Source organism: Buteo buteo, chromosome 8 (assembly GCF_964188355.1).
Source record: "Buteo buteo chromosome 8, bButBut1.hap1.1, whole genome shotgun sequence".
NCBI classification, from domain to species: Eukaryota; Metazoa; Chordata; class Aves; order Accipitriformes; family Accipitridae; genus Buteo; species Buteo buteo.
In genome coordinates, this window is record NC_134178.1 from 42953346 (window position 1) to 43097524 (window position 144179).

Sequence of the window (144179 nt, forward strand, 5' to 3'; positions counted from 1 at the left end):
TAGGAGTCTGCACAATAGGGAAGTTAGGGCCTAAAATGCCTTTTATGTGGAACTGCAATCAAAACATAAATGCACTAATCTTCCTCCTTTTCCTCCCCCTCTGAGAGCTCAGCAGAGCCAGGAGTACTTGGCTTTAAAGCTCCTTTCCAGCAAGACTGTAACAGAACTCAGGTCCCCGAAGATGAAGGATTTTTTTCTTAGATCTTCCAAGCAACCTTCTACGTTAATGGTGCTGTCTTCACTCTTTCTTCATCATATACCTGTTTAAAAGGTACAAACATCTTCCAATATGCCAGCCTGACAGGGCTCAGATGGGGGAAGATCAATATTTTATGGCCTTGGTAAGTGATTGCCTTTACGGCTTCAGCTGCTTTTAGGATTTGCTCCCTCTCATGTATATCAGACAGAGAAGCAATAACAGTGTTGCCTTAACAGGCTGCTTTTGTGTTTAAAGCAATGATTTCTCGGGCTCATACATTTCCATGCTTTCTTACTGAGATCCCTTGCTAGATTTTATCACACAATCCCAGTTATCCCAGTTCACAAGGCCGTGAAATAGCCCAAGAAGTACCATGACACACATTTCGCTTATGAATATGCGCTCGTTCGCACTGACACTGTGACAATCCCATTACAGTCTCTGCAGTACCGCTGTCAAAGCTAAAGCTAGTCCAATAGCTCGTTTGCCGTCCCCATCCAGAGGGGCCGGGTGCCATCAGGATACATGTCCCAGCTTTGGGGGGGGGTCTCTGCTGACCTCCTGCAGCACCTCAGCTTGGGACACCCGAGGGGTCAGCTTTGCTCTGCGAGTGGGGAGAAGGCAGGGGAAAACAGGCAGCAACAGCCGGATCGGAACCACCCGAGCATCCTCAGAGGACCACGTCGCACCCCGTGGCGTTGGCGGCGAGGGTTTCTGCTGCTGCTTCACTTCTGGTCTGTCGCTGCTTATTAATACATTCTCTGGCCCCGGTGCTCCCATGACTCCAAAGGCAAGCTCGCTTCAGTCCCTGCTCTGCATTGTGTTTAAGTATGTGCCTAGTATGCTTTCAGCCCGTTGAAGCCAAAGGGCACTAAGCACTGGCTTAAATACCTTTCGGAACGTGAACAGGGACCCGGGGCCCTGGCAACCCCAAGCAAAAAGCAAACGCAGAGGAAGACTTTCTCTGTCAGTAAACAAAACAAAGCAAGCTGATTTTTAAACCTTTTGGCATGTCTGGGTGCCTTTACCGCCACTGATGAAGAATAAACAATGCAATTATTAATTATTGATGATCGCTAATAAGAATGATGATTATCATCACCATCATCCAGCCTTGCCATTCCTGCCACCTCTCTAATCAGTGTGATCTCGCTGCTATTATACATAATTGTGATCTTCCAAGTCAGAGTAGGCGAGGAAGCAACCTTGCAGTGTAAATACTAAATACTTAGCATAACAAGAGTGAGAGCTCCGCAGCTTGGAGCAGAGCTAAGCGAAGTCACGGGCTTCCATTCTTTTTAATTTACCATCTGTTCTGTATGACACAGCCTGTGTCTCTTTAGGGTTTAGTACCCATTTATTATCCAAAAGCCACCTCTGCCTGCTATTAAAATCACGTTGGAGTGATTTAGAGAGGGAATCCGTCCATTTGCCCAAGTGGAAAGATGTGTCATCAGCATAAACGTAAATGCTGCAGCCTTCCTGGACTCCAGGACTGGGAACTGCCTCACCAGCACACGTGCCTTCTCTCAGCTCCAGCCCCTTCCCTCCTCCTGGCAGTGCCAGTTACTACGGATTTTCGTCATTACGCACACCCCCTTCTCTCCTCCTGCCTTGTGTTACACATGCACACACGCACACTTTTTCATCGTGCGTTTTTCCCCTTTGTCTTTCTCACGCGATGGGCCTGACTGAGTCCCATCCCACTGCTGCCCCATCTCCTCTTTCCTTTTACCCCCAGCCTCCCTGGTCGCTGCCCTCTCTCCGTTGCAGGCTAAGCCAGCATACTTGTTATTCTTCCCCCTCCATTCCCTTTAATCATTCACTCTTCCATATACCTGGCCGCGTGAGCATGCTCCTTACCTCTTCATTTTCCAACATACGCTTTGTTCCCACGTCCTCTCACTTGGCCTTACGCCCTCTCCTCTTTTCCAGCTCTCACGGTCTTCACCATTATTTAATAAAACACAGCACAGACGAAGATAAGTGCCGTCACTTCCACAATCCCCTGGGACACCTCAGAAATCTCCCACAGGTATCCAGACAAGCATCTCACCCTAATAGCAAATGACTGTTAGACTAAGCAAGAGATTTTCCACACTCTCTGTAAATTGAAGCCAACAACACCCCCTCCACCTCCATAGCTGCCTTCCACGCCTTTAGCCACTTCCAATTAACTGGGAGAGCCCAGGGCTCTCCTCAGGGATCCAGGACAAACGAGATCCGGGCCAAAAACAAGCCTGGGAAGGCAAAACAATTAAATGCAAGGTGATTTGGCTCCAGGACCCTGCGGCAGGGCTTCTGGGGGATGGGGTGCCTGGGGGAACCCATAGCCTGGAGCTTGGTCCCTACAGAGCCATCATGTGGGATACAGGTGGCAAAGCATCCTGCACAGCGGAGAGAGGGCACGGTGGTACTAGTAGTACCGCACGCGTCTGTCCGCCCGTGCAAATACCAGCGGGAGACCTTTCTGCGCACTAAATATTTAGGATCTCGGTTGGTTTGCAGAGACAACAGCCATTTTGTTCTCAGGCTCACTACAGGAGAGGCATGTCTGCTCTGCTTTGCCATGGAGGGTGGAAGATGGATAGAGTCATTGTCCCAACTTAAAACATTTTAATGAAAACCCTGGCATCACTGATGTGTGTCCTTGCTTGCTGTTATTTTTTCCTTACCTAATTTACCTGATAGACTACAGTAGGGGGAGAGAGGAAAGGAGAAAGAAGACAAGGGAAAAATGGGTATGTTCTCACCAGAAATTCTGAATTGATTCAAAATTAATTCCTCCCCTCTATTTTGAATCAATACTTCAAAATCAAAAACTCAATTTTTGTTTTAGCCTCAAATGCCTTTTTTTTTCCCCACCGAAGAGGCTACAATATATGTAGGGATTTTTTTTTTTTTTAAAAAGGAACAATACCCTGAAAATGAAATGACATGTTAAGACACCTTAGTATTTCATTTAGAAATGGTGATTTGAAATGACGGTTACAATTCAGTACTTTCCTAGGGGGTTGAGCACCTGATTTCTAGAGGGTTGAGGGAAAGAGGGGGTGCTGAAGTACCAGGACTTCTCAAGAAGCGGGTCCTTCGGCTCTGCCACTCTTTTTGCTTGTAGCTAGATGGCCGTTTGTCCCCACGGTGGGGCAAAAGGCCAGGAGACATCCTAGACATAGCTTCACACTGCCTACCCTCAGAGAAGAACAGAACTGCAGAAGCTGAGAGCAGGAAACAGTGCCACGAGATGAGTAAGGGCTCAGTCTGATTTTGGTATAAGCCCGGAGCTATTGGAAGAAGAGTGCGGTGGGAAAAGCATATCCCCCTTACCTGTCCTACCTTGTCCCATGTTGTCCCCTGCCAATTCCGTCAGGTTTATCCAGACACATCTATCTCTGAGAGCAGCTACTCCAGCCCAATACCTCCATCTCACCAAGAGCCAGCAGATCAACACTGCACAGGACGGTAGTGAGGGGCTGGTGCGGGGACCCCCGGGCTGGAGGAGCCGGGGGGGGGTGCTGCAAGGCAAGAGGGGGCTCTGGCAGAGCTGGCGAGGCCAGGAGTTACTGCAAGTTGGTGATGTGGTGCATTAGCAGAGATGTGTGCATAGGGGAAGCCATCTAAAGCTAAGTTTAGCTCTAGTCAACACCATCAGTCTTTCACTTTCATGAGCACTAAAATTGACTGAAACTCACTCAAAATATGTATTTTTAAAAATGGGAAAGGAAAAGAAAATGTCCGGTTCCTGTAAGATGATCAATAACAGCCAGTGCTAGAGATGACTTTTTCAGCCACAGAGAAACAACTGTTATTGTTGAATTGCTCGGGAACTTTGCCAGTGGACAAAGATAAACTAATAATGTCAAGGAGAGGAGGGGTGAGATTGCTGAAACCTTAGCTACGGTAAGAGGGTTGATGGAAACACTTTCAAGGGGCATGTGGCAGGCCTCACAGAAAGCAATCAATGCCAACCAGGCATGGGGGAAAGCGAGGGGTGGGAGAGCACACACCTACGGCGGCTGGTCAGACAGGGGGGCCACGGGATGCTGGATCGACCTGCTTCAGGGACTAACCTGTGGCATGCCAGAAAAAAGAAGGCCTGGCCTTTTGCACGACCCTCCACACGATATGTCGTTGCCCTGCACTGCAACTCGGCTTCTCTCGCTCCCACGTAGGTGCAAAGCCCAGAAGGGTGGGCACTGTTGGGCAGGAGCAAAAGGACACCCACGGAGCAGCCCTGTAGCTCCAGGAACAAATCACCCTCTGTTACCAGAGCTGCTTCAGACACGGCATCGCTTAACGCTGCACAGCAGCCGCTACCAAGGCTTCGTTTCTGCAGCTGCGTCTCCTGTCGCCCGGGGCTCTGCAGTAATCGATTGCAAACCCATGCATCACCCAGAGCATGCAACACTGACGAACCCACCCACTGCATAGCATCGCACTGAGGGGGACTTTTCTCCAACTGCCAGAAAGCCAGTCCTTAAAGAGGGTCCGCAGGCTCTTCCAGGGCAGTTTACAGCGGTTGCTAGGTTGCTGAGTGTAATAGTTTTGACTGTGAAGGGCTCCAGGGAAAACGGGAGCAGTCACAGGGTCATAGTTCCCTGAGTTTTTGCCATTTCATCCTAGGCGAATAGTAAATCTCATTCCCTAAAATAAAGCCCTTTGTATTTTGTGAAGCAGTGCACCGAGGGCTGTTTCTCACAAGACCCTGTTATTCCTAGAACACCAGCCACATGACACCCAGGCACAAATTTGGGCCACGGTGTCCACTGACAATAAATGGAAAGGCCCTGGACAGACCTCAATTTGTGCTTGGGAGAGACAGGCTGTTCTGTCTAATCCTGACCTTTTCAAAGTTTCCAAATACTCACTTCCATTGCTAAAGAAAAATCATGGCACGTTCTGGGTTTTGTGCATTTTGCTCAAAATTTCCCAGAATTCAAGGGATGACAGACCAAATCCCAAACCAGCCAGTTCTCTGGGTGATGCTACAGGGTGGGGGGAAGCTGAGCCACGGGGTGCCGGAGGGGCTTGCCGACGGGCACAGAACCGGCCAAAGCAAGAGTCAAAACCAAAACCCAGGAGTACTGATTTCCAGGGCTGTCTTCTGACTGCAAAATGATGTTTCCTAGCAGCTCACGCTCCTGTCATCAGCAGTGGGGTAATTAGACCTGCCTCATCCTTGTATACTTTTGATATATCACTGGGTCATCGCTGGCTGTCTGACAGAGGAAGCTGGTGTTTTGTCCCCTATGTTGCGGAAGGGGAAACTGAGGCACAGAGGAAAGCGAAGTCACTTACCTGAGGTTATTCAGCAGACGAGTGGGACACCTGGGAATAAAACCACAAACTTTCAAGATCACAAGGTCTTTCAAGTCTCAGGGTCAGCAAATATTCAGCTCTGAGTACAGGTATCTGTGCTAGTTTTATGCATGGGGAGGGAGGGATTCTCCTTTGCAGCATTTAGGACCTGCAGCCCACTCTGATTTGGGCTGTTTGGATGCTGCAGCCTCATCACTTTCCCATCAAAGCCTCGGACCTCTGACCTGCCAAAACGCGCTTTTTAGCTAAGAAGTTGTTTACATGGCCCTCTCCGTCCTCAACCTCTCTGCTAACAGAGATGCTCATTTGACGCCAACGCTTGCTTCTGCAAGGGCACCTCAGCCCCAGTGCCCCCAGCTCAGCACGCCCAGACCCCAAAAAAGTCCCCGTAAGCACCCGTCGACCGCTCAGCCCCACCGGCTGCCACGCAGGCGGCAGCCCGCATCTCCAGGAGAGCCCAAGCCCCTTGCTCCCCTCCCTCTCCATGTTTGTGTTGCTCTTTAAATGGCTTTGTTTTGCTTAAGCATCCCTTTTAAAGCAATGTTTAGCTTCCAGTTGGAATGAGCTCCAGGAAGCATGGCCGGGGCCCTGCCTGGAACAACGGCCTGTAATTTACGGTGAGTTATGTTTCAATTACCTCGGTGTTATAGCGTCTTGGTGAGGGCAGGCATTATGTCATGTCAGGGATACGGGCGAGGGAGAAAATACAGACGCTCCCATTACAGCCAGTGATGGAGCAGTTTTAATAATACTGCAGGAAAAAAATAAAGAGAAGGGGAGCGCAAATGACTTTCCAGCCATACCATTACTGCACATTAGTAACACAGCGCAGCCAGGGAGCGAGAGGGGGAGAGGGGAGTGGGGAAAGGAGAGGCACAGCTGAGTGACAGGGAAGAGGAAAAGGGAGAGGAGATAGAGGGGGCAGAGAAGGGGAAAAGTAGAGTGAGGCAGGAGGAGAGAGGGAAGGATGGAGAGAGGGAGAGAGAAGGAGAGAAGGGCACCAGTGGAGCAGGGAAAGAGAAAGGCAAAGGGAGTGAACAAGAGATGCAAGAGGAGAGGCGGCAGGAGAGGAAGGACGAGGTCTTCGGTGAGCTCAGAGGGATGTCGGCTGCCTCAGCCCCACAGCTCTCCCACCCCGCAGCCCGCTCCCGTGCCCCCCGTACCTCCGCTGGCCCTGGCTCACCGGCTGGCTGCGGGGAATGGCGAGGCAGGCGAGAAGCTGCAGGAAAGGGGAAGAGAAGCAATAGTTATTAGGCTTTTGTGAACGATATTGCTTTGTTGCTGGAACAAAGCACTCGACTTTCCAATAATAACAATCTACTTTTTTTTTTTTTAATCAAATTTCCTTTGTCGTTGTGGCTTGCTTTAATTTTGTTTCAGCAGGGTAAGCCTCTCACTTCCAGCTTACTGCCTCAATCGCCGCGCTGCCTTACTCTCAGTCACTCCTGCCCATGTGCGCCAGCCCGCTCTCTCCTTCTTTATTTTCTTGACACAAATGGCAGTCATTGCTCAGAGAATGTGCTGGGTAAGCCTGCTTTGTAATTCAAACCTTTTATTTAGGTTACCGTTGTGTACTAAAGAGGAAAATATGTATTGGCTAAACAGCCTCCTTACCGATGGTCCCTTGGCTGGGAGGGGAGACCTTGGGCACCGGACCTCACGTGGACCTGCTGCCTCCCTGCCCCGCTCATCACTTGCCTGGAAATCCAGCTCGTCCTCACTGCCATCCGCCTTCCCACTGCGGGGAGAAAACCCTCAGGTCAGAGATGAATTTGTGCCTTTCCGTGAGAGCTCATACTCGACAATGGCTTGCAAAAGGCAAGAACTTTGGGCATATCAAATAGTAATTTGAATGAAACATGAACAAGTGAAATCTTGCCTCTGCCTGGGTAATTTATACCAGTATAACTACTACAGATTAGTACTCCACTAGTGTAGGCTTATTCTACCAATGCAATGCCATAAAGCCCCAGCGTACCTAGGGCAGGGATTTCCCACCATCGCAAATGGCTTCATGTTGCGATATCAGTAAAAATAAAAGCTGTCTCCCTGTCCCTCAAATTTAGGATTTCCAGAATGCTGTGTTAGTAGAGAGCAGGGATAATATTGCAGTGTTTCAAGTTGTGCACCTGCAAGCTTTTCAGTACCGCATCCGTACAGTACCAGTGAATGCAGTTGTGTAAACGTGATCTGAACCAGGCGCTGGCACACGGTGCCACGTCTCTTGTGCACGCAATAAGGAATGCAAGCCAGCCTTGTGCCAGTTATGAGAAAACAGGACGCCAAATGATCTGGTTTAACGTTCAAAGAACACGCAGAGACAAACCCCGTTCCAGTACAAAGCCTGCAGAAACATTCCCCCCATCGACACGCTCTGACGATCAGCATGAGTTTGCACTGTATCAACAGCTTGCCACCGTGCGACTGGCATTTTTGCCATTCGGGTACAAAGATCCCAAATGCTGGTTCTGCCTACTGTTGAACCTCGCTGCAGGCTTCCCAGCCCTGCTGTACAGCGTGCTGTGTGTTAGCCTGTTTGCAGGTGAGGGCTGCAGTTTCCAGAGTGGTGCTTCCTTGTGATGCTCAAACTTCACTTGCAGCATCAAAGCAGGGAGGTGGTTGTGCCGCCCTTATGAAGGAATCAGGGGAACGCTGCAGTGGGGCACATACCCTCAGGAAGATTTCAGAGGTCAGGGGACTGCTATCAGCAATTTAAAGTGGAGGCTCCCTTGAAACATTCTCCATCCACTGGATTATCCCAGTTTATGGGAGGACACACACAACAGAGGAAATTATTAAGGTGGCCTGAGTTCTGTATTAAGAAGTTTACCTTTTCTGCTTGTCCCCTGACAGCGTGGATGATTTTCTGGTCAAACTGGACTTTTTTGCCTGGACTTTTCAGGGAAGATTTCTATTTTGTCCTTGGACCTCCCTGAAAAGGAGACCATGGTCTGCCTTATATTGTCTGAGGTGTAGTCTGGAGACTGTTGTTCACTTAGAGTCTCTTTGCCTCAGGGAACATTTCAGAGGAACTTACATGGCAAATGCATCTAGTCTGCATTATAAACAGGACATATTTCTCTTTTCAAGTAGAGATTATCTTGTTTACTCACTTTTTTATTTATGTGGTGCCATGGGGATACCTCTGCACAGGCAGGTAGGATTCAGTTGTACGCAGAAAAGGGCAACTTCATCCAAGCAGTCCTACCGCAGCCCCTCATTTGTCTTGCGGCAGATTTTTAGCTGTGACAATCTGAGAATCTCTTCCTTCCCTCCATTTCTGAGCTCACAGATGTTAAACACAGGCGATGCAGATCTGATGGTCTTGTGGTTCCAGCTTCTCCTCTTTGTTTCCAGCTGCTAAATCACATTTAAAGATGTTAACAATACACAAAATACCCCCAGCATACGAGTTCTCTGTGCAAGTGATCACTGGAGCTGTCACAGGGGTATTATTAAATTGCCAGGGAGAAGAAACACATCCCCCCTGGTTCTGAATGGAAGAGGAGGCATCTGTAAGGCAGCCTCTCAAACAGGAGGTGGCCCACGCTTTAGAATATGTTGAGGGCCCCCACACAGGAAAACTTTATTTTAGGAAGCACAGACTAAGCAATTCACCTGTACTGTGTCTATTGGTTTCTGGAACTCCATTGTGGTTAGTCATTAAAGTCATATTGCAGCCCAGTTCTCATCAATGGATTTTTTTTTTTTTTAACACAGCACAGCGACTAGTGTCTTTACCTGCATAAATTTCCATATTTTTTTTTTTTTTAACCTAAACCATGAAGCACCTGCGGGATATGCTTTTGGGACAATGGTGAGTAAACACGTGGGTAGCGGCATGGTTGCAAACAGCTAACGCTCTGAGACACCAGCTGATGGAAAAGCGGGTCCTGGGGCACTAGGGGAACCACAACAGAGATTTGTTGGGCAGTGGGGGATATCGCTTCAATCCTTTTCACACGGGAGAGAACTGGCCACGGATGTTATGGGAGGGCTGTCTGTCACAGACTTAGCAGAAGAATTCGGAGTTCCCCTTTCCTCCTCCTGTCAATAACAATATTCCCTCACAACTACAGCTTGCCGTCCACTTGGCTGCCTGTGGTTTCTCTCGAGACTGCAGGATCAAAAGCTTGCACAGTAACTGGGTCAGAGAGTCTCCTTAGAGGAGACTCTGCTGTGTTTCTCCTCGTTCCAGCCACCATGTTAACCGAAATGCAGCGAACAAGTGGAAAACGTGGTGTCAGGTAAAATAATCAGGCTTACAGCTGACTTTGGAAAATTTGCGAAATGAGGAGTGGCACAAAATTGACTGCTTCGAGAAATTTAGAACGGTGGATCCTAAAAGTCCTTCTGTAGTGCAGCCCTGCCCCATCGCTTTGGTTTGTGTAATAGGATGTATTAGTATCCAGTTACAAGCCAAAGTCCACTAGGGAGTGGAAGTGTGAAGCTTAATACAGTATCACAGAAATGGAAAGCTTCTTTAATGGTACAGAAGGGACTTGCACTTGAAAGCATTTAACAGAGCCTTGGTAAGTAAACTGTAGTAATTGAGCTAGCAAAGGCATTTAGCTTGAATACTTTGTATATGTATAACAAAATCAAATAAGCACCAGGAAGAACTATTCTTCAAAGCAATAATTTGAAATGCTTCTATTCCCTCTCCAGACAAAGAGCACTTAGTTGTTCCAGTGTGCACACTTCATTGTGCCATGTAGCTACGGTGACTCCTGGTTTGCGAACACAAAAGGATTTAAAACACAATGCATTAATGTCAAGCTTCATACCTGCAGTTATTTCTAGTCCACCAGGGAATACAGCCCTCCAGTTCCAGAACTTCAAACTGAGAACTCAGCTGATCATGGCATCCTCTGGGACTAATCCCCCCTCTGCTTCTCTCAACTCCAACTCTCTGCTTTCCCTGAGGATCGCTGTTTATCTGGAAAAGAAACTGGGGTGCTGAAAGGCATGGGAGGGGAGATAGATAGACAAATAACAAGCACGAGCAAACTGCCAAAGAAAGCTTCACTGTGGTCAGTTGTATGTCAGAGACAGAGAAAAAGAGAGGAAGAGAAGAATGAAAGCTAAGGACAATACAAGCTTTAAGGATCTGACCTCTATACCCAGCAGAATTTTAGTGTTGAATATAAGAGGTTGTCAACGGTCTTAATAACAGCTGGGTCAAAAAACACCCATTGGGATTGCTTGTTTTCCTTGAACTGAACCCTGGGATTTTCACTAACAAAAATTTAAGAAGGAAATGGAAGCAAAAAGCAGTGTTATGCCTTGGAAGCTGCTGCAGGACCTTATGGGGGTTGAGCTTTCCTCCATTCTCCACTGGGAGAGGGTCTTCCTTAGAGGCGAGTCCTAAGCTGAAGGTCTGAAGAACTGCCCTTGCCCCTGTGGCACCATATTAAGTTCTAACTTTGCAAGTTTGAAGTAAAATATTTTAAGTGCAGTGTTTTAAGTGGAAAGTGGAGATCTAGTTCGAAATTTTAAGTGGAGAAGTTTTTCATTTTTACCCTTTTTTGGTAGGAAAACTTCTTGTTTGGGGTCAGCTTTACGTGAAAAACTGTGGTGAACAGGACCTCACTAGACATGAGTTTGGTTTAACCTATTTAGGCTCCTTTGACATTCAGGAGAATTCCAGTTCAAGAATTTTCATCTGCACAGGAGGAAATGAGAAGAAATTATACACTGAAAAAAAAAAGAATAGAACCTTTAACCAAGTTTTGGGCACAGATTTGTATGTCCATGTGTGAAAGGTGCTGAGAAGTGAATAGAAAACAAGGCATGGAAAAGGATAAAAGCAAGGAGGAGAAGAGACATAGACAACAGAGAAGGCAAAGGATCTAACATGATGCAAAGATGGAGGCTCACTTCAGAGAGAAGACTTCGGGAAAAGAATCAGTTGCAACCCATGTTGAAAGCAGGGAAGACGAGAGACAAAGGAGTGGCTTTATCAGACCTTCAGTTGCTCTAGGAACATGTGTCTTATTGGCTGGGAAAGGCACATCTTCAGATCTGTACAGCAAGCCTAGCTTTTCCAGTAAAGAGTATTCCAGAAAATGTGGACCACCAAGGAGTGATGTTGATGTCTGGAGAGCAGAGTGTCACAGCTGAAACGGTGAGAGCAGAGCCGAGGATGAGACACTAGCTTTGAGCCCCTTTATTTAAATAACCAAATAAAGAAGAATCCAGCTTGAGCTACAACATAGTGGATTATTCTTATACAGGTACATGCAACAAAACAGTGTGATGGGAGAAAAAGGAACACGAGATCGTTACTGCATGCAGCTCTCCCACTCCCCCAGTTAGCAAGGCGTGCCGCTATTTGAAAAAAATTGGGGCCCAACTGTTCTTTCTCTCCTTAGTGAATTTTCTTACCTCCACTGTCCCAACCCACCACCCACTTTCCGAGAAAACCAAAGCTCCAGTGATTTGTTTGTAACATTTAATTCTTACTTGAAGAGCTTATGTTACCGGGCTTAAGGAAAACAAAGAATGCTAAACAACTTAAACGGCCAACAACTGACAAATAGCAAATAATCAAAGCACTCAATTCAAACATAAATGAGGCCAGGGATTGCCTATTATTCTGTCTTTGCACACTACCCAGAAAACAGGCAGAGGGGGTGCATTCTTGGTCAATCCCTAGGCACTGTCATAATAAACATGATTAATAGGCTATAATTTACCTGCACAAATAATTCAATGAACAAATACAAACAACAAACAAATTTGGGCAGCTGCGATCAGATCTTGAGCAGAATAGAGCAAATTCACTAAATAAATTGGTATCAACTAGTCCTAGTAATTGCATTCCATCTCCCAGAATGGCTCCTGGATTACTTACGGAGCCCAAAAGCCTGCCAAGCATTTTACAGGCTGTGTCCATTCGGTGCCTGTGAGAGTGGATTCACTGCCTACACCCAAATCACTGAGCACTTGCATTTGCATTGACATTTTTATGGGGCTTTCTAGCTTCGCAAGTGTTTTCTGAGGGGTGAAGTTTAAAATAGCTCTGGTCCTCTTGCAATATTCCTGATTAAGTAACAGGATCAGACTAGGTTTTGCATTCTTTCAGCCACAGAAAGGACTTACCGGGGGCATTAAAATAAGACCCCCAGGAGAAACACACGCACAGGTTATAGATAAGCTCTCAGCACTGCATTAGCTTGCCTTGTTATTTGCTCTCCACGTGTCTCGGTTGTCCTGGGTTTTAAGCTTGAGTCACAGCCCAACAGAGACCCTGGAAGTCTGTGCTGCCTTTAGCCAGCTCTGAGAGAAGCGAGGCCCTCTCCTCCACAGACCAGGGCTCTGGTCTATTTTGTGACATCCAAGCAGAGCTCTCGTTCTTTGGAAGAAATGCTGAACGCAGCTTTCCTGGGCCGTGCATCCTCCCTCCTCCCCGCCTCAGCCAGGCAGCAGTGCCGAGCGCGGTGGGTAAGCGCAGGTTCCACGACAAGGTAAGATAAATGGAGAAACATGCGCTGCAAGAGATGTTTATTGAGTGAGATGCTAAATGAATAACCCAATCAATGCTGTAATATTTAATTCGATACAAACTTCAGATTGAGAGTGTTCCCCATTCATTTTATGCTGTCACAGAAATTGTCGTTCGTTAGAGCAGCGCGCTATCATTAAGGGGAAGAGGTTTCCAGCAGCGAGGGGCTGGCTCTGGGCTGTGCGATGGGTACAGCCTTTGTAAGATGGTGAGCGACAGAGAGTTCACTACCTTCCTTCTCTGCTAGGGACTTTGGGGAAGGTGGGGGACGTTGTGCTCTTCTGAAATGCTCCCACCCTCTCTAAAGCCTCGTGCCAGCGTAACATTTTCTCCGTGTGGCCGGGAGCCCTTTGCAGCTGTGTCTATGCCCTGGACTATTTGGACATGCCAACCATGAGTTTAAACTGCCCTATTCTCTCCCTCTTCTGGGCTCCCAGTTCCCTGCTGGGACACTGCCACTGCTCGCATTCTCAGCAGAGAGCTGCAGTCAGGGATGGCAGTGGCGGGGGGAAGCGAGGAGCTGGGATTGTGTCCTGGGAACTCGGGCAGTGCCAGCTATGCAGCAAAAGGAGCAAGAGGAAGGAGAAAAACTCTTTTCCTGGGTGAAGCCCTGGACCGTCGACCTGCCCTTGCCACGTGCCTGCTCGGTGTTCAATGTACACATCTCTCCAGCACTGTGAGGAAACTGCAAGGTCAGGTGCAGCGTGCCAGCACACCCTGCTTGCACTTGGACTAGCTTGCAGGCAGCCCTGCCTGCTGGCATGCCGTCGTGCCGCACCACCGGCACAAAGTGCTCACCCTCTAACACACGTGCATTGGGATGTCACGGCAGACGTCGCCAGCTGGCCGGGCACCCCTTGCTTGTGACAGGTGGCACGTTGTCTCTAAATCATCCTGGCCATCCTTATTCAGTGCACCTGGCACCCCGTCCCCCACATTTATAGCTGCCACTCTCATAGATCTCAAACCATCTGGTACGGCTCTAACTTGTCCTGTGCTTGATCGGATTTCCTGAGCGTAATACTTGATCGAGTGATGCTTGCAACTCCTTCCCTGTCCCATGCTGCCTCTGATGGTTGTTATTCTCTCTGGCCTCTGTCACTGGCCAGGTTGTGCCAAGATCAAGGATAACATTTAAAGCATGGCATGGCATGGCATCGCTGAAGCCCCATTCTCTGAACTAGCCTAGTCTCTATTTCCTAGGGATTTACATGAAAGCAGCCCCAGGTAGTTCAATATTGATTTCCATGTGGGTATTTGAGAAACGCATTCATTCCAGCAGGTTGAATACCTTCAGTGGGTGTCCTTCAAAGCCAGCTTCACTCTTGAAGGCATCCTAGTTAGCTTATTCATTCCCTTCTCAAAGTCCTTCATTCTTTCTTCTGCCTCTCTCTTTGCTCTCTCAGGCAAGTCCTTAATTATCCCCCCAAGTGTTACTCAGGTGAAGCAGCTGAAAGCTGTGCTTTACATGTCCTCTGATTACCCGCAGAGGACTAATGAAATAAGGACAGATTTAGCAAGTCTGGATGCACATGTGTTTGCATGCTCATTTAGTTCTTTTAGTTCTCCCCTCACAAAGGAAACCAAATCCTGCTGGCACCTGGTGAACTTCTCCACTGCTTTGGGGGAGCTGACACAGGCACAGCGTACGTTTCTGCCAAGCCTCAAGTGCTCTAAAGGTTTCTAAATCAAGATAATTTACGAGGAACTGTTTTGAAAGGAGGGCACAAAACCTCCGTATTAATTGGGGGTGATCTAGAATGTAAAGCTTATGTCAATGTGGAGATAACTGTGAATACAAACAGAAGCAACACCCTACTCCCCTTTCCTATCTAATCTGTCCATCCATTCATCCATTCTAACTCTACCTCCTCTCCTCACTTCTCTTATTTTTATGGCTGCAAGAATTCATGTTTCATCCACATTTCAAAGGCTGGTGAGTAACCAGAACTTTGTCGGCATCTTCATTTTAAACTGAAAAAACAAACAGCCCCCCCTAAGCCCCCCTTCTCCCAGTCTGTTCCTGCCAGAAACATAGCAACCAGCACGCACAGCTTTCTGCAGGCAGCCTAGTTTGCATTTAATTAGTTCTGTGATATCCTAAACTTCTTTCAACCTCCGCCCCCAGAACATCGCTGTAGAAATCCTCACTCCGGGAATGGCATGATGGAGCTGTCAAAAACCCAGCATCTGTGCCAGGAAGTGTTTAGAGCTCTTGGATTCCTGAATCGGGACATGACTTGCCTGGAATATACTATGCTACCAGGAAAATGAAGCAATGTAACGCTCTGCAGAGGAACATAGATAGATAGGCTCTAACCCCCATTTTATAAGCTGGGACATATAAGGCAGAGATATGAAGCTACCTGCTCTCAGAGCATCTGTCTGGCGTATCAGTAGCCACTCCAGGACAGGCACCGGCTCTCCCCTGCTGGGACAAGACAAGGGTTTTTCAAGGTGAGGAGGAATCTTGTGGGACAAGCAGTCCTAATTCCTAGCATCTTCTTTTCACAGCCATGCATCCCTGTGCCAGCTGTGAGTAGGACTTCGTGAGTCTCATTGCAACAGGGCTTATATTCTCATGGATCACCTTTAGGTACTTAGTCCAAGGGCACTGAACAGAAAAGGCAGAGTAACTTAACACCGGAGGGAGGGTGTTTGTATGGACCAGTACGGCAATGCCTTCTGGGCACCCTACACTTTAGTCAAGTGAGAGTGCTCAGGACCCTAATGAATAAACCCCCCTGCTTCACCATGCAGAAAACACCGCCTCCAGCTCCATGCAATTCCCATTAGCTCCACCGACTCCAGCTCAGACCCAGGCCCTGCCACCAAGGCTTCTGCTTGGACGCTGTGCCAGAAATTACCGAAAATGGCAACGCAATCAGCAGGTGGCTGAATCGAGCTGGCTGCTGGGGATCCCTATCCTTTCTATTTTCCCTCTGCGGTCCTGAATTTCCACCCACGGATCAATCATTCCCATTCTCCCCTCCTCCAAGACAACAGGGGTTTCCCAAGACAGTGTCAATCCCAGTGACTGTCCGAGGTGGCCGCTGCCATAGCCGCCGTTTCTCCCCTGAGCAAAGCCTCCCTTTTCTGTCTGCTTACCTCTAACCCGTAGCTGATAAATGCCAGCCACAGGAACGCTTCTCACAGTTGCCTGCATTTCTGCTAGCCACAGCAAACCCGAAAGCTGGAAAGCAAGCAGAGCTAAAGCAGACAGAGCTAAAGCAGGCATCGATATTTTTAATCACTCCATCAGCCCACTAACCCTCTTTGATGCTTCAACCAGGCTTACGGTTGGCAAGAGCGTTGCTGACAACGGTACCAGCACGTAGAGATGGGTCCTTTTTCTATATGTGACCAGTGCAATGGAGCTTCTTGCTCTGGCCATTCGCAACCTCTCGGCATGGGAGGCAGCTGCATTCACCACCAGGACTCTGCAAATTGAAGCAGAGGGAGCATTCGCCTCCTTCAACAGTTCTTCCCTCCCACCCCCTGCCACTCTGCTGCTGTTAAGCTCACTGCAGCTTCAGCTGTTTTATCATCTCATTTGCTTTCTGATCTGACACCAGCCTGCCATGCAGCTGATCAAAGGCAGAAACCAGAGTGCAGCCGGGCTGAGCAGCCCCAGAATTCAAACAAACATGTCACTTCCCATCTCTATATGTTAGACAACTTCACTTCTTTCTGTTACTGCCTCTTTTAATCTCTCCCTCCGCACATACACACACCCCTTTGCTTTCTCTTCATCCTCTACATTCATTTCCCATGCCCACATGCTGTCACCTTTCCCCCTTCCTTTCTTGATCTTTCCCATCACTTTTCCCCCTTTTCCCCTTGCCTCCAAAGTCTCTCTGTCTTCACAACTGCTCTATTTCCTTCCTCCTCTCTCTTCCTACTCTTCTCAGCATGTTGACAGTTTTACTTGATTGCTTCAGCTTCTGCCTCTTCCTCACTCTTTTTGGAGACTCTACACTGTTTCATAGGAGTAAAGTCACTTTTTGGGGTGTGGAAGTAAGGTCTCAGAAGGGGTGTTGTTTCCTTCAATGCCATGGGTAGACTATTACTAGTATCAATATTATCTTTACGCATGTCCCCTGAATCAGTAAATGACCTCCTACCATTAAGTCTTTCATGGATCAGAAATCTCTCAGCATGTGAAATCCAGTTCAGGGAAGAAAGAAATTTGGAGGTTCGTTCCTGCAAGCAAGCGAGGAAGGAAGAAAGGAGAGAGAGCATGAAAGAGGAGACAAAAGAGAAAAGAGAATAAAAGAAGAAAGAGAAAAGCAAAATGCCAAAAGGTATTTTGGACTTTCTTGAGGGTGGGGATGACAGGCAGTAAATACAAGCAGTTCAAATAGAAAACTTTTCATATAATGTTGCTGAATTCCATTTTAAGGTAATCCTCAAATAACTCTTGCATCTCAGGCTGAACTAGCAATCCTTGGAATGTCTCTGGTAATTCTCTCCATCACCTGCACAGGACTACAGATTACTCTTAATTCTGGATTTGGTCTCACATTTCAATATTTCAGTCTGCAACCAGCTATCACTCCTAATTGGGAAGGAGACCGATTCAGACCTGTTTAGGTTAGGAAATGAGTGTTGAGTCTGATCCCTTATGGCAAGCCCAGGCTTTTGTCCCTGATGGTAGACAGACCACATACATTAGAGAAAGGCATAGGAATCACATGTGAGACAGGTGAGATAATTTTGCCTCTACTTACCTACCCATTAGGGCTCAGCTGAAGCTTCAAGAGTTGGAAATGATGTTCCAAGGCTCAAACTAATCTGCAAAATATATATTGAGATCTGAACATCTCTGAGGTCTTCAAGCAGGCATTTTGGTCTACACCCAGCTTGATTAAAGTATTCCTGGATTCAATTAACTGAAATATAATGGGATTATTTCACAACACGCAATCTGTTTTTTTTTTTTTGTTACAGTAAAGTGAGCGAGTGGTGATTACAGGGCTTAATACAGCAGGCCTTGCTGTTCCACTGGAATCAAAAAGTGACATGAAATTAGGTCAATTTAGCCAGAATTTCTTGGGGGAAGCTAGGAATGAGGAGAAATATCTCTGGTTTTCCTTCATAAGATTATTTTTCATTAGATAATTCTAAAAATGTATTCCATTGCATATTGTATGACAGAAGAAGAAACAGTTTAAGTGAAAGACACTTCATTTTCATTAAAATACACATTGAATCAAGTGTTAAATACATACACAAAATCGTTTTCCCAGAATATTCTCTAATAGAAAACATCTTACAAAAATTAGGGCTTTAATTCCAGTTCCACGTCAAGCCCATATTTCAAAAATCTGAATCCTGGGTGCGGACAGTCACGTGTTTTGTTTTGATCAATATTGCCTTTTGGAACGACGGTCAGCACGAAGACCAGGCTCAGGGTTGGCAGCAGACACCCACCTGTGTGACGTAGCTGCATCCAGCCTGGGAGTGAGCTCCAACACACCGATGGTCCATGGAGCACATTTGGAAATTCCACCAACCATCTCGCTCTCGCACCTTGGTGAAATGAAATGGTTGCCCTCCACAGGGTCCAGTGAGAAAACTTCCACTTCACTCTGTAACTTTAGACCAGTTTTCGATTAAGTGCCCATCTGAGGGCTTTGCTAGCTATGGCAGTCCCAGAACTGAACAACCGGCTGAGCTCCTAAACATCAAATTCTCTTGGTTCTAATCCATTAAGTGGATTTTATTTACAATATCTTTCTACGTCAGCAGCGCAGATAGTTCATTTTTGTAACCAAAACCCGCCCCTTACACATCTGCAGATGCTCCCACATGAATATGCTCTAAAATTTACCCTTGTCCATCATATCGGGGTACTTTAGCTTGTGGTGCTCCTTTTGAACCTCCTGACGTTGCCAACCGAAGGTGTCTCTTGTGCCACAGGACGCTTAAAAAAAACACCTAAAAGAAAAGAATTCACAATCTATGGTCCCTAAATCCCAAGTTCTCAGCTTAATAATACATTTTCAGCTGTGCAGTTCCAACATTCATAACTAATGCTGAGAAAATAATTTGCAGCCAGTAATTTGCTGAAAGAATTTAGTCCCTTTCTCTGCTCGCAGATGGTCCCTGAGCAAAATCAAAATTTCCTCGAATGTACTCATTATTTGAAAATACTCAACACATTTTTGGCAGGGCTTTTTTTTTTTTCCCCCCTCTTTAAAAAAAACAAAAAACCAACCCTTGCAGATTGATCACAAAAGCATTGCTTGTGTATTCCAGTTAGTATTCTAGCCATGAGCTGCTGGTTTGTTGTGATTAATCATAGGTTCATAGTATGGTTTCCATTCCCCCCACTGGAGTGAAAACAAAACCCCCGTAATTCTTACAGTCAGGTGTAGGCCTTGAAAAAACCCTGGGGCTTTGATTTCCCTTGGGAAAAAGGAGCAGGGAAATTAGACTATGGAATTTTAACCCTTTCAGTCTCTGGTTCTCCCAGGCTTTTCCACATCTTTCATAGTACCTACGGTTCCAGTATCATGTGGCCTCCATACAAGGTCTTGCAATGATGCAGCAGGGCCATGTATTTGGGAGCGTGTGTCCTAATGGCACACCACCACACGTAACACCCCCTCGTGCTCCCCGGCCCTGTGCAGTAAAGTCAGCTCACCCCTGACTAGAGCAAGAAAGCAGCCACGGAGAGGTTGCAGGACGCTGCGCTGGAAGCACGTGAGGTATGGGACGAACCGGAGGGTGCACAGGATTGGCGGTGGACATTGGAGTCGTCTTCAAATTTGTGAGACCTGACAGGCTTGGATTTTTAAAGAGTCACTCCAGAGGACAAATAAATAAGGTTTCAAAAATTGATTGATAGGCTGGGTCCATCATTTAAATTCCATTATCTTCTTGCACGCCAAGGAACTACATGCGAGGGAGGAACTTAGCATTGCATTTAACTGCGCTCATACCAAGACCTAGAAAAGAGGAGTGCTATTTACTTACAAGCTTGTTAAGGCTACAGTAGACCCACCAACTTCTTATTCTGTCCTCATATTCTGCTCACCCACTCCCGCTAGCTTTCGGTTGTCCTGCTCTGCTCGTCCTGCTGGGACACTGGAATTCATCCAGGGCTGGGTGCAGGCTGGTAGCCTAGAGCTGAAGGGATGGGGCCACAACCTGGTGCAAATCCTCTGAGCCATCCCTTCCATCCACCAATTGCTCTCTTTCTGTGCTAACGTGTGCTACTGATGCAAGCACAGACAGAATTGTGCCGCTCTTTGCAGCTGCTTCAGGGAAGAATCACATTTACATTACTAAATGCAGCTTTCCAGCAAAAAACACAGAGTGAAGTCAGAAGACAGCGTTTGATAAAAAAGAAAGAGACTTTAAAACAAATAACCCACATTCACTAACATGTATTCAAATACAGACAAGAGGAACAGTGGTAAAAAAACCCAACCCCCCTGACATTTCTGCTTCAAGCAGCCTTTATCACAGAGCATGCGGTTTTTATTTTGGCTGTTACCTCTCCTTTTGATAGTGTCTTCTAAATCACTTCTCAAACAGACATTTCTTCACTTCCCCACATGTCCTCTGTGGTGTTGCGGGATCCTGTCTCTTGCAGATTTATTCTGTGTTAGCCTACCCCAAGCAATGACCAGCTGTAAAGGTGTAAAAGGCTTTTCTGCTTCTGGAAGGCATTCTGTGTCCACAGCGGAGCTCTGGCAAGAGGTCTCAAATTTGACTTATATAAGGAAGACAGGACAGAGATGCCTGTCTTGCTGCTGCATATATAGAACTATAACAACTTACAAATGTTTTGAGAAAAAAAAAAGAGGTTTTTTTCAAAGGGATGACGTTTGCATTCAAATTAATTTACTATATGGGAGATTCTGTTTATTAATCATATGTAGGAAAACACCTCACAAAGCCTTTGGGATGTATAAGGTGCACTACGATAGCCTGGCTAGATAATTGGTACATGTAGCCCTTACATTTTCAATATGACACTAGATTTATGTTATTTTTTGAATTGTGTGACAGGATGGTAGAAACTGAGGATTTTCAGCAGATGGAAATGGGCAGCTGCAGCTAGCCTCAAACAGAAAAGAAAGGATTTTCATGACATTTACAGCAACAAAAAGCAGAAGCAAACTAGCTGTTGAAGATGACATCAGTAGGTTTCAGAATTAGCTCTTTTTTAGAGTGGGTGATGAGATTCACGCCATTGAGAACTACTGTTTTTGAGCTGTATTCTGGAAAACACTGGAGCAGAGAGTTTAATAATAATAATATTCTGATAGTTGTTTCTAGCTTTTTTGGTGGCAGAAAAAGTCTTTTAAAAAAATGGAACTGAAACAAAGAACAATTCAGAGACAGGAGGTCAATTCTGTGGCAACTTCCATAGCAATGGAGACAAAAAAAAACAAACCACTAAGAGCTTTTATAAAAGGTAGCTTTTTCATGGCTAGAACACTTTTCTGTCTATTATAAAGTTAAAAAATAAGGAATCTCCTCAATCAGAAAGCAGAGGCTGAATCACTCCGAACTTAGGACGTTTGAAATATAAGGCAAAATCTCAGTCCAAACTTAGGAGTTCATTCCACCCCCAACACAATTCACCACAGACCTCTCTCCCCCAAGCATCGGAGTGTCTTGAGTTCAGATCCAGATGCAAATTCCTTAACTTGTTAAAAAGTCGCACCAGTTAAGAAGTCAGAGAAGGACAAACGTTACAGTGTGTGGGCTTAGACACCTCTTGAATCAAGAGGGTAAAAAAAGAAACACAATCTTTCCTGTTATTTAAGCTCAAGGTTTATGCCAGACAGTACATGATATTCTAACCAAAGGGAGAAGGATATAGCGAACCCAGGCTTTATTAAGGTCCGGGAGTACATGATTTACTTTTCATTAGATTTAGTTAGCAGCTAAATAGTAATTCAGGCAAGAGTTCTAGCCGTGCTTAATACTTTAGTCTTACAACAGAATAATATCTCCAGCATCACTGAAAACAAACATTCAGATGGGAACAAATTAACTCATCTCAATTCAGCCAGCTGCAAAGACCTCCTTTCTATTACTGCCATTTCAGAAAAAAGACGTCAGCCATTTCCAAATCACCTCTTAAAAATACGCGACTTTTGCATCAAGCCTGTAAGGCCATAAAACTCAGCCCCTTCAACCCAGTAAGGGAGTCGCTCCCGGAGGTCCCCGTGTTTTCTTGGAGAATGCCCTGCAAGTGGGGGCACCGTCTCGTCCACCCCTCCCTGCCACAGAGGCGACACCAGATGAGCGGTCATCCAACAAGCCGCTGTCATAGTTTTATAGGTCACCTAAAACTGCACAAAGCAACCTGTCCTAAACTATTCAGAGGCCCAGGTCTCACCCATCAGCTTCCAGAGAAGGGCACTTACCCCTGCAAATACACCAGGGCATCAAAAAACCCAAGGAATGCAGCCTCTGCTTTGACACCCATTTTGTTCATGGGCGATCAAATCCTTTCTATTCCTTTATCCACTGTGCCGTGCCTCGATAACAAGCACCTCCAGCTCCAGGCAATACAAAGCAAGCTGCAACAGCAACAGCAAAACCCTCACTTGCTGTCTGGGACTGACTTCTGTGCTAAAAGCTAGAGCAATGTCTCCTCTGCTTTTCCACTTAGAGTTTCTCTGATGCATTCTGACTAAACAAGAACAAGCCTCATTTATTCTTAGAAAAGTTGCTGGGTCACCCATAAGCCCAAATTCAAGTTCTGGTGGAAAAGGCTTTTCTGCAGACTGCATCTGAAAACTGCCTACTCTCAAATCCCACTTCCTATCCCAAAGCACTTTGAGGAAGTTTGGATACACATCTGAACTTTTCAGCTTGATGTAGTCTCTCCCTGTGACTCATAGAAATGTTTCCATGAATATTTAATTTTTTTAAGTTCCAAAAGGAAAAAAAAGGCTTAAATAGGGAAAGAAAAAGACTCAAACAAATACCATAGCTGCCAACATCTTGTGACAGAAAGTCAATAGCTTTTAAATCTGCATAAAATTACATACATTTCCATGAAATTACCTGCATTTGCATATAGTGGTGCTTGATGCTACAAGGGACTTGCAGCTCCTCCCCAAGACTCCCCAAATCCTGGCTTCTCCCAGTGGCCCAGCAACGCATTAATTCTGCCATCCTTGAGCTCTGAAGGCACTGGGAAAATCCAGGAGGGAACTGCTGGGGCGTTTCCACAGCCCAGTAGAAATTCCTGTCTGTCCAGGGACATGGGCCAGCAGCTTTGGGACATCTCCCTGAGATCTTTCTCCCTTTCCCCTTCCCTTCCTCTCCTCCTTGGCAGTCCCAGGAGATTGGGGAGGACAACTTCCAGCAGGTAGAAGTCTGTCCTCCTCCTTCCCATCCCTGTTCCTCACCCCATGCAACGAGGGGACGGTGCCCATAGCATCATCTACCAGGTGTTGGCTCCAATATTTGGGGGTATCAGGGGTCCCCCTCAGCCCCTCACGGGCTGCGGCAAGGCAACCCACCGGCACCCTGTGCAACATCATGGGTTGGGGAAGGAGGGAAATAGGGTCTGGTGGGAAAAATGACCAGCCCTAGGGGTTTCTGGAATGCATGGAAGGGGAAAAAAACTGGCCCAGAGAAGGCATGGGCAATACTGGCTTTTATCCCCAGGCAGAAAAAGTGTCTCTAGGGTATCACAAAGGGGAACCCCAGCTATAAATCATCTGATTGAAGGACTGCCATCCCAAAACATTTAAGCACAGCAGTTCCCAGCTGCTGTGATGGCTGCCATACCTTCCTGCCGCCCCCCAGCCCTGTGCTGCTCCCCTCGGCTGTGTCAGTACTTGTGGGGCGAGCCCAGGAACCCCAGTTCACATTGTGGCCCTCACACTGGGGGAGCCAGCGAGGTTGTGGGCACAGTGTGTGTGTGGGGGGAAGTGGGAACTACCTGCCAGCAATCTTAGCGCAACTGGAAATCGCAGCCTTAGAGACAGTCCGAGTCTGGGGTTAGACAAGATATGTTGTTTTTTACTACCTAACAAAAACCAAGGATAAGTTTGATGAATAATTTCTTCCTGCAACAGTTTCCAGTTGTGTTTCTAGCAGATATGTATATTCTGGAGGCTATCCCCAGGACCAGCAAGCATCCCAAAGAGACAGCTTCTTCCAAAGTCCTCCCTCAGGTTAGGGAGAGAGCAGGACATGAGGAGCTGTGGTTTGTTTTTTTTTTTTTCCTGCCTTGTCACTGCAGCCGCTCAACCCAACAGCCAAAGGTACTGTTTGATGTGCTCAGATTTCCTCTGGTAACATTTGTCCGCCACAAACTGAACCCGAACCCACCAGCCTCCTTTCACAGAGGCCACGAGACAGGTTAGTAATGAGTTGGATCAAAATGGGGAGTGTTTTGTATCCCACCCCCAGGCCCTGGCCTCCCTGTGTGTAACTGCTTTTGAAATATATTTGGTAACACACCGAATGTATTTAAAGGGATTGTGGAACTGGCCAATTTTCATGCTAATTAAAGTGCAGGAGATGGAAGTGAGCTGTTTGAAATACATTACAGCACCGAGGAAAACATATTGTGCGCTATCTCATATTTTTCAAGAGCCCATATTCAAATCCACTTTCAATCTGTGCGCAGTGTGCTTCTGCTGCTGCCTGCATTACCAATCCACAGGCAGCGGCCGTCCTGCCCCTGCGCTGGCCCAGCCTTTGGCATGGGATGGACCTGGATGCAGAGCCTGTCCCTGGGGACAGAGAGAACTAGGTCAGTGGCTTGGAAGGAGCCGGAGAGCCAGGCTCCCACATGGGGGGAGGCGGGGAAGGGAGAAGATTACTAATCTCCACAGACAGCATAGCCAAAGGGGACAATATTTAAATTTCCCACAGCGGATGCTCACAGAGGAGAGAGACCAGGCTCACAACGGTGTTTCTCTTGCAAGGACTTGGGGAAGCGTGAGGTTCAGTTAAGTGTCTGGGGGAAGGGAAATCTCATGTGGAAAGGCATTTGCAGAGCGTGTGAGCATCCTTTCTTCACCTCCCTGGATAGCTAGTTGGCCAGGTCACACACACTGTCCCGGGTACACAAGAGCTAGAGCAGCATCTCTGTGTAAGGGGCACAGGTGTAGCTCTGACCTGGATTTCAGCTGCTCAGGCTGCATGAGCTGCTTATCAAATACAGAGCAACTTACTTACCTGGCAGGTCCGTTGAGACCAACTGTTTTGTCCTGTTTGCCCAGATAAGTTCAGAAACCCATTTCTTCGGGGGACATTAAATACTGCCCTTTTGTTTATACACAGTTCCTTCCTCTACAGGGAGAGACCCCTTCAAAGTGCACGTTCATGTGCATGAGCTAGTTTCAGCATCTGGCTTGGGAAAAATCTGCATGTAAATTGCTGGGAACATCCTTGTGTACTTCCCAAGGTAGCGGTGCATGTCCAACAGCCCTCCGGTTCATCTCTGCACGTACCTTTGCCTCCCTGCAGAAGGTGGCTGGCAGAGGGGATGACGTCTCTAGGCACACATCTCCATTCCCCCAGGAAGACTGCAGAGAGAAGGGTCTCTTTCTATGTAGACACACCGTCGCTAGAGCACTCCTGTCTATGCACGATTGCTTGTACGTGGGAATTACTTGGCGGTTTTCCTTCTGTTTTCATCTCCTTGCCCTCTCTCGCTGTCCTTTGGATACAGGGGCTGCGAGTCCCTGGGGCTGGGAGCTACCAGGCTGCACTGTCAAGTGCTGAGCAATATTTCTTCACCCTCAGGAGGAAGTCTGCTTCTTTAAATATTTGTCTGACTCCCTGACAGCTTTTTGACAGAACATCCACTCCCCTGTTTACAGTAGCATTCAGTGGCAGAAGACATCTCTATCAGGGCACCCTCTCCTTTGCAAACAAAGCCCTATTCCCAGCTGGCAACAGATCTTCCTTCCCTGTTTCAGTTCATATCTGAGTGTTGTCCCCTGCGTTATCTTCTGCGAGGGCCTCATTTCCCAAGCCAGAATTTGGAGAGACAGCTGCCCTGAGGCTGGTAAGCAGATTGCAAAGGTTAGGCAGCAGCAGGTGAGATGGTAAAAAAGAGAGGTTCTTCCCACTTCGGCTCCACCAAAGGATGGAGGTGGTGGAATAACAGCAAAAAGAGCAAACCCCTGTTCTTGTGAAATAAAGGCAAGTGTCTCTCTTAAATGTTAATTGAGAAGTTTTCCTTCCTTCAGAGTCTGGCAAGTGATGTGTGTGGGGGTGGGAGGAAGACAGGAATTACCTAAGAATATCTGGGAACACCCTGCAATCCCAGGGATCGCGTGGTTTTGGAAGTGGCAGCAGCTCTTCAGAGGCAGCTGAAGTAAGCCAAGATGACATGTTGGAGTAGGGGAATTAGCCAGCTTTGATGCTGTTTCAGCTTTCTGGTGTCAGGTTCAGCTGAAGTCCTTGCCTTTGGAGAGAAGCCATCACCAGTCCATTAGATCGGTTTCTGACTTAGCTCTATCAAGGCGATGTGGCTGACTGGTCAATGCAGTAACGAATTTGAAGAGAGATGTCTGAATTAAGTCATCCCTAAAGAGTCTCTGAAAGAATAGCCTGGTTTTGTGAGCTTGTGGTAGCTTTTAATAAGAAAATGTGTTCTTTTAATAAGAACAATATCTAGACTGTCTTTGTGACATTGGAAATCATTGAGTGCTTAAACCCTGCTCTACCGGTGCCTGGCAGTTTACAGCATGAGTGGTAAATAGGAGTACTTGCAGGAATGAAGAGATTGATTAATAGATGATTCCCAGTGGAGCATGGACCAGAATATAACAGGGTTGGCAGGGACAGCCGGTGCATCAGGTGCACTTTGAGGTGTGGTGCTGCCAAGATTCCCTCTACAGTGTCTTCTCCATGTAAAGGAGAGCAGGACCTTTGCTGATGCTGGTGGTATTCAGGTTGGTTTGTCCTGCTCAAACAGAGGGTTGAGAAGAACCACCTATCTACGGCAAGCTGAGCAGCTTACAAGGTCCTCCATGTCGCAAAGACGCTGAGAAAGTTAGGAGTCGCACAGTCTCAGGAACCTCACGGCAGCTATTCCCAGGTGTTCCTGCTCTTTACGATGCTCAGATTAGGAGCGCAAAGAGTTTTGCCTCAAAAAGCTGTCTCTTTGGCAGAACCACAGATACTTGTGTTCAGATGCAGCACTGCGCGCCGAGTGTCACCCAAAGGAGGGAGCGATGCTCTCCTACAGGATTTCTGGAAGGCACTGCCATTGTTCAGAGTGCAAGTGGGCTGAGGAGCTTAACAGATGGCTGCAGTGAGACATGGACTCTCTACAGATGGTGAATTCATTCCCTCCGAGATCAGTGGTGGGCTGGATGACAGCCCAATATGGTTGCAGACTCCAAAAGCCTGTATTACCCCCACACACCCTGTTATCATGACATTTTCCTCTTTGGAGAAGGCAAAGGGATTTAGAGAGACAGACACAGACACGTACATGGGTAGGGAGAAACCAGAGAAAATGACAGATGGCATAGAAACAGGTATGTATCCCTCTGAGAGGCTGTCAGCATGGGGAGAGAGGGTGGAGCAGTTATTTCTTCCCTTGGGGACATCCCTTCCAGTCCATGGACAGCCGCAGGATGAGACACCTTGGTTTTCAAAACATAACTTTCATAAGCACCAGATCCCAGTAAGCAAAATCACTGAGGATGGCATCTCTAAGAAAATCTCCCAAGAAGCCTTTGTCCTGAAGGATTTTTTCTTTGAGACCATGGTCACATTTTTAAACACTGGCCAATACTAGTTAGAAAGATCTTCTCTCTGGATTTTTTGCAACCAGCTGTTAAAAGGCTAGAAGCCTTTTCCAGACTTGATGAAATCAGCGGAATTAGACAGCAAATGGCTTCCTGCTGTGAGCAGCCCCCGATTTGAATGGATCCCCACCTTATCTCTCCCATCCCAAAACAGAACATCAAATTTCCCATCAAATAAGCAGTTTATCAAGTTTTATCCAGGGAAATCGGTTTGTTTCGTAGCTTTGTAAAAGTCAAACTGGGAAAGTATTTCTAGCCAGAAATAGCATATCAGAGAGTTTAAATTCTTTCAAATATGTTTTTCTTTTTGCAGTCGGGTCATTTTTTTTGAAGCCAATCCTCCTCCAGGTGATATTTCAGCAATGAAGCACTGCAAGATATCACTGAGTCCAGGATTTAGGAAACCACATCCTCATTCATTTCAGGATGATCTTGGGCTATTTAGTGATTGTGGCGGATAATACCAGGAAGCTGTCTGGAAACGCTCAGCTCAGATGCAGTTCCAGGTTCCACAGCGAACATGTAGGTTGGAGAATTATCTCAGCAGTCAGCATCCATTGACTCATAGGAAACCTGACTCACAACCATTCATGTTAAATGGTATCTACAACAGTTCCTTTTATTTCTGTATTTCCCTATAAGCTTATAAGATGATACCCACAGGGACTAATGCCACATTATCTCAGGAACAAGCTTAACTTCAGCAGGCTGGCATTCAGCAAACCACCAAAGTTGGGTGAAGGTCTGGATTAGAACGCATCTCCTGTTAACTCCTCTGCCCACAGCCCCAGGGCTTGGGGGCTGAGCAGCACAGCCCTTGAAATTCACTTCCTTCCAGTTTAACAGAGCATCTGCAAGGAAGTTTCACAAGAGCAGCTATTCCAAAAGACACTGCTGCTAGTTCTGGTGGCAGAATAGATCCTGTGATTCAGCATTCAACACCTTCTCTGGAAGCTCTGAAGCAACTCTAGAAATAGTCCCTTTCCAAATAGGAAAAAGAAAAAGAAAAGAAAAACCCAAGAAGTCATTTGAAGCATGCAAGTAGATTTGTAGATCTGAAAAAAATACAGAGGATATGTCTTGCTGAATATAAACTTGCTGGTGCAAAGATCTTAGTCTAAAGTTGATGGAAAGGCCCCTTGTGTTACATTGCTTCCTTGCATTAAAGTGGTGTTAGAACACCTTGCAGGATCAAGCACAATATGAATGGTAAATCCTAGAGCTATATATATATGTAAGCATGGAAATACCACACTGGTAATATTGTTCCCAGGATGCTATATTTTGGGGAGAAATGCCAATGTAGCAGTGCAAGTTGATCCCCAGTGGCTTTGCCAAGAGGTTCTGGGATTATTCCAGAGGTATTACTTTTAGCTTGGTCTCTCAAGTCTGCTAAATGCTTCTCAATATGAAAACCATAGTACCATGTTGTTAAGATGCTAAACCCACATGAAGAGAGAGTGGGGCAGGGAACTTTGAAGCAGAAAGTGCAGAGATCTCCCCAGTCATGCTCCTCTACCCCTCTCCAGCCCTTTTGCTCCAGGGTATTTCCCACCACTTTCCAAGGTTCATCCTTAAGCAGCCAAGCACTTGGAGCCACTGCAGCAAAGCATGCTGCTGTACAGCCACTAGCCCCTTGCTCTTCTCAGGGAAAATCCTCCTCCCAGAGGACTGCTTCATTTATTTCATTTGTCTCCTTTCCATCTCCCACCCTCTTCTCAGGGGAATACAACCCAGGCAGATAAGCTAATGAGACAATTAGCTTTCTGCTCCCTGATTGAAGGGCCCTTTATTTCCCTAACCAGCCAAGCCAATTCTCAACATCGTGAGTGCTTGACTTTATTTCTGCAATGTGATTCATCTTCCCTCTTGCTCATATATAAACCTACCATAAAAGAATATTATTAATGTTGCCAAGTCAAGCCCTTGCTTGTTAGCAAACACTTAGACCTAAGCCTGTTTGGGGAACCTTAATTCACCCTCTTCCTCTTCCCACCTCCCCACAATTCACCTTGCATCTGTATTTTACCAAGGCCTTTAATAACCCTATCCTACAGCAGTGTACAGAGAGCCTATTCCACACTCAGCACGCATATTGGGCAGTGATCTATGAGGACCCGTGAACTAGTCACTATTTTATTTTTCAGTTATACACCGGGTTGTCTCGCAACTTTACTTGCTACCTAACTGCTATCACATGGCTGCAAAAGAGATTATTGCAATGCAGCAAGCAAAGACTGGGTACAGCCACAATACAAGAATCATGGTGAAATGTAACCCAGCATGCCAAAATCACACCTTGAAAACCCATCACCTGCTGGAAGCGTTCACTGCAAACTCTGGCAGAAGGGGAAGATGGAGGGCTGAAACAAATTTAAGAGCTTCTCCTGTTTCCCTTCAGCCCAAGGACCCTACCTCCCAGATCAGACAGCAGCCCCTACACTTCATCTCCACTTTCTTCTACCCTCAGGCCAGTACGGAAAGGAGATGGCTCAGGGAATTGCTCAGGAAAGACTGCTCTGTCTGTGCCCTGGCTGGCAGGGGAGGCAGCGATGCCCTGCTCCTCCTCTGCGCCGTGGAGAGAGGAACAGACTTTCAGAGCCCTAGCTCCTCTGAGGTCCTAAACTGAGATGCAGAGCCAAGGTAGTTGGCTTGATTTGGTCTCCATACGTGGAGAAATGAAACAGTGGAGTTTAAGAGGCCTGCAGGATCTGCTCAGTAGCAGCACAAGGTCCCTGTTTTCCTTTTATGCCCCTGCCACCCACTCGCACAGACCCGTATAACCAGTTGTCAGAGTATTAGGCACTCATTGGCCTTTCCTTGGGAGCACCCTGCCCGCCAGGCTGGGACCAGAGGACTGGTTTAGTTGCTCCTGTTCCTATACCAAGTGGAAAAGAGGCAAATAGCAGATTACCTATGCCTGAAGCATCACTGTTAACTGTTGGGTCAATATTCGATGTTGGTGGCTGACCACATCCTTCAGGCCCATGAGATGCTTTCCAGTATTATATGACGTGCGCTCTATTCAACACTTGCTATTGCACGCTTGATAATTTAAGCTGTCATATAACTTATTGGTTTCTTGATAGAACGTCCCCCCAGATGCTAGTAAGAACGTGCAGCGTGGCCTCAGAGACACGTCTGCCTAAGAGCATCCACGTCCTCTCCCCTTTTGCAAGCAGTTGCTCATAAGGAAGGTTGCAAAGGGAAGAGGGAGGATGGAAGCCAATGTCAAAGTTCTTGCCAGAGTCATCTTTTGCTTGGTCAAGTCTAAAAGGGGCCCCGAATCCAGGATCACCCAAATACTACAGATTACTACAGGCTAAAATAATTCCTGAGAGCTCAAAAATGTCCTGCCGCAAGACAAAGAAGAGGTCTCCTGCATGCCCCCGCAGAACAAGATAACTGTCAGATTTATGATGCATCACTCTATCCAGACACATCAGCATTTTTGCCCCAAAATTTCTATCCAGGCAGAATTTGAAAGCTTTATGCATTTATCCAGAATTTACAAGTGCATGAACAGTTATAGAGCAGGCGCAGGTCAACAGTTCATGCACCCTAGCCCTGGCAGCTCATGGAAGAAGGCTCAATGCAAAATACATTTGCATTGTTTCCACTTGGGATCTCCCCGACAAGTAGGTGGCAAGCCTAGCTACTGCACCACTGAACCACTTTACTTTAAATACACGCTTGAGTATATTTACTCTCTTCAGCATTGCAGAAGGCCAATAGATGCAGATGGACTTTTGTTGCAAAGGTTCCAAGAACTGGTAACTCATAATTGTGCTGTATTTTAAACATTTGATTCTAAAGACCTAAAGGGGTGGAAAAGAGGTCTTGGTTTCATTAAAGTACAGTACATTTGCAGACAGATAGATTCAGTGGTCTCTGCCCAGCCAGGATTATAGGGAATAAAGACCAAAAGTTTGCAGAAACAGTTAGATGGCTTTGGAGAAAAGTTCTGCTCTCTTCCACTGTTTGACAGATGCAGCACAGCAAACAGAGAGTTAAGGCTTTTCCCCTGCTACACTGCAGCAAAAATGAGAGATTTAAATAGACTGAAAATGTAAATCCAACATTTACTCCATAGACAGAGTGAGGCAGAGAGGAGGGGAGGGGAGTGAGGGAGGATAGATGATCATTGGATGTGCGAGAAGAGAGATGCATCACATAGTATATATTTTATATGTATTAATATTCATACCAGTTCTTTCTTTTCTCCCTCCAGGCTCTGTCTGCTGCTTCAGTTCATCCATCCAGCTTCAAGAGGGAGATGGATCTTTCAGCCCTTTCCTGCAACTCTAAGCTAGAATCTAAGTCTCAAAGCAGCATGATGCTTCCTTCTCAGAAGCATTGCAGGGAGATGTTGTAGGGACATCTACAGTCACAGGTCATCATAAGAGAAAGCAGAGCTTGCAAAAGGGGTCATCCCATGCGCCCTGGGAAGACCAGAGATGTGCTTGAGCTGTGACATTTAGAAGGAAGAAGCATGGAGAGCGACACAAGTTCTTCCCGAGTCCAGAGGGAGCACCACTGCTTTTATGGATACACAGAGCTTTAAGAACGGCTGTCCCGTATCATGGAACAACGCATGGGGCAGGATCAGCATGTGCGAAGTCTTCAGATATGGAATTGGGGAATGGAGATAATAATACTTTTGGAAAGAGGATGTGCTCTGTGATTGTGGAGACATGGTAGTGGAGTCCTGCAAAAAAGACAGTATTGTCTTATTTTGGTCTGGAAACAAGGAAAGCCCTGCAGTTGAGGAAGGATGGAGTCAGGTGGCTGGGACACTTGGTTGGGTCTAAAAAGACATCCAGTCTAGAGGCAACGGCATCAAGATCAAGAAGTAATATACAGGTGATAGTGCATGAGAAGAAAGTTTCAATCTGTGGAAAAGAAGATGAGGCCAAAGTTTATGCTTAAAGGCTGCTGCAGTATTTTCATTCCAACAGTGCTGAAGATTGTCATGAAAAAAAATCCATTTTACGAACTGTGTTTGGAAGAGAGTCCTGTAAGACTGATGTTTTCCTCAAGACTCAGGTGCTTCGAACTAAGAACACTTGATGGCAGTGCTTAAAAAGCACTATGTGCCCCAAACGAGCATCATAGCAGAGAAATAAATTGCTCTTAACCAAGTCAAGGAAAGGTGAGACTTAACAGCTTTCTTGCTGGTCTTGCAAAGCTCTTCTACCTGTCATGTTGGTATTCATGCCTAAGGACTCTCTGGGGAATTCTTGCTTTCTATTTGGGAATCAAAAAACCTGGACTTTGATGAGGGAAAAGCTGCAGAATATTTTTCACAGAGAGCAATTTAATCCAGAGGAAGAGACAGATACTGCATGAAGTCCAGTCCATATGTGTGTGGAGTCCAGCACTGAGGGGCAGCCCCCCTGGAAGCCATCTCTATGTGTTGGGTGGAAGCAGACCCACGCCATGGTCTGGAGTCACTCCTGGGAACACCAGGGAATCAGATTTAGAGGCATGACATGAGCTGTACCTGTGTTTCTCCAGCTGAGCACAGAAGGTTTGGACATGAAGTACGTATTTGCACTGTTCTAAAATGCAGTGAAAGGAAAAGCCATTTTATATTTGCAAGGAGGAGGATACCCTCCCTTTTTCTTAGCAAACATTGACTCATCTATGTACTACAAAGGACTGGTCTTCCACTGTGGAACAGCTCCTCTGAATTTTGGGATGCAGAAGCTGGGTTTCGGTAATCTGGAATGAGTAAAAACCAGTGCAACTGTTTATCTTTGGACATAGCAACAGACAGATGTATTCTTATTTTTTTGGAAAAGTGTACAGAAGATTTACCGTCTTTCCTCCCACAGAAACTGACAGTGCTCACAAAATTAGCATCCAGGAGATAAAAGTTCAAACCACAACCGGCTGCCAATTCACATAGCACAATTTAAGTCGGTGCCACTTTACAGGAAGGCTTTTACAGGAAGTGCTCAGGAAGGTTTTTGATCTATGGATGTAAAGTAAGTACTTTTTACCCTTGCCATTATTTGGTACAGAAGGAAGAGATTTTTAGCCTACCATGGAAACACGGATTTGTCAGCGTTGTTTGTATTACAGTCACATCCAGGGCCTCCCACTGTGATAGATGCTGAATAAACATGCAAGTGAGAAGTCCATGCCACCTAACAAAGATATCCAAAAGGAAAGAAATGAAACAGCTTGTCCAAGATCATGAAGCAAAGCAGAGACAGAAAACAGCACAGACTCCTTAGTCACGTATACTACTTTGTTTGCGGAAGACTTCTATTTACTGAGGTTATAACTTCTTTACAAATGCACGCCTTCAGACAAAGGTACTCCCCTTTTGCTGCTAGTGTCAACCAGAGATGTATTTCGCGGTTACTTCGTTACTCCCGACGGATCCCTTCAGTGGTGTCATCCTTACCTATAACTCCTAGATTCCATCCTAATTTAAATATCTGAAATCAGAGCTGGGTACGAAGTCTTTCTTGCAGTCCCAGAACACCATGTTCACACATTTCATGAGGATTAGCAAAGTCTGGTTTCCTCTGGGCTATGCTCAGCTGCAAGCAGCTTCTATGACCTTTAGTAGCAGGTGCTTCACATTGCAGCCTTTGTATCAAAAGAAAGCAAAACTTTTTTTCTCTCCATACTGTTTTGCTAAAATTGGACTAGTTCAAAAGTTCTTGGTGAATGAGAGGAAGGAAAAGGTTCTGCAGACAGAGCATGCTCCGTTTGTCTTATATTCTAAGCATGCAAGATAAATGTCAGGCTGATTAATTTTTTTCCTCAGCCCAAAATGAATAGGAATTTAATTCTCAAATTAAATTGGAGAATTTAAAAATCCAAAATAAGTTTTACTGAACACATTTTATTTTAATCACTTTTAAAACCTGTATGAAAAAAATCAGTCCTTTGCTGTAGTTAGCGTATTTTCACCCTGACAAAAATCTTCTAAAAGTCTTTTTGAAAATACATTTTCCTTGAAATTTTTAACGGTACCAAACCAATCCCTCAGGCAAAGTTTTTTCCAAGTCGATATTTTCCAGTGGAAAAAAATTCCTGTTTTAACCTTCCTTTAACAAAACCTATAGCCTGACTGAGCACTCTTAGCTATGTTTTGAGTGAATAGCTCGCTTTGGAAAACATCAATCCAGGCCTGATGCACAACTGGCTTCTTTGCAGCCTATGGCTGGACGCTGGAACAGACTGTGCCTGGAAAGAAGGTGTACCTCTATCTTTTCACTGCTGCTGAGCCGCGCGGTTTCAGTGGGCGTGTTGGTGGTGAGGGCAGGAAAGGACAGAGCATGCATGCTAGGAGGAGAAGCACAGTTGAGTAAGTCATACACACGTGTAGGCTGGTAGACAGGGTGACTGAAGCTAAGCTGAAAATGATGCTGATGAAATCATGGCTAGTGGAAAAACGCTTCTGAGATACAGCTTGCAGCTGCGTAGCCAGATGACTATTTGCAATTCCTCACTCCCCCGGTGTCTGTGAAGCAAAAACCAGCTTTCATGAGATGCTGGTGCTTGCAGTTCATTTTGAGTTCGCTAGTTAAGGGCAGTCAACACTTCTGAAAAACATGGCTACTAATAGATTCAAACATCTATGAAAATATGTAAATCTGTGGCAAGCTTGATTTTGAAAATATTCCTTTAAAAAATATTCAGTGTCCTTTTAAAAAATATTTCTCCCCTTGCGTAAGTCAGAAATAGCCAGATCAATTTTGTCAAAAAAATCCAACAACTCCTAAACAAATCCTTCGGGCTTAGACTAAGCGTGAGCAATTTCATCCTGAAAGAAGAATCACTGGGAGAGTTCAGAGGAAATGGAAGCAGAGGCTTGGACCCTGCAACTCTTTCAAGCTCTGCATTTGGTGCGCACTGCTGGCAGAGACACAAAGGAATCTGCAGCTGAATTGGCCTGTTATCAGGGGATGGGATTTTGTTTCCAGAGTTGTCAGTACCACTAAAAAGAAGAAGACGGAGTGCCAGAAGCAAGCCTGCACGGGCGTGCAAAGGGGCTGGCTTGCTCGCCCCAGAGCCAGCAGTTCCAGGGGAACGGGGGCTGGCTGACCCTGGAGCCCCAGTTTGGCAGGGCTGCCTGCTCCAAGGGCACGTCCCCCTCTGCCACGAAGCACGGTGAAAGGTCCGAGCCCACCGCCTTGATGTCTGCCTGTCATCAGACTCGTTTTTCTCCAAGAAGTACCTGCGAACTCGTGGTGTGAGCGGACACAGTTACTTCAGATTGCAATAACAGGGTTTTCCTCTCTTGCTCTGCTCTTTGTACCTGACCTGGCATGACTCATTCGCAATACCTGTAAACAAAACACACTGCAGCGCAGTTCAATTTTGTACTACACTGAATGATGGGGCTCCTGTAGATGGCCTAGTGATGTACTACAACCAGTGTTAAGCAAGTGACAGAAGGCAGCAAGACAGTGCCGTTGAAACCTCATACAAAGAATTACTTGAAGCCTTCATATATCAAGCAAACAAGAGCAAGGGGGGGAGAAAGAGAGGGTTATCTGAGCAGGTGTTTTCAGATTAAGTTTGAAGGAAGATGAAAATGCGAGATTGCAAAGCAGTTAGCTCTCTGCAGCCACAAGATTATGTGAATAGGTCTCTGTTTAGCACATGCCTCTCACTGTCCTGGCATGAAAGATTTCAAGTCCAGGGAGATCTCGAAGGGACAGCCTGCTCTGTAGCATCCGATTCTTATCTCAGAAGCCCAGATAAATTTCCTCCTAGTTCTCCAGACTAGTGGATCTTGATTATCACAAACCCTATGGCTTTTCTCATAAGCTATGCTCTTACCTTTAAGCATGGCAGTATTTGTGTGAGCTGCTGCTGGGCTAGTGTCAAGAGTTAGATCGTTCAAGCCTCTCCAATATAAGCAAGTCCAGAAAGCTACTCGATTTATAACAGGGTCAGAGCCAGCCCCCACTCCAACGAACCTGGACACCTCAGTTTTTCCTATCCCCAAATTCCGGATCTGAGCATCTGAGGTTGCAATAAACTGAGCCGTCCCACCCGTGTTAAGACATTGCTCGAGAAAGGAATTCAGCACCTGTCTGAGGCCTTTTCAGCATTCATTGCAGGATTATTCTTTCCATCCATAGCTTCGGGGACTGTAGGATGTGGAAGAGCTGATACTTGAATGAAGTGCTTAGTTTTGAGTGAACAAAAAGCTCATTTGCCTAAAGTGGGCATGTTTGTGCTGCAGATAGTTTGAAGCCTTTGATGCAATAACTCAGGAACAACTTGTTCTGAAACCATTCACTTAGTGGAGGCACGTGGAAATCCAGCATCCTTGCTCCCGCTGTTTGCTGTTCTTCCCATACAGCAGTAAGCACTAGCAAGAACTGGAAATACTGTTTAGTGTCTTGCTAGAGACCTCATTCCTCCAGGGAAATGGGTATATCCCCATTTTCCCATGTGTGTGCAGAGTACAGAAGGCAAAGGACCCGAACACCAGCGAATAGCCCCACACCGTGTCACTGGGAAATAATCACATTTTCTGTGGCAGCCGTGAAATCTCTCTCCTCACAGTCACTGGAGGAGAGAGAGGCGGGATCAGTGGGACTAAAGGAGACTCTCACTAGATTTAGAGGACTTCAGCAAAGCCCTGCTTACTGGGTAGTTCTCAGAGAGCCGGAGCTTTGGTGGTGGCCTATGCTGGAATATCAGTGGGCAGGCCCACATTCTTACAACTACAGAGGAGATGGAAAAGAGCTGAGGACATGCCTGCATGGATTTCTTCTCTTTGCTGTGGAAACTCCGAGGCACCAGTCCTCTCTGCGTATTTTCCAAAGAGCCGCCGTCTCCCTGTGGTGCGGACTTTGTGCCGCAGAAGACCTCTCCCGTGTCTTTGCAACTCCTGAGCCACGGCACAGGGAGCTGTGGGTGGGAGAGCGAAGGAAGCTCTGTGAGTACGTGAGGAGGAGTGGCTGGCCTCTGCAGAACATCTCTGACACAAGAGGAGGGACGTGGCATGAAAGATTGGAGTTGTACTCTCTCCACGGGACATGCTGGCAGGTCAGGGTGAATGGGGGAAGAGACCACCGACAGCCTTTGCATCTAGTATACCTTTGACTCTCCAAGAGGGGAGAGCTGTGGAAGACACTCAGCGATTCAGAGAGTTGCATGTGGTAATGAGGAGGGAGGCAGCGGCCAATCTGCCACATGTGCCCTATTTACATCACGCAACGGATTTGTGCTGATTTAAGATCAACAGGAGACAGTGATGAGAGACCTGGCTGCCCCGAAAGCACTCTCACTTTGTCTAGACCACTCGGGGAGTACAGCACAGAAGGCACACAGTAAGTCACTGCAGATTACAGGCTAATGATATGACACCTTGTGTGTTGTCAAGTATATTGCCACTCCGCCTGCCCTTAGGCAGAGGAGGCAGACACGACCCTATATGCATCTAGCAAGTACACCAACTGTCCTCTGCTATCAAGGACAGGCGGCAGAACTAAGCAGCTCCATTCCCAGCTCAGATAAATTGGATCAACTCCCTTCTGCTGCTGCTGGCTTTTGCCTACAATATTAAGCTACTTTGGACCAGAGATCCATTCCCCCGCTCCCGTATTGCTCCCACTGCTGCATCCATGGCAACATTAGGAGCTTAACTGTGGACGACTCAGCCAAGGCCACCAGCCACTTCAAAGCACACTCCCCAGCTTGAGGATTCTTCTCTATTTCAGAGTCCCCACTCTTGCTATCATCAATGGGACATCATGAGTATGGACAACAGAGAGCACAAGGAACAAAAAGCCTGATACCACGCCTGTGTCAGTTTACTGCTAGTCTCCAGCCTGAAGGCAAACCATTATTTCATCAAGGAGGAAGAGCACAAGAAGCGGCTGACAGCGTTCCCTTACACACACTCCTTTTGGCAGGAAATTCGAATGAGGAGGAAAAGATGGGGTCATGAGAGAAAGTCTGGTGGAACAGATAAGAGCCAGAAGTCAAAAGCTTGAGTAATTTCACACGAATAGTCCAGGCTTGCTCCCAACCATGCAAATGAATGCAAGGAGTATCTCCTTTCACTAGCAAAGCATTAACTCTTTAGCCATTAGTTACCATCATGCCAGCCTGCACAGCTCCCAGCCACCTTCAGTGAGGAATTATGCTCATAGAATTTTCTTCTCCAATGAAACGGGATGCTCTCACGGGTAGGTGACTGTCCGAAGCCCAAATCTTTACTACCCCTTTGCAACACCAGGTATCTTGTGTATGTATGTTTTGGGACAGCATCAGTGCAAGACAGGGAATAGTACAGGATTATATGCTGCACAAGGACTCCATGTCCTTCAAGCCCTGAAAACAAAGACAATCAGGCACCAGACACCAAACTTAGAAACTTCCACAAGAATTACTATTTTCTTAGTATACTACCCTACACACTAATAGCCCTGAAGTATAACTCCATTCCTCTCAAAAATACTTAAAGAATCCATGAAACCAAGGATGCCAGCAACTTGGACTTTTGCAACATTTAGACACATAAAGTGTAGAAGTCTCCAACAAACATTTTCAGTATCTTGCAGTAGATGTGTGACCCCTGTGTAGCAAGTCGATTGATACAGGTTTGCATTTCTCAGTCACTTTTTGCAAGTCTTTCCAACATAGTTCACAGACCTCCACCACTAAGGTTTTTCAGGCCAAGATGTCCCCAAGGCATCATCCTAAAACTCCATGTCACTCAACATAGCAAAAAGAGAAAGTGGGTGAAAAAAAGCCCCTTCTAGGCCCTGTCAGTGAGTTGGATGAAATCTTTCTTTCAGCCTCTAATTATTACTCCAGCTCTGAAGCAAGACTGTAAGAACCAAAGATTTTTTTTCCAGGAACATTCATGTGCTCCAAATAAGCCATGAAACCTGAAAGCTAACTCAAAAGCCAAGGAGAAAAAGAATAAAAAAAAAAGAACAAAAACCCTTTTTCTTTTTCAGGAGAAGCAAGCACAGAAGCACAGATTAAATGCAGTAAGTACAGTTCAGTAAAGTCTCCCTTCAGACCCCTCCCAGAAATTAGCATATCTGACACTGCAGTCTTCACATCACTAGTTTTAACTCTGGGTTTACACCTGTGCTGTCACAATTATTTCCATGAACGTGTCAAAATCCACAGTGAAATAGCTGAGGTTCCATACTTTCTCTATTTTTAGAAGCCCAAGCCTCAGAGACATTTTTCTGTTGATTAGAGGTTTTTCTGTTCAGTTCATTGATCACAAGGGCCGTTTACAAGACTCTGAGTTATCTAAAGCTGATTTCAAGTCCACAAAGCACTATCATGTTCTGAGGTGAGATTTCACATTGACTCTGAATACAGACAAGCTGCTCTGGGAACAGAGGCAAGGAGAAAAGTAACTTGTCTAGACAGACTTGTCATCGAGTGCAAACCTAACCAGAGTCCTGAGCCAACCTTTGAGAATATGTCTAACTTCTGCCATTGAGCCAGGCAGTTACTGCCAGCAAAATCACAGTAATAGTTAAAATCAGGACCTTGATTATAAATGCTTTGAAACTGGTTAAAGCCTGGTGCAGCTACCACAGCCAGAAAGCCGGCAAGAGGTGACCTTGAGCAGAATTTGCACATTCTTTGGTTCTGCAAATGCTTGCTAGACCACAGAAGCAAAAAGACCATTTCATGCTGACTAGGAGGTCACAGTTATGCTAGTGAACTACAAAGCTCACGGTCCAGGGCATGCGGTGCCTGATGGTGCTGAACTGTTGGTGTGCTCTGGGATTGCCTTCTTGGGAGCAAGTTCAGGCTCAGGACCATCTCCAAGCAGCAGGTTGGAGGCAGTCGCCCTACTCTGTATGAAAGCTGTCCTTGCCATACCAGATCATGTCAGAGGGAATGCTTTGCTCCTCTTTTATTTGCCTATCCCACTTACAAATAATAATTAAAAAAGAAGAAAACATCATCCTAGTATCCCTTCTGAGATATACCAAAGAGATTTCTTTGGTTTTCAGTTCTCTTTTTCGTATTTTCCTCTGTAAGTGTTGGCAATACTTGAAGGTACAACCAAATCCTCAGATAAGATCTAAGCAGACCTAAAGCATAGCTAAAACATTAAACCCCAAATACTGCCACTCCATCTTGATTTGGTGCTAATTCACAGATATTTCCTATGCATAGCCTGTAACTGAAGATATTGAGCTCTATTATTGTTATTATTTTTAATGATAGTTTAGGGGATTGCTAATGGGATAATAGAGCCTTTCATAGCTTGGGCACAATCCACACTTAGCATAGAAGCGGCTGAAAGTCACTAAAGTGTAGTGTCTGGAAGGAAGGCACAGCAGGGTTAGAAAAGGTATGAGAAGGGATCAACCACAAAGATCAAAATCCTCTTGCCTTTTTACTCCATCACATCTCCATGAGAAGTCATGCCAGAATACAGAGATTGGAATCACAGCCTTGATCATAATAACCTTTGAGACTCTTGCCATAAATAACTTGTGAGATTCTTGCCACTCACTTTCTCATTTATACCTTGCAGCTGAAAGATCATACTGTATAGCACTCCAGATAGAGCCCCTTCCCCAACCTCAAGGCTGTGCCAAACACCCACAGAGAGGGAAATATAACCCAGAAAAGTACAAGCCCAAAGCACCCCTCTTCCCTGTTAGTTATTTTGCCAGTCCCCACTGGAAAACATCGCAGCTGGGACAGCAACTACTGACAGAAGTCCACACAAATTCATGGTGACTTCTGTCTGCTAAACCAGAAAGATGATTTGACCATCAGAGAAAAAGAATGAAGCTAGACTATACACAGCAAAATTTTCAGAGAGAAAAGACATATCTGCTAAGACTATTTCTCACCCTTTCCTGAAGGGCTCTTTCCAAACTCTGCCCCACTGCCACACAAGCAGGAGAAAGTTTCCTGAAGAAGCCAGCCCCAAACTAATCTCACAGCCTCAGTACTCTTTTCCTTCCCTAATTCAGCGGGCTCTGCACATACTGCCTTCCTGCAAAGCCCCCCCAGACCCGATCAGTTCCTCAGAAGAACTCCCCCATGCCCCTCCATGCTCTCCCCCTCTCCGGGTGGATTCAGGATCCCGCTCCTGTCTCCAGGGTGGCCGTTCACTCTGTCATAAACCAGTCAGTGGTGAGCTGGGCTCAAAAGTCCATGTTCCCTCATGACAAACAAAAAAAAATGGCCTGTGGGCTCAGGCTGTGGAGGCTACATCTACAGAGCAGACCTTCATCGCAGAACAGCTATGCTGGGAAGCTCTTTCAGAAGACAGGACTAGTATCTTATTACAGGATCTGTGCCCAATTATTAACCTTGTAAATATTTCAGGTTACATAGCATATTATACTTTTGGTTTATTGATATGTCCATTCACTATTAAAATTAATCTTTCATTACACTAATTAATTATGGTAGTGATTTGGCAATTATCTTCTGTAAAGTTTGGCTGAGACCAGTTGCAGCCTCTCTCAGTGCCTTTAAAATGTGCTCCAGATCCTGACAGAATGCCAGATGAAAGATATGGCTTTATTAGACCAAAACTGGGCTGCTGACAACTCTCCCGGAATATGTATTGACAGCCTTGCTGTCTTAAAAGGTACAGACTGTATGGCACAGCCTATAAAAACCTTGGACACAGGAGCAAAGAAAGATATAAAGTTTAACACATACCACTATGCCCTTTTCATATTCCCACAGAGGCTGGAATTAAGGCAGAAATTTCATCACAGAATCTGGTTTATGGATGGCCTGGAGATTTCATGGAGGCATTTGTTCCAGAGACACGACTAAGTCCTTTCTTTGACTGGAGAAAGCTTATGTCATGCACTGCGGAATATGGTTTACTAATCACCAGTGCTAGTTTGAATGGCTCCATGGATCAAAACTGACTTTACATAGTGGTGCTGAGCACATTTGCCATTCTCTTGCATTGATCATTAGGACACTTTCCTTGCGAGGATCATACTGGGAGTCATTTCTTTGATGTGTGCAAACGCGGGCAAGAGCTGAGGCTTTTACAGGAGCTGCTTGGCTACAGGTAAAGAATGCCGCAGCTTCGGGGAGGGCCATTCAAAGACAATGAGAGACTGCTTATTCTGCCTTCTTATTTACAGGATGAGCATAACTCATGTTGTTTTGGCAGGGTGAAGATTTTGTTTCTGTGCTTTGGAAAAGCTCATCCAAGTGCAGCCATCACAGGTCCTTTCAGCAGGAGCTGACCTGAAGCTCTGTCCTTTTGTCCCCTATCACCACCCCTTTCTTTTCCGCTTTCTTCACCCTCGCTTAAGGTAAGCTAAAGCTGTGCCTTTGTGACGGTCAGTATTCACTCTGAGACAAACCTCTAGTCATTTTGAAATCAGTGTGAACACTTCCACCGACTGAAATTGGAAGAGGATTAGACTTCTATGCAGTCAGCTCCATTGAACCATAGCAGATGTGGTCTGCTCATGTTCACCAGTTTCTCAAAAACATGTGTAATTATTTGGCTGTCTGCGATTGCCTCATTCTCTTGCAAATGGCATGCCCTGGGGGGAATAGTGCACTTCCCACTCCTGCTTACCTTTCTACAGTGTGGACACAAAGAGGGTTCTTGCCCTAGTCCTCGGAACAACAGCCACTGACTTTAGTAGACTTTGGACCAAGTCCTCAGCCTGAGTTTTATTCCCGGCAGCGTCCACATTGCCTGTAAGCACTTGACAGTGGATTCATTATGGACTGAGCACTGCACAGCCTTTGCAATCCTACAGTCTTTAGACCTTCTGGGCAAATGTTCAGTACACTTGGAGGGTATTTATCTCCTTTCATGGCTGATCAACAGAGAGGACATGGCCAGTGAAGCAAGTTCATTGTTCTGTGCCCATATGAGGTGGCTAAACATGAAATGTGTAGCTCCGTTTCTGGCTGATGACCGAGTTCCACAGTCTGCAGCCAAATGATTTGCTGCATGTGCATACCGCACCACTCCTGTCCCTATGCCATCCTCCTCCTTACCGTCTACCAGCATCATCCATCCTCAGTTTGCATGACAACACACTTATGTAAAGTCCATAAACGAAAATGTGCTTGGCTACAGTGAATCAAAGGATTGGCCGCGGATGCAGGAAGAGGACACAACAGAAATCTACGGCGAGGGTAACCTCGGATTGAGCTATCTGAGTTTCTGGCTACAGCTTTCAATTGTGAAGTATGCAGCAGCATCCTGGGGAAGAAGGGATGCTGCTGGCAGCCAAACTCCTGGCTGCAGCTTTGTGCTCTGAAAGAGAAAATAAAATCCCTGGGAGATAGAAGAGCCTTGGAGAGACTTAGCATTATACTGAGATGAGGCATTTGTCTTCAGGACAACTTATTCTTGGATTTTGCTTTTTCAGTTTGGTAACAAAGAAACTCACGTGTAAACAACACTGTCTGGGACCTCCAAAAGCCCGTACAGGTTAACAACAACTGCTTTGTCTCTACAAAGTTAGGCATTGCTGGCTCCACTCATGGTGAGCTGAAGTTCTCACTGTACTAATGTAACACGTAAATATTTGAGTGGCTTTGGTTTTTCAGATGAACTCCCACTGCCCTTCTCAATTTTGGAGGCAGAGGCAGCACATCTGGCATTTGGAAAAGCAACAACAACATCAACAAAACCCCCACATTATTAATATTTAAAAACTGTCTCCTGCACACAAATAGGGAAAGTTTATTATCACTTCTAATTGCATAGGCCTGTGTAATGGGTTTATGTAACATGTAGGCTTTTCTACTGAGCTCACCACTATAGGCTTTGAGAGCCTTGGAAACATTAAATAATTTAGCCTCAAAATACCCCCCAGTGGTATGGTTCAGTGTCATGTGTCTCCATTTTACAGATGGGGAACCAACATAACAAAACTTGCAGTGCTCTCCCTAAGGTCACTCAAGGAGCTTGTGGCAAAGCTTCAAAATCTTTTGCCTCTACCGTTTTTATTTTTTCCTCCTGAAAAAAAGACTCTGGGCCAAAGTAAAACTCACAAGTACTGCAACTGGGTTTTGGAGATGTTACAACCTGCAGTCAGATTTCACCTAGAGCTACAGAAGATCTATACAAAAGAAGTCTTAGGCTGGACTAAATTGTGGTGTACATGGCAGAAATGTAACTAGGATTTAGCGCTTTAAAAAATTAAGACCCAAATGATGAACTGATAGTCCACCTTAAAAGAGGAAAATAACATCATGGGGAATGGTAAAACAGCTTTCAAAAATAGAGACTAGGGAGAGCAGAATACTTTCCCGTTTCATCCTGATTTAACAAATAGTTTTGACTAACCCACCTTTTTTAGTATTCTACCCTGTCCTTAGGGGAAAATCCTTGCAATAAACAAACAGAAAAGCTGGGTAATGGAGAAGTTCTAATGACATATTTTCATAAAAAAGTTTTTAATACACTGAAATGTTTCACTTTGACATTTCCTAAACAAACCTTAACCTTTTCATACTCTTTTAAGAATTGATCAAACCTGCAGAGAAAACAAGAAAATTTATGTATATATTTTAAAAAGGAATTAAATAACTCAAAACAAAACATGACATTGACATTCAAAGGAAACACTGGCCACCTAAATTTAACTTCTCAAGCTACAGTGAAATAAACAGCTTATTTCCTGATCCATGCTAAAATTTCCACTCCGACCCAATCCAGACCTCTTTTTCCCTGCACTTCTGGACTGGCCACCAAACTAGAAAACAATTTTCTTTTCACTCAGTTGACTTCTTTTAAACTCAATTTTAACCCTTCAAACATTGTCCAGCCATGTCCACACATTTCATAGGAAGTCTCTTTCTTCATGGCAGTTTAAATTGAAGGCTTACATTCAACTTGCTGTCCTAAAATTATACTGACAGTTCAGATCTGGACCTGAAATCCATAGACTGCTGCACCTCAGAGGCAGCGGAGTCACATATTTCAGTCCTGATGGATCTGCTTGTTGCAGCTTGTGAAGTGTAGCAGTGTGCCAGTCCTATAACTGCGTCCGAATCCCACCCTTTCTCTTACAAAAGCCACCAAGACTTACACAACAGATGCAATCACATTAGTTCAAGGTCCTATAGCAGAAGTGGTAGGAGAATAAGCAGACAGCTAAAAGGAAATGGAGTAGCATTAAAATGGACACAACACAGCCTAAAAATCAGAAAATAAAGAAGAGTATTCAGCTTAGGAATAACCTATCCTATTGTGTGGAATGTGTAGCCTTGACAAAGCATTGGTAAGTAGCCTATAGATCTATACCAAAACTCTTGGCAGTATCAGAATGTTTCCAGCCTTTATGGCTCCACTCACAGAGACCCATCGCAGCAGTTCTCAGTCTGCTCCTGCCTAATATCTGGTGGAAGAATATGAGCCCAGGTACCTCGGTTTTAGACCTAGAGAAGTCTGCTTTAATTTCATTGCTTTTGATGAGCCCATTAGATGGGGGTGGTTCATCTCTTAGACATGATGGACTCGGTGGATGAAGAACAGATTGTGCAAGCTGAACCCAAGGAAGATGGAGATTATGCTGGCAGGCAAAAGAAGGCACTTTGAATAGTTTATGGTTCCTCTGTGACAGCCTTTACATATTGTGAACAGCCACAAACGGTCTGTTCAGGCAGTGTTCTCGGAAAGGTCCCAGAGCCCTCTGTCACGGACAGAGCACGCTGAGGCAGAGCTCTCTGTCATCCCCATTTGGCTAGAGGACTCCGCTCCGTCTTGGCACTTCATGTCCTGGCCTTGGGTAGCCAAGCTTTTGTCACCTTCTGTTTGTATTACAAGACTGCAATGACCCTTTGGAGAATCCAGCTTATACAGCTCCCTGAAGCAATATGAACAACTCTGAGCACATCTTGTCCTCTGCTGCCTATGCTGGCTCCCCACAGAACTCACAGCAAAATTCATGGCCTTGTTCTTTATCCTCATAGCCCAGAACCAAGATATTAAAACCACTGCAGAAAGCTTTTGGTTGTAGATGCTGTTCTTTGCCGTAGTGACAGTCTATCATTAAGGGAATACTTCCCTGGTCAAGTGATGGAGTTTTCTTGGTGCCAAGTGTTGATATGGTGACAAATATTGATATTATGATTTCTAGGGGTGGTTCTTCCACAGACTACCCCAAGCCTTATCACTTCTCATTCCTGGTACCAGGTTTATTTCTTTAACAGTGCTAATCTTTGGTATAAATGTGAATTTGCTGCCTGTATGTATTTAAAAAGGAGGGGGGAAAGCAAAGTGAAAAACATATTTATGTTAAAGAATCTTAAAGTCCTAAAATCAGCTGGAATACTATTGAATGCACTGTTCTGTCCACAGGATTAAGCCATGCCTTAATAGTGCCAGTACATGGTCTTCTGGAAAGTGCCTAAATGCTGCAACGAGGATGGAAGCAGAAGACCAGCACAGAACAGATGCTTGGATATTAGGCTGATATTTGTGTAAAAGTGCTCAGATGCACATCTGTTTCTACAGTATCTCTTCTTGACTGGTAGCTCACTGGTGCAAGGAAAACACATTAGCTCAGTCCACTTTGACAGAGGCTTAAAGACTTGTGCTTTACCTGGCATTTGTTGTACATCAGAGAACGTACAGTTAGTTATCAGGAGTCAGTTAATAAGCACAACTTGTTAAGCCAATGTCTTGTGAAGTTGCAGTTGTCTGTGGACTTCCCTAGGAAATCACAAACAGCTCCTTCTCATAACCCATAGGGTTTGCTCAGGCCCAAAGCCACTTTCATATAACATACAGAGGGTGCTTTTCTCCCACTCTTTCAGTAGCATATCCTGTCCCTTTCTTAAAATTTAAAGAAGTTCTGGTTGTGAAGGGGATGAGATACACTTTTGCTTGAAGGAATGCGTACTGCTAAGGACTGCAAATCGTCCCTTCCAAGCATATCAGATGATTACTTCATAAGAGCACAAACTCACTGTCTTTCTTTGAGGCATGGAACTATGGTAGATGCAACTTAGTCCAATCCACTGACCTTCCAGTCTCAGGATTTGGGAAACTGGTAGAAAACAATAAACCATCTCTGACTCCTTCCAGTGACAGCTCATTCTCTCTTTCCACTCCTGTATTATGAAATGTCTTTCTGGAGAGCTAGAAGATATATATTCTGTAGGTAGGAATAGGTGTTCACAGCAATGCCGGGCATTGAGAAACTAAGAGAGATGGATCTTTGCATGGCAGGAGGGAAATATATCCTGACAGAATGGCCTCGAATAAAAATGACAAGTGAGGTCCTCTTCCAACATAGAGAAAAGTGATGTCCCCAGAACAGGAATGACACAGTTAAGCAGATCCTTAAAGCTTGGATAATGCTGCAGAAAAAGATAGCCACTGATGGATATGTGGTTGGGGTTTTTTTTTTTTTCCCTTACAAACTCTGTCTTTCAACACAGGCACTTTTCAAACACACTTTCCAAGAATGCTGGTGTAATCAGTTCTTTGTTGTTTGTTTGGTTTTTTCCCTTTCCCACCCCCGAATACTTAAAAGACCAAGTGTATTTCAATGTCTTTCAAAGCCTTTCACATCATGAGACATAACTGCCTATTTGTGCAAACTGGAAATGGATGAAATATCACATGTTTCATTGGAACAACTGCAAATAATTAAAGCTGAAATGAAACCCGAATATTCTGAAAAGACCATTTTGACCAGTAGTTGTTCAAAGTAACATAGAAAAATAATTCCTACAATTCATTCTGAGGAACAAAGACACTGTAGAAATGTCAAAGCCTTTCCCAGATATCCTTAGGTCTTTTCAAGGGATGGACTAACCAAGGCAAAATTTGTAGGGAAAGGTACTATCTTTTATTTGGCAAATAGGAAAAAAAGGGTGAAAAGAGAGACATAAGAGTTCTTTTTTCAGGTTGGAAGCAGAAAATTTCAAGCTATATTGTCTCTCTTAGATCTAAAAATCAGTCTAAGAAAAGATCTGTTTCAGTCTGTCTGATAAAACTTTGCCTTGCTGATATCCTTAGGACATCACAGCTACAACAACGTTCTTACTACATGGAAGGTATCAAATTCTTTTGTCTTATTCAGAGGGCTGGAAGGGACCATGACAGGTCATCTAGTCTGTCTTCCTGACTTCAGATCAGGATCAAATACACCCACGTCATTCCTGAAACTCATTTATCTAATGTGTTCATAAGGACCTCTAACAACAGAGACTGCACGACCTCCTGAAGCAATCTTTGTGTTACCTCTAGTACCTTTCTTACTGCAATTTAAACCCATTACTCCTTTGTCCTATCCATCATGGCCATGGGGAATCACTTCCTCTCTTTGTCTTTTCCACAACTACTTATGTTCTTGAAAACTGTTATTATCCTCTCAGTTTTCTGTTTTTTTTAAGTTAAATAAACCCAGTTCTCCTACAACTGTGTCACTGGTCTTTTTCTTTAGGCTATTTCTGACTCTGACTGTTGTGTATTCCTTATTAATTCTGTTGCTGTCCTATAGGCTTTGTTCGTTCTGAATTTTTCTTGATATCCCAAAGTACTATTTACTTACCAGTATGGAATATGGAGCATGATCCCAAAACAGGGAGAGCACAGAGACTGATTTCACTCTTTCAGAAACAGGTGACCTTTCCTGCCTCAAATTAATAGCCCTAGAGCACAACAGCATGTTGGAACACAAACTTGAGGTGAATATACGTTCTTTTCTCTTTGGGAATTTTCTTTTGATCCCAAGAGAAGGTAGTTACAGCAGACTAAGGCAGTGTTTCATTAAGGGGAACAGTTCTAAGGCATCTAGCAGAAAATAAATATTTTGTAGCAATAAGAATTTCATTTTTCATATGGACATGTTGCAGGCTCTTAGCGTTATACAGGATGCAGGGGGTTATTATTAGCATCAACCCTACTTATCAGATGGGAAAAGCACAGTACAAAGAAATAATGAGATGAAGCCCAAAGCCACATAATGAGAAATAAACATAAGGCAGACTAGAAAAGAAGATTTCCCAATTTTCCTTTTTTCTTTTCTCCTCCCGCTCCAGATTCTGGCACTGAAATTTTTTTCTGACCTTAAGGGAAGATGATTAAGCCGAGGTTCAGGCTGGAATCCACTGATAGAGCGGGGCAGAGAAGTCAGATGAGCAAAGAAAGTGAATTTTCTTCATGTACCATGACCAGAGTAATGCAATCTATTCTGCTAGAGCTGTATCAGAGAAATGTGATGGCATTCATCTTCCACCCAGTGCCCAGGTAATGCCTGTACCTCTTTGCCTTCAACAGAAAGGCAAAAGGATAAGCTCAGATTAACTTTCACAGGGTTTTGCTGCAAAACAAGTATGTAAAAAATGATTTTAAGTGACCTAGATGATGTCTTTTCATATCAGTGTTTAGCAATATCTGCCTCTGTAGATGATGTAGCTGTTAGTACTGTAAGGATCCCTTAGGACAAACTCCTGTTGTAACACATTTTCTCTGCACCAAAGCCTACATAAATGTTAAATGAAGCCACTTTAAACAAATATAGGTAACAGAGGGAGAATAAGCCTGTTAACAGAATCAGCATTGCAGTCACTAAGTCATAATATTTTATTTATTTATTATCTCATAATACCTACAACAAAAGTAACTAGATGCTATAAAATAATACTTACAGACATAGAAGTTGAAATGACTCACCACGTCCAACCCTTCATAAAAGCTCCTCTGACTCACAGTACCCAATGAAAGAAAGAAAAGAACGTATAGCCCCTTTCCAACCCCAAATAACGTTTAGTTGAATGCCTGGCTGAGCACAACAGCCGTAGCACATGATGCTTTCAAAAACACAGCCTCCAAAAGATCCTTAGACCATCACGCAGTACCCAGGGTGTAGACCTTCAAGCTATAAGGGAGACAGAGGAGACGAACACGCTTTTTTCCAAATGTGGTCAGCTGCTGGACTGACCCAAGCCAGGCAACAGAAAGAACGACGGAGAGGGCAAAGGGAGCAGGAAGAAGGTTCTCAGCACACCAAAGAGCAAATGTAGCACGGTAAAGGGATCCGAAACACTGTACCTTGTGCCATGTGAAAAACCCAAAAGATATCAAAAGTAGGGAGCAGAGGTATCTGTGCTGCATGTTGAGAGTTAAGGTTAAGTAATTGCAAGAAAACGACTATCTGGTCAGAAATAAAGAGAGAAAAGCTGTCCGCGTTATAACTAGGAGCAGCAAGGGAATGTAAGAAGACTTCCTTGGCTAATATCAAGCTATACTGGAAAAAAGTGGCATCGAAGGGCTCTTAGCAGAAAAACAGCAAACACAACTTTTCTGCATTACTCTCAGCAAATCACCTGATTTCCCCTCTTCTGGCACTTGTGGTCCACCTCTCCCAAACTCAGCCTCAGCAATTTCTTTAACACTCAGAACTTGAACAGATAGCAAGGGAGAGAGCAAGGACAGAACAGCGTGGCCAATGAAAAAAATCAGCACCTTCTTTTGAGCACCTCTTTCCTCCATGTCACATCTTTTTTTTTTTTTTCTTTCCTTCCAAACCGAGACACAAAACCAGCATAATGCAGAGGCACTCAGATGGCACTGCCAACACGGTGCATAGGAAAACACATTCTCTCCCTGACTGATAATTTAGCTTTGTTTTAGTTTCAATCTAATGAACATTTATGCTGTAGCCAATCTTCAATTTATACCCATCTAGTCCAAAGCACAATTGTATGCCGAGCGGAAAATGCAGCTTTGACTCATAATAATAAGATTGGCACTGTGTCTGGCAGTTTTTCACACTTCGTTTTCATGCTTGCAGCCATATCAGTTGGGCAATGATTTTGCCATATCACCTAAAAAAAGGTCAGGCTAGCAGACAGAAGGGGAGGACTGGGGGAGATGTAATATTGGAGTAGGATACTTTCTCGGATACCCAGCAATCTCCAGAAAGGGGTATGGGAGAGGCACTTTCTCAAAGAGTTGTCTATGTTGAAGAAAAAAACAAAACATGCTTTTCTCTCTGTGTTTGCTAATCCAAATTGCTCTGTCTTCACTCTTGCTTAGAGCAGAAGTCTCTGGCTCACATAAATCCACTGGTGAGTTAGACCTTTTCCAGTGCAGACCTAGTCCTATGGTGCATTTGAGTGCCTGATGGTGGCAAGTATGCTCAGAAGGCCAGTTTCACCTACTTTAAAAACAGAGGTGTTGTCTATTCAAGACTCTCTGTCAGAGACTCTCTGGCAGACTTTCCATTAGGAAAGGTGATCTTCTGCTTAATTTAGAAAGTCAGGACCTATCAATAGTATTCTTGGCTCTGCCTCTGACTTGGTATGAGATACCAAAACCATCACTTAATCTCCCTCTCTCTGCTTCGCTTTCTTCATCGGTAAAATAAAGTGAATGATACCCAACTCTCCCAGGCAGCAGACTCTAGACTAGCCAATGTCAACAGTAAATGTGCTTTGAGATTGCAGAGTGGAAGGTGCTAAAAAAGAGTTGAAGAAGAAATAGGTCCCCAAGCCATCCTCTGGAGTCCTCTCACAGTTTCAGCCTATAGAGTTCTTTCATTCCCTGTCTATGTCTCGTACAGAGTTGCTGCTGCTAAGCAAGGTACCAAAACAGCTCCTGGTGAAGAAAGCTGTTGAGCACAATGGTCCTCATTCTGGCTGGAAGGTGGCTATGAACAGATGGATTACTCCTGTTTGGCATCTTCTTTCTCTTGGCTTAATACCAGACCCTATTGCATTTTCACCTGCTTAGCGTGCTGGGAAGTCAGCTCGTCCTTTGTGTAACTTTCTTTCCCATTGTTGAAAAAATAAAGAAATAAAGGGTTCTTACCTGGCCTCTTTGGGGGGAATTTCATGCACAGTTGGTGGTGCCCAGAAGGGAGAAGCAGATGCTGTTGAGATATTCATGGTGTCCAAAATAGAAAGCAATTTATATGGACAATTAAGAAGAGCCACACGGGACTTCAATGGTTGGAAGCTACAAGTCTGTAAGCAGGCAATTTCTAGGACTTAAAAAAAAAAATTGAATTCACCTGAGGCCATGCAAGAGAAGAAAAGTTATATAGAGAGAACAATTCCCAAGTTCATTCACCAGGGCATTAAGCTCCTGATTTGCAGTGAAAATGCAATATGTGGTGTCCTGACATCAACAGGATTTAAAGGACAGAGAAAGCAGTCACCACGGAACAGGTATGAAATTGTCACAAAGAGTAAGGCAAAGCAAAGCAGAGCGAGCCAGGGTCTTTCAAAAAAATTCAAAGACGATCTCTAAAAGGCTGTCTGTCCTGACTGTCATCTGCCAGTTATGCCTACCCTCCTCTGATTCTCTGTGCCCTAGCAACTCCAGAGTGTTTTCTCTTCTCATTCATGACATTACACAGGAAAAAGACCTGACGAAGGGACAGAAATATGGAGGAATGGGTTATACGCCTGGCATTTATTTTCTTGTCATATTTTTTTTTCTCTTTTGGCATTGGGCAGCTAAAGAATGTCAGAATTTTCTGTTGACCTGACATTTTTCCTGCTGCTTCATCAGTTAAGGAAGTTTCAGTTTCAGGCACAAAGGAGTTAAATCAATTTGCTTCAGAACAGCCCTCAGAAATCACTCAACTCTTTAAAAAGTCTCTGGAGGGGAGGTTGCTGTAGCCTGAGGGATGTGCAAGCTGAAGGCTCAGCAGCCACATTGACGTTCGAAGGCATAAATGTTTCGGAGAAGGGACAGAAATTATGTGATTTTGTCCCTTCTCTAGTTGACTACAGAGCTCAGCGCACTGCCTGCACTTGCCTTTTCCCTAGACATTGCTTTGGGCTGTCTTGTTAGGTTCAGAGTCCCTCTGAGAATATGCTGCCTCTCAGCAATACAAAGAGCCAGAGGACGTTTCTTACTCAGCTCTCCATAGCCAGAGTTGGCACAGGCTGTGCAGGAGCACTGAAAAATCACGCGTTGACTCACTCGTCGCTTATTTGCACGCGAAGCTGGGCCAGCTCAAAAATCCCCTTATGAACCATCACCCTGCAGGATGGTGTGAGATTCTCCTCCAGTTCCTCAGCTGCCGAATTGAACTGTTTCAGCTGAGTAGCTCCAAGGCTTCTGCTTCATGCAGTGTGGGATCTCGGAGGGTATTTCTCCTCTGGTTGCTTGATTTAAGTCAGATAAAAACTCTGGAAACAGCTTTCCTGAAGCAGCCAGTCTCTCCACAAGACTGAAACTATCATTTGACAAGAAAGAAGGGACGGAGCGGTGAGACCAGGCATAGGACCCAACTTACTCCAGGCACCACTGAAGTCTATATTTTCCCTGCCTTTTTCATTCAGATTTCTATGGTGAAAGGAAGTCTTACCCATCAAGGAGCAAAGGCACCACTTTGTTTCAGCATCTCTTACTCGTCTACCTTCACCATCTCCTGTAGCCTGAAAGCCATCAGAAAGCTATTCTGCATTCTCACGTCCTTTCCCTGGCTCTTATGCTGCTAGCTCTCGGCATTGTCTGAGCTAAAGTGCTTTTTTCTTTTTTCCTTTTCCCTCTTGTCAAAATAGTATGTGTCCCACTCATTCTTTCCTCAGTACTGTTTCTGACACAACATATACAGACCTATGGTTAAAGTAGATGTCTATGTTTTATGACATCTTAAATTTCTTGCTATATGATACGTTTTGTCATTCTGAATAACAGTTTAGCTGCTCACAGATAACACTGTAACTGGGGAACTTCTGTGAGATGCAGTTCACACAGAGTTTGAGTCCTTGGTCTGAATCAGGAAGAATGGGGACCTGAAGTTGTCTCTCTCTCATAAAATGAGCACTTGGTTAATAGATACTCTGCGGGAGCGCTCTTTCCTTTCCTGAGAAAATGTTCTAAACAGAAGTTGCATTGAACCCTGTTCATTACAAGAAAAACATCTGGTGTCTACAAACTTAAAACTTTCCATGAAATACAATAGAAAGGTTTTTGTGGAATAATTCAAAACTAGTTCTGCTAATAAGGTCTTTGCAATGGGATGCCCAGAGAGCCAGCAGGTCCCTTGGATACTTCTTGCATTGCTGCTCTCCAGAGAAGGCACTACAGAAGGAGGATTTATTCCCCAAAATAGAAGGCTAGCATGGAAAAGCAGAGTTCATGGACATCATCAGGAGCCTAGTATATCTAAGCCCACAGCTCCACCATCTTGGCAGGCAGGGGAGATGAATAAATACAATACCAGCCTGTTGCTACTGAGCAGAACTTCTTGGCATAAGAACATCAAGCAGGAGAGCCAGTCTTCTCTGTCTGGTCCTTGTTGTTAGCCAGGACACATGCACAAAGATTACTCCTTGTTTCCCTATTTCAGAACTGCCAAGACAGATGTGAAGGTCAAAGGAATGACGTGGCAGTGGTGTGGCACACCTCCACTCAGTGTGCACACATTAAAAGGCTTATTCCATAGGGATGGGGAAAAAAAGGAAATGAAAGGTATGTCTTTTTTCTTTCTACTAGGTGTCAGGAGCTATGTTTTAGCTGCAACTGGAGACAATTCTAGAGGAAGGGGCTGACTGGCAGAAGGAGGGAAGAAGGAACTGTGGGACAAGACAAAATTAACCTACAGAGAATGGGCAAAGAAATCAAAAGAAGGTGGTCAACAAAGCAGGAAAAAAGAAATAGGAGAAAGAATAAAAGCAGAGGGAAAGACCCCAAATAGTTCAAGGGTAGTGGCAAAAATAAAGAGGAAAGAAAATATTCGCTGAACAAACATAGAAGAAAAGGCAACCAGATAGGTTATCAATTCCAGCCTCCAAATACTACAGACAACAACGGAATAGACATTAAGCTGAGAAACATCCATAACCTCTGCTTCAATCTCCATGCCAATTCTAAGTCAGAAAACATGGCAACCTTAGAACACTTGATGCAAAAGAGCAAGTGCTGCAGTGACTGTAACGTGTCCAGCCAAGACAATGGGATGGATGAAGAGCCTTGGGAAGACCTTAGACTCATGCAATTGCGTGCAGGTGGGCACGCTCAGATATTTCTTGAGCATGGATCATGCTCCACATGGCTATAGAGGAAGAACAGATGAGCAATCACTCTAAAAAATGCTTGCTCTTCAGTCCAGAAGAAAATTCTTTCCCAATCCCACATCCAATCAATGCTTTTAATTCAAGACACATCAGTCAGGCAGTACCACCAGGAGCACCAGCATAACCTACCTACTATCCTGTCTTTAGCCTTGGCCAATTCCTTGTTTGGGCAATTTAATGCTTCAAAGGAAGATCAATTTGCCCTCTCCCCACTCCTCATTCCTCCCACCCTTACATACACATCCCAGAGAATAAAGGACTAGGAAATGAAGGGACTTCCTTCTTTACCCCAATAGTGGTCAGTGGGAGCTCTGAAGCATGAAATTAATTAATTAAAATATAAATGCAGTGTAATTCCTTCCATGAACTCAGCAAGCTCTACTTTTTAATTATTTAAGTTCCTTGCCCTTGTTATCCTGCATGGAAGGCCAGAACTTCATTCCTTTGAAGTTTAGAAACCTTCTCCTGATTTCCAAGCTAATTTATACTCATCTGATCTTTCAGCACTGCTTTTCTTCAGCTGAAACAATTCTCCATCCTGGTATTTACAAAGAGTGTATTTATGAAGAAAAACTGTACTCCTTCTCATCTTTCTTTTGCTAATCTAACCAAGCCTCCCACACACACTTTTTAAAGGTCTGCCACTTCCCCTAATCACTCTCACAACTCTTGACTATACGTCACTTTCCCTTTTTTGATCAGAAGTGACCCAAATTGCCCACAATATTTTAAGCAAGGCTTCCTCAGTCCCTCATATGAGTGTACTACTAAAATACTTCCCTTTCTGAAAATACCCTTGCCAGAATTGCATTAATCCTTTTCAAGGCAATGTCACATTCCAGCAAAAAGGCAAAGAAAATGCGAAGCAGAAAAGGGAGATGCTGAACAGAAAAATGAAAGCGTCCTGAGGAACAACAGACAATTCTGGAGGGAGAAAAAAAACCCCCGACTGCCCTGCAAATGTAAAGACATAATCAGCTTTGTAGAAAAGGTAATTCAAAGGAATAATGGAAAGTCAGAAAGCTGAGGCAAGGCACATCTGTACAAAAATCACAGTGCACTAGCTTTGCACGACCTCTCAGCTTCATGCCAAGTCTCTGACACTGCTTGCTAATGTCAGCGTTTTGGCAAAAAGCAGGGCTGAAAGTGTCACACTGGTGAGGGGGGGGAAAGACTCTGAGTGCAAAGGCGGCAGGGCGAGTGGATCAGGATCCCATAACTCCTGAACAGGCCCTTTGCAGCAGAGCTTGGAGATTTTTGCCTAGTAATTTAAGAGTTAGCAATCCCTGCCTGCTTCTGTGTGCACGTGTGTGTTTTATGTGTGTGTGTTTGACGTACAAAACCTACGGTGTCTTTCTTGAGCCCTAAAATTTTAAGGCTAATATTTTTTAATAAAAATATTTCACTGCCCCATAGACATGCAAATCTTGTCCTTTAACCTGTGAAATAATATAATGGAAGACCTCAAAGTGCTTGAAGAATGTTAATGAGAAGTTACAATAATCCCCAGGCAGTGTATGCTTATGTACCTTCTGTGTATTCCACAGGGAGACAAAGTAAGTCCTGCACTAAGATGCCTCACGCTTTCCATAGTGCAATGTGATTACGCCTTTTTTTAGTTATTATTTTGAAGAAAAACTTCACACTGAAGCATTTTACAGAACTTTAAAACAAAAGATGGGGGGGGAAGAGAAAGCTCTGCATTTTGCTGTTATACAGTAAAGTTGATGGGGTTTGCCTTGTCAAAAGACAAACAAATAAATAAAACCCAACAAATTTTCTCATGGGTGGTTTCTAGAGCAGCACCTTTGTTACTGCCAGTGCAGAAGGAAACTCGACTTGCAGCAGACACACGATATGTCAATTCATTTCCAGTGTATTGGCAAGAAGCAACACACACAAGACAGATTTATCAAGCTATCTGATAGTCTAAGAGCCAAGAATTATTCTTCCAGCTCTCTCCTCTCCTCTCTGCTTTCCTCCATACACACACATGCACAAATAAAGGCAAATCTGCCACTCCTGCAAGCATAACACTGTAAAGTTCTGCAGTTTTATTGTGGGTGTTTATCATAAAGCATCCTTATCTGTTATCTGCTTATAGAGGCGGCTTTGGTATGTTATTTCAGAGTAATAGCCGAGAGCGAGTTAAATTGCATTAACCTTTAAAGCTGGCATTAATGGGTAACCGTGTCAGGAGACTGTATTACTACACAATTTCCTTTTCCTATTCTTATGCTGGCTCTGCGTTTAGAGTATTTTTTGCTGTTAGTGCCAGCCTTACATCACAGACTTTGAGCTCTGAGCACAGTACTCATGCTCTAGGGAAGCACTCAGCTAAAAGAAACATAGGACTGGCTTTTCCTCGCCACCGACAGACATCAGGAGAGAAGGCAGGTTCTTGTGACAAAGGCTGTGCCTCTTGTCCTTTGGCACAATGAACAGGTGATTCGGTATACGCTCCATAGCCATGTTTTTCACCTGCAATAAGGTGACTTCGGGGCTAGACTGCACTCAGAACCTGATGCTTGTAGGTTAGGACTTGCTATTGGACATAATCAGTGCAGTATGCCAGAGCCAAGTCCCCTCTTATTGCAGCAGAAAGTTGTCAGCAGATCATTGGGAAAGAGAAACCTTAGAACTGAGATTTTTAGATGTGGGGACTAAAATGTATGAGCTGTACTATGTTCTCTGTTGTTCTGACAGGGAAGACTTCTGCAAGGTATTCCGAGTGTGCAAGCCCAATTTAACAGCAGCTTTCCATGAACAGGGACAGCTGGAGCTACTCCAGATCTATTATGGTGTAAATGGAACTGGAACGTGGCCTACCACTTATCAGATATTCTCTTCTATGTATTAATTATACACGTAAAAGTCCTGTATTTAGGAATAATCGCAATAATTTATCACTTTCAGAGAACTGTAATTGCAAACACAACATAACCATTTGTCAGCTCTTTCAGATGGAAAGGAGTAGGCTGAGAGAAGGCAGCAGCCTCTTTGATCACATTTTGATTGGGAAGTCTCTTCATTACAGGTTTGGTTCATGGACCCTCCTCCCCGCTCCTAACGCTTCAAGTCTTCTTCACAAGCTGTTTATCCAGAGAATACCCGCGCTTGATTTGCCTCCCATCAAAGTCCCTCCTGAGCTTTGGAGGGAGAGCTAGCAGGACAACGTTGTGAAAGGACACAACGTCCCCACACAACAGAGACCGTGTTTCTGAAAACATACAGCTGACAAAAAAATGCAGTCAGCCTGAAATCGTTCATAAATTGGGAGCCATCAGACTTAGCACTTGGCAAGCCTACCTCACCCAAAAGACCTTTCTTTGGGAAAGGGGAAGACGTCCAGAGGCAGTTTTAATACTTCTCAGAAAATGTGCCGGTAAGAGCAGACTTACCTACTCCCTAGGCCTCCACATACAGGACACGCCTCGAGTGATGCCGCAGAGGTGTATGGTACTTGGCTGCCATGGAGATGAGTACAACAGAAGAACCTAAATAGAAGACAACATGTTTTGTTTAGAAGCACTGTTGCAATAAAGGTGCATGTTAAATACAGAGCTGCTAGATTTTCTCGCTAACATTAATTGTTTAAATTAACACTGCAATTAACATGCAGCTGAAATAAATACATTCTTTTTTCTTTTCCTTGCTTCTGAAAAGAAAGCCATAACTGATTGCTTCATGAGCCTCCCCTGGGAGCACATGTGCTGCCCTTTAAAATGGAGCCGTGCAGCCTCTTCTCCTTGGCTGATGAGCGAGGCTGGGGAGGCTTCCAGGTGCTGCCAGCTTTGTGCTTTCTCCTGAACCCCTTTTTGTCCCCAGTGGCATCTTTTTTGCCATCTCCCCAGAGAGGTCTATTGCAGCCCCTATGTAGGTAATGATGTTCCCCTTTCAAGCTGTAGGAATTTACCATCATAGTGCAATTCAGCAAGATGGGAGCTTGCACATCACTTAGGGCTGGGCTGGTACTGTGAAGTTTTGGGCAGCTTCCTAGGAGGTGAAACACATGCCACCTACAGCCTGACCCATTTTTGCCTGCATGTATCAGTACACAGCCCTAATGGAGTCGATGAAAAGCCCTTACTTTTCTTATTTCAAACAGCAGAGATTCACCCTATTAGTTCCAGAGGTGCCAGTTACAAGCCCCAGGGTGTCAGACAGAAATAGGTACACACCTACCTGCATACCAGTAAGCCCCTGGTTTTTGGGGAACGACTCTGGGCCTGCAGCTCTACAGAGGGTTTTGAAACAACATGTTGCATTTGGAGCAGTAATAAGGATCTCTCTCTCCCTAAGGAAAATAAAAATTACAATCATTGGTAGAAATGGTGTTGATTTTTCTTAATGATAAATGAAATGAAAATTTGGATAATAATGATGGATGCCGCCAGTCAGAGTTCTTCTTGTTACAGCAGCCAATGCCTTTTTATGCACCCATCTCATGAAAGTGTCAGAGATATTTAAAAAGAAAAAAAAAAAGAAATATGCTAAAATTAAAATGGAGAAGAAAAAGTCATTTCACACATTTAATGGCATAATGAAGTCTTTTTAATGTAATTTTCTTTACTCTTCTGATTACATATTCACAAAGAGGATCTTCACTTCCATCTTTATTAGGCACTGTGTTTGTCATCATTATGGGTTAAGTATTTTCATAAACATTTGATGAATATTAACCATTTAAAATAAAAAATAACAGTTTACTCTCACTGCAATGACTGCTGCACATGGAGATATTAATATTAGAGCAAGTCACATGAAATTACACACCCCTGCAGCCCCATCCCTGCGTGCAAGGAAGCAGTGCAGACGCTGGGAGAGGAGATACTCAACCTAGCAAAAACGCAGAGGCGCTTGCAAAGCTGCATCCTAGCTAGACCTATAGCCCGGGCTGACAGTGATCCCAAAAAGCTACCAAATGTCCCCGTCAGAGACTTGGTGTTCCCAGGTCCTTTCTACAGGTCACAAAATCACAGGCTGTTTCTTTGCTGCTTTCCCAACACGACTGCATTCTTCTCTTCCCTGTGCTTGCAAGGGGCTAATCCAGCCCAGGCTTTAGTATAACATCCTTCATTTAATTTATATGTCATCTCTAGCTGGTGCAAATGTCCTAACAAACACATTATTAAACATGGTCTGTTCTCTACAGCAGGGGAATGGCTTCCTAAAACAAACAGTTTCAGAGCCAAGTGCTGCAGAAAGAGGAGGAGGAATGAACCCCACCAAAGAAGGTCCACCAAAAAGAGGTTGCCTGGAGTTGGGTAAAAACACAACCTGGTTAATCTGTTTTTAAGTAGAGCAGAAAAATGCAGACATAACATGTTGGGTCAATAAGAGCAGTAGTTATAATGAAATTATAACTATATTTCATTTTGATCCTTTATTTTCATTAAGAAATGTTTATTTCTCAATGACTGAGGCATTTTAAAAAAGGAAAACAATCATGTGTACTGCTTAAACATTGTCTCATCTCTTTCCTCCATCCTGGTTCTCTTTCATTTGCACTTTTATCCATTTCCCTCCCCCCAATCAACAAAATAAAAATATCAGTGATGACATCCTAATTTCAAGACATCACATGGAAGCTCATTTCTGACAGAAGGCTATTGTAGCAAAAATACCTGACCTGTTTCTCATCAGAAGGCACCCGTATTCCTTTGTTTACCCAGAGGAAACAGGAGGCAGCTGATACCCTGGGGGCCTTCCCACCTGTAAACCAATTTTAGACAGCAGGCACTGGCTCACTCTTCCCCATGAGTTCCCATGCCAATGCCAGCTCGCCCCGAGAGTAAGAAGCCATAAAGCACTTCTTTTTTGTTTTAAAAGAGCGAGCAACATGCAAGAGGTGAGGGGAAAAGGTTCACTTGCGGCTCTTACAGTGCCTCTCCCCACCTCCCCAAAGTGCAGAGCAATATTGCCGGTGCTGTCAAACGTTATTAGAAGGGTCAGCGTGGAAGGAGCAGAGGGTTACTCTTCGTTGCCTTCCCAGCCATAAACTGGGTCACTTTTTCAACCCTGTAGGTAGAGGATCCAGAGCAGAAGCGTAAAGAGCCCAAAGGCCCAGTTCAAAAGATCCTGACTCAGCCCTGACTGGCGAGGGTTAACAGGAGAATTACGGGTGGATGTTTAATTAGGATTTGAGCGATGGGGATTGAGCATTAGGCTGGGGTTTGTTTAGGGCTCATGTATGCTCAAGCACCGCGGTAATTTCACATTGTCCTTCGCTGAGCTCAGCCAGCGCCTTGCGGGAGCTCGAGTAAAAGCTCCACCTGGAGCCAGCAGGAGCCCGCCTGCTTCCCCGGCTGCTCGCAGCGGATGCTACCAGCCAGGATTTGCTGGAAGAGCAGGGGGCCCAGGAGCACTCATCCCCAGAATTAGCTCCTCGCTTGCTCCCCGGCTGCAGCTCTGGCACTTCTCATCCTTCCAGCACTTAGCACCTCTAATTCCCCGGCCCCGCGGGGAGCCCGGCACACGCTGTGTGGGAACGCGGAGTACTTGCAGGTCTGCGGCAGGGATATGGAGGAGAGGGAGGCTAAGGGAAGAAGGAACGCTTGAGCCAAAACCTTCTGCCACCCCCCTGGCCACCATCCGTGGGAGGAGGCTGGTGCCTCAGAGCTACGTTTGGATCTGGACCGCGCACAGCCTCGCTGCCGCTTACCCAGTGTCACGGGATTAGGCAGCCACCCCCTTGCACAGCGTGCCCTTCCAGCGTGCTACAACCTGCTAGTAGCCAACATGATGCTATATCCAAGTGGAGGATCCCGCTCTTCCCTGCAGTTGCACGAGAGGCTTTTCTGAGAAAATAAAATTAGGTGTGATTCTCCGCTTCGGTTTGAGGCGCCTTTTCCAACCCCTCTGTCTAATTTGCATCATCTCAACGGACTGCTTTCCCAAGAAAGATGCTGAGGTCACTGGTACAGCAGGACAAGCAAGGAGGCAAGAAATAGCTCCTGGGAACCACTCACCCATCCTTGTCTAGGGTGGATTTTGAAATCCTGAGCCTGAGCAGAAGTTTGCGGCTTGGTATAATGTTTCAGTGCCAAGACCGAGGTGCAAACTGGTATTAAGCCTCAGGGTTCTGGGTGCTGTAAAGCAAATGGATCCTCTTCTTTCTGGATAGTGACTTAAATAGGTACAAGGACCGCTCCCAGTAACTGGAACCCAGCTGTCCACATGGCCAAATTGCTGGCACAGCCTCTGGCATGGTTTTGGCCCAGCCAGCTGCATCCCAGAGGACTCCTGGGCACAACCTGTGATTTAGCATGTACTGGGGATCCTCTCCCACAGGCAGTTTGCACACAGCCGCCCTGGTCTGGAGGGAAGGAGAGCTTTGTGGCATGGAAGCAAGGCACTGCAGGCCAAGCAGCCTCAATATCAGGGAACTTTTCTGAGACGTATCTAATTCCCGGGTATAGAAATAGGCTTTTTCACCAAAAGTCTGCTCAGGACCACTCAATAGAAGGTAATCCCCTTCTGAGGCAGGCTTTCCCCAGCTGGGCTGAGCCCCATAAAGGTGTGAGACCTTCTCCTGGGCTTGGATAAGGTCTTTCAAGTGGGGAGAGAATAAAGAGATCTGGTTGAGTTTAGCAGTGGAACAAAGAGTTTAAGATATGGGGAAAAAAGCCCTTTATGCTGTTAAAAAGTGGGTGCTGTAGAGCCTGGGTGCCAAGAACAGAGGTGACAAGGGAAGCATTCAGCTCTGGCTTGCATGCCCGTGCCTGGGAAGCAAGGTTCAGTATCTCTAAATAGTCTTAAACTAGACTGGCTTGTTATTAGTGGAAACCAAGCCCTTGCATGTTATTAGTCAGCAGATGGTATATAAATGTGATGTCAGGAACCAATCTAGCACGACCCACGGCAAGAAGGAGGATGATTAAACAAGGAAATGAAACAGAGCCGAGGCATGTCACAAGAGTCAGCACAAAGGGACTCAGATCCTCAGCAGAACAGGGGCTTTAGACCACAAGGAAAAGCTTTGCCAAGGAAAAAAAGCAAAAAGTGAGTCTGTAAACAGAGCTGACCATGGGGGATAAAGATGAAATGGAAGCAGACTTTTTTACTATCTCAATCAGGGAGAAAAAAGTGACAAGAACTGACTGAGACACTGAAAAGTGAGTGATATGCTATTGCCAAGAAAAATGCTCAAAACACTGTAACAGCTGATAGAGGTACTGAGCATTGTGAACCCAGACAGAATAAGACTTCAGAGACATCTCTCGGTTAAAGGAAAAAAGAACCAACAAACTAACCGAAAGCCTTCAGCGACAGAAAAGGGAGCAGATGTTACCGCCAAGAGCACTAGACTCCACAGGCGACTTTGGAGACTGCCATCAGCGACTCCTGGTGAAAAAGGCAGGTGCATCTCTCTCCTGGAATATAAATGCAGTAGAATCTGTCCTTACCCCAGCATACTCACAGTGAACCCTCACCTTTCTTTATTCTTATCTAGGACAAATGGTGTCCCCCAAGAACTAGCCCAGAAGGGCCAAAAAATCTCTTTCACTTCCCGGTCCCTCGTGCAAGATACAGGGTGTTTGCCATCCTCTGCTTTACCACTGTTTCTCTGCTCCAGTATCCTCATTTCCAACAATGTTGTTCAGACTCAACCCAACAGGTTCTGGGTTTGTCGTTAAAAGAAACCTGTATCAGACTCCTCCCAGAGAGAATAACAGGTAATTTTTTTTCCCCAAGGAACTCAGGGCAGTTTTCTAATTCTCCACTTAACTTTCTGGAGAGGTTCAGCCTCCAACTTTTGCTGGCCCATATAACCTGCTTGTCCAGCTGGCTTCACACAGAAGCCTCCTAACCCTGTCGTGGTGGGGGCATCTTCAGTTCTAGCCCCTTCAGGCAGATGGAGAAGAGGACAAACCACCTCCATCAGACCTGCACCATGAAATGTGCAGATACCCAAGTTATATCCAAGCAAGCTCAGGTATCTATACCAGTGCACAGCCATGTAAAGAGGCACTTTTGGGAGACTGGCCCTGGCTAGCTATCACACCGCACTTGCAGCGTGGTACCCAGGAGGCTTGCTATCTTCTAGAACTGTCTGGCTCAGCTCTGCCTTGGGCATCTCTTCAGGATTCAGCCGTGTCATGCAAACGCACCAGCAGAAGGCAGCCCTAAGAAGATCAGAAGGCCAGAAGCTCTACGGCCTCCAGCAATCCAGCACAGTGCTGAGCGCAGGCTCGAGAGGAGGTTCTTCTGCTGGTGGTGGGTGTATTTTTATTTTTTCCTTTTTGCATATATACATTGTCATGTATAATTAATGTTTCTGCAGTGGTTTTTTTTGATCTTGCATGTTATTTTTATTTTTCCCATCGCATCTCCCTCACCTTAGCATGTGCCGGTTTATTTCTTATTTTTCTCCTCACAGTCAACCATCCTCCTTCCCCACCTCTCTCCCCCTTCAGCTTAGACCACTCTCCCACCTCTCTGCAATATAGGCCATCCTCCCCTGGCTCTCTTTCCTCCCTCCATCTCCCTCCCTTTCTCCTTCCTTAGTATAGGCCATCCCCCCATCTCCCTCTCCCTCTCCTGTCAGCAAAGCAGTTTATCGGCAGTTGCAGTCTCATCTATCAGTCCAATTCATCTTTCCCTGCAGCCTTTGGGGGAGAGCGAGAGGAAAAACCACAAGCTGCCTTCCTAAAGAAACCAGTGGCAGCCACGGGCATTAATATGAGAAGCTTGGGAAGGTGTCGTTTTTCACTCAAGCTGACATTTAAGCTGTTTCATAAATATGAAATCAAACCAAGGGCCCAGATGGGCCTCCACCCCCTCCTCTTTTGACTAAGAGCGGCTGTGATACTCTCTTCACCAGTTTAAAACAAGGGGATGACAGGAGCAAATCCGTGGGGGATGAAGGGTAGAAGGAGCGCCTGTTCTCAGCAATGGCACCTGTGATGTTTACACTAGTTTCAGCAAAGAGCCACCGACCAGTACAGGAGAGCCATCAGTCACTATTGCTAGTGGCAGATTTTCTGAGGTGGGATTTCCTTCTGAGTGCACAAGGCAATGGGGTGGATATTTTCCTCGCTATCCCCACAAGGGATGGTGGATCTCTCTCCATCAGCAGGTCTCATATCACCATAACTGTTTCACACACGCGCAGAGCCTGATTTCACGAGAGGAGGTATAAATCTCTATTCCTGGTCCTTTTTAGCAATCTGGCCTGCTTACACCACCCCAGTCCCTATGCAGCCTGTGGGACCATCATGGGTGTGCAACACCTCAAGCACAGCACATCCCAGGGAACCAACACCATTTTTAGGAGAATTTACCGGACCAGCTGGGAGGGCTGCAACCTCACCCTCCCCTCCACTCCCATTAGGACGCAATTCCTTTCACAGCTGGGATGAGGAAGAGGTGTCACGGGTACCTGTTAATGACCACAGATCCCAGGAGCAAGGGAAAGGAGGTAGATCCTGCTGCCTCCTCCTCTTGGTACGATGAGGAAGGTGTCTGAGTTTGTCCGCGGCGTTTGCTTTGTTGCACTCACCCTGTTGGCACCGCTTCGGACCACCGTCCACCCCACTGTCCCTACAGATCCACAAAGCACACACAGGCAAGGGGAGAGGGCCACAGCCCGGGAGAGGAGACACGGCTATGACACCTTTATATACGCTGCTAGATATTACTGGCAGTGATACAGCTCCTTGGGATCCAGGCATTAATTACAACTGTCCTGAAATTACTCGCCAGCCTGTAGAGGATACGATAGCAGAAAGTGACCTCCCGAGGCACCGAGCTCTGCCTCTTGATTTCACTATGTCATACAGACTCATCCCTCAACACGGCATGCTCATAGCACCTTATACTGTCTGCCCCTACTGTAACCCTTGAAAATCTATGCTTGGACTACTCTCCTCTGATGGACAGAAACCATCTAATTCCCAGTACAAGTCTAGCTGACCACTTTTGTGAAAACAGTGAACTTCAATTTAAATCCCTTTTCTCCTTCCCTCGTGTTTGACCCAATTATGTGTTTACAGAGAATAATTGTGTCCCCCTAGTCTCCCTTTGACTAGACTGAACAGAGCAGGCTCGTTTCCTCTGACATGATGGGCTTGCCATTCCCCTGATCATACAGGTTTTCCATGGTGACATTTGCTCCAGTTTTAATTCTTCTCATCTTGAAATCTTGAAAACGATTGACAAGAATGACACTGACAGTTCCAGGTGATGTCTACACCTCCTTTGTACAACCACCGCGGTACTCCCCTGTGTCTAGCGTGTTCTTCTCCCCTCGCACATCCTAAGATCTCATTTACTTCTTGGATGGTCATTTCAAGTTGTGAGCTCACAGCTGTACTGTGATTGACTGCTACAAGCAAGTCTGTCTTCTGTTTTGTTGTTTCAAACTGATAAGCTTTCAGTGTGCAGGTAAAACTTGCTCACAGTGCCCAAATCTGTGGCCTTGTATTTCATGCTGCTGCATTCCCCCACATCCCTGTTAGCCCAATTGCCACAAAACCTTGTGTGATATTCTGGTGATTCTAGGCATTGATGATGATGCCTGTTAACCCACTCCTAATTTTAGGCCAAAAGTAATCATTGAAAACATTGGTCCCAAGACCAAGGCTTAAGAACTTACCTAGCAACTTCCTTACAGCACAGCTGCCTCCTTCCCCTCTTTCACCAGTTCTCTCCTCTTCTCACAATTCTTGTACTAATCCTCATCTTCTCTCATTTAACTAATAATTTCCCAGGTGGCACCATACCAAATTTTAATGAAGTACAGATAGAGAAGATCTACTACTTTTCCCTTGTCTAGAACATCAGTTACCTTATCAAAGACAGATATCGAGTTAGTCTGGCACAATCTCTTTTTGATAATGGCATATTGCACTATATCCCATTTTCTATTCCATGTCTTCAATTATTCTTTCTGACATAATTTGCTCTGAATCCATCTATGCCCTTGAGGCCAAAATAACAAGCCCACAGCTGCCTAGATAGCTCTCCTTCTCTTTCTTAAATATGGGTACTACATTTGCTATTATCCAGGCAGAGGAACCCCCAGCGATTGGACAGATTTATTAAAAATCCCATCTACCAGACCTGTGATTTCATGGGCCAGTTCTTTTAGCATGCTGGGGAGGGTGATTTCCCGGCCTCCCTGGTTTGAGCACAGTAAGCTCTCTGAATTGCTTCCATCTTGCATACAATCATTGCCTTTTTAGGACACTTATTCCCATTAGTCCACCTGACTTTGCCCCCACACTCTATATTTCTGCTCTTAGGGGCAAAGTATCCCTCTAATTTAGAGCTGTGCAAATTTTTCTCACTACATACAAAAGCTCCACTTCTTTTTTCATTTATAGTGTCAAGGATCCTTCTGTTGTTTCATTTCCTTTGCAGGGACTAACTCAGTTTGACTTCTGGCAATTCTCACTTCATCCCTGCATTTTCTGACCTCCCAAGACATACCTTTCTTTGTTGCTTAATCCCCTTTCCAAGGCTGCCTTGATGTGCAGGTGGACTAGGCAGTTATCAAGTGCGGCAAGCTGCTGGGGGGGTAATAAAAAGGCCACAGACCTACGGCTTTCTTGGCCTACGCCAAGCGCTGCAAAGCTAGCCTTGCTGTGATTGTCAACACAGAGGGGTCAGGGTGGCTGCCGCTGCTGCAGGAACATGCCCTCTGAGCAATGGGAATGGCAGCTCCTACCTTCTGCTCCTCTGGATGGCAGTCAGAGAAGTAAGTTAGACCTTTCTCTCACATCCCCATCCCAGTCCTGATTTTTCGCTTCCCCTCCCGGAGGCACGAGTACCCCTTTCACACATGGCACCACAAACAGTAGCCCAAGGGGCACAGATGGGTGGCTGCTTTGGGTTCAGAGTAGAAACAGGGCACTTTTGTAACTCCTTTGGAGGTGGGGGGAAATGGAGGCAGATCTGCATTTTGAGATGAAGGTGGGTATTGAGCGGTGGAGGGAGAAAGGAAGACTCCTTTCTCTAACTACAGTACCTGGAAAACCCACAACTCCTTCGCAGCCTCCCAGCTCATCTTGTCTTCACTCATCTCACATCTGCTCTGCGCTGCCACCACAAATGACTTCTTTGATCTTCATATTTAGGGATGGCAGCATTCAGGAATTTGTTAATACTGTAGATAACATGCTGCTTCTGCCCTCCTCTGTTCCTTCTAGGCTCTCTGCTTGTGGCTGAGATGTTTTTAAAGTTAAGCTTTTAGAAGTTGGTCATTCATCTCCTCCAAGTTTGCTCCCTTTTCCTGGGATACAAATTCCAAATCATTTTGCACTACCCACTCAAATGTATTCCCCCACTCCTCCTCCTTTAAAGTCTCTGAGTTCCCAAGTCCAGCTGACTTACCAATTTCTCTGCTTGTACAAAGTTTGCCCTTTGGAAATAAAAGGAAACTCTCAGTTATGATTCATTCTTATTTATCCAACCACTCAGTTTGAACTGAACAATATAGCTATAGGACTTGAAGGGACCTTGAGAGCTCATGTAGTCCATCTCTGCCCCAAGCGATGATCAGCTGTCCAGACCTCCATCACTCCTGACAGGCATGTGTTTAACCTGCTCTTTTAAACCTCCACTGGCAGAGCCTCCATAACCTCCCCAAGCAATCTGTTCCTTGTATTACTCTCCCTGCCCTCAAAAAGTGTTCCCCAATGTCTCATCTGAATCTCTTTTCCTGCAATTTAAGACCATTATTGCTTGTCCTCTCTACCACGGACACAAAGAAAAGGTTATTGTCTTTGTGGCAGCTTCCTCCTTCCTCAAAAACCCTTTCAATCTTCTTTTCCCAGGCTAAGCAGCTCCCAGCTCATTCAATCTTTCCTCACTAGCTGTGGCTTCTACATCTCTGAGCACTCCTGTTTTTGTTTTCTGGACTAAGTCCAGGAAACCCGCATCTTTCTTAAAATGTAGCACCCAAAACTTGATACAGTTGAGGTTAAACTGAAAAAGGATTACTTCACATATCTTACACGACACTCCTATTTATACATCCCAGCATGATGTTTGCTTTCTTTGCAACAGGTGATTTACTATTATTGACTCACAGGCAGTTTGTGATCCACTGTAACCCTCTGTATCCTTCTCAGCAGAACTATATCCAGCTGCTTCCATTTTGTGCTGGTACTATCGATTGCTCCTCAGCACTTTGTACTCATCTTCACTGATTTGCATCCCATTTTTTGCAGATTATTTCTCCAATCCATCTAGATAATTTTGAATTTAAATCCTGTCCCCTGTACCATGTACATGCTTTTCAACAGGGTATTATATCATTTATTAAGGGCGAGCATCATTCCATAACAGAAGTCATCAGTGACGACAGTACCCAACTTGATGCTTCCTTCTAGTCACTCAGTGAATCACTGATAACTGTTTTACAAGTATGGTTTTCCAAACAGTTTTGAATCCATATCATAGTAATTTTATCCAGGCTGCATTGCTCTAGCCTGCTAATGGAAGTCTCACATGAGGCAGTGTCAAAACCTAACAAGTCAAGGTGCTTTGTCGTTATCTACAAGCCTTGTTACCTGTCAGAGTAGGAAATCAGGTTGGCTTTATACAATTTGTTCCTGACAAAATCAAATTGCCTGTTATTTACCATGTTGCTATCCAACTCATGATCAATCTATTGTTAGGTCCCACATAAAGCTCTCCTATAAAATTCTCTCTGCTAACTGAAATCAAGGCTACAATAGCAGCACTTTTGATGAGGCTCAGTGATTATTTGGTGATGAAGTCTTTTAGCTATCACATTCAAGAATACCCAGGCCCCACTTTTATTAATAGCACTTATTTTACAATCTACATTTCAGAAAATACAGCCTTCTAAATTGACTCAATTCTTAGTTATATTTCCCTCTCTCTCTCTCATACATATTGAAGTGCTTTATGATCCCATGGGCTAGAGCGGACACCCAGGGGTAACATTTTTCTGGTTCCTTCCCAAAGTGATTTTATCCCAAGTCAATTCTCTTTTAGCTTTGCTACTACTTATTTGACCAACACACCCTTAATGTGCATAATCCCAGCTAACTTTATCTTTGTTTCTGCCTTTTGTGAAAATCATATACCCTTCAATACCTATATTCTAGCCATGACTGTTACTCTAGCATGTTTCTATAATAACCAGTCAATAACAAATAGGTATTTTGATGTTTTTTATGTTCCTGGGACTAATGTTAATGCACCTTGGCTGTTTCAGTCTAATCTTGCCCATTTTTCTACCTAAACTGTGTACCAGCGTTCCCCAGACAATACCACTAGTTTCACGACTGTTCCAGTCAACATTTGTACTCACGTTTTCTTTGCCTTTTTGTTTTATTCCTTGCTACACATCCATCTATTGCATGGTGGGATTCACCGCTGGATGTACCAGGGACCGATATATCTGTTAAGACAAAACAAAGCCATCAGTCCTGGGTTGCGTCTGTGGAAGCACACACCCTACCATACAGAGGCCACATTTTCAAAGATAAGCAAGTTGCCAAGGTGAGCAACTTTCTGTGCCACGGCCCAGGTGGATGCCTTGCAGAAACAGCCTGGAGAGGAAGGCACAGCAGCTGCAGGTAAGTGTTCAAGGGCTATTAGTTCCCTTGACTCAGCCACTTATGATCCTTGCAGTCATGCAGCAAGCTGCAGCTCAGAGGAAGAGGAAGGAGAGACAGTCATTCTAGAGCAAGGTAGGAGGAAGGGGAAGGTCTGGAGTGTCTCGGCTGAATGAGGGTATATGCTATGGGTGTTATGTAGCCTGCTCTGAGAGGTGCGTGGACCGAGAAATTTATGCTGCCTCAGACATCCCTTGGAAAACAGAGCAAGCCTTTGGGACTTGTGGCAGAGTGCTGTCCTCATTTGCTGATTCTTCTGCTGCAGGTCTTTCTGTTTTCTCTCACTTTCCTCTGTGAATGACCCTTCTCTTTCCTTTGTGTCCCCAGCTATGTCCATCCTTTTTCTTTTCTTTGGATTGACTGATACTCTTGCTATTCCACCCTCTGCCTCTTTCTGCATTGCAGTCTCCAGTGCAGCAACCCTGTTCTCCATGCCATTTCTCCTCCAACACCCAGTCTCTTCCTCTGCACATATCCTCACCTAGCCTACACTCAAGGTCCTTCCACTCAACTGGGATCATGGATCTGGAACACTGGCATATAACCACATCAAACCCTCATGGAGAAATCTTCACTGAACAGAAGTGAAGCCCAGTGGTAGTAGGGGAACTGGTCTAGAGAGAAGTTTGTGATAATGTGGAGAGCAAAGTATGCAGTCACCTGAAGAGCTTCACCAAAAGCCTGGAGATTTAGGACATCAACAATTTTGAAGAGAAATTATAAATATTCTTGGGAAAAAATTAAAGGAGGAGAACTCTTCTCTCAAAATGCCTAGTCTCACAGATTATTAGAAGTTATTATTATAAGTCAGGGAAAAATGACACAAGATCTCTTGAAACGTATTTTTGTAAGGAAACCAGCTTATATTCCTATAGCACCTGGAACATGATATCCATAATCAACCAAAAAAAAAAAAAAAGAAAAAAGAAGGAGAAGGAGAAGAAGAAGAGAGAGTAGGAGAAATAACAGAGGGAGATAGGGCCCCAGAGACATGCTATTAAAAAAATGTATTTAGAATCTCTGGGTCTCCAAGGAACAGCAGACGCAGAAGTCAATTATACTACCTCAAAGGGAGATTTCCAAATACCATACCTAGTGGGAAATTGCACAGACTTGACTCACTACATGCTTGCAGCTCCCATGATCTTTGCCATTTCACAAGGCAATTGTGGATCTCTACCACTCTGGGGTGGCAGTTTTTTGATGTAAGGTGTGAGGATAACAAACATTAGCTGTGTACATGTCTAATCCAGTGATTTAATAGACCTGAACAAAAGGTCTGTTGCCTTTTGCCTCTATGCCAAAGGAAGTTCTGCAATTTCAAATTTGCCTCTATTGAAAAAGAAAAGAAAATAAAAAAGAACAAAATGTAGAAAGTCTTAACAAAAAATTGTTCATTTTAGGTCAATCAGAATGTTTTGCTTGTATCTTAACTTTAATGTTACAATATACTGTAGTTTTAAAGAGGAAATAGGAATCCAAGCAAGAAGTTATAAAAAAGCCTAAATGAAACATTTCAACCTACTGGAAGTGTTGATGTGTTTTCTGAGTGAAATTTCATCAAACGGGGCACATTTCTACAGACCCTGAAGCTTTCATAAAATCAGCCTTTACAAATGGAAAATTGTTATACTCAAAAAAAAAAAAAAAAAAAATCAAGTACCTCTCCTATTGAGTTTCTAACCTTCAGCACTGAAAGTACAATCACTGTCGCTTGTGTCGCTAAACAGCCTTCTAGGTATGAACGGCAAAAATCTCAGCAGTTCCTCTGGCCAGACACTCGAGAGAGTACGCTCAAATTCATGTGGTTTCACACTTGTGACCTGCAGACCGCTGCAGGTCCACAGCCTGTCTTTTAAGAGCCCGTGTAAGACATCTACGGAACACAGTGTCTTTAGCTAGGTTTGAACTTGCTATGCAAGGTGAAATTTCTGCTGGAAATGTTTGGTTGTTTCTGATTTTGAAAAGCGTGGCTGTCCCCAACGCTGTCTGCCTCACAGGGCAGCAGAGGATGAAGAGTCACCGCACCGAGCCTTGCCCTGCCGCAGGAGCAGAGGAAAATATACTGGCTAGTCACTCAACAGCCCCAGGGAAAATCTCCTCCTCTGAGGAAGAGAAAAGCTTTCTGAAGGAGGGAGGTGACAGCCGCAGCTTCCTTTGAAAGCCACTCTCTTCCCCAGGACAAGCACAGATCCGGGGTGATTCCTCTTTTTGGCTTTCCTGGTTAATCTCCACTGTGTGTCTGACGTTACTCTTCCCTTGTATTTCTGGAATTACTCTTCCTTCTCTGTTGCGCAGTTACTCTCGCCTACATTTCTGGAGAGTGATAAATATGTTAACAAATGCAGCTCTTTGCCTATCAAATGTGGAAATCAGGAAAGCTGCAAATTCAGAAGATGACACTCTACAAATCCTGGCTGCTGCGATGCAGCAGGTGAAGGACTTTGAAATACAGCAGTTGTATTGGATAGTTATCAGCTGGGTGAAACATTTGGGCCGTTGATGCATCAGATCTATCCTCCCTGCTCAACAGGTCATGTCCAACCTAGGAAAAATTCTTGATGGATATAACCCAGTGCCCACTTTTGTCACAGAGACCTTTCTTGCTTCATTTGGTGGCAACAAAGTCACACCCCTTATCTTTAGAGAGAAGCATTTCACTTCAGGTCAAGTAGAGTCTAGTATCAGTGAAGCATGAGTAGGACCAAAAAATGGTCACTATCTAGTAACTAATGAATGGACCATCAGAGAAATCACTACAGCTTGCACTTCGCTGCCCATTTTGGGTTGGGAGAAAGATTAATTACAGCACAGACAGTGGGATTTGCCCAAGTAAATACAGGGACATGCGCTGTAGAAATTTGCATCTGGGGAAGCCATCCTAAGCTTCCCTTGTAAGTCAGTAAAGCTCTAATCAATATAACTAATGCTGTTTAGGGTGCAGTTCATTGCATCCTAAAATAAACACCTATGTTTTATCTGCTGAAGCACTCTCCTCCGTATCCATTAACGATAATGACATACAGATGTCTATAGCAGGGGTGTGTCTAGGATATAGACACCTGCATTGTAGATACCCATCGCTAAGCAAGACAAATCCTCCCCTGCTTTCCTTTCCGAGCTATAAATGGGGCCCTGGTAAGCCAGTGGGGAATAGGCTTGCATTATCTGTGCACGATTTGTTGGGGACTTTGCTTCTATATCCTCTCATAGCTAATGATCTGTTCCATTAATTCTTAAGGTTAAGGTGACCTTGTAAAGCTAAATAAGTGCATTTCTCAAATAGCACACAGCAAATATATGTATGCACACATTTAGATATTCGTGAAAGAAATTAACCCTACCTCTCTAACTCATTTCCCTCTTTCCTTTCAGTGGCAAGATAATCTACTTAGAGTTCCCAACCTTTCTGCAGGCATAAAACAACATGAAAAACATGGAAAGCCCAATCGGTTGGTTCCTTTCCTGTTCATGGAATAAAAAGAATAATTAATTCCTTATTAAAACAAAATTTAAATATTTTCTAGGGTTTCATCCTTTTTTGTCTCTATTATACCACCTCTTAAAATAAAAAAAGAAACACAAAACTTAATAAAAATAAACCAAAATTGATGCAAACAGAATAATTGGCAAGGCGTGAAAATACTACTGGTATCCTGGAGACAGACTGTGTTGTCAGTCATTTCTTAATTTTCACTCTATTAAGGTAATATCCTGTGATTGTGGCTTTTTTTCCGGCAGCCATTCTCACACACTGTCATCCCTGCCTTCTTCGCATGCTGGGGGGGGGGGGGGGGGGGGAGTGGTTTTGGGGGTTTTTTCCCTGATCAGGCGAGAAAAATGCCTTTATCAGGTCCACTTCCCAGAAGTCTAGAGGCAGACATGCCAGTCTCCAAGTCCAAGCGCATGGAAGGGAGCAGTGGAAGTAAATTTCCAACTGTAACTTCCACATCACTGTAATATCTGCTCAACAGCACTTTTATTGGATGTCTCTTACAAGAAGCCAAGGTTTAAAGCAATGCTGCGCGCTAAAAACTTTGCCATTCTACCCAGAAAAATGTCTGCATCACCACTGCACCCTGACTTGGACCCAGATCTGGTTCTAAACTTACAGCAGACTCATAGCAATTTGTAACCAGGCGAAACCTTTAAGTATTTGAGTTTCTGTGGCCAGCCTGACAGCCACATGTCGGTTTTCTTCATTGTTTAGTTCCTCCCCTTGCCTGTGACACTTCTCCCATGCTCCTCCTTATGAGCAGAAGATGTTAGTACAATCCATCAAGGCTAATTAGATGTACCTGCTGTAAGATGCAAGTACCCTGAGGAAGTTTATAACTAAATCCAGATTTTCCAGAGAGCTGTCCCAGCTTGAAACGAACAGCATGTCTTCAAATACGTCAGGAGTGACATAAGGCCAAATTAAACTGATTTTAGAACCACAATGAAATTCTCCTATTAAATAAGACTAAACCCTTTGTCAAAAACTCTGACTGCTCCACCTGAAATAATTTTAGAAAGCTTTGGATATCTAGGAGTGCAAAATGTCTTTGGCTTCTTCACCTCTTCCGTTTTTCTCCTTGCTTCCAACCAGAACCAAATATGATGGTGTGGAAAAGTTTTAACTGGAAGCAAGAATTATCAGATGTTCTCAAACTAAAATTTGCTGCCTGTGATCAGAACCTGGCATAGCTCTTCCATCACTGTTTATCCCTCAGCTTCTGACACTGTTCCTCTGCATTGCTGTGTTTGCATGTGCACATGACTTCACAAAGACTTTGAAAATCCAAATGAATTTTTCTTATTTTTATGATGATGATGATGATGTAGATATCATGTGAATAGCTCCTAAAAGTACCTTGGAGGTTGTACACAAATTTCCCCACAAATGAGATATTTTCTGTAATACCTGTGTTCACCTTCACGGGTGCAGAGGGAGAACTGATTCACAACCTATTATTTGTGGTATAAACCTTTGGTGACCAAGTAAAAGGTACTCTCTTTCCTTACTAGCTTTGTTCATCAGGAATCTCTCAGCCTTTGAGCCTTGTATCAGTGCTATCAACAGCTCACGTTCTCTTTTGAACCATTGGCAGGCATAAAATAGCCAGGCTGATATTGCTGAATCTGATTTCTGCTTCAGATGCATTTGACGACAAGAGACAGTTCTCTTACTATTTGCTGCATGTCATTAGGAGCAGGCGTGACCTGGATGATAGCCCAAAATGAGTGAAGGAGGAACTGGGTTCCACAAGCAGCTCTTGCCACAGAGATAAGATCCAACCTTGCAGAGGTACTTCATCCCTCTGGCTCCTTTCTGTCCTGCACAGCAGTCCCAAGTGAGAGGTCACTGGCTTTCTATATGGCACTTTCAGTTTTGTAGGTCAAAAATAATAAATAAAGAGCATGCATCTGCTTACAGTATTGCCCAGTTCTCTCTCTTCTTGATTTTCTGAGGGGCCAAATCACTTCCACACTCAGGATTATACCCAAATGAGAGATTAATACCATAGGTATGTCTACAACATCCAGCAAAGCAGACCTACACGGAGCAGCCTGAAAGGAATTGCTTTAGGTTAGAGAAACAAGTCTAACCATGATGGTGAGTGGAATAAATGAGCCAGTGAGGAGGCTGGTTCTTTTCATTACCCGAGGTTTTAGAGGTAGCACAGAGGTCTTTTACTGTATCACATTATGGCATATCACTCACCTGTAGCCATTCCTTCGGCTCCCCACTCTGCTGGGAGGTTCCATCTCTTTATGCTTTTTTATCACTGAGGACTAAAGCCACTGGGGGGAACCAACAGCCTCCAAACTCTTCAGGAGGCTATACCAAACAGGAGATCGGCCATACCGAAGACCAAACCACACCAACAACTACAGACAGCCACAGGAAAAGAGATGAAAAGACTGAGAGCATTGCCCAAGTGGTAAGTCCCAAATGAAGCTTAGCAGAGAAGTCAGGAAACACTTAGATGGTTCTCAGAGACCCTGCCTCATGCTATAGGAAAACAAGAAACATATCCATGGGCAACTAATAAAATCTGTTTTCTTATGTTAGCGTGCCATAGTGTGGCCATATATTGCCCAGAGTGTGCAGATGCATTGTCTATTTTTCCTCTTTATTTTCCCTTTCCCCATTTCTGTCCTGTATTTCACATTCACTCTATTTGTTTATTTGTTTTTCACTCTACCTTATTCCCGACTGCCTTTTCACCTCTTTTTTTTTTTCAATAGCTGTTTTCTCTTTCTCACCAGTCTCTCTGCTTTTCTCTTTCCTAATGGGAGCATGGACTGGGAAACATCTGAATTAAAATGTGTGCACATCTGATGCATGCAAGAGCTTGATATGAGGCATAAGAAGTTTGCCATATCCCTAGCAATTAGCTCTTTGTCTGCCATCTTTCTAGCAGCAGGATTTTCTTCAAGAGGAAGTACATGGTACAATCAGCTCAGTTAAGGGAAGTTAAATGAATTTGGAATTGAAAAAAACCCCACACAATCAGGTTGGGAAAGAGTGAAGGGAGATGTGTTTTTTGGTATCTGTCCTGACTCAAATTGCTTTTCAGCAGTGAAAGTAAAACATATCCCATTTGCAAAACACAGGGAAAAAAACCCACAAAAACCAGAACATGATATCTCCTGGACAACTAACATTTAAAGACACAAATACAGAACTAGTGCAAATTCAAAAGAGTTCTCTTATTTCACACAAACAGTTAATTACCTGTGTCAGGGAGTAGAGGAAACAGCATGGAAACTGTCTACTTATTGAAATTAACTGAAGTGAAAAGAAAACAAAGAGTGAGAAAGAAAAGATATATATTTTAACACCTGATAATGAATGGAATGCTGTAAATTAGAGATAAAGAGCCCTATTCTGCCAAGAGTTACACCAATGTGTAACAGGGGACAGAGCCAGGCCCAACTGATGCCGCAGGGATTTTTGCTGACCCCCTGTAAAGTGGAGTTGCTGCTGTCACCTTGTATTCATGTTGTTTTCCCCTCCCTTGCCCTCCCCCAAGGCAAAATCCCTGAATCAGCCGTATGCGATCAAGGCATTTTGCCATTGTACAAGCAAAATGGGGAGCTCTTGAACGCTCTCATGGCAGCCATCCCACATCCCGCTAGTATATTTCAGCTGTCAGGTGGATTAAATATCGCCCTTTAAGCAAACTCATGAAAATGTAAGAGCCTCGCCATTTTGTCTTTCTCAAGATGAGTTCGCCGTCTCAGGCTAAGGGTGGGCAAGAGACACGTTTACGTCATGTGGACTTACTAAACACCCAACAGACTAAAGGCCAGATATTCAAGAGTCCAGCATCCAGTGAGTGACCCAGTAAGGGTCTTTCCAAAGGGCTCAGACCCTATTAGGCCCTGGCAGGAGGCAGCCAGGTTTTTGGATGCTCCCGAACTTCAACCCACGAGAACTGCAAGAGCCGAGGGCTTCTGAAGACCCTGCATGCCTTAACCACTCAGACAAACAGTGGTGTCAGAAAGCTCACTCTGACCAGCAATCATGTGCCTTTCTTTAGCCAAAAATACCAGAAAACTAGATTGTTTAGTGTTGTTCTGCAGATCCCACACTCAAATGCTGACAGCTCAAATGCAGCTGTCACTGAATTTGTGCTCAATTTAAGTCATTTAGATGCGTAAGTACTTGATTGTGCCTGAAAATCAAATATTACAGATCTTCTAAAAGGTCTGACTTCGGGTGACAGTGAGAACTGCCAGCATGAAAGCAGACACTCCAGCTGAAAATTTGGCCCTTTGTTTAAAAACTTTTTTCAGAAAAGTCCAGCAATGATGGGAAGGTTAAATGCCTGCACCACATCGGGATGTTCTGTTTCAGTCTAATCACTCAGGGATTAATCATCTGCACATCTAAATGCTGCCCAGACAAGTTGCTCCATGCCTGCAGGAGCTGGGAACTACTTTAAAAAATTGCCTCGGTACTGTCTCCACCTCAGCATCCGACCATGAGCCTGACGTTCTCCCCTGAGCCAAGAGAAGTCCTTAAGGACATCACATTCAACACTGCTGGAGAGCGAGCCCGTAAATGTGACAGCCTCCTGCCACTGGCCTGCCCGGCCAAATCAGACTTTGATGTTAGTCTGTGGTGAGATGGGGTTTTCTATGTCCCGAAGGAAAGCGAAACTCACTTGGAGTTACAGGCTTACGGTCTCAGAATCCTTCTGCTTCGGCTGATATATTGTCTAAATCTAAAACTTATTTAAAAACCTGTCTGGATGCGACGGCTTTTAATTAATCTTCTCTTAGTTTTTATACTATATAGTACCTTGAAGACGCAAGATCAATCACTGCTGTATTGTAATGTAGAGTTGGGAGACAGAAAGATAAATGAGCTATCAAGTTTAGCATTTTGATAGCTAAGTTTAATTTTAACTAGCTCGGGAACATACTGTAGATAGGTGGATAAAGTCATGAAATGGAGCATTCGTCATTATGACCCAAGCTAGAGTCCATCAGAAAGGAACAGAAAGAGTTCCTTAATGTCTGGTCAGTCTCACACAGAATTTTCAAAAGAATAAACAATTGCTGAAAACGAGAAACATCATCAAACAGCAAAAATAAAAATCGCACAAGTCTGATGGGATGTGACTATATTTGGCACCTTTCATCTGCATATTCTACAGCTTCCACCCTCCAAAGGCTCATTCATAAAGGCATTGGGACTACTTCCAATGCATAATATTAGGCATACGTGAGAGTCGTGGCAGAAAGGGCTCTCAGTACTTTATAAGGAGGGGTAAATACAGTGTCATGCGCATGATGGGGAAGAGAGAGGGAAGCGTATCACTCAAGGGTACAAAATGAGTCAGCAGCAGAGCTGGCGCAGAACTGAGGAATCCTGACTCATCATTTACTCCATCCGTGAGGCTATCCACAGCACTGCAAGTAAGTGATATAACAGCCAGCCAAGTCATTCATCCTTTTGAACGTGCCTATGCAAGGATGAGGCACGTTCAGGTCCTTGTGCCTTTCATGACTCACGGTGACTCAAATTTTGATGTGTTTCACAGGGTCCAACTTTAATTCCGGTGTTTTCTGCTTGGTCCATTGTAATGATTCTCATTCTAATGCGTACCACACATCCATCACAGTGACGACTTCTAACGTGCTCCACCCAGTCCTACTGCAATGACTAATGCTAATGCACTGCGCCAGTCTGCAAGGAATTTCCATCATGCATCATTTTAAGATCACATTGTATTCAACAGGACGTTCAAATTAAGGTAGTTCTTGTACGTACACTTGGTCTGCATCTTAACTCTGGCCTTTTTCCATTAGACCAGTAAAAAGGTTGAGCAGGGGGAGCTAAATAAAAAGCAGCTCTCTTTCTGTCTATGTCTCCAAGGAATTTATAAAATACCCATGGCCCAAGTTTTCCACAAGCTGGATGAAAGTGTCTTTTTGCCAGAGGTTTATTCTGATCCACTGGGGTGAGAATTACTGGAATTCACAAAAATCAAAACAAATGCTAAAATCATTGCTTCTTGTTCCATCAGGTCAAATGTAACAGTTGGATGTTTTTTGTTTTTGTTGTAGCTGGGGGGAACTGCATACCTGTACATGCTTTCTTATGTAGTAAAGAAAGTGGATGCAACTGACATGACTGATAATATATATCTCACCCAAATAATTCAGTTTTCAGTTACTCCTCTGCTATGATACTGAGGCTCTGAGCACACAGTAATACAAAGTATCCATTATTTTACCAATGGGTCCAAACCGCTGTGGCTACATGACACAAAGAACCAACCCGGTATTAATTCATTCAGCTAGATGAAAATTTGTCCAGAACATTTTGGTCGTTTAACTTTGCTCCAAAGGACTGTATATGGTATCAGATACCATCTGTCCTCCACTATGTGGCATTAAGCCAGCATAAAAAAACCCCTTAAAAGCCACCTTAGACTCTGTAGCTTCTGCTCTTGCTAATTCAACAGACAGGTACTTTTTAGGCCACATCTGACCCAGAACAAAAATATAGCAGGCATGCAGCAGGGCACGTGGCCTCAGAGTTGAGAGATGCTGTTTTCTTCCCAGCTCGCTCCATCTGCTTGTCAGTGCAAGATTATGTGCCGCTGTTGCGTTGGTACAGGGATTTTAGCCAGTCTGTTCCACGCCGTGGTGCTGCAGACATCCTGGGAGGACCTGTCCCAAAAGAGGGCTCGCGTTCTGCAAAAGCAGGCTCTCATTACTAAAGCCAAATGTATAGCAAAGACATGCCGCAGGTCAACCATTTTTAATAACTTAGAAATAGAATATGACTCTGGCCATTCTTATGCTCTGTTTATACTTGCTTTAGAGAGCCCTCACACGTGCTAAGTCCTGTTGGAACAAGAGTTCACAGGGAGTAAATCTCAGGCCTGTAGCTTAGAACCACTTAATCACACAACAGACTTCATTTCTGGCAGAAGTAATTAACAAAGGTTCAGCCATCTAATCAGGGAACAAAGGCACGGCTCTGTCACCTCATTGACCAATCATGCCACCCGAATATCGAATCATGAATATTGATTACTCACAGCAAAGGGTTTGCAGGTAGCTCCCAGACCAAAATACGCATAAACAGAGGCTGCGGGTCAGTCAATGCAAACCCATAGCGTAAAACAAGCACTGGCTGAGCGCAGACAACTGGCAAACACAGGGGCGGTGGGGGGAAGAAATGGGGAAGGAAAACAAAGCAGCAGCTAATTTTGCCAACCGCTGCAGATTCTGCTTGGCTGAGTATAAAACAGAGAGCAAGAAAAAGGGAGCGGAAAGAAGGGTGGGAAAAGAAGATGGTCCCTGCAGCGTCCTCCCAATAATTTACTGTCCAAAGGAAAGTTCAGAAGAGTGGGAGCACTCAGGTTTGCACCGGGCATGTCGAACAGCGGTGAACTCTTGTCTAAAAGCCTGTCTTGCAGGACTCTACACCATGTACCAGTCCTCCCAGACAGAGCATTCCTCATTCTCTTTGCTTTTCCATATGCTTGTTTTGACCGGTGCCAAGCAAGGGCACTCTGCCAAAGCGGATTTTTTCTGCCCTGCTTGGGAGCTTGCTCCTTTGCACCGTGTTCAGGCTTCCTTCTTCACGCTGAGGTGAACTCCACTCTTCTGCAGTATGAGAAAAGTAAAGGGTGGGACAGGGAGATGGCTAGGGCTCAGTACTAGGTTATTCTGGTAATGGCTGGGGCAGAACTGAGACTGTGAGCAGCCTGAGACAATGAGAAATTTCTCATTCAGATCATAGCACCACACCATGCTCCTGCCTTTGCAGTGTAATGAATAATAGCCCCATCATCCAGACACCTTTTTTATGGAGGAGCCATCAAAAGTGGAACCAAACTGAAGAGCTCAAGCTCATTCTAACTTATCATGTAAGCCTGACTCCCAGGCAAATACTGTTTTCAGAAAGGATTCGCACCTTAGGAAAACAGCCCCAGCCCTGCTCATGGACTTTAAAAACCAAACCAAATCTAAGGAAACCCTGAAAGAGTTGGAGTGGAAGAGTGCAACAGTTCATGCAATTCAAAGGGATGTCATTTAAGCAATATCTTCCACCACAGTGATGCCAATAGAAAACTGAGGTATGAAAGAGGGCAAATAGAGTGTAAAGAGCTAAAGAGAGAATTTAAGTTCATACATTCAAGCATAGCAAGGCAGGCAATGAGAAATTCTAAGGCTAACCCAGTCTTGCAGTCAAAACACTATGCAGAGAAGCTGGAGAGATAGGATTTATTTTCAGCCCTGGCACAGTTTTTATGAACGACTTGGGTACCATCAGTCCACCTTGTTCCAAGACTTGATTTCCTTAATCCTAAGGGAGAGAAATAATGCCAATAAACTACTTCAGAAGAAGCAGGAAGGATATGGTAGCATTTGCAAGGTGTTCAGACACTAGTTTGACTGAGGAGACAGGAGAAGGCAGGAAAATAGGGGCTTCCCTGGTCATTTGCTGTGAGAATGCAGTCAGGCATGGTAGAAGGTGTCCAGCTGCCCACACAGAGATGGGCAATCTTGGGTCCAGTCTCGCTGCTGTTGGTCACGCAGGGTAAAAGCTGCAGGCAAGTCCGGGTGCCAGTCGATTCACCAAATCTGAGGCCCAATTACTTGGCTATTCAACCTAGGTCTAGGTGTTTATCTGAGTGAGGCTGTAACATGCTGGGTTATGTTCAAGGTCAGGAAGGCTTCAGCGAGAAGAGGGTGAACTAAATGCACAAGTGAATGTGCAAAGCCAGGAGACCAGGCCAAACTGAGAGGGGAACCAGGGAATCAGTGCATGGTTTAAAACCAAAAAGCCTTCCCTCCACTTCTTTTCCAGCCCCAGCCCAACTGTTATATAGAAAGAGGACCAAAGCAGAATGTGATGTGGAGATGATTACAGGGCCATTACCCCTGCCATTCCTTCCCAGCAATGACTGGTATCATGCTGGGATAGTAAAGAAATAAGTCAAGAACTAAGACAGTTTCATAGCAAAGAGGTCTGAAGACTAAATTAATTCACCAGAGTAATTCACCAGCCTCCTGTAGGATCAGTCCTGGGTGAGGGTGTCCACATGAGTATGTGCATGTAGGCAAACCTCCCATGAAGCTGTGAAATCAGGCAATTAAGAGGATGTAGCAGAATTTGTGAAGCACTGCAGCGGGCACATGTCAGTCTCTGAATCAGTGCAAAGAGACGGCCAAGAGACGAGAACTTTCCCTGGAGCACTTACATTGCAGCTGACCCATTGCAAAAGACACACTGAACCATTCACATGAGGACTTCACTGTTAGAGACTGATGTTTCTTAGTATACCAGTCACAACTGTTCCTGAGGTCAAAATCAACCTAGCACCTTCCTTCCAGGGTGAGAAGAAGTTGCAATTACTTCCCCCAAGTGATTACTCTAACCAGGGAACTGCTAAATAGCTTTAATTGCTGGCAGGAGCTCAGCTTCTCCAGCACAGGCCAGTGAATGTTGACAGAGTGGTTACCACCAGTTCACACTCCTCTGCCTTGGAGGAACGGAGCTTTCTCCATTTGAGGTATCACATGAAGAGAAACGAGGTAAATAAGAAGAGGCACCGTTTGCAAAAAAGCAAGAAAGATTGGGATAGATGAACAACGGCAGAAAAGACACACCGATTATCTCAAATCGCCTGGCAGAGGAGATTAAACAAAGAACAAATTTAAGCAGGTAGGGAGAAGAGAAAGCAAGCCAGGTACTCTGCCTTACCTTCCCTCCCTGGCCGGCATCTCCCGCTCTGTTTGCTGTAGCGGGAGTGCTGCCACATTGCCGTGGACCAGAGAAACCCCAGTGCTGCACGGGGAGGGCAAGCGATGCTGAAGGTGCTGCAAGGGAGCTGGAAATGGGCACCAGCGGGGAGCTATAGGTCCTCCTCGGGGCCGAAGCAGCGGGATGGCTCTTGCTACATTGGCTAGGTCTCAGTTTAATACCAGCCCGCGGCAGCCAGGATGGCAGTGGGGAGCCTGGTCTCCGGCTGTGCCGGTCTCTCACGTTCCCATCAAGGAGTGTGTCAGCCCCTGGGTTACCCACACATCCGAATAGCCGGAGAGTGAAGGAGAAGCCGCGTCTTGTTGTCAGCCATTTGCTACGTGCCAAGGTAGGGCGGTTCAGAGGCACAGCTGGAGATGCTGAGGAAGGGAGGGAGAGAGCTGCAACACTTTTCAAGGATACAGCAACCTTCATAGCCAATCAAACCAATTGTCCAACTGTTGTAACACCTTGTCTCAGACAGCGGCTAGCATCAAGGATAGATATAAAACACTTAAAATGGGAAATAACTAACTAATATGTCCATTGGGGAAGTTTCTTTATAACCCCAGGCAGTTAGTGGTTGGATTTATGCCCTGAATCTCAAGGGCTGATATTTCTTATAAATTTTTTATTTTCTCTAATGTAACTGTGAATGTTCTCACTATCCACAGAAATAGCTTCCTTTCTTTTCCTCTTTTTTTACTAAGCCTGTGAGCTCAGTGGGTAACACCCTGCAGCAGGGAGTTCCACAGTTTAATAGGGTACTATAAAAAAAAAATATTCTCAACACTTCCAGATCTGCATTGCCTTTTAATTTCAAAGGATACCCTTTTGTCCCAGTACTGAGAACCTTTTTAATAATTATTATTTATATACTTCTAACATACCCCTTTTATTCATCTCTTCTCTGAACAATATCTTCCTTCATCTTTTTTCAGTCTCTCCTTATCTGAAAATCCTTCCAAGCCTCCAAACCATTTTCACTGCCTATCTCCAAGTCCTGCTATATTCTTTTTTTTCAGAGAAGTTGATGAGAAATTAGCTAAGTATGAAAGGTGAGGGTTTATCAGTAACTCCATGATGGTATTATATCTTTAATGTTAATTTCTGTCCTACGCTGTAGATATTTTTGCTGTGCATCTAGTTATGCTAAGTTCAAGGAAAGATGGGGGGGTCTAACTTCTCTGAATAAGCATCTTCATGCAACAGCTATCTCCTGCTGTTCCTCACGCCTGTGAATACAGCTCTCATCTTCTGTCTTAGTGCGTGTTATCAGGCTGTGTTTCTTGTTGGGGATTGTCATTAGAATGGCGACCTGCTAGGGTTATATAGCTGCCCAATTCCTATCAAACAAGAACTTGAAACATTTTTCTGTTATTTTTAAATACAGCCTTGTACCGCCTCGTTTAACTTTAATGTTCTGTTTGAATGCATTTCTCTGTAGTCATCTAAGGGAATGCTCCACAAGGAAAAACCACTGAAAAAACTTGCTGGGTTTTTTTTCTCTGTTAAATTCTGCTCTGAAGTGATGTTCAAAGAGGAAGGATTGCCTGGGTGATAGGGCTAGTGCAATGCACTATGGTAGAAAGAGTCAAATCTCTGTTCTGCTCTCCCTTCTGCTCCCTCATGTGATCTTGTCACTAGCAGAGGCTATGGATAGGCAATCATGAGTGGTCAAATTTCTGATGCTTAACTAGTTACTGTTCATCAGCTGAACCGTAGAGGCAAAGATGTCCACATTTCATGTCCATAGAGACAGCAAAATAAAATCTCTTCACTTAAACTACCTTCCAGGAGCACATCAAAGGGCAATAAAAGCTGGCCAGCTGTCACTCAGTCAACTATGAAAGCACATCCATTCTCTCAAGATTTTCACACCTGTAATGATTCCTTAACTCACAAGAGAGTGGGGAGAAAGCAGCAGGAAAACTGTAAGGTACCTGTATAGAAAAATCTGTCACAGCACTGCAGCCACATGGCTACGTGTATACTGCATGCCTGACAATACAAAGCAGCAGTGGCTATGGCACCGCACAGAAAAGTGGCCTCTCTGGTCCCCGGTCTTCCTTCTCTCCTCCCCTCAAGAAACCTCATCTGAGGTCAGTAGAAGGATGAGCCCAGCCATACAGGCCAAAAAGAGAAGGTGTAGTGGGGGAGGTCTTGGAGCCAGGGTGATGCTCCTGATACTGCCAGGGCGAGGATGGCAGCAAGCACGTGTGCTAGGGTAGATCAGCACCGCAGCAGTCTCCTCTGCCCGCCGCTGTTGGGCGGTGTGAAAGCTGGAGCAGATGCTGCTGCTGAGAAAAGCGAGCCCTGCATCCTCCAGGAAAAGGCACAGGCAAAGTAAGCAGCGTGACTAAGGTCAGTGCTTGGTTAAGGTAGTGCAACAGCTCCAGGAACAGCCCATTTTGGCTATACTTGAAGCCAGCTCTGAGCTGTCATGACACAAGTGCTGTTTGGTGTGAAAGAGAAATATGGAGTTGACGAACATTGCTAATAGGAAGAGGGGAAAAAAAAGAACCTTCTCCTCATTGCTTCACATTACCATATTATTTTCAGGGTTGGTTTTTTGCAGGTTTGGAAATAAACTCTGAGCTATTTTGCAAACCCCTCATATTCAGTGCAAACATCTTATTTTATTATCTGCCTTTTTGTTGTTGGTTCTCTTTCTTCCTCCTCCTCCTTTTTTTTTTTTTTTAATCCATTCAACCATTTATTGGATCCTCTATTCTCCAGTGTGCATTTCTTCTTTGCTACACTATCTCCTGCTTTTCACAGATAAACACCTCACACCTGGGAGACAGGCTCCTCTAATTAGTATTAAAACCTGAAGTTTTTTTCCATCCCTCTTTGAAGCTTTCTAGGATGCCTTTTCATGAATAATAATGTCCTCAATTCAACATAATGCAATGCTCAATCAAAAGGCGCTGTAGCAATCACTTCCCAACAAGACACATCGGCCCTTCCTCTTACTCTGCACAGCTGCCGATGAGGCAATAAAAAGTCCAGCCTGGAGGAGGTGCTCAGAAGTTGAGGTTTCCACTTATGGCACCCTGTTGCCCTCAACACACTCTACGCAGAAGGCTCACGTCTTTTGTCACCTCTCCAGCTCCCCATCGCCCTTCTCCAGCCTGACATCAGTTCTGGCTGCCTGACCTCCTGCCAAATAAATCCCTGTTCCCTTTCAGCCAGCCATGGCCCCTGCACAGCACGGGACACCCACAAATCTCTTCACTCTTCCCTGCAGATCACTTGTGGTCTAAGTCCCAGACTGCTGCCCTAGGGATGCCAGCTGTGCAGCTGCCTGCTGAAGACACCAAGGTCCCAGGTGCTACAGATGCCCACACTGGCAGACCATTTCCAGTGGGACCTTCCTTCAGAAAATCCCAGTATCTGCTATCTTCCCACAGAGTATCTAGGTTTCAATGGATGGAAAAAACAGCATTCTCCAACAAGAAGCTGTTTCCTGGCAGTTTTCCTAAGCGCTTCTATTCAGAAACTAGCTAGGATCACAGCCTCTGCTCCCTGAAGCCAGTCAAGTAGTACCACAGCCTTCATAAATGGTGCTGCCAGCAACAGAGAATCCCTGTAGCCAAGGCTAGATAATGGCTGTTACAACATGGGTCATCTAATCCTACAATCGTTAGGATTATTATTCCTCATTAATATTTTAAGAGTGAATTTCTTTGCTCTGTGTTTGTGTGCAGATGCAAATGCACAGAGAAATGTTTGCAGGCACATGTTAAAATGTTGACAGTGGAATCTGAATGCTGTTGTAGGAACATCTATAACTTGGCACCCTTGCACAGGGACCAGTCCTACTACCCTTGCTCTTGTGGGAAGTTCAAAGGAGCCTGAGTGGCTTAGGAGCTTCAGCCTTCCTCTTTCTGGCAATTTTCATTACAATTGCTCTTCCAGTTCCACTCAGCTGCTTCCAAAAAGCCCAGTCTGAGTAAGACTTTGCTCTACATAGCACTACTGAATGTGGAGCAAGCTGCAAAGCGCTACTAAGAATGACAACAGGTAACAAATAGCTATGTTTTTGAATAAAATGGCTAATTGAAGAGAGTATTCCAATGTCAGTCCCAAGCAGGGCAGAGTCACTGACAGGTTTTATTTCCACAGAAGGTTTGGAAAGCTCTCTTAGTTTCCTACTTCAGCTGATCTCAACTAGCCACATCAAGGTAATGCCATAAACATAAAGGACTGAAGGAAAAAACCCACACCTTCCCAATGTCAGATCCCAGCTTCTCTTGCAAGTCAGGTAAAATCTCTGAACAGCAGGATCCGTCCTTCCTTTTTTTAGTCAGTCCTTAAGCAGATTCCTACTGATTCCAACAGATTTTGTAGTACGATCTGAGATGCCCCAGGATCGCCGAGATGTCTGCACAGGACAGGGGGATGTGACAAACAACCCACGGGAGAGCCCTGCCCTTCTGGAGAGGCAGCTGGAGTGGCTACAGAACTGTCTGTGGGTGTCTTTAGGCAGTCAGTTGGAGAAAGGCAGTCTGAATTTAGGCAGCCGGACCTGAGTTCTGTGGGGTTTCTTGTACCTCCTCGGGCATCTGATACTGGACCCTGTCACAAGGCAAGGTGCCAAGCTGGACACGCTGCTGGTCTGATGCACAAAGACAGTGCTGGATGGCAAAGATCCCCACCCTTGGTTTAAAACATCAGAGGAAACACAAGAATGCAGCATGTAATTACTACATTTCGCTTTTCTTTAAACGTTTCTTGCCAGTCTCCCCTTCCCCCATCCCATCCCATCCCCTTTCTCCTCCCCCAAATAAAGAACTAGCTAGACTCAATGTGATTCTGAACATTATCTAAATACCCACTAGGCTGAGGGGTCAGCTAGTTCACCAACCATATCAATTAAATGCTGGTTATTACCCTTTCATTATTATACAAACTAATCCCATACATCTAGTGAGCTGGTGTTGAGGTGACTTCACGCTCTTTAAAACTCGTACCATTAATTAGAGCGCAGTCAGCTCTCCTCTGATTTGCAGCTCCCCTTCTCCCCACCACCTCTGCAGCCCTGTGTCCCTGTACCCACCGTGCTCCTGGTACCCCTCGCTCCTGCCTCGCAGCTCCCCTCAGCCCCAGAGCTGGGGTCCCCAGTAACGACTGGGCCTGTTTTCCTTGCTTTTCCCCTATTATTCCAGCCCTGAACTCCCCACACACAGTTCTGCCTCTTACCCTGAATTTGAAGCCTCTCTCTCCACTTTTCTGAGACACTTGCCTATTAAACCAGCTTTTGCTTGAACAGAACTAGCTAATCATATTGAATTATGCCAGATTTTAATGTGGCTTCCTAACATAGACACATGCCCATAGGGATCCAGCTTGAGAACACCAAGCCCACATCATCTTTGATCTAAGACACTACAAGATATAAACCCTTGATCATACTCCTAATGCTAATTAGTCATCACCTTCCCCTTCCTAAGATATATGTGTCTAAGAACACTGTTGCTGATTTGGTCACGGACAAATTAATCATTGTATATGCGGTATGTAGTGGCGTTTCTATAAGAATGTTTAATACTAGTGAAGTGGTTGCATTGAATCAAAAATTATAAACTTTTGCAGCTTTCCTGTAATTGCTATTCAGGGAGTCATTCTAATAGCAAGCCTCCAAAAGGAAATGAGCAGCAGCATTTTTGTAACGAAAGCAAAATGTCTTCAATGAAAACCACAGTCCCCCTGTTCCTGGAAAAACTCTGCATTATATCCTGAGAGGTGCAGACTCTGATCTAAAACTCCGGCCCTAAAATACCTTATTACTTTTTGTAATTTCTACACTGGAACTACTATCATGTAAGCCAACAATTACAAAACCAATAACGGTGCAGGTTTCCCCACTCCCATTATTTTCTCTGAATAGTAGTGGCAACATATCCCCTAGCCACTATTAGGAATCACACTACAGTTCATGCTCTTATGCTACTGCAAAATGATCTCACATAATGAACCATGTAGGGTGTAATTGATGGAAGCCCTGTAACTCACGCAAACAAATAGGTGCCTAACAAATAAACATATCCAAAATGAATTTGCACTATTTGTGTGTTCAGCTGAGATATGAACTGCATCTGCTGCAGGTGACAAACAGAAAGTGACAGAGACTGGTAAAAGAAATGAAAACCTAAATATTTACTAATTTAACCAGTTCTTCCCTTGTTCTTTACATCTGGTGGAATGTACTGACTAGTACTCTTAATTTTAGTCCTAAGTCTTAATTCCAGTCCTAAGGTTTTGTGGAATCTAGTATACAGGCATCAGAATTGCTCCATAGCTAAGGTTATGTATGGAGATTTCCACTGGCTGATGTATAATTACTGAATTCAATTTTCAAATTTGGCACTGGGGACAAATGGATTTATTAAATAATTGCTTCAGTTGAAGATTTAGAAACTCTTACAAAGTAGACATTTAAAGATGCCCATTGAAATTCAGGCCTGTTTTTCTCATATTTCTTTGGGTTTCACTATCTTAAATCATATATGCTGTGCACACATCACATTTCACCCAGTATCTCATCTTTACAATCTTTCAGACATAGGGCAGGTATTGGGACTTGAAACGAAGACCTTTAAAAGTTATTTCTATCATTTTTTGCAACTGGATTTAGCCTGGCAGAGAAAACCAATAGATGCGAGAGCTGTCATCAACACCATGCTCTGCTATGCATCAAGGTGAGAAAGAGACCTTTGTGCACAATGTAGTTTATGGACATTGCATTTCACTTAATGAAAGGGAGTAAAATACAGATGCTGTTTCCAAATAGCAGTGTCTTCTCTTGCTTCCCTTTCAAGCATATTGTCAGTGTAAATGGAAACAAGCAAAACCCAACCCCAAGTGGACCATGTCTTTGTTAGAAAAAAAAAAGTTAGGCTCTTAACTCATCGTCACTGCATAGGTGCAAAAGCCTTGTAAAGACAGAGCCACTTTCAGAAAGTGCATAGTAGGACTGGATCCCAGCTCCTTACTCACATGAAAACAACATCTGCTTTCTTTCTCCTAAGATTTTTCTCTCAGGTTAGCTGCTGTCCTTCCTTGCCAGGAGAAAATACTGCCAGGATGTCTGTAAGCTAACAGCAGAAAGCGCTGTGGGAATCTGACTTGGGTGCACGCGAGCAAACAGCGGTGGTGGTCTCAGAAGTCACCTCCTCCCAGCTGCCTGCTCCCAAGTCGGTCTGCTTGCCACTACTGCGTTGCAGAAGAATTTGCCTGGGCTTTAGCTGCTGCCATACACAGCGGCAGCCCAAACCCACCTTCACCAGCAGGTTCTGTTGGCGTACTGGGCTGCCAGCTGCAGCGGCTTGACAGCAGGTATGCCACCTCTCTGCTTTTTTTGGTTCCAGAGGCAGATATGTCCAGCAGAAGACTGGGGCAGGCACCAGGGGGTGGCTCTGGTGGCAGTAATATCTGCCAAACACCAAACACCAGGGCTGCCAAAACCATTAGCTGTTAGCCACATCGAAACAAGAACCCAAAGTGCCATCTGAGGTCTTGCCTGCAAGGGAAAGCTCCAGCAGTCGTGTCAGCGGGGATGCAGATACGCAGTTTAGCAGAATGAATCCCAGCATGAACACCATTATCCCCACATGAGACAAGGGGGCTTAGGGACAGAGGGCTGGGGTTTTGCAAACACCTTCCCAAGTGACATCAGCTAACCTGAAATAGGTTCCTCTAATAGCCAAAACCTTGCACCCTGCATGAGGATTATACCTGTAAACCTTATCAGTTTAAATCTACCTCTGCAGTCATATTAGAAGGATGTTCCCATCCAGGCAGAGGGTAAAGAGGGATAAAACACACACCAGGAGGAGCTGGGGACACGGCGGCCGGTTATGCTGGGTCAAGGGGAGAAAGGCTGAAGCACAGCTTGAGAGGGAAGTCGGGGGGGCAGGTCTGACATACCAATGGTTACAAGTGTGAGGGAAGATAAAATGCCCTTCAGGAGGAGGTTCTTGGGGATTAGAGCTGTACACCCTTGAGCACACTGCCGTACAGCAGTCATGGTAATAATTAATAACAAGGAAATGATTCTCGCCCTGTTCTGGTCACCTTATTAAAGCGAGGATATTGTGGAAATGGAAAAATCCCAGCAGGACAGCACCTGGATGATAGATGGATGGGATGCATTTTTAACAGAGCTCACTACATTTCAGGAAACATATTTCTGAGGGGAGAGTGGCTGCAAAGCTTTTATATTCCTTTCCTACTCTGCTGCTACCAGCTGCTGTCAGAGACAGGACAGGACGAGGCGAGGTGGACCCTTCCTCTGACCGACTGGTGGCCAATTATGTTATGCTCTGTGGCCCTAAAATGCTTGGCTAAACGAGTAACCTTGTCTTTGTATTTTTGTTGCCATTCTCCTTTGCCTTTTGGGTTCTTACCGAGATAAGGAACAAAAGCTGTTAAAATAACGTGAGCCAAGATGTTCTTCCTGCGTGTCCAGAGTGGCCCACAAAATCTGGAAGAAGATGCTGTTTGCCCTGAAGGACTCCTAAAATCCAGTTTTCAACTGTTAGGCCGAGCTGTAGTTTCTAATTTAATAAGGGATGCTCTCAAGTAGTCTCAATGCACAAGAAGTCAAAACAGGCTTTGGGTGCGGCGAAGCTGACTCGAACATAAACACGGCACTCTGACCTACACAAATGCACAGGAGGCGACAGATTTTGGCAAGGCTGCACCAGCCTTTTAGCCATAAACATTCACCCCCCCAGGGGCTCTGTAAAGCCCAGAGGTCCCTTCCCTTGCGCGAAAGCGAAGCAGGATCCCAGCAGAGAAAACTTTCCATGCGAGCTTTTGCAAATGCAACCCCACGCTGCAGGTCCTCTTGCCAAGGCTTTTAGGTGACGTGGTGGGCTAACAGAGAATGGGCCATTCACCCCGCTCCCGCTGAGCCACAAAGGACAGACCTTTTGCAAGGATCTGCATTACAGTTTAAAGGGGAGGGAAGAAAAAGAAAGAGAAAGAAACAAAAGAAACCCTTAGCCCTCCAAAACAATTGAACAAATATCTCCCCGGTTAATAAATAACAGGCTCGGCTGGGGGATTGTAATTGTGTGTATAATGCATCTCAGATCTACGGTATAATTACACTCTGGAAACCATTGACTAATAAAAGGCACCAGCCAGGGGAAAGGATGCCTTCTTGCCATGGGTTGACAGGCAAGCAACAAACAAGGCGCACTTTTTCACCTTCTATTCAATAAAATCAGTGTATTAAATATGCAGGCAGAGCACCTCCATTAAGCAATTCGCTTCCTTCCTTTTCTTTCTCTTTTTTTTTTTTTTTCCTCTTCTCCTCCTTTTGTTTCCATCAAGACAGGGAAGGTTAAAAAAAAAAAAAAAAAAAAGCTATATATGAAACCCCCAGCTATACGTGAGCTGTGTTTTAATGAGGCTGCATCTTGGTCCCTCTGCTGTACTAAGTAAACATGTTTCTCCCCCTGCAAAGAAAGGCTTTGCTTGCCTGGGCCGAAGGGAAAAGAGCTTGGGGAATACTAGGAGGCTTTTTCTCTGCCCACACCCCTTCCTCCATTCCCACTAAAATAAAACCCTTCCTTACATTATAGAACGAATGCTTGTTCGCAGAGTAAAGGCAGTATAAGCTATTTCCATATACTCACAGCGCATTTGGACCTTTACAGGAAATCAGAGACCAGGGGACTCACCTGAAGCTCACATTTCAGTTTCTAAAACTTACGGAATCACAGCTGGATTTAAACAAAACAGCCAGCTCCTTTCCTCCAGCATGCTCTGAACTGAGGCACTCGACTCAGTGCATACCTCCAGCCACTGTGGCCACTTACAATTTCAACCCTGACCAGAGAACCGAAAATCAAGAGTTTTACATGACTATTTTGAGGCTCTGGGAAACATCTGGCATGGTGCTTTGCTACGGGACACCCAGCATGATACAGAAGGGGTAGTATAACAGGTTCGATAGACAAGTACAACATAAGCCCCTTTTCGGCCCTTCAGTGCAGCACCGAGCGGGACCGAAGGACTGGAGCATGGCCATGCCGGGAGCCGAGTGCTCAGCTGGTGCTGCCTCATCTTTGCAAGGAAAGAGGAGGTGGCGTGAGCCCCCCCCAGCTTCCAGCTGCCCTGGCACCCAGGAAGGAGAGCGCTAACGTGAATCCTTGTTTTCTCTGTTCCTTACCTGCCCATCACAAGCCCCTGGCATGGGCGACCGCTTGGGTCTGAGGGGGGTGAACACAGCGAAGCGGGCTGAGCTGCTTCAGCCTCCTCACGCACCCTCTCCGCCCACGACTGCGGTGAGAGGTGTGTGTCTGTAGGTGTTCGCTTCTCCTCTACTCCCGAGGAATTAAGCAGAAGAGACACTCTTCCCGCAGACTGAGTCGTCAGATATTAAAACTAGAAACCCGCATCCACATGCACAAAGTGGGTGAGCTGCTAATTGGGGAAGCCCACAGCTGATTAGCAAGCACTTCTGGTTTCAGATACTTTCAGCCGACGCACCTCATTTCCCACCCGTGCCTGCAAGAGTGCAAGTCCAGTAACGACCCCGCTGAGCTCCCCGGGATGTGGAGCCTGGCCTTGAAACACGCAAGGGAGAGCAATTGAGCTGCGTTCGCTGTCACTGCCTCCCTCCTGGGGCTTGGGGAAGGAGCAAAGAGAGAGGAGTTGAGTTTGGGAACGTTTCCTGACTCAGCAGTAGTGCGTTCATTCGTGGAGGCACTGCTGCTGCCACTGCTAATAGGTTGTGGTAATGGAGAGGCGTCTCACAGGCAGGACGGTGGGAGGCTGATCAGCTCCAGCAGAAGAAGTGAGGTCAGTGGTAATGAGCGACAGCGAAGAGGAATGCAAATTGCGGGAGGATTTATGGAGCAGTTTCTGCTCAGTGAGCAGATTCCAGATAAGTGGACTGTTAATAAGGCAGGCAAGCTCTTCGGCTGTGCCAGCTGTTAGATGGGGACTGGCATGCTTTTTTGAATTGGCATTCACACAAGGCTGGGTGCAAGGGTGCCCACAGCACAGACACTGTTGCACACGCGTTCCCTCACCGCGCACACACAGGGGTGCACGTGCCAATACGTGCTCTGCTGCTACGCGGCAGGTTATGTACTTGTGCCAGGACCAAGAAAAACTGAAAGAAAGCAGGGATGGGTGGCAGGGGACTGCTTACCAGCACACCAGGGAAAGCTGAAAAAGAACATAACTTAGCAGGCTCAAGCCCTAACCAAAGCCATTTTTATCCTCTCTTCTTCTTTCAGTCCCTCCCTCCTTCCTCAATCTCAGAATATGCTATGGTGTTAGGTGAGTATCTCTCACCAGCCCCCCAGAGATGAAGTGACCTGAAGGCAAGCACAGCAAATCTCAGCAGAGCTGGGAAAGGCAAGCTTACCTTGCCCACCTCTCGCCTGCTCAGTCTCGAGTCTCTCAGAAGCATTGCTGCTGTGAATTAGTAACGGTAGGTGTCGCGGACTCTGCTGAGGAATGCCACTCTTGGGCCAGTCTGCAGTGTGTTGGTAACGTACTGGGAATCTTTTTTCTTTTAGAATTATTCCTTTTAACAGCTGTGGGATTTTATCACAATAAGCCTTTTGGCATCAGGAGAATAGCCAGTTTCTCAGCCGTAGCAGTGCCACCCTCAGCTGCTTGGTGTGGTGACACTCCAGAGCCTGCAAAAATTCCCTTCCCACCGCTGGCCTTGCACCTTTCCTCCAAGCAATCTGCCTGCCTGCAAATTATTAAATCCTAGTCTCCAAGTTAACGAGGCCTCACAGACTAGCTGCCGTTGAGCCCTCCTTGGTGGTAGGAGCAAGTCCACGCCAGCCGAGGAGGTGAGCTGCGAAGCCCCATTCAAAGTGGTTGTTGTAAATCCTGAAGCTGGGGCTGCCCCACTGGAATGTGCTGGGAAGGTCCTGCCTCAAGAAGGAGAGGTGATGGGAGCAGTCACTTCTGGTGGGACCGTCCGCAGCAGAGGGGAACGGTGATGGACCCTCTCTAACACTGGACAAAGCAGAGCAAGGTCCCAGGCTAAGGGGACTCCCCTCCCATCCCTGCTCTGAGCCAGCACACGGGGCTCCCACAGACACGCATGCACTGGGTGATGCGGACAGGGGATCATCGGTCATTCTGCAGCAGTCAGTGCACAGACTGTGGTATTTCAGGGCCCCAGCAGCCACGTGTGCTCCTTGGCTTCCTGGCAGAACCAGACCTCCTGGCTCCATTTGGACACGTCCTTCTGGAGCAGCAGAGGGTCACGGCACCGAACATCTGCATCTTAGCAGCACCACAACAGGGGAGTGAGAGACAGGAACCAAATGAGCTAATTTCATCCTGAATACATGAGACTTGACAAGTCTATTAAAGGGCTGGAGCCTACTGTGTCTCATTATGAAAAATTAGTGCTGTCCTATAAAAATACTGGAGACAGCGTGTCACTTAAGGAAAGGATGTCTTGAGGATACGGTCTTTTCTTAATAGGCCCTACATCATCAGGGACATACATATCTCAGGAATGATCCAAGGGGATTTGAACCCGGGAGCTGGTACCTCTCAAGTCCGACACTTTTAGGATACTCTAGTTTGCCCATCTCTTTCTGCTCAAATGAGGAGAAGCTGGAGTAGCCAGGGGTCAAATGGATCAAAGAAGGATTTTTCTTGTTTCTTGCAGCCTCTCAATGAAAAACCCAGTAAGAAAAACAATAGTTTTGATTCAAACAGAAACAAAACTGTGTAAAGGTTTTCAGCAAAATAAAGTAAATCACAACCATTTCATCTTGAGCCAATCCCAAATTGGGTCAATCCAAATACAAGGTTTTATTTTTTCTCTAGGTTATTCAAGCTGCTGCCTAATCTTTTCTTTTAATGTAGATCAGTGTTAATGCCATTTCAAAAAACCAAAGATATTTCTGTGAAAAGAACATCAAAATTAAACATTTGAGTGTTTCAGAAATGCAACACTACAGTCAAACCCAAGATGTTTTGACATTTAGAGTAATTCTTATCTCTCTTCTCACCCTGAGTTTTTGGGGGGGGTTTGGAGGTTTGGGTTTTTTTTGCTAAAAGTCTGTGCCAGATTTGGACCAAACGTACCCACAATTTTGGCTCTCCACTTCTCTCCTCATCCCAGACCCTGTCCCATCTCTTTTAGTGCTTGTTAAAGGCTCTTGCCTAGCTCTGTTTGCAAGGTTGAAACTTCTCCTGGCTCTGGGGACTGACCCAGTATAAGAGAAAAAATGTATTTCACTATGTCTCTTCCCCAGCATCTGGGAAGGACCCCAGGAACTCAAACACCTCTGTGCCATCTAGTACCTTGCTAGCTTTGCTACGGCCACAGGCAAACAAGCACGTCAACTCTACAGAGACGAAAGATCAATGGAAAAGCAGGGATGAGTCCCACTAAGCTGGGCATCTTTACTGGAGGAATGCATAAGCCTCATGGGCAAAAGAAAACTAGCTGCCCCTGCTGAAGCACAGTAAAGCCCTACTAGGAGAGCTATGGCTACAATGGAGAGAAGGGCTGCAGAATCTCCTGCAGTAAAACAGAGGCATGCTAGATTGCTCAGCACCGTCAGACATCAGATCTTCGCATTGCAGGGATGTTCAAACAAAGCTTAACTCAGTACATTTTTCTGACCTCTTTTCTTATAATTAGAGTGAAAAGATTTCTCCTGCCAGCTACCTCTCTAGGAATGTTGTCTTCCAGACAGGCAGAGGAAAGAACACATATGACAGCTGGAAGAGCTCAGAGAAACCAAAGTGCTTTGTCTCACAAAAGAAAATACAAATGAGCAATCTGAGAGCCATCAAACCTGCTGTGAGAGAGAAAGAGAGAGAGAGATCGAGGTAGGATCAAATCCCTTGTTAGACCTTAAGCTCCCTGGAATTAGGCCACTTTAAGAAGAAAAGGGACTAGAGTTTAAAGGATTGAGAGAACTTCCCATTTCTTGAGACAACTCTGACCTTTGCAAAGAAAACTACAAAGAACCCAGAGCATAAAGGAATGAGACTTCTGTGTCTTTCCTTTCTTTCCTTTTCTTTCCTTTTTTCCCCCCTCTCTCAGCTTTCTTTGTAGAAACAGATAATTGTGCTGCCCTTTCTTGGAAAGATGCAGCTCTCCCTCAGTTAGAGGCTCATAATACAAGTGCCAGTACTGCTGCCCCTGGCCTGACGGGAAATTTGCATGGAGAATACAACTGTGTGAGGCTCATCATTAAAAAACCTGCCTCCACAGTATGCTCTTGAGCAGAGGCAGAAAAGATCCAGAGACTGGGCACAACCCTAGCCTAAATCCATCGATGTTTTAGCCTAAATCCACTGACAGATGTCTAAGACAATTGCCCTAATGCAGACGGACGTTTGCTAGCACAGGTTACTACCTCTATTCAAATGCTTCACAGCTAGGCAGGCATGAAACGGTCAGTGGTGCGTGTTTGAGTTCTTCTGGGAGCTGGTACCTTGTGTCCACTGATTCTCCACTCAGATTTGAACCTGGGTGAGGCACATCCACCCTTTGATATGTACACTGCTTTTCTGTCTACCACAGAAAAATCTACCACAACGGTTTACAGGCTTGGAAGAAAATCCAGCCATAACTGGCTATAGAGAAGTAACTAGAAGCTAAAAATCAACAGCATAACACCAGGGCTGAATTTGGCCCAGCGTGGTGTTTTGACAAACCAAAAAATTAATTAACAAATATCTCCCCAGCAGATCTCTTCTTGCGGCAGAGTATGCAAGGAACACGCAGATCCATGTAAGAGCTCTATCGCCACCATTACATGCTGGAGAATAGCATCTAATTAATTATGATGATGGCAAAGATTAGATCCAAATTCCTCTACACAGTGTGTACACAGCCCAAGCAGACAAAATAAATCAGAGTGCCGTACCCTAATCCAGCAGCTTCAGAGGATTAAATAGGTGCATTCTAATCACAGGCTCAGAGCAGCCCCACTCAGTATGCGCAGAGCTGCCCCCATATGCGACCATGTCTAAGGGATTGCAGGAAAGGTATCTCACTTCAGATGAAAAACAGTTTAGGCCTTGCTCACCTGCTGTCATTTATGATCTCCTGGCTTGCTTTCCCTCCCCAGATCTTAGCCTACACATCCCAGGCAAATTCCAAGGGTAATAATTCATCTATCTCTTAAGCCTCTCCTGCAATGTCAGCTGGGGAAGATAGTAGTTTTCATTGCTTTACTAACATGCTGCTGTGCTGTGCTCTGTTGCTTAACAGTAGGTGCACCAGTCTAGAGGTGGCAGCATTGCAGATAGGAGGAGGGAAAGGGTTCCCCCCCCTACCCTGTCCTCTACCATTTCGTTGAAAGGAAGATGCTTTCTTTTTCTTAATTTTGTTAATATGAACTATATGAGAAGGCTGGTGTTACGCTGCTCGTAAAGCAAATAGGTCTGTTCTCTGTCCATCACAAACGATTTTCAATTTCCAGGGGAAAAAATTACTTCTCAGAATGCAAAAAGAACAATTAAAAAAAAAGAATAAAGAAACACATCTTTTCATGCAACGAGGGTAAAATTCATTAATTGTGTCGCTAATCATTGGGTTAGCTCCACCCCTGGGGTGGCTGAGACTGAATCAATCCTATTACACCTACTGTGAAACTGAGTTCTTATGCTAGCTAAGAATAGAACTGGGTGGTCCAGCCCATGAAAAACACCACAATTTGTTGGAATGAAAAGCTTAATTAATACATACTTTTCCAAAGGAACAATTTTTTTGAAAAACATAAATGGAAATACAGTCATTTTTCCACTTCTCCAATCTAAACAATGTCTTTTGACATTCCTTGAAACCAAACATTTCATTTTGGGACGTTATACTGAACGTTTCACAGCCTTATTTTCGCCTGTGCTGGAACTGATCTTCCATAATGTCTGGCTGCTCTCTGACTTTCACCCTGCACTATTCAGCTCAGTCAGAGTGGATCTGCAGTATATTATTGGAAATGTATTTCAGACAAGCAGACCAGTCCACAAGACCGCTGTATGTACAATGCATCCCAACTACAACTCCCATGAGGCACCGCAGCCCCATGGGCAGGTGCTACTTGATGTCAAATAAATGTACAGCAAAATGCTTTGATTCATTTCAGCAAGTGCAAATGTTTGAACCAATCCAAGTCAAAACATTCTGTTCAGAGTCTAACATTTTAAAGCTGTCAAATGTTGCCGTATTTTATTTATGATAGTAAAGAGAACGGTGTTTTCCCTTGGAGAATAATTTCTATGGGAAATATCATGCCCAGGGAAGCTCTGGAAGCTAAAAGACTTGCTAGAGGCTCCTTTTGTCTTTCACACAGGGCACATCTTCACTGCAATTAAATTGCAGGGTAAATTTCAGGAAGCATGGACATACGTGAGCTAGCTTGATCTCACATGCTGTTGGAATGAGTAGCAATAAAGCTACAAGAGGCCTGTGTAGTTCATCTGAGAAGCTACGTAAATAAACCATTAGCCCACGCTAGCATTCATGAAGTTCACCACTACTTTAATTTAGTTAGGGTGGTTATTTCTATTCATCCTGAAATCACGCCTCTGGCTCCAACATGGACGTCATCCACAGGCTGGCTCTGTATCTGATAAAGAACAAGGCACAGTACTTAGAAACATCCGAAATGGGTGAAATGAGATCTCCCAAAGGAATTTTCCTGAAAATAGTTACGCCCCTCCACGTAAAGAAAAAGTGGCAGGATATTAACAGAGGGTGAAAAGAGAGTATGGATCCTTAGGGCTCCATAATGCACCTGAAGAACTCCATCTCAGGAAAAAAAAAAGAAAAAAAAAGAAACTAAATCCGCATGTTCTTGCATCTCTCCCCCTCCCTTTTTGTCCTTCTAAGATAAAAGGTGTAATATAACCTTCCATCATTTCATCACAGCTTCATGCTGTGAACCAGTCAATACTTTTTATTATCACTTATTATCACAAAAGCTGCAACACTCTCTTATCCATCAAGTATGGAGCAAGGTCCCATTCCACCTGGTGCTGTACAAGCAGAGAACAAAAAGACAGTCTTTGCCCAAAGGAAAATCTAAATATAAGGCAAGAGAGTGGGTGGCTAGAAACAGATGGGGAAGAAGGAGGCAATGAGACCATACATCTCACCGTAACAAGTGGACCTCTGTACACTAAGTGCCTAACAGTTATCTTGCTTTTGTTTTGGGGTGGGTTAATTTGGCTTGGTTTCTTTGAAAGGGGCGAGGAATATGTGTTACAATAAAGCTGGATTTGAGGGCAGAACACAGAATTACCTTTGCAGCTACTGGCAGGGAGCAGGGAAGAAGGCAGGAAGATGCTCTTCTGCAAACCTGATGTGTGTGTGACCAGTGCCAGCACAGAGAATTGACCACGGGACAGAGCTGACCTGCCACGGCTGGGCAGGGAGGCCGTAATGGACCTTGAAAGAAAAGCAAGCTCATTGTGTTAGAGAGGGGCTGAGAAAGTTGGACAGAGGGTTGTCAAACCAGAGCAGCAGAGGGTAGACTTTGCAACAGCCTTCTGCAAAGTCTTACTCAAGGTCCAAGCAAAATGTGCTGTAACACCCAGGGGAAGAGACGGCTTAGCTCTGACCTGAGGCCCTGGCTTAGAGATGCTGTTCTTGAGAAAGGATCTGCAACTGTAGAGTTTGGGGGCAGGGGAGAGGTGTGCATGTGTTAAATTTTGCCTTTTAACCATTATGCTGGGCCTGGCTACTCACAAATACCAGTTGGAAGCAAGGAGAGAAAGGCTGAACATTCAGAGGACCCCTGATTCCAGCCCAGCCCCGGGTTTCAAGGGTGCTGATGTGTGAATCAAGCCAAAACCCGTGGCATAGAGGATTGTATTCTGAAATCTGAAATGCATTTTAAATAGCAACTTTCTCAGAGCTTTCTCCTGAAGCGAGCAGAGAAGCATTTGGTCTGCCTCCTTTTTCGTTCTTTCCCTTTTCCTCTGTATTTTTTTGTGAGGAAACACTGAAACCAGAAGGATCTCTGAGACACCAGACCTGACCAAGCGTGGGGCAGAATCTGCTCATTCCAATTATCTGCCAGCCTAATCATAAAAACATCACGGTGCACGCTCCATATGTCATTTTTATTGAATTCATTCAGGAGTTTCTCGATTAATCTTTTATTATTCCTTTCCAAATCCCAAGGTTCCCATAACAGGGGCTGATCAGCTAAAGCAATTCTTGCACAGAGAGGAAACGGTGAGAATTATCTTGGCTCTCGCATCCTTCTGTCACGTCACCAGAATTCCCTATGGCCTCTTCTTCGAGCACCTCCTGCCTGAAGAAGCCCCTCGGCCCTCCAGGTAAAAGAGCCTGACCCAGCCCAAGGACAGTGCCCAGCCACAATCTTAGCAGCACCCCATGTGAAGGAGGAGAAACGAACACTCTCGCACTGAATAACCCCAAACACAAGAGGTTCACTCTCAGTACCTCTGGGGAGATGCCTGGTCCAGACAAGTAGCATTTTGGTACTTGTACCAAACGTAGTGGCACTGGGTAGATACAATGCAAGGAAAAACAGGACCCTTTTTCAACCTAATGCTTCCCCCTTCCCTCCCCTTCTCCGAGAAACCTGGATCTTCCACGGATCTAGCAATGGCATCCCTACCCACATGATTTTTCATGCCATCTCTGTTTATGTTAGCAATTCCTACGTGGCCACATGCAGCAGAGAGGCTATAGCACTCTTGTTCTCCCCAGCCAAAGCTGCTTCATCTATTCCAGCGCAATAAAACAGGCAGTAAAGGAGCTTTCCATCCCACATCTGGGATGCATCCCACCTGCGCAATTCCTTTCAACTAGGCAGAATGAGACCTAAAGGTACTGAGAGCTTCCCCAGGCAGTAGTGTTGCTAGTGAAAAAAATACTACTGGGAGAATAGTAGCTAACTGTTTGTTATCTCTGGGGTGGGGTATTCCTGTCCCAGTATCTTGTTTGGCATCTTCATCACCACCTCATTAAAGCTTCAGTTCATTAATTAAATATTTAATACATTAAATGAGGTTCCTATTGTACCGAGGAGCTGAGATCTTGTTGCTGGTGAGCGTGATGCTGTGTATCCTCCTGGGAGGCTCCAATTTGCCATACTAATTGCACAGCGGCTCTTCAAAAAGCCCTACGCTGAATCTTCTGCTGCTGAGCAAATTGTACGCTCCATCTCAGCAGGAGAGAAGCCTGAGCTGGAAAAGGCACAGAGCAGCAACTTACTCTTCTCCATGGCCCCTGGCAGTCTGGGGAGCTCACCCATATGACAGGACACAGTGCAAGGCAACGAAAATAACCTCCAGTCCTCATCTACTTTGGCGAGCAGGGTGAGATGCAGCAGTCCCCAGCTTTGCTAAATCCAGGAGGAGCCTTGCTAATTTGGGCTAATTTGGTGGGAACCAGTTAAAAGCTTTCTATTAGCATTTTAAAAGGTCCCGTTACTGCACCAGAGATTTCTGCTCCCTTGGTTATATATATTGCACCTGTACTGCCAGTTGACTCAATGCAGCAAAGATGGACAGAAGCCTCTGGTAAGAGCCGAGGTGCAGAAATGGGAGGCTGGAAGAAAGGAAAGGAGGCAGGAATCTCCCAAAGCAGATGGGCTGCTGGTGGAACAGAAACTTGGACCAGCTGTAAAACCGTATTGCTGCCCTACTCTGCCCTCATCTACACTTTCTTGTCCCCAGCCTGCTGTTTGCTTCCACCTCTGTCACTGTGGTGAGAAATCAACTATTCACCTGGCTGAGCTGTGATAGAGAGGGTTGACATCTCTGGCAAGAGAGGGCAGAAAAGCTAATTATTTTCGTAAACCTTTGTTCGGCCCCTTCCCCTGCCTCTCTCACGCACACCCATCCCTGATCATCCCTATATGGAAAAATTAACAGCCTTCCTTCTATTGATATCCAGATAAAGGTAAGGATCCAAGTTCCCTGTGGAAACTGCAGTGGCCTGAACATGTGGTTTACCTTGTTGGCCCATTTCCTAGATTGAAGGAGGGACACATCATTACCGTACCATTGAGAACAACATCATGTTATAGTCCTGTTCAAAATCCAGTAGCTAAACTGCAAAGTCTATGTACAGTAGAGATTGGGACACAGACTTGCAGCATCAGAAATGTGGCTTTTGTAAGATAAATAAATCCCCTATGAACAGGTGGCAGAAGGAATTGGAAGGGGCTTGGCTCTCCATGGGAAAAGATGGCATCTACATGTGTGAGATTTTTAAGAAGAACATCTGGCTAGGAGGATTAGGTAAGGAAGCTTAAAAAGGATTTTTAAAGGGTTATTGGGCTTGAGTTTTGAGGTGGGAGGGCTTCCCAGGAAGGTGAAAATGCAGGTGGGTTAAAGCTTTACTCTGGGAAGGCGAAGCGGGGGGGAGGAGGGATGGCAGAGAGAACAAAAATTTACAGTAACAGGCTGAAGTACTGAACACTGATGAAGAAACAAGCAGGAGGCATTAGATTGTCTGTGTCTGGTTAGGACACTCTTTAAACAATGAAACCAAGCTGCTAAACAGGGCCAGCAAAGCCCTATCTTGCACAACGACAGAGGGGTCTTCCTCCCTGTGACAACCTGCAGCCTCAGAGTAGGTTTCTCTTGGCCACAAGGCACTTGCCCCAGACTGCTTCTTCCGCCCCTGCTCTTCAGTTGCCTTTTCCAAGCTGGGTTCCCCACAGCTTGAGCAGGAAAGGCCCTCACATGCCTGGATCTTGAGTGCGATCCAGCCACATCATCCCCCTCTTTTCTCTCCCGTTGACTGGGGGACCAAGGTAGTGGAGGAGAGAGAAGCATACCACAGGGCATCGGCCACTGGGCAGGCATCCACAGGTCATCCAAAGGGTCTGGCTGCAGAGAAATCAACTTCTCAGTGCACAGGGAGGGGAGAGGACACCCATGTTGGGGTAGGCAACTCTTGCTGGCTTCTTTCTGCCCTGGCACATTTTTCATTGCTTTTTTATTCCTCCTTTTAATGCCGTGTTAAGAAAAGGAAGCTCTATAAAAATAATTAAAAAAAAAAAAGTTGAGAGATGGGGAGAATATTAAAAACTGCTGAAGCATTTGGGGAAATACAGAAGGGATTGTCCTTTGGGATGGGGAAGCCACCAGGTGGAAGACCCGTCTGAGACCCTCTGTGGCAGAGAAGGGCTGCTCTCCCCAGGATGGGATGTAAGGGGGGCTGCTGGCTGCTTCTTTCTGGACACCGGAGTGGAAGCAGAGTGCTCAAGCACTGGGCAGCATGCAGGAACCACCACAATGGATACAACGGGTGAAGAAATTTGTCCACAGCTAATAAAACACCTCCATGGGGTTAGGTACCTCTTGGTGCTTAATAAATAAGAGTTAGTACACTGACAGTAGACAACACTTCAAGGGCTATTTGGCCATGGGTAAGGACCATTAGCTCCAGATGTAGGAAGTAAATTACTTAGGTAACACAGGACTCGTCCAAGATCATGTTACAGATCAGTGATGAAATCAGGGATCCAGACCAAGTCTGCTGACATTTGATCTCCTGCTCTGCTCAGGAGATCTACACCACCTCTCACTAAATCAAGTTCCAGGTGCAAGCAACCAATGCTGTTATACTGTCACATGTTTTGTAGAACTGAAAAGGAGTTAAAGGACAGAAGGTCCTCCTTAGCCCAAAAACCAAGGTGGGGAGGAAAAAGGCCTATTGGCAGGGCTAGGTCTGAATAAAGGAAAGTTTGCTCATATGAAACTTAGTAGGTGGTAATATGAGTCCATGAGTCTTCACAGTCCTTGGTTTGGCCCCTTCCACAACACTAAATTCACCTGAAACCATGCACACTTGAAAAATCTCAGTAATGTCCAGCCAAGCATCTATCTTTCTCTAGCTTACTTTAGAGAACATCATCTCCCATGACAGTCAGAGATCACTTTTCTTCATGAAGAACATTTTTCTGTTAATTAATCTAGAAGGAACAGTTCTGATGCTGCAGATCTTTCTCAAGTAAAATCCCTGGTGTAGCAGAGTATAAATACCTGATCACATATAAGCCCGATCCACATCTCATAGACATAAATTGCAAGGTCATCTGTAGTGGACTTTGGAACAAGGTCTGAATGTCCAGGATCACAGAATGAGATGAGTTTGTAAGCAGTGTCAAAATACCTCCATTACACGGAAATGAACATGTACCCAGATTTCCATTTGTCAAAGCTGCTGTGAAATGTACTGTCCAAAGCCATGTTTTACTGGGGAAGGGGGTGAGGGTTTGCCAAATATATATATATTTTCCCCTGCTAGCTCTAAAATAAATAAATAGATAAGGTTTACAGTTGTTACCACTTTGGATTGACACATTCTATTTGCCTGGATCTAATATTTTTCATGCCCTTGCTGCTGATACTGCTGCTGTGCACTAAAGCTGTAATAAGTTAGGTAAATCCCAGACTACTCTTAAACAAACACAAGCTCTGGGTTATCAACATTTCCTTCTCAGACTTTTTGGGGCAGGGAAGCAGGATGGTAGTCTCCTTTGTTCCAGCTCTCCTTTCCTGTAATACTGAATTGTTTTGAAAGACACCCACCATCTGCTTTTTACACTCCTAATCGCAATTCCACCTTTTTTCCCCCCATAAGACTCTTCCTTTTAAGGCTGTTTTCTCATAAAAAACAGGAGGCAAAATTTTCCCAAGGTGTAACCCAAGGAAGTGACACTAGTGGAGAATTTGGTCATACAGGATTTGAAGCCCATCAGATGACCAGCTCAAAGTCTGGGCTGGGGTTAAAAGCTATGCAATCCGTGCCTGTGCTGAAATGACAGCCATGATACTTTCTCATCAACAGTCCACACTCTAGCAATTTATTGCGTTTGGATGCAATTGCTGGCAATGACTTAACTGCCAGCATGGACGCGACAAATCACTTTCAGCATTGTGTCAGCTCTCTGTGATTAAATTGTGGATCTTAGAGGGCCCAGCCTCGTGGGATCTGAATATAAGGACAAACAAAGCCAGACATGGGTGTTGCCAGGGCCACATCCAGGCATGAAATGGATAGGGGCACAGCTCTGCACAGCCACGCAACCATTCCCATGCCCCATGACTTGGAGCGTGATGTCAGGCAAAGCTAATGAGGGGGAACAGACCTGTCTGAGCCCTCTCCTTCAGCCTGTGCATGAAATTCATGCCTGAATGTCACGTAGGGAGATGCCATCTGTTTAGTCTGGGTCAAGGATATGCTGCCCTTCGATTAGGGCAATTCTAAGCAAGGTAACCGAGGGAGGTGGTGGCTAAAGCCAGAAGCAAGGAGCTAGAAGGGAACAAATTTTCATGCCTGTGGGTCTGGTCCGGGTGGGATCAGGTGGGAGGATGAAGAGGAACTGCCAGCTGAAGTGAGCATGGAGATGGGGGCTCCCAGGACCCTGCCCGGAGAACAGGAGTGAGGAGGGGTGGGAAGCTCCTGCCAAGTGTGGACCAGGGCTATGCCACAAGAAGAAAGATTAACTAACAGCTGAGGAACTGACTGTAACGGCAACAGCCAGTTCAATCAAATCACTTCCAACACACAGTAACACTATTTATCAGGTGCTTACAGGCTACCCAAAACCATAGTACCTAAATGCTTTCTACAGATGGTGGCAGATCATTACGGTTAGCCCCGTGCTTGTTTGCCCAATGTACCATCCACAGTACATTAGCTACCCTACTGTACAGATGCCTAAAGAAAAGGCAGACCTGTATGAAACAGCTAGAAAACACACTCTGCAACAGAAGACTGGTTTAAACAAGCCTGGCCTTCCCTTTTGCGTCCATAAACACCTTCTGTGATTGTTCTGCATGTGTCCATGCAGCGTCTTGCAAATCCAGAGTAGAATATGTTTTACAAATGAACAGAAGTTGTAAATTAACGACAGACTAAGCAAAAACGGTGGAAGTCGCCAAGAGTGATCTCCCCTTCTCCCCTGCACAGATAAGATGCAGCTAAAGGCAGAGAGAGGATAATTCTCATCTCAGTTACACAAGCACCACCCTGAAGGCAGTCCACGCTCCTTCAGAGGGCATTGGTACGATTGCGATCAACATCTGCCCAAAGGCTGCTAAAAGTGAAACTAACTTCTGTTCCTTAAATATCCCAAATCTCAAAGAATAGCTGCAGTAACAGCAGAACCATGGTCCCAGCTAGAGCGTGCAGGATTACCCAGATTCCTGTATCAAATCTACCCTTAGTGTAGCTCTAACACTGTGTATTAAGCTAAGAGATCTGTTGCACAAACATTTCACAGAATTTGCCCAGGGTCTTTTCTGCCCCTTCAGCTAAAAATAGCAAACTCCACACCCTTCTCTTGATTTCATTTTCATTGCATATAATATGAGAATTTATCCCAAGGTCTACAAAAGAGAGAGGCTACAGCCTTTGCACGGTACAAGTAGAAGATCTGTGACTCACTGAGCTGTCATCTGGTGACTGAAGGTGTAAGACAGACCAGATGTCTACTGGGGTTACTTGAAAATGCTACTGTCTGCAGGGCCTGCAGAGCTGCCTGTTACCAAATGCACAGGGGAAGGTGCCACCTTCTCAGACCTGCCAGTGAAATTGCTTGTGTCATCATTCCCTAACCTGCGGCGGTTGAAACAAAGCAAATTAGAGCTGAGCGGGATCATTTTGACGGGCACTGCTTTGGCAAATGGCTCACGTTAACATCTGTGTGGCATAGCTGGCTGTAAAGGGTAGGCAACCTCTTCCACTGCTCCAGCTGGATCCAGAAAGGGACATGCACTCTAAATCAGACTAGGACTAATCTTCTTATTTCTAAAAAAAATCAGAAGCTTCCTTTTGGCATAATCCCTTCATCTTTCTAGCTACTTTTCTGTCTCCCAGGACGTGCTGCTGCCAGTTTTCAGAGGAATGGTGACGCACTCCTGCAACGAAGGGGGGGGGTTTGCAGGAGAGGCCTCCAGACTGCCTGCCACTGTGCTGAAAGGTACAGAAGCTACGTGGGGAAATCCCACGCCGTCTTCCCCTGCAGAGTCTAAGGGGCTCAAATCAGTTGCTTAAACACAGTCATCTAGAGCCATGGGACAATATCCACACAATCTCAGGCTACCACCCCAGGGCACAGGTGTCCTACAGGTCTTTGGTAATCCGCGGCTGTCTCAGATACCCTAGAGCATCTTTAGCGGGAAGAGGCAGCTAAATTTATACAACTGAACTGAGCTATTAACTCAGAAATTCACAATTTTTTTTCTGACAATGGTTATGGCAAGCGTCAGCCAGAGGCGAAAGTTGCCAGGCCATATTCAACAAATGCATTTGAAAATGTTATGCAAAATAACGTGGGCACCCAAGGAATTGGAGCCTGCTTCCAAAAGGCCAAAAGATGCAGCTAGACACATATTGGGATTTTCAAAAGTATTTAGCAGCCAGCGTGCAGGATCCTAACTTCTGCTGAAACCAGCGCCAAGGCAATTTCAAGCATCCTGTAAGATACCTTCGGTGCCTTTCAAAACTCCAGCTCCTCACACCGAATAGTAACACAGACCTCCAAGCGGGAGCAGAGTTTACAACCCCCCAGACAGAGCCCTGGCACAAATGCAATCAGGCAGAAGGGATAAGAGCACACAACTACATCTCTGCAGCTAGGGCTGCACAACTCTCTGCTAAAGGTCGTGAAACACGTGCGGCTAGGCGAGCCAGACAAGGACAGAGCCACAGCTTTGCTACCAATACTATGCCTTCAGCTCTGATGATTACTTTCTGTCAGTGCAACAGGGAAAAATTATTTCAACTCTTACTCCAGCATGTAACTTCTTTTTTTTCCTAGTAGTGGGGCCTTAAGTTTAAATCCAATTGCCAAGAGAGAAAAATCAACCCTAATTTCACTCTTCCTCACACCCCAAATTATTCATTCCCTCTCCCAAAGCACAATGACTTACCTATGCCTTCTTCATTTTGTTAATTACACTTACCCAATCAGAGGCAGGGAAGGAGGAGGCCAATGCTATGCGAATGGATCTGACCAATCGTCTTTCACCACAGCAATACCAAATAACAAATACACTTAGGAAATCCAATTAGTGGGGAATCCACAGGTTGCAATTTGTTCATAAGCAGCACTCATTGAATACGTTGGCAAATACACGTGTAAAATTAAATTTTGTTCAAGAGCAGATAAACAAGCTGCATTGATTAGACAGGCGGCTGTTAAAACTTTGTTTGTCTCTCCCACATTAGTCAAATGAGAGGATAGATAGACAAGCAGATAGGCTGACAGACAAACAGATAGATAGAATTGTTCCTGCAAACCCGAAGGTTGCATTTTCAGGGAGGCAGTTTGGGTGAAATCAATAAACCAATTTCTGGAAGCTGAAGTGCTGCTAGTAATTAGAAAAAGGCCTCTGCAGCCACCCCATGCTCAGCTGTGAGATCTCCCTTCATGGGTTTCAATGAGAGTGAAATTGAGTGACTTCAATAATTTCATGCCGGGTTATGGGAGGGAGGTGAGGAAGGGTGAGTTCCCAACCATCTAATAGGTCTCTAACAGCTCGATAATTGGCCCATCCCGTGGGTGATTAAAGATGAAAATAACTAATTTCCGCTCATCTTACAGACTAATCAGATCACCTCACCCCTATCATTTTCTCCTCTATTTAAAGAGACAGTCTCTTTCTTTCTGGCATCAAAGGCTAGCAGGATGCAATCATTTAAGTTAGTGAAGAAGCTGGTTCAGGCCAGGCTGGAGTTCGTGCATTTAAGATACCAGCTCTTCAATTGGTTGCTCCGTAATAAACCTTTCACTTCTGGTTTCTGCTGCAGTGCTCCAGCCTCACATGCAGCATATGAATCCTGCTACACGAACTGAGTGCTGTGTGCTGGAAAGGGGGAAGGATGGGCTCAGACTTGAACCCAAATCTGGATGTCATAATGCTTGGGCATCTTCCCCAGCCTTGGCTTCCCAGCCATGCTTTCAAGAGTTTGCATGGCAGGTGATTCCTTGTCAGAAAGGCCATCTTTCAGCACTATTGCTAGCCCAAATTTTCTGTATACAATGGGTTAGATATGAGGCGTGCATCCTGTGCAGCTCCAGTGAGGCTTCTTGGCCACCATGAGCAGGCAAGAGGCTACAAAGATAAGATAAGGGCTGGACAAATCCCACCTGGACTGGGGATCACATTGTACTCCTTGCATCGGAGTACCAACCCCAAGTGTGTTATTTCCCACCTTGCTCAATGCAGCACTAAATGTTTTGTCCCAGTTCAGACAGTCCTCGTCTGGATTCATGGTTGTGCCTCTACAGACTCTGTGCTCTTTGGGTGATTCGCAGACATGGGTTCTTCATGTCCCACCTGTATACATCGGTCTAAATAAGTGTCCTGGTTTATATGGGCACTAAGTACCTCCTGGTTCAGTGCTAAACTGAATGCTGGCAGGGAAGACACAAGGGATGGGAAGATTAGTCTGATCAGCACTAAAGAAACAGCTTTCCTTGATTAATCCGAAGTATCAAAGAAGCTGTGAGGTCCTTCTTCACTAGAAAGATTTGGACCTGCTTTTACCAGAGACCTTCATGGCTCCTGGGAACAACTCACGAAGGCCTCAGAGAAGCACAGGGAAATCCCTCAAGCACATGTCTCTCTCCCCACACGAGAAGCCTGCAGTACGCTGCTTTAAATCACAAATTTCATTCTCCAGGCCCCTCTGCCAGGTGCCCTGGAACAGTCCAGTCTCAGGAGGTTACAGCATGGTGTAACCCATGCCACTAAGGAAGAAGAAACCAAGATTTTTCCCGAGGCAGAAGAAGAGAGAAGCAGCTTGGCAGAGAGAAGAAAAAGCTAGTTGGCAGAACCCCCTTCTATCAGGCTTGCCATTCTGGGTACCAAGCATGCTCTTCTAAAAGTCTGTAAAGAGCAGAATATGGTTCATACAGAAAACTCAAGCACAGCTGTTTCAATCCCATGAGTCTCTGTCAGGAGAACAGAGATCAAGACGATGGAATCGAGACTGAGACCTCAGTGGTGGCCTCGGCACTGCTGTTCCTTTGCATTGAGCAATTAAGCAGTATTTACAGATGGAGGACTCCAGCCCTGGAGCTGAATCAGGTCAGCTCACTGGCATAATCCTGATTATTTGCAAAGAATGCCAGTGTCAAGCCCTATTTCCCTGAATATAGCAGAAACCATAATGAACAGCAGTTTTCTCCCTCATTATTTTCAGGTCTGCTTCTCCAGTTAGTTCTGCATCCAACTTGTCCTATCTACCTGCTTGTTTTCAGTGTCACATTCACAACTGCTTCCCTCCCTTCATTTTATCTTGGCCCTCATAAGTTTTGCCTCTGGTAGCCTTTTCGTCTCCAGAAAGGACCGCTGCATTTCGCCTGGAAGGAAAGATCCAAGTCACAGCCACCGACTTTTATCATATCTCTGCCAAGAAGGATGTCACTGTTGTGGCTTCTCTATGGGACTTCTTTTTTAGATAGATCCTTCATTGTTTCTACTGTGGAACTAAAAAGTCATCTCCCCAGAAGCAAGCCATTGATGCCCACGTAGCACTACAAACACTCTTCCACAAAGATGAACAAAGCTATAGGTATGACAAGCCGAAGCTTCCTACCACTCATCCTGCTCTCATCAAAAGCACATCTTGTGTTTAGGACATAACAATCCCATAGCAGAAATATCTGCTATTATTCCCTATCATCACAGCTTCCCTATTCTCACCAAATGTACCCCGTCTCCAGCCACCATATGCAGCCCAGGCAGGCTGCTGGCTCATTTTGTGTGTGCTGCTCTGCAATGCTAGAATTTTGAATCAGGAGCAGCCCTGGCAGCTAGTGGCAAACATGCCCATGCAAGGACATCTCCCGCTGTCTTGAACTTCAGCCTGGGCTCCCATGTGTTTACTAACACCCTCAGACAGCCCATCAACAAAGATGATGGAATACCAGTCATTTGCAAAGGCAGGGACTGAAGGTTGGATTCAGCTTTACCAAGGCTTTGATGCCCATTATAGTATGCAAGAACATTTGCGGGTGCCCTCTAAGCAATTGTTTCAGGGAACCATAACTACGGGGCTGCGGAGCTGTCACAATCTGAATGAGGGAGAAACATATGAGTGAGATTTTAAGCTTCTCATCCAAAACATATGGCAAAAGTACACCTCAAAACTACATCTCTGAGAGAGGTGAACCCTCCTGCCCCTTTCAAGGGCTCCCATGTCTCCCTAGCAGTAGAAAGACCACTATCATTAACTATTTCACTGCTTATTGATAAAAGGAGAAAACTACAGCAGGGATTTCATCTTGGCACCTCAGCATGGCATTTGCAGCTCACAGGTGAAGCTTGGAAAACATTCCCATTTTCATTCCTCTAGGTTTTATCCTGCCTGCAACATTCACGTGAGTTTGAAAGGAGACCATAAGTGGGCTGGGGTCCCCTGAATTAACCAAAAGGTTAATTCACTTTTTGACAAACTAAGGCAAATGGAGCAAATTAATTAATAACAAGTATTTTACTCAATAAGCCTTTTTCTCCTTTCTGTCCCAGCTTGTGGATTACCCCTGTGCAAATGGCAGTTCCCTTACATCTATGTTATCAGAATTTATGTGAGAAATACCCATATTATATCATATATTTGGAGGGTGGAATGAGCCCAAATACTGAGTTTGTGAGCTGCGGTGTTTAGTGCCAGCTGGCCACGCTTGCCCCTTGGTAACTTCCTGCTTATCTATCAGGTGAGCTGATGAACATTTCCAGTGTGAAAACCTACTTGCGGGGTTTTCAACTAAATTCTCTTGATTGCAAGATCTTTCTATGAGTCCTCAAGTTAAGTGAATTAACAATTAACTTTTTCGTATCAGTAATCCCTAACACCCCTTACGTTCCCAGACAGGACAGTGGGAAGAGAAGGGTCTGGAGGAAGGGAAGTAAACCACACGCTGAATGCACCCATTTTACACACTGGAGGAGAAATTTACACATTTCTGCAAGTGCATTTTTCCTTAATGTTTTGCCAAGCTCCAGGGTAGAGTCAGCAGCAAGATAAATGCAGGGAGTCTTACATACTTTCAGGTTTCCTTGCAAGTATCTCACGCAGCTCTGGTCCGCTGTTCAGTACACACTTGAGTATGCACTTGGAATTATTTCTAATGCCCAGAAAGCTATTTCCAGCTTTTCCATTAAGTCCTGTCCTAACAGTCTTCAGCATATGTATAGAGACACACGCTTATATCCATGGCTGAATAAAGGCAGAGTGCTGAATTGAGGTCTTTGTTACTAATGTACGCATGTGTACGCACACGCACATACATGCAGGATGCATGGCTCTGTCTCGCCTGTTCTGCTACGCTTTCCCTTGAGAGCCATCCCTGCAGCTGGGCTTGCATCCCTTCTCCAACACAACGCGCCACGTTCACTCACAGAATTGATCTGCCCTGAAAACCACTTCTCTCACATTTCTAAATCTCTTGGCGTAAAACCTGTTATTCTCTTGACATTAGGCTATTCAATACCTGTCACTTCCCCCCCTTAGAAAAAATTGACTTCCGAGTGACATTATATGATAAGCAGTTATATACTGAGACTTCTAACCAGATGGAGCCCTTCCATCACTGGAGACAACACAGAGCACGTGGGATAAATGCTCGCCGTCACATAGTCCCTCTGCTCGCTGCCTCACAGAAGGAGCTGCTCCTTGCCTCGCAGAGCCCTGCTCTTTGAGCCTGCTCCACAGCTCTGAGCAACAGACTCTCTACGTGGACATCTGCAATATTCCCCATGCTGGAAAGGCTGGTGCTCTTTAGGGCATATTCACAGCCAGATTCAAACACTCTTTTTTTTTTTTTTTTTTCCCGCAATCCCATTTTATCGATTTAAACCTCATCTCTCAGCCGTTATTGTTAGGCATAAATCTGTCCCAGCAGCTTTTGGGACTGGAGCAAGACCCCACAGACTGTTCCAAACCTGGAAATGCATCCCTGGTGTATCTCACCCTGAGGAAACCCTCACCTCTTTCTAAACAAAGGGGATGTAGGTCTTTCACCAGAACAGAAAACCACACATGCCTCCAGACTGCAAAGCAATGCAGACCCATGGTACACAGGAGTTTGGGCTGAAAGCAGAGTTAATTATTCCCTGAAAGTGAACAGCAAACTGCAGAGGAAGACTGGGTAGGGGCAAGACATTAGGACTCAGTACCTAGTTTTCTGGTTAGTAGGTCCAAGAGCCCCCAGGACGTCACTCATGCTTTGCAGCTGGTTGTAGGCACTTCTGCCAGCCCAGTGCCCTGCCCTGTTGCGCCAGGACAGAGCGCTTCTGGTTAGGACTCACCTCGGTCACCCCAAAACTCCCTCACCGTCTTGGGTTTTCATGGGAGTTGCAGGACCCCTCAGAGGTCAATAATAACTAATCTTATTAATGTAATAGCACTCAAAATAGGGAAAAGGAACTCATACTTCCAGCATCTTAAAGTAAGAGTTTTCTGGGTTGTAAAAACAGCCCACCCAGCCAGCCGTTTGTCATGGAGCTTAGTTCTGCCATAAAATGCTAATCAGCCTGAACAGTCACGTCCCCCCTGCGCCATATCTTTTTATGAGCACATTAACATGGTCGTTAGGAAGAGGGGACTCATATGGACACAAACACGTACCGCAATCATTTATTTCCCCCTCAAACTCCATCCCCAGTGACTCTAATTCATTTGCAGGAAGCAGTTTTCCTTCCCCTCCATTGAGGTGGTTTCTGGTTTCCAGAAACCCAGACATGCCCAGACCACCAAGCTGTTGTGTCGCCATATTGCAGCATTTATCCCCTGTGACAGATGTCACGGGAGCAGGAAGAGCCATCTCCTCCACAAGAGAGAACACACATGCTCTCTGGGATCTTCACGAGGAGTCATGTCACACAGATCACTAGGTGCAGCTAACTGTTGTTTGGAGTAAGGACCTGGCAAAGATGTGATAAAAGTCACCTTTTTCCTTCAGACACCAAACCCAATCCTTCTATATGTGATATAAAGATAGAGCTGGGAATAAAGTTTGGTAATTCAGATACAGAGATACAGGTCACTGCCACTCAAGCTAAGAGACAGCTAAAGCCAATTTTAGGAGCAGATAGCCAATCTCTAGAGGGCACCTTCATCAACACAGGCTGTGTGATGCAGAGTAAAGGAGAGGAAATAATTCAGAGCAAAGAGCACAAGGATATTTGTCTTGTGGGTGTAACCCCCTGACTGGCCAGGGAGACGACGACCCCCATATCTGCGTTCATGGCATCCAGAAGAAAAACACTGCAAACAGACCTGGGGTGTCACTGCATCCTGCCTGCTTAGTCCCCTTCTCACCAGTTAGCTACGTCCACTTGGGCGAAACGAGAATAAGGCAGTAGTAGCTTTAGTGCAAAGGATTTCTTTTTTCCTAATTCTTACTTTTTCCCCCACCAGTGAATTGTCCCCTCCTTCCATCTCCTATTCACTCTCTATCTCACTGTATGCAAACCACAATCCCCTTTTCTTCTTTCTGCTTTATTTTCCTGAACACTCATTAACTACTCACAAAGGACCGTGCCTGGCGGATCGGAGCTGCAATTATCTCCTGGTTCTGACCCGTGTTCAGCGGTCAGAGATTAGCATCAGCAATAATAATGGAGTGCGAGATGCAGGCAGCTGCATGCTGGGGATTTGACAAGTATCCAGACTGCTAGAGCCAACGTGAGGGGAAGGGAATCCACACAGGGGACCGTGTCCTCGGGAAGGTGGATGTGGACATTTCGATTTTGTCAGGGGGAAATTCCAACACATCCCTTATGCCTGCTGAGGGAAGGTGATCAACTTGTTCTCCAATATTCCAGTTGTAAATCCTGCCTCTGCTCCCACTCGTTCTGGTGTGCCTGTGGACCTAAGGCAAGCAGGAGATCGTTCCTGCTACAGTTACCCTCCTGACTTCAAACTTAACACATTTTTTCATTTGCAAAGTGCAAAAAACACTGGGAAAATAGATTACCAAATCATGCACATTAGTGGGGAAATATCTCCTAGGCTGCTAAAATAAACAGTCCTGCCTTTTCCCACCCCCAGTAAAGGATAGGGAAAATATTAGACTGACTTTACTGACTTCTAGAGTGCCTTCCCACTGAGGGTTCCCGTGCACCTTTCATACTTTCTGTCCACCCACTCATCTGTTTAAGGCATCCATCCATCTCCACTGTCTCAGTGCACCATACTGCAATTAAGATTCCACAGCAGGCTTCAGTGTGGGTCTCCTTCTCAATTCTCTTAGCTTTTCAGCAGCTTTGTTTGCTAAATTCTATGGGATTGTTTGTATATGGGTTTATGATTTCTTGTTTTCAGTTACTGCAAGCAGGCTCTGACGAACAGGCGAGTCCTGTAATATGCTTGGAAAAATAGTCGATCTTTGGCTCAGACTTATCTCCTCTATCCATCAACACTATTAGCACTGTCTCTATGTCACATCCTTGGCTGAACCTTCATCACAAAAAGTCCAGGGTGTCAAAACCTACCAGGCAATGTTGGAATTTGCTTGTCACTTAACGCTTTCTGCATACTACTATTTTTTTCACCTCAATGGGGAATTTGTGGACAAGATTCCTAAGTTCAGGGACATACGAGTTCAGGATAAAACTTCATCTGTTTATCTTTTTGGGATTAACATTATAAACTTAGCTGGTAGACAGCAAAAAAACAATAGATGCAGGTACAGCTATTAAAAGACTGGCTCTGGACTTTGTTCATACCCCTTTTCCAGTTAAGATGCTTGATCCACTCCTGACCTCATTTGAAATATCCAGTCTTCTGGAAAACAGGGACAGAACTCTCATCAGAGCAAACTTTTTCAAGAGAAGGCTTCAAATTCATCTTGCTTCTGGTTAGCTTAGGAATAACACAAGAAGAGACTCTATCAGAGCATATCAGTGCTCCCTGAATCTGGTATCTGCTGACACCTGGACACTTGGAAGTACGGTGATAATGAAAAAAAAAAAATCCACTAAAAAGTTAATTGAAACTTTCTGAACCTCAAAAGCTGTTCAGCTTCAGATTTGGAGAAAGTTCAGATTTGATTTTTATTGTAGCTGACTAACTCTGTCCTAAAAATATCCCTAACTATATTTCACAGTTATAAGGCATCTGAAAAATGACACAAAGAAAATTCTCAAAAACAATTGCTTGAGTTGTTAAATGTTCGCAATTCAAGTGGCCTCACACCCACTTTTGTGCACTGCTTTAAATATCAAAATGATTTTTTTTTTTTACTGGCACAAGAACTTTCAGCAATTAATTTTAAATTTCTGTAGGCAAGTATTTACAGCAGGAGGTCCTACCTGCTTGCAGCCCTTAAGTAAGAAGCAATATTGTGCATTAGATGACCAAACACAACTGCAGATTGAGTGAAAAGAGAAAGAGCTATGCGGTAGAAGGAAAAAGAAAGGGGGGGGGGGCAAAGTAGCAGCATTCCACTTTTCTAAACACAGAATATGAGTTGAACAACGTAATCAATTCCAATCTGCCAATTTCAAAGGCAAAACAAGTTCAAGAAGAAGTGAAATCATTAATTGATCATTTATTGCCCCCTTAGAAATCAATGAGTAAGTTGCCACCTCCGCTCTCATCCCTGCTGTTGAGAAGAGAACAGGATTTTGTCACTGAATGGACCAGGGAGATAACCCTAGTCCTTCACATATATGCAACCTTCTAGCTATATTAAGTCCAAGGCATGCTGCTACTGCTGAGTGAAAGTCTGCACTCCCACGCATTAGTTATTCCCATTTGGTATGCGAACAGAGGATGCTGCTTTGCAGGGCTGTCGATCCAGCATGAAATTCACTTTGGAAAACTGTTTTTAAAGAAGAGAATATCTGCATGAGGGAGGGGAGAAGGTGGGGAAATAAATCTCCTGGTACTTTCGTTCATTATTTAAAGCAACTGTTATTTGCTCTCTCATTTTTGCTTTCGAATTTGATATCCAAGAGACAAGATTTCTTCTACTAGGCACCACTGGGGGAAACAGACCGTGCGATCAGAGTTTCAGAGAATGCTTCATTTCGGCATTTCAGGCAGGAGGAAGGTCCAGAGGAGATGGAACAAGCAGCAGCGGGGAATCTGAAAAGACTTCAGAATACAGCTCTGATTTCTGCTGGTTCAAACCTCACATGAGCCACTGCTTCAGGTGCCTGTGTACCTCATCTAACACAACCAAATACAGAATGCAAGGAAAGGAAATCTGGGAAGCGGGGTCTGTTAACAGGAGGGAATTTATCAGGGCCAAACACCATTATAGGCAGCCACCGTAATGAGCATCCGACCAGCGCGCTCAGCTCCCCACATCTCTGAAATGGTCTCCCTGTGGTTCATCACTGACTGCTCTGCTCAGGTCAGGACTCACCAGGCTGCAAAATACAAACATTAAAGAAGCTGCAATGCCTGACTGCATCCACCAGTTTCTTCCAGAAGCTAACAGCCCTGTTCCCCAGAGGACTTCAGGTGGTGCTGGGTGGGTAACTGTCTTTACCGAAAAAACCTGCAGTCTGGGCTCAGACCTAAACTTAGGACCTCAGTGTCAACCCTGATGATACTTGGTGCAGTGTCATAACTGAACTTTGCAGCCGGTCCTCTCCCTGTAAGGAACCAAACACGTACCTGAATCCAAACATGCTACTTTGTGCATTTACTTTTTTGAGACCAGCAATTAGCCAAGGCTAACTCATGCACTATAGAGAAGGCCATCAGATAAATGCAGACTGCATAACCTGGTATGCCTTTATGAGACAGGGAAAAACCAGTATATCATGGGATTTCAGGCAGGGAGTACAGCATCAGCAAGCTGGAGGGGAGAACATTATTAACGAAGCACTTTCACTGAGCTACTTGATAACTTTAGATGAGGTAAGCGGAGTCTGGAGGATACGTTAACTTTGTGCACACACAGAACGGGCAAGCCTTGTGACTGTTAATGGCTTTGTTAAATCATTTCTCTTAGCGAGTCTGTCTGTAATAAAGGATTGCTGCAACTTCCCTCATTTTTTAAGCTGCTTTGAATCTTACACTTGGAAAGTATTAAGTGCTGGCATTACATCTGTAAAATTAAGGCCCTAAAAAGGTCAAAGTCATCAGCTTAATTTTTGCAAAGAGGATTGAGCAACACTGGGATCTCAGGGTATCTGATTAGTTGGACCTTACAGGGTTTTTTTTCTGTTGTCTACTCTACTTTACTTTGACTATGATTTCTCTCCCACAGGTTTTAAGTTATTTTTGTGGTAGCATAAGGTACCAGACTGCCCAACTGCAAGAGTAAAGGGATCCTACGCGTTTAGATCTGCAAGCAATATCGGCACTAGCTTCTCTATCCATTATCCCACCTCTCTTTTCCCTCACTTCTTTCCTACCCTAAAAAAACCCTAGCAATTAAATTGAGAAGGGATTCACAGAGGGCAGAAGAATTGCAATCTTTGTGTCCCATTCTCTCCCAGCCATCTCTGGCTAACTGCCCAACAGGAAGGTTATTTATACCAGCAGATTTTTTTTCAGGTGGTGGGTGAAGAGCTCTGCTGTATCTCATCTACCCATCTGATAGGCGACTAATCAGCTATCATAGTGATTTTCAGATGCAGAGGAGGGTCAGAAGCCAAAGGTGAAAAGCATTGGATATCCTGCCAATTTGCATACATGTAGCCACATGAGTGCTTAAGCTCTGGAGGGTAAAAAAAGTAACATCCACCAAAGCCAGCGTGAACAATGAAACATGTGAACGGAGCAGCCTCTGTTTTGACCATCAGCTCTCTTTCCAAATCATAGAATGGTTTGGGTTGGAAAGGACCTAAAAGAACATCTACTTCCAACCCCCCTGCTATGGGCAGGGATACCTTCCACTAGATCAGGTTGCTCAAAGGTTGTTTAAAGGAAGTGGAGATGTTCAGGTTGACTAGCAAAGGAGATGACATCCACTCCAGCACACTGTCACTGTGCCACAACCATCCCAGCCTCAGAGGAGAAAGTAAACAGTTAGCCAAGCCCTTTTAGTGTGTTACAATTACAATACCAATGATTTTTCAGAGCATGCTAAACCTAAACCCTTCAAAAAATCTATGGACGCTGTCACCTTGGAAATCCCAGCTTCATTTGATCAGTACGGGAGCCCTTGTGTTATTTATCACGCAGAAAAACATTGCTCTGCAGGACCATCAATCCAGCCTGAAATTCAATGTGTTGAAAGAAAAGGAAATCTGCATGGTGAAAAACAAAGGCGAACCAAAAACCTTCGGAAGACAGTTGACACCAGGGGAAGCAAAGATGTGGTGGTTCTATCTGAAGGCAGGGGAAAGGGTTGTCTATGGTGGGCAGAGGAGGGAAGAAACAAACATGCTGGAGAAATGGTTCTGCCAGAAGTATTCAAGGTTAGGTTTCAGAGCAAAATGAAAAAAGTCAATTAAGATAAACAGGATCTCTATATAACACTTCAGAGGCATTTCAGGCTGTCTCCAAATGCAGGTAGAAACCACTACTCATCAGAGTTGTTTACATGGGTTTAGATTTCCTTTCCCCTTCCAGCAGGAAGACTGGAAATGGACAGGGCTTTCCATTTCAGTACAAAAATTTATCACAAAGCATGTTTTCAACAACCAGTGGGCTGTATAACCAGTCCGACCACCTTCACACTCCTTTTAGGCACACAGACCTTCTCGCCGCTTCGGGCCCACTGACCCTCTTTCTTCAAATCCAGGTTCAGAATCTATTCCTTCTTGTAGTCTCCCAAGAAGCTAGTGTAAGAGTCTTTCCTCTTAGGCAATAAAATGTGGCAAAAATCTCCTGATATGGAAAGAAAACCCCAAAACCCATACATAAACACCTAAGAGCTATTCTAATGAACATCACATTTGTCAGAGAGGAAGAGCAATCATTTGCTCCCTTCACCTATCATGCTGCTGGCTTCACTAGCCTCTGCAGAAAGACTTTTCTATCCATGGCTGAAGTAGTTTTTCTCTCTCTCTTTCTCAGAGGATGACAGAGGAGCAGGAGGCCTCCTACCCCCTTTCATCAGGCAGCCTGGCTGATGAGAACTGCCCTTTGGCAATGAGAATTACAGCAACACTCTACAGGGTGACTAGGGTGAGGATTGCAGACCTAGACATCTGAACTGTAGATGTTTAAAGTCTTAGTAGATGAAGCTCAGCCTCTATCTCCCATGAGCTGCCAGCTTGCAAAAAACGCCCATGATCTCAGGGACAGAGTTCATTTTAGGAACCCAACTTCACTGACACCCAAACTACAACTTTCTTGTTACTACAGCAGCACTGTAGCATCAAACTATCCTGAGGCTTAGACCAAATGTTTCATTTTCCTCCTCAGAAAACTGTGCTTTATATGACTGGCAAAAAAAAAAAAAAAGAGAAAAAAATCCCTATTTTTGCAATCAGCTCTTGGAGAAAAACCGATCTGACAGAAGTCAGTAGGCATAAGGGTTATTTTGTACATCTTTATCTAGCATGTAAAGTACCATACACATAAACACCCACCACAGAGCAGACAACTGAAAATTAAGGGTAATTAAAGGAACAAGATGAATCTTGTGGAAAGTTGGAGACTCTCAAAAATTTCTAATATATTCAGAAAGCCTCATTCAGGAGAAAAGGGAATCAGTGACCTGTGACTCATCTATACTTGCCTCTTTTGCTGTGACTTACAGCTTGATAATACAGTGGAATTCTATTTTACTGAACTTCCCTTGAAGGGATCATTTGACTCAAGATATCAAACCTGACTTCCCCACCAAAAAATAGTCTATGTGTGTGGGCAGATGTCTTTGCCCTGTTGATTACAGAGCCATCAAATAGATTAGATCGGAGGTGATTTCTTTCAATGCTTTCCAAAGATAGAAAGAATTTGACATCTCTTATGTAAAGTGCTAATTAAAGCCAATTAGAACCTGACCGACCCATGATGGTATTAAGATACCTACAGCAGAACCAGCAGATCCCTGCAAAATGGGGATTTTGTATTTCTGCATACAACTCGTGGGGAGGGGAGAGGAGGGAGGGAAGTTCCCTGCTGTGTGCAGGTCTTCCACCCTTTGCCTGAAATGATCCAAACGGGTACACCTGAATGGCATGAACCCTGACAAGGGACTTCAGCTGTCTGCATATTCCACTGCTTGGACGGGGGATTTCACATGATGAGCATCCCTCTCATGTAACACATCACAGCAGTCACTCTCAAAATGACAGTCAAAAGACTAAGGGCAAATACACACATCTGCCTCCTGAACACTCATCTATTGTTTATATAATTATCTACTTTTTAACTATTGAGCTAGCCTCCACAGCTTCACACCAGTCACCCTCCTAGACAAAAGTCCCTTCACAGTGCCTCTGGACATGTGCTGATCGCTGCCTTTCAGAAGTAGTAGGGCTACAAAAAGCCATGCCCTGTCCTGATGCCACTTGTACACTTAGAGGGGAGACACAAGGCTATAGCTGCTGTTTATTATCGGCCAGAACGGCACACGTGCTCCGAGCCACATGTCAAAATATGCTTAAATCAAGACTCTGAAGTGAAGGCGCAGGACGTCTCTTCTTTTTCAACGTGGCTATACACCAGTTTACAGGAGAAGCAGGATATGAGCTGCGATCTCTTAAACCCTAACCTGACAGCACTAACTGCAGGGCTGCTTTTCTCCTCTGCTGATTACTTCAGTTGCTACTTGTGTTGCTGCCGTTCTAGTTAGAGAGGAGGAAAAACAGTACAAAACAGTACCTGAAAACTTTCATCTGAATAAGGTCAACCCAGCCTACTTCTAGGGATTCATGCGCCCATATTCTTCATTTATCTTCATTTCACACTGTTGTTCATGCCAGATAAGTTGTCTCTGCCAGAAACCTTTTGGAAAGAGGAAGTGTCATGAGAACCACTGCAATTATAGATCCAAACCCACACCAGCTGGGTCAGTGCAGCCATTTCAAACACTTTTTGTGGCTAGGACCATGTGTTCATATACATATACCTCTATTTTCATGCATGTCTGTTTCTTCTACTTTTCTTTGTTAAGCAAAAGCTACCAGTCTCTGCAAATTCACAACAGTTTGCTGCCAAACTCTAGATGATCGCAGCAATGCGATGTTTGCAGCAGACTGAAACCAAACTTGCCGTGCAAATGCTGAGTTCGTGGCATGGGTGCATTTTGGAGCAGTGCTCCCTGAACTCTGTGCAGGGAGGTCATACAAATAAGTCCTCAGCAGGCCTGTGAAATTGCACTGATTTGTAGCACGTACAAATGCAGCGGATAAGGTAAAGAGATAAAGGGGGATCCTGGTGAGCTGTAGGAAGAGCTGTTTTGCCAGAGCATTGTCATAGGACTGGCTGTAAGCAGCCACTTAAACATAGGATTTCACCTGTTCCTTTCTAGGACACCCAGCTTAAAAAAAAAAACCCAAAACTATCCTGAAAAGGCACGTGTTTGTCTCCCTTAACTACGCATGGTGAACTGTATAGTCTAGCTCTTAATCTACCATCTGGTTCCTCTCCACATGATCCCATAAGAGCTGCTCCAGGATGGCAGAAAGGGCATCACAAGGGGCAAGAATTGCTTAAAATCCTCACACCTTGTCCATACACAAGGACAGCCAAACAGCCCTGGGAAGGCACACCTCTTTATTTTCTCTTTTGCCTATGCCTACACATGCCTTACTGTGAGGACAGAGGGGTGCAAGAGAAAATGTGATAGGTGCAGTTTGGGGCAGTTCACAGCCTGAGCAGGGGCCAAAAGAAGTTAGCAAGACAGAAGCAAAGGGTGGAGGAAACAGCCTGCTCCGGGCTGACTCTGTCCCCCAAACCACTCCACGTCATCTAAGCAGTGAACAAACCTTGAGCCAGTTCAGGTCTACTGACTTAGAACATCTGAGGGGCATTCTTCTGGAGCATGCTCTTGTGTGTATCCTGCCTTTCCACAGCATTACACAAGCTCGCCGTGCGAAGCTCTCCTGGATTCTATCACAAAATGGAAATTCAGGGATGAAAAAAAAAACAACCTACTGCTTTCAAAAGGAGTCAGAGCTTGATTTATGGCTTTATGTCCAGCCAATACTAGCTTGGTTGGGAGAATCAGAGTTTCTGCAAGAAGGTCAGCTTGAAACCTCCTGAACTTTTCTGAGCCCAAAGAAGGTCTAAAAGAAAGCCTTATTTTATTTTCCTGGTGCTCTCTGTGACAATCCTCCAATGAGACACTAGCTAAGCAGCAGAAACAGGGATTCAGTCTCTCTGCATCAGCACAGGATACAAAGCCAGCACCAGTATGTTACTGCTTGGGCTAGGTCAGGGCAGGCTGGGTGGATCTGTCACAACAAAAGCAATTTGCCAGGCATGCAATGGCTTGAGGGTGCAGTGGCACAATCTTTGCAATAACCTCTCCACCCCAGACATTGTGCCAGGGGAGATGCGGCAATGCTATACGCAGAATGCATGGCTGCACAGACCTGACAGAAATTCCAAGGCGGGTGAAGCAGGACTAGGGTCCTGGCACAGCACAAGGACTTCTTGGAGGCTGGTTTGCCCACTCATGCCAGCCACCGCGCTCTCCTGCTATGCAACAGGCTGGACTGAGAGTCCAGAGCACCTGAAAACATCCATACCCCTCCTCCCACATATTAAACACTATGGGTTATTTTTACAGTTGCCTTTTGGTTTTTTTTTTCTATTACTCCTTTAGCTGGTGCACCTGCCTGCTTTGCTCAACCTCTCAAGATCTCACGCTGCATGCTTGGAGGAGAAAGGCTGCTGTGCTCCGTCTTGCCACCCCTTCCAGCACCGCTGCCTCTCTTGTACCCTGCTAACCATGAGGAACCCTCCCACATAAGAAACCTTCTCCTCAGGATGCTCGGGCATTGCAGTAGGTTGTACCTTGCACAGAGTACAACCTGAGACATCCCTGGCTGCCTCTGTGCAGTGTGCTGTCCTTACCTGCACACCTCCCAGCCCAAACCACAACATCCACGCGGGTGGTCCAGTCATTCCCATCATTCTTCTAGAAACTTTGACTTACGGGATGGCAGGCAGAATGCACCTGTGATTGTCCCCTAATTCCCACTACCCTCCCGCTCTCTGTCCCTGCCAGGCATGGATGATGTGTGGTGGTTTCAGAGCACTACTTTAAAACCTCACAAGTCAAACCCTAGTATCCCTTAATATTTGCTCCCAGCATGTAAGTGGTGCCTCATGCTGTTTCCCTCCGTGACCTCAATATCCAATTCCTGTTCCTCTTGGTTGCTTCACTTGCAGGAATAATACCATCTGTGGCGAAGATAATACCCTGTAGCAGCTCCTCGGTACACGTGGTCGTTCTGATTTCTTCCACCAACCCCCCTACAAGGCAGAGCAAGGTGCCATGTGTAACCCACATGTTCAGCTAACACAAAAAGCCTTTAACAGCAACTCTTTTAAAACCTCAGACTAATCCTATTAACTCCTAACAGCAGGTGCGAAGGGGTTGATACACCCAGTCCTATGCCTCCCACAGGTACAGAGATGCTCATGGGGTGCTCATACCCTCACAGGCAAGCACACAAATGTTCTCCCACACGCAGACCTGTTCACACACCCACCCCACGCAGCACTCGCATGCAGTTCTGCTCAATAGCATTTTACTGGGAGAGATAAGCTGCGCATACGTTGTTATGGTGTAGAGAGAAAACAGAGCTCCGGGTCTCCATCAGAGGTAGGCACAGGCTTCTCAGAGCAAGGCTTCAATGCACGGCTGTGATTTTATCTCCCGTGTCCATTTGTCGTTAGCATCAATTGCTGATTTGGTGGCACACAGATAGCATGATGTGATCTCTGTTGTCTCTCTCCTTTCCCCTGGGGTTAGGCACTGCTTTTTCTCATTACCTTTTTGCTGAAAAGTGTTTATCTTGGCAGATAATCTGAGAGAAAGCTCCTTCCTGAAATCATTTGTCTTTTAGCCATGGGAGTAGGAAGTGTCTACAGTTTCAGTCTCTCCTCTCATTTTAGAGAGTCAGTCTTCTTTCTTACGCTACTGTACTTCAGCTCTGGCCACCCAGCTCTAAGTTGTGGTCTGTATTTTTGCGCATATAGCCAAAAAAAAAAAAAAAAAAATTATCAGACTTGGTATAAAAATTTGGGGGTAGGAGAAGCAGCAGAGGGGTCACATTCCTTAGTTCAGGCTCCCTAACGGCCTGTTGGATGAAGTCTTCTGCCTTTACCTGGCAGGTTTGACATTGGCAGAGTTACAGATGCCCTCATCCCTAGCAGCGGGCATCTGCTCCGCTGGTAGCATGGTTAAGTGAGTGGGCAGAGCTCTATAGAAGACGATGCTGCTTTCGCTTGGATTTCGGTTTTGAACCTCTGATGCTTTAGAGCACAGAGCTGGCTGCTTCAAATCAAGTGGCAACAAGTGCAGCAGCATTTTCTGCGCTTTGGTTAGAAGTGGGGAAGGGAAATAATTTTGTTCTGTAGATAATTTTATGGGAGTCACTGTGTAATGCAGAGAAAAACTTAGTAAGGTTTTTTTTTCATCTCTTGGGAAATCTGAAGATTTTTTCATCATAAGCTGGTGATGAAAAATTGAAATTTCTTTTCTTTCCCATGGAATGGAAATTCCAATTCAGAACACTGACATTTTTGATCAAAACAAAGCTTTCTGATGATCTCAAAATCAAAGCATTTAGTTTTACAGAAGTAGCATGAAATGTTCTATTTTAAATTGTTTCAACAAACTAAATGTCCTTCTAACACAACTGCTTACAGGCATTGCTTCCTGGCCCAAATACAGCTCCAGTAACACACCGAGACACAGAACTTGCACAGGGTGCTGCCTCAAGTTGACCAAACAAAACTCACTGCATTGCCTTACGGGTTTATGGGTCTTCAGCTACGTCTAGCACATAGTGGAGAAGGAGGTGTTGGAAAGGCAATTTGTGAAAGCAATGCACCCTAGGGAAACAGAGTTTGGAATCAGTTCAGAACAAACCTGCATTTTTTCCTGGGGGGGGGGGGGGAAGTGTTTGTGAGGAACATTTTCATGCAGGTCTAGTACGGGTGGCACTGGGGAGGGAAGGGGAACAGGAGGGGCATCACGCAGCTATACCATTATAGAATTTTGCTGCTACTGTAATGACACGCATAGTTTGTTACCTTTCAAAATTAGCCCCACTCTGTGCCCACGTGTGGCAGAGTGGACCCACATGCCACTTCTTGTGCAGGGATCCACATGCAACAGCCTGCTTCTACATGCACACATTGTGATAGCTCAAACCCACAACACAGAGAAACCTGCAGGATTCAGACACTGATGCAAAAATCAAGAACAGGAGTAACATACCCTGATATCCTATATACACATACATAGTCTTACACACCCATGCAACACAGGACTTGCAACACCTTTTCTTATATTTTCTTGGAATTGCCATAGGACCAGAGACGCTTACTCATCAGTTTAATCCCAAACACACAGAGCGTTCAGTCCTGCCGCTCACAAATCATCCCAGCTCCCTCAGGAGAGCGGAGCTGGCAGCCCTGTCTCCGCCGAGACAGAGGCTGCGGTTTGTGCCAACAAGGAGAGAAATCCCGCCAAAACCTTGAGAACAGCCCTGGGCTCATTCACATTTGCTTCTGTTCCTGAGGGGAAAGAAGAAAAAAAAAAAACCAACCAACCCAGCTGTGAATTTATTGACTCTCCCTTAAGAATCTCTGGAGCAGTAAATTCCACCTTCATGGCGCTGGCTAATTAGGCATTTATTTAACTCTGTTGCTGTGGTTTTTTTAATGACTCTCCGCTGTTGTTTGAAGTTCGCTGTCTATTATTTGCAATAAAACCCTCTGTCATATTTTTGCCTCATTATTCCTAACAAATAATGCATTTCCTGTGTGTCCCCCCCCCTTCCCCTCTCTCTCCCCCTCCGCATTGCTCCCTGCCACCCTCACCTCTCCGACTAGCGCTCCCAGAGTTTCAAAGACCAGCTGTTATCATTTTGTCGACAGAGTGCTTTTGAGAAACTTCTGTCACGGGCTCCAGCGCAGCAGGGGCTGCTGAATAAAATATCAGCCCTTCAAAAGGGAATTAAGCCAGAGAACAAAAGCAGCAGGGAGAACACGGAGAGAAGAGGTTGGTCCTGCGGTCCCCTCTCGCCCAGCAGTTGGAAAGAGCGAGCCCTTCGGTGTCACTCCGAGGCAGTCACCTGCAGATGCACAGGACAGCTGTGGTGGCCAGTTACTCAATGATAATTGCCTTTGGCATGAGAAAGGGAAGAAGCAGTGCAACACTCTTAGTTTTGTGTCATCGAGCTCTTGCTGCAAGTTTTAGCTGCTCCTGACTACAGCTTGCAGGATCTGACTCCACTCTCTGACTTCCTTACACTTGCCCAAGCTTTGCTATGGAAGCATTTCTTCCAACCCAAGAAATGCATTTAAAACTCGTTAATATTTTTTCCAAGTAAAACACAAATTTTCCCAAAACAAGTAAAGAGGGAAGTGGATTGATGCACTTGGTTTCCACTGATAATTTCCAGATCAAACAGCACTCCTATCTTCAAGAAGGGCAAGAAGGAGATTTGGGCAATTACTGGCCCATCAGCCTTATCATGATTCCTGGGAACATGATGGAACAAATGCTTCTGGAAACCATTTCAAAACATATTAAGATAAAAAGAGAGTAACTGGGAGTAGTTAGCATGGATTTATGAAGTAGAAATCACACCTGACCGACCTGATAGCCTTTACAATGAAATGATTAGTTTAGAAGATGAGGGAAGGGCAATAGATATTGTTTATCTTTACTTTAGCAAGGCTTTCAAAACTGTCTTCCATAACATTCTCAGTAGCAAACTGATGAACTACGGACTAGGTAAGTAGAGACTGAGGCTGAAATCTGACTGAAGCGCTGGGCTTAAAGGGTTGTGATCAGTGGCACAAAGCCCGGCTGGAGGTTGGTCACTAGTGGTGTACCCCAGGCAGTCCAATACTATCTAACATCTTCATTAGTGACCTGGACAATGGGGCAGAGATACAGTGTTTGGAGTGCTGTGCCCTGTTCTGGGCTCCCCAGTGCAATAAAGACATGGACATACTGGAGTGAGTCCAGCAATGGGCAACTGAGATGATTAAGGACTTGGAGCATCTGATATATGAAAGGCTGACAGAGTTGGGATTGTCTAGCCTCAAGAAAAGAAGGCTTAGGGTGAAATCTCATCAATATAAATACCTGATGGCAGGCAGTAAAGACGACAGAGTCATACTCTAGTTAGTGGTATCTAATGAAAGAGCAAGAGGCAGCAGGTACAAATTGAAATACAGGAAATTCCCTTTAAACATAAGAACAAAACTTTTTTACAGTGAGGATGGTCAAACACTGGAACAAGTTGCCCAGAGAGGCTGTGGAGTCTCTAGCCTGGCAGCTATTCAAAACCCATCTGGACACAGCCTTGAGCTACTTGCTGTACTTGACCTTGCAGTCAGTAGGGGAGTTAGACTAGACAATCTCCTTCCAGCCTGAATAATTCTGTGACTGGAGGTTCTCTGAACACCAACCGCGCTCCAGAGAGATTTCGGAACAGTCTGATGAGAACTACGAATCCAGAATTTTTCATCTAACCTAAAAATGAGATGTCTCAACAAATTGAGAACGATTCCAAGTGGAAGAAATTGTCAAAACTCACCCCTTTAACCACAACTTCTCTTTGAACATTTGTAACAGAAAAGTGACTCAGCTTCCTCTGCTTATGCTCTACCATTATGCAGCATGTTTATCTGGAAGAAGAAATATTGGCTTACTTGGAACTGTTAGCCAGTGCAGGAGAGTTTCCACAGGGAGGGATGCGCACCCACATTCACTGCTGCTCTTTTCAAGCACATTAGAAAAGCCCCACGCCACAGGATGCCTTCTGTCTCACCAAGGAGACCAGTTGGCAAGTTAAGACATCTCACCATCGTGTGGTTTTCTGCCATCCATTGTAAAATATTAGCTTAGGTGGTTAAGATGCCTTAATCAGGCCCGTGCTTTCCAGGCTTTACAGCTCTCCAAATATCTAGACAATTAATGCAAATCCTTTCTTCGTAACTTAGCCAAGCTGTACATATTTAAATCTGTCCTTGTAAATAAGGTCACTCCAACCCTTGATTACATTCTTACTCTGCACTCCATTCAACCTGCCAGATATTCTGGAAGTCTGGTGTCCAAACTGCAATGTTGCATTTTAAAAGTGGTTGCACTAGAGCTATGTAAAGAGGATGTTCTTCCCACCTCCATGCCATGACACTTTCACACATGAAGTCCTAAACTGGAGCACTGTTAGATTTACCCTCTGCTTAGCAGCTCCCATAGCCGCTTTCAGCATGACCAGCTGCTGCTTTTTTGCTTCGTGCAAAGTAAATGCATGTTTTGGATGTGATAGGTAAACTTTTTATATATATATAAACATGTTACATACACCTATGCATGCATATATATATATTCCTCCTACTTCTGAAAAGAAATGATTTTGAGCAGAACATTTCTGGAACTTATGTCCAGCTCACCCAAGTTTACTAGTTAAAAAGCACTTTCAAATTTCACCACATCTCACTTCAATGTATTAAAAACAGAATAACATACTTTGAAACAACACTTTGCTTAGAATTCTACTAAATTTTCTCAGAAGTTTAAAACCAAAACAAATCATTTCACTCAGAACAAAAGAATGTGATCCCACCCCCCAAAAAAACTGAGATTTTCATCAGTTTCTCTCAAAAGATCAATAATTTCTTTAAAAAGAGGAAAAGCACCGACTTTTTGCAGACCTAGTTTTGTCTTCAGCCTTAGTCAATTACAATGGCTTATATTTACCAATTAAATGTCATCTCACTAGTTGCTGTTTTCTCTAATGATCTGGCTCCTCGTTAGTGAGTTTATACTAACTTTTCCACCATATTCAGTGCTCTCAAACTATTTGCAGTACCATACCTAGTTTGGTGACACCCTGCCTCAAGACAGACACACATCAATTACAACTGTTCCAGTGGAGAACTGGCATGACTGGAGGTCTACAAAATATAGCTCTGACTAAACATCAAGGGTTGGGCTTGTTCAGCAAAAGAGAAGAGAAAGGGGTACAATGACATGCAAAACTTCATTAAAAAGTGGAATTATTACATATTCTATATGTCTGTGGTAGACCAAGCAAGAACCTCCAGGATATAATTGCAGTAGAAGAGATTTGATTTAAACACTAGGAAAAGCTCTGTTCCTGGAGAGCTAGATGGAGACTGAAGGTGCTTCGCTAGAGATGGCACTGAGGATATAAATCTGCACAGTGTAGTGTTGACTCAGCCTTTGAGAATGGTGGGGCAGCAAATGAAGTGGCAACATCATGTGCACGGTATGACAACTCAGAGGAGAGAGTGTCTGTTTCAAAACCAAAACTGATGTACTCACACTGTCTTTGCTACCTGTTGACAAAGCGCTAAGGAATACAAGTAGAAGCGGTCTGTCCAGCAGTCAGGCACCAAGACAGGAGTTAGCTTGTCCCCTTACCTTCCTGCCACCACCTCTCCATAACTCGGAGGCTGTCCTTTTTGCCTCCCCTTGACCTCGGTGTCCTGGGAAGCTGGAATCAGATGGGCTGGGATTTGAGTGACCTGCTACTCCAGGTGCCAATACCACATGCCACTCTTACAGCCCACCTTCTGGTCATTCTGGTCCTTCCACATCCAGACCTTCCCATCACTTCTTCATTCATACCAGTTTTGGCATATCTATTAGTTCTCTTCCATCCTTTTCAGTTACGTTACCTTTAATGCACCTTTACTGTAGCTCCTCCCATTCTAACATAAGAAATGCATGTTATTAGCCTTCCTCTTTCCAATCTCCCCTTGTTCCCTCAAAACAGCTAAGGAAGTCCACTGTGAGGACATACGAGGCAAGTGTCATTGTGAAGGACAGACAGAATTACCCAGAAAACAGTTGGGAACCAGTTCCTCAGGCAGAGATGAAAGCAAAGTACCAATCTAAGAGTCTTTCTCCTAATGTTAATAATCTGCAACATATCAGGGCCCAAAGGCATTTTCACACCATTGCTTCTGGTTTAATAACACCAGAGCTGAAGAGCTACACAGAGTATTTTTCTTCAAAGAGGGTTAGCTGAAGGAAGTCTGTGAATACCGAACTATGAGGGATGCCACCCTCACATGAGTAATTGGGTGGGTGTGCAGCGAATCAGGACAAGTCCTGCTCCTGGACAAAGCAGACAGTATGGACAGAGAGCAGCATTAGCACGCATGGCTCTGTGGCTAGGTTTACCAACCTGTTCTCTGTGAAGAGGTATGATAAAAGGTTGGGAGATGCAGCTGGATTTGGGACAGGTAAATAAACAGGAAGCTGCATTTCTGCCTAAAAGAGATAAGCCTGGCACTAGGGGACATATAAACATCAAGGCAATCCACACCACGGTGAATGGATCCTTTTGTTGCAGAGCTTTAACACCCTGATGGGAAAGGCAAAGTGGAATGACCATATATTACCTCTACCTATAGTCTAACAGTACTTTTCAGCTCGATCCTTGGAGCTCTGGTATAAACTGTTCCTGGGGGAAATCTGAAAAAGGTGACTTTGAGAATTAAGTTTATTACCAGTGGGGGCCCAATTCACTGCTCTGGGATCTAAACCACCCCTGGAACAAACACATCCGCAGTGCCCACAAGTGGAGAGAGGCTCAAAATTGCCACACTAATGACTACACTTAAATTGCCGATCAGGTTGGGATTCAGAAAGCTAAAACTTCAATTCCAAAACATAGCCTGAGGCCACAGCACGTCTGAAGTGCAGGTTTGACAGACGGGGCTCTCATAGTGCTTCACCGACTAATAGGATTAAAGGGTTTTCATTAAACCAGTTGTAGTTATAAGGCTTTCACCTTATTGCTCTAGCATCTTAAAAAGGTAAGTGTTACTGTACAATTTGATACATTTGACTCCGAAAAGATTAGCAGCCAGTTTGAAGTTTTCCATTCAAAGTAATCCAGTATCAAAAGCCTCACTTGAACCCCAAGAGTTTGGGAGTGAGGCTGTTTTGAATTTTAGCGTTCGGACGTGGACAGAGATCTTGCCTTCTGGCTCCTGACCAGTTGAAGTGCTTTTCAAATGAAAACAGCCCATATTCAAAGTTCTTATAGGTCCATCTATGAAGACATTTAGGTCCGTAGCTATCCGAAATTATGCAAGCAGGGGTAATTTTAAGAGTTTTGAGGCATAGCAGGTCACAGGCAGGAATCTGGTAACAAAAGTAGGTAGAAGGCAGCTGATGCAAAACCCTCACTCATCAGTCAAACACTGGATTTCCTGCATTTCTGCTACACTACACTTTCCATTACAGCCAAGAGATCATCTACTGCCTGTTGGTAGTCTACCACTGGCAAAAATAATTCTGGAATTTCACAATGGATTTGATGATCAAATTCTAAGAAAGACACTGAGCGTAAGGAAAAAATACCTTGACTACTGGCTAACGCAGATGAGGAATCAGAGGACACAAGCCCAGACCTCAGAGCTGTCAATCACTTGACACCATCTCAAATCTGTATCTTCATTTCTCCATTGCACCAGAAGGGGGTGAATTAGCTATGCACATTAATAAAAAAAAAAAGCCTCAGCATTTTGAGGTACCTCATTAAACAAATGTAAGGGGGAGGGAGGTGCAGTTTATTAACATACACATGCACATTTCCCCCAGCGTATTTCCTCAGGTAGGAGGACAGCCCTGTTGCATCTACACAGCGCGAAGTTAACGCCTGCAATGGGAAAGATGTTCAGCATGACAGCTGCAGCCTGACTAAGCATCTCACCCAGGTTGTTACTGAGCTACTAGCATTAACAGAATATGATACCTTTTTCACTGTAGTCTCTGCCTACTGAAGCATTTGCGAGACACATTAGAATGCAGCAAGATGTACATGGAGAAGGCTTAATGTTATATTAGAAAGCGCCAAGATCTCCTCAGGCAGTCATATCAGCAACTGTATATTATCACTATACATTTAAGGAAAAACAGTAAGTACCTTTTGCCACAGTCCCCCATGGTCACAGCATTAGCTGTAGCTGCTAGTCAGAAACTACGCAGACTATAAACTACCAGCAATTGTAACCCTACCACCATCCTCCCTTACCCCACCTTTGGGCAGCTACAGTCCAGATTTTCTGGACACCGAGGTAGTAGGGCAATAGTCTTAAGCCACTCAGGAAGAGCACAAATCTGAAAGTGTCAGCAGATGTTTTACTGAGCATCTTGAGCAAATTTCACAGTACATAGATGTTACAATTAGCGGCACGGTATTAAAACAGAATATGGAAGTATTTGGAAAAAAACCTTACTATGTACAACAGTCACGCTAGGATTCCGAGTTAGTGATCCAGTTCAGCTGCTCCACTCCCTGCTCAGGACGGCAGGATGCTCCCTGTGACCTATTCCACTCCTGGTAATTGCTGTACGAAGGACCCCCAGACCATGGGTCTCTGGGACTTCGTTTGCCACAGCAGTAGTTGGAGATCACCTCAAGAACAGCCACAGTCAATATTTGATGCTGCAGATAAAAGTCGCCCAGGATATTCAGAAAGATCATTTTCCAAAGGAGAAGCCTGTGGCCTCTGTGTCCTGCAGAATTTTTTGTTGTGTCAGCAAGACCCGCTCCCTTTCTTCACAGGGAAGAAGGTTGCCCACATTATCTCCGTATTCACTGGAACAAGGGTGTGTATCTGTTACAAAATAGCTGTACGTGATGGTGTATCATGCTCCCAGAGCTCACATAACCACAGGGAAAAGCAAGATTAGTAGCCTTTATTGCCTGGGCCATGCCTTTCCTTCTAACCAGGACACTTCTGAAGCATTACTCCAAACACTTTAGTTCAGCCACTCAATACTTTCATTGAACTACTTGCGGCCTTTTGGCTACTGCCCAGTTTCTCTGGAAAACAGCCTTTGTCAAGGCAGAGTGAAAGACTGACCAAGTTAGTAAAGGAAAGAGGAACAGCAGGAAAATAATCTTGAGATTCTTCTGCACATACAACCACTCCCCTTTTAGAAAGGTAACCGAAAGCAAGCCATTGACAGCAGAGGTGAGAGGGAAGGAAAGCATATTTCAGTGAAGAGATTTATTAACGCCTGTCTTTTCTTTAACTGCAGCTGTACACAAGATTGACATATCCTGTAAGCTACCTTTGATAAAGTTCCTAGTCTTGCTGCAGCAATGCAAGGAAGGCCATTTCATCTGCAGTGCATTTACAACTGTAGTTTACAGGATTTTCTACTTTCATATCACAGCCTCAGTTGCTACCTGTCTCCCAGGTCAGTGTTTTACTAGCTTGTAGTTTGTCAGCTAGTGCCTGCAGTATCTACTTCCTAACAACTCTTCCAAGATAAAAAAACAGAATAACAGAGCAGGGTAGAGTTCAGAAAGCAGATGACTCTTGAACCCTGACCCTGAATGGGAGACCTACAAGTAAGTTTGAGTTACATTGATCCTGGAGACAAGGAGAAAGATGGGCAGAGACTGTAAATTCTGGCTATGCGTCCAATACTAGTACCCTGGAGGACAGTCTTGGCACTGTTGGTCCCTACCCAGCGAACACAACTTGCAAATAGAAAGGAATAAATGAGGAGCTGGCACGGGAAGGTCCCAAAGCCACTACTCATTTTTCTCAAATGGCAGTTTTGATTTAGAAATTAAGAATATCTTCTCTTGAGGTCAAATGAAGTAGTCATAATCTGATTAATCACTGACAGATCATGAAAGCGTAGGGCTGGAAAGCCCCTCCTATGCTTCCTTAAGAAAGTAGAGACAGCCCTACCTTGGCTATTTCTGAAGATCCTTATCCAAACACTTAAAAAAATAAAACGAGGATGATTCTAATGCCTCCTTGAGGCACCTATGGGAGTGAATTGTCTGCCCTTGCTTCATACTCTCCTCACCCCCACAGAGGGTAAGTTACTTAACATTCCCCCCTTCCCTCAAATCTCCAGTAAATGAGACCTCTTATATTCCCATCTCTCTGTACTTTAGTGCTTCCTCTGAGAGGCTGTCCTCACAATGCTCCTTTTTCCTCAAGCCCATTTCTCCAAAGCTGTCACCAAGGCTGAGCAAAATGCTCCAGCTAAAGCCTCCCTTAGAAGTACTCCGCTCCTTCCCTATATACAAGTATTACTCTAATCTCTCCTTCAGGGCTCTTTCTCCCTTTCCCCTTTTTTTCCTTTGAAGGTGGAATGAGACTCTCACCATTTGCAGATCATTTAGTCCAACAGGTCTCCCTTAGCACTGCTGCTGAGAGAGTCATCCCCCATTTGTATTCACGCATTTGATTTCTCCTTCCTAAGGGCAAATCTCTACACTTGTCTTGAATTCCATCTGGTTCATTTTGGACAGTATCTCCACTTGATCAAAATCCTTTGGAATTCCAATCCAATCTTCCCAAGCCCTTGCAGTCAGTCTCAGCTAGCCAAAGTAGTGCCAGAGTATAAAACCAGCACGGAAAGAATACAGAAGGGTTGCACTGCAGTGGAACTAGTATCGCTAGGCTGCAGGATGATCATACAGCGTCACTGTAACTAGTCACATGTGGCTTGAGTAGCGACAAGAAAGAATCATGCTCAACTGCTAGCACACAAATAGCAACACATTTTGTTGCTATTATAGGTAGAGTTTCTGAATATTAACTTTACTTTGTTTTCAAATTGAGGTTAACCTTGTGGGAGAAACAGTACTTGGACTTTCCAAGCTGAAGCAAACATGTGGTCAAAGGGCTACAAAAAATTGTAGGGGCTGTCTATTAACTTACACTGACATGTCTTATGTCACCTACTCACACAAAAGTACAATTCATGCGCCTCCAAAGAACAGACAGCAAAAGTGCTTAGGATGCAGTATGAATTTCAGGGACAAGCATCAGCATGGCTCTAAGGGGGGCTACTCCTTTCTCCCCACCTGCTTCATACTCAGGAGCTGCGAGATCTCTTATTTTCCAATGCCCCTTCAGCAGTTCTGGGACCTGCCTTGCCTCCATCACATTTCTGTAAGTGTCTGTAGCATATTCTGTACCTTTACGATAACACAGGGAACAGTTCAAACTCAACTGCACCTAGTAAGTACCTTGACTTATACATGAGGAAATAACACTAGTTACAAGCATAACCCTGTCCTCCCATTCTGCCTTTGACTTCAAGTTCCAGGTTAGTAGCTGGAGCCTTTCCATTTTCCAGTGCCTGTTTCAAGGCTACATTTTGAGATAATCCTTCCAAAAGTAGGATTGGGCAGAGGAGGAAGGGTGAAATGGAAGAAGAAAAGATTTAATTCTCCCCAAAACATTTCATTAAAAATTGTGTCCTATCTTATAAGCAGGGGTCATTATTCAGAGTGTACAGATAGGCTTCACACTGAGTCTTAAATTTCCGAGACACAAGTAAATGGTATCATGCCCCGCAGACAGTTGTCTTGTTAGGGACTTAACCAGGCCTTAGAAGAAGTACTTAATGATCACAGCAGGCAGGACTTTGCCCCTTGTCCTGACCAAGGAACAGAGACTGGAGCCCTTTCTGCTTATATTCATAAATATTAAATTAATAGACCAGCAAGAATCTTAGGTTGTCAGAGCAGATGAGGGTAAGAGTCTCTGTAGAACGAATATACGCTTTAAAGGATGTAGGAGAGAAGTAGTTTTGAAACAGGGCAGGAAGAGAGGAGGGAAGCTACAGAATCAGGGCCAAAAAAATCTCAGTACAGGAGAGGCAGGAAGAAAAAAACACCAGATTTTTTTTTAATGTTCATACAGATCAGATGAACATACTTTGTCTACACAATCATCATGTCCCCTAAAAATATTTTTAATGTTCTAAACACTTTAAAAATACTTCACATACAGGGCAGCAAGAACAATTCAAAGATTGTCAGAGCTTTGGTAATTCAGAGGTAGGGATCCAGGCACTGCAGGTATCAGAACTAAAGCCATCACTTCAGAAAATCCAGAAGCAAAGCAATGCTTAAGAATGCTTACCTCTAGAGCAACGTAAGTCACTACGAGAGCTGGTAACAGAAGCCTTCTAATGAAGGCCAGAACTGCAACAGGAGACAGAGGATCATTCTCCTGCTCCTCAGCATGGCACTGATGTCACAAATATTGCTTGCTCTCTCTCAAGTTCAACCCTTTGTAAATATCCACCCTGAAGTCAGTATTAAGGCAGACGCTTTACCATGGGAGGACTTGTAGTTACTTAACTCACTTGACTCTACAGAAGGAGAGCTCTTGTAATAACAGCCCATGCAGACTCATAATAAGGAACTTGCAAGTTAATCCCAGCTATAATGCTTTTCAAACTCCATAGCTTGCCACAGCTTCAGGAGGAACACAAGGATTTGGGGACATCATTAAGTGATCCTGTGTTGAGTGATAGGGTGGGCCAGAGCTTCTCTAAGACGGACTTGGATCCTGCTGTGAAATAGGAAGCAGAACACAGATGGGCTCAGTCATTCCTTCTCCTTCCAGTCAGTTGATTAGAAACACTTACCCTCAAAAAAGACCAACTAAATCCACCAATTAGTTAAGCTCTCCTGTTCATATATGAGCTTTTGCAAATGCTCATAGCTTTCCATGCAATCTCACATTTTAGATGCCATTTAATTCTCAAAGCGTATAGTGGTTGCCTAAAAATCAGTACAATCCCATGTCTGGTCTTCAACCATAGAGACTCCAGAAAATTCAGAGAAACTTCCTGAAAGGCTGGTACAAGCACACAGATACATAGATAACCTTCAATTTTTGACACTGTATGGCTTAAGAAATCCCTGCACAGATTTACCTACATCCACAGCCTGAGCTGGTACCCTAGACTTCACGGCACAAGGCATTTGAAGCCACACCTTCACTGCAGAAAACAGTGTTGGTGCCTCCTGTCTTTGTACTGCCTCAAAATAAAAAATAAAATAATAAAAAAAAGCTTTTACCTCTCCGGAGGTCAGTGAGGTATGCAGGATTTCATAGCGTCTGCAACACAGGCTGATGCACTACATTGAAAGTAAACCTAGGAGGAAAGAAGCAGAAGGAACTGAAGTGAATCCACATGGGCTATTAGCTCCACATTAACACTTAAATAGCTCATTATTTCATCATTTGCCAAAGCTCAGATAAGCCCTAACTTTTAGCAGATAACTCAGGAGGAATTAAAACTGGGGGGGTAGCTAGGATGGTTTTAGCCATTTGAAATGCTGACATGAAAACAGCAAGGTCTCGATCAATAGATAGAAGTTCAAGGATAGTCTTAAAGATCCAATTTTAAAATCAGGAACTACCTCAGGCTGTTTTCAACCCAGAGCTCCACAGAATTTCTGTAGAGGAGTACGGTGCACCTCTATGATATTATAAGTGACACAAAAGCACAGAGCTTATGTCTAGAGCTGTGCCACTTCCCCCAGAAAAAAAAAAAAAAAGAAAAAAAAAGTGTTACTACAGAAATATCAGAGGGGTCCTACTGAACACCCTCAGTTTCTGTATGGGTTTTCTTTACAACCAGAGCAGCAAGCCTTATGCGGATGGTGCAGAAGCTTCACACCAGATGAAGCTTATCAGTCCATTAAGAGCCTGCTGGAAGGTAGAATCCACCAAAGCCAAACTGCTAACAATTAAGCACTTTTCAGAAGAAACTTGCAGAGAAAAGTGTTTGTCAAGTCACCTGTACTCTTTACATCTCCAGAAGGGCAGAATCATCTATTCTTAATGCCTCTCCTGTACAAGTCTTCCAACAAGTTCTCTGAAAAGGCTATGCTGTGCAACAGTCCCAATGTTCTGGCTTCTCACATTACTGTCTGCCACCAGCTGATTCTCATATCCTGTGGTCTCCAGCCTCCTGCACAGGAAGAAGCAGAAATAAGTATTACAGAAGTGTCAAAAAGGCACGACTTCAGATAGAATTTCAACCCCCCTCATGAGCATCTATTCCTGAATGTCTAGTGACATGGAGAGGGTGCGGGAAGATGAAAGGGGACACTTTCATGACAGTCTCACTAGAGGAGTCCAAGCTACAGACTTAAGGAAAACTTAAATGGGAATGAAAATTTAAGAAGTACAGCTGTAAAAGATAAAGGTGATTCTACTACATTTCTTTCACTCATCTGACTTTTTTAATCTTAAATATCTGAAAGAGGAAAGAATCTATTTTAGTGCCTTTCTCAAGGGAGGCTGATCATATTTTATATGACTTACTCCAAACCTAGATTACCTTGAATGTAAGAGTTAAGATTTCATAGAAGAACCTTCACCAATCCCTTCCTACCCAGAACAGGGTTCCACCAGCAGACTGTGGGAATTGTTACTGAACAAAGGCATTATTTTTGATGGCTGGTCAGCAGCTCTCACCATATCTCCTGGTTAGATGCAACAAGTCCAGGTTAGCGGTGGCATATTCATCCCTCTAGAGGCCACAGAGAAGTGACCACAAGGTGTACACTGGCTTGTCACAGGAGGACAGCAGGCAGTCCTTCTAAGTTACCATTTGAGAGCTGCCATCTGTCCTCTCCTCATACTTCCCTTTGGTCAGGAAGAAGGAGAGCAAAGCCACCTCTGACTTCCCTCTTTCTCAAGGATCTGTTTTACACATATGCTCCTTCCCCTCAGACAATTTGGTGTTTCCTACTACTAGCCAACAAACAATCAGGCTACGTTCCTATAGTAGGTTTCAAGAGAGGGAGTGTTAATTGCCTGCAGCTCTTCAGGACAGAAACTGTGTTCTATTAGGATGAGTTACACAACGTAGGACCAGGAGTTTAACTAGGAGCTGTAGCCAACAACATACTGAGTCTGCCAAGTCTGGCACATGTTAAAGGAATCTCTTGCTCATCATCCCTGAAGTCTGCAGGTGCTGCCAATGCCCAGTAGCAAAGGGCGAGGTGATATCAGGACTACCACAGCTGGTTCTGATGAAATTGTCTCATTTAATGACATCCTGGAGTAAGGGCTGGAAACCTGTCAGAAAGATGACAAAGGTTTTTGCCAAAAAAAAAATTGAATTGCATATGTGATATACATCAGTTTCAACAGGAGAATATTTCTGTGGTTTAGAAGGGAGGCGTAGGGGAGGATCACACCAGAATAACCAACCTTCCAGGGACTGCACTTTGTGTATTGTAGTTAAGTGCCCCTGCCCTAAGCCCCTGCTCTACCAAGTTCAGAACTGAGACATTGAGACTAACACACTCAGCAAGGCAGCATTGCCTTATGGCAAAGGCAAGCCCAGAGGTCTTCTGCCCGGACTGTTTCATTACAGGGTCAACACAAGGGGTACAACTCGCTCAGCTGCTTATCTGACCTGTCTGGAAATGGCCATAGCCAGCAGGTGACTTAAGTACAGGGTTGGTTGGGGTTTTTTTGAAAACCAGCAGTTTATTCTATTACTTTCCCATTTTAGAGAGACTTTAAATTACTCTGCTCAAGTTGTGGGAATACAAGAGTGCTTTCTTGCACAGTTCCAATCACTAGATATTATATTTAATACTGCCTCCCTCCCAGGAGGATATTGAACCAGCTACTTCCTGAATCAACATGAAGTTCACAAGAAAGGAGGCCTCTGCATTTCAAACCCTAGTTGCAAGCCTGCTTAGGGCAGGAGGTGAACAAACATATGAGTGGCTGTAGTTTGCTTTCCATAGACAACGTGCCTTTTAGGAATTAATCCTGAAGAGTTTTTTGTTGATTTTGGGTTTGTTTGTTTTGTGTTTTGTTTTTTTTTTTTTAAGTTAGCTATGAATACTGTCTAGCTGTGGTCACCACAAGGGTCACAGAGATGTCTTAAAAAAGAAAAGATTGCTTGTACCACAGAAACGGTACAAAGAAGTAAATTGAATTCATGAACTCTTTAAGGATGTTCTAGAGCTATGTCGGAGCGATCTTCTTACGATGAAGGACACAGACTATGAATGGCTTTTTGAGTAAATGGCATTTTGTTATTATAGCACAAGCTACTAAATTAGGCACAAATGTTACCTCCAGACATTCCACTTCAAGTGCAAAGGAGGTCTCCACAGAAGTCCCTCACAACATTTGCAAGTGTTTCTCTGCTACGGATGTTTTAGCTGACATAGCACATGGTATGCTCAGAAAGAATTTCAGTTCCTTTTCTTGGAAAGACATCTTTTTCCTTTGATCCAAAAGGTTATCATAAGACATTCCAGAGAACAGAGAAAAACCTAAGTCAAGGCAACTGTGTGTCCTGCCTAACCCTCACAGTATTTCTAAGAGAATACTGCTGCCATATACAATGGCAATATTTCTCAAGCCTTCAGAGTCCTTTACCACCCTTTACCTGTTTTGGAGCCATTTGTTGCCTAGGTGTCCCCCCCCACCTCCACGTAAAGCCAAAGGATCTTTCCCCTTGCATGAACCATCACAGCCTTCTCTTCAATTTAGGAGTTGGCAGCTTTTCTCTGAGGTAGTACCTTGTCTTCACACACCAAGAATCACACTGAAGCTAGTCAGTCATGCTGCTACCACGCTGATCTCCACTTCTCAAAGGAGACAACAGTAATTCTGTTCTTCCAGAACAGGGAGCAAAGGAAAAGCTAGAATTACTCGCTACAAGTA